Source organism: Lontra canadensis, unplaced genomic scaffold (assembly GCF_010015895.1).
Source record: "Lontra canadensis isolate GAN:19392208 unplaced genomic scaffold, GSC_riverotter_1.0 scaffold24, whole genome shotgun sequence".
NCBI lineage: Eukaryota > Metazoa > Chordata > Mammalia > Carnivora > Mustelidae > Lontra > Lontra canadensis.
Genome location: NW_022631018.1, coordinates 20758315 through 20902493, shown reverse-complemented (window position 1 = coordinate 20902493; position 144179 = coordinate 20758315). Strand labels below are relative to the sequence as shown.

The window sequence follows — 144179 nt, the reverse complement described above, 5'->3', positions numbered from 1 at the left end:
GCTGAGTAACATTTGTGACAAAACACCATTTTTCCCTAAGAGCATGGAGAGAGGTCAAAATATTAATGTCTAGACTTTCAAGACTGCTGTTATTATTCTGAAAAAAAAAGTGTCATTCTATTGAGTTATTAGATTTGTTCTGGGCTTATCATTGAACCCATCTCATTTTACTCTCTAATTTTAAATTTCTTCGTTTATTAATTTTCTCTCTCAGAGTTTGAAACATGAGTTTCAAAACAGGCTATTATTAACCTCAGAGAGTATTGGGTCCACTTATACATGATAAGGAATGTAGAATGTATAATAATACTACACATTTGTTTATAATCCATCTACTTTTCAAAGAAAGGATGTGAGGTGTGCTATTCAGAGTGAATGAAAGAGATTCAATCAGCCCTTCTGTCGGAAATTTGAGAATCTGAGTGTACCCAAAGAAGACCAAACATGGCAATTTTCTCCAGGACTGTCACATTGCCCTATTTCCAAAGGCTATGACACTCAAAGAGTTCACAGCTGTGCTGTCATCACAAATTTAAATTTGACACTGGTGATATCATAAGCACAGAAAATAATTTTTTAAAAATATCACAGCTGAGTTTTTAGGTCACATAAGTATCATTAGAAAGTGTGCTCTGTGTAGAGACTACTGACATTAAAGGATATACAATGAAGGGAATTTATTATTAATGAATCTGCTGTGTCAAATTCTGTGTTAACCCTTTCATATCCATGATCTCATTTACTTAGCCCCATAATAACTCCACTAACTAAGTACTTTATTATCCTTATTCTACACATGAGCAACTGGAGGTTTAAAGAGGTTAAATACTTTCCCCAAGATCACACAGCTGGTAAGTGACAGAATGAGGAAGCTTAGCCATGTCTACCTGATTCGGAAGCATGTGCTCTTCCCATTACAATTGGAATGTTTGGAATTCAGATTAAGTTCTTTATGGGTCTGAATTAAAGACCTGCTCTGTGGCATCTCTCAGGAATCAAATAAAATAGAAACTAATGAAAATAGCAGATTCACCTCCTAACAAAGCGTAACACACCACAGTAGCGAGGGACAGGGTCTCATCATTGAAATAAAATTATGGTGGGACTGAAAACTTTCTCAGCTATTCCTCTTATGGAGGCCATGACATCTAAAAGTCCACTGTGAGTGTTCCTTCCTTATGCCCTCTTTAAAAAACAGAAACTATTTTTCTGGAGAACAGGAAAGGCTTATACATGAAATAAATTCACACTCCTGGTGTCTGGTATGCTCTCACAGGTGTCAAGTATGCCTTTTATGAGAGGACAGGAAAAGATAGTCAATACATTTGTTGTGTAGAAGGCAAAGGGCAGAAAAGAAGAACGGAAATCTGTAAATGAGAGAACACCATTTTATCTCCTGCTTAGGTTCAATCTTAGAGTACTTGGGGAAAAAGAAGAAAATAAGATTCTGGTGTATTTTTCTTTGGGTGGTCTAAAAACATGCAATGGGTGTGAAATGCATAACCATGTCCTGAATTTGAAGGAAGACTGCCTGAAGATAATCATCATTTTTTTATTCCATTCTAGTATTCACTGATGGTTTGCATCATTTTAAAGATCAAGTACTGGCATCAATTTTTGTCTAAATTATGTACCTTTATGATTTTTATAATCCTGTACATGAACAGTACACTGTGAAAACTGAAGTGGTGATTTCTTCCCCTCAGCTTTGCGAATTTGACCTTTGAATTGTCATTAAGTTTGAAGCACAAATTATGGATTTGACTAGGACAGGTAGTACACAGCAAATTCTGTAAAACCACAGTGACTTATTTTGTCTCACTGACTTTCTTACTCAACTGAACCTTGTATATAATATAACTAAATATAGAATGTACCACAGGCTCTAAGGGTTAAAAGACAAGAGACAAATTCCAGGCACTGCCCATAGTTGGCAAAACACAAAGTTCCATTTTTAAACAACTTTTTTCAAGGCTTCTGAAAACTTACCCCGTTCTTCATGAAGCACGGCCAAGCCCTGTCACAGTGAGACCAGCCGATGGGGCCGGCAGCCATCTTGTGCAGTGAAACACAGAGTTTCTGGATCTGAGCCAAGGAAAGCCAAAGTGATCAATATTACATTCTGAAAGCTCCAATGGACCCTTTGTCCCAGGACTAACACTTCTGGGAGAGGTGCCAGAAGATTCACGTGTGCACATGTGTGCGCACACAGTAACATGATGATTCAGGAAATCCAGTCATATGGGAAGATCAAAAGCACAGCAGGATATTCCTGTGACTCTGGCATTGGTCAGCACTACTTCAATGTCCACATCCAAATATGAAGGCAGCGTAAAGAGTCTACAGATGGAAGATAAACAGAAACTTGAAAAAACGTACTAAGGCAGCTTATTTTTCTCCCGTTGTCCTTCCACCTACCATGAGCAGCCCTGGTGCATTGTCAATCACTCCCTCACATCACTTTGAAGTATGATTCTGTCCCTGAATCCTAGAGCATGGATGCCAGCCTGGCCTGATCTCACCTCTGTAAGCCTTCTGCCCTCCAGCATGCTCACAAGTGTTTGGAACATCTATTGGGAATGGAAGGGAATATGATCCCAGACCCAAGTCCAGACGGCTACTAGAACATGTCATGTGGCTGGCACTGAACAAGATCACATTGCCAATTTAAAACCAACTAAATGACCTCCGCTTTCTTGGGAAAGAAAAAAGACCATGTGGCTGATGGGAGAACAATGAAAAGGTTTAGGATACCTTTTCATTGTTCCCCCATTTATCTGATCCCAAAGATCATTCATCTGAAAAATCGAGGCCGTATCTGGGGGGTGAAAATACATATTTAATGGATAGCATTATCAGAAGAGCCTCATGAGATACTCTTGCTACTGTTGTCCTTACAAATAAATTTAAAGGACACATTGAACCTGGGAGGAAATGCATATTCAGTTAAGAACTTTTTCATACATTTAATATCTGTGTCACTCATCATGTTCACAATTTTTACAGTCTTTGTTATGAGTAGCTTCTCATCATGTTTCTATGAGAAAGATCATCATAATTACAACCTTATGTTATGGGAGAGCAGAAAGAGGTGACTTGGCAAAGGTCATGTGGCACTGTCATTGCTGTCTGGGAATGTCCTAGACAGGAAGGGAACCGATAGATCTGGAAACCATTGTGAATTGTACATTCCAGTGTGCCTGGCAGAAAGCAGTGCTCAGGTTGCCCCAGCCAAAGCACTGAGCTTACTCAGAAACATGAGTGCTAGATAGGGTTGTGATGTCACCAAGAAGAAGAAATCAGATTTTAGTAGTACTAACTTGAATAAAATCTTATTGGAAACAATTTCCAAAATTACTGTTACTATTGTGAGGCATTAGCAATCAGACAGGAGAAGGATGAACTGCCCTTCAACCCCGGGGCATTTGATCTGGCATTTATTTATTTATTTAAGATTTTATTTATTTATTTAACAGAGATCACAAGTAGGCAGAGAGGCAGGCAGAGAGAGAGAGAGGGAAGCAGGCTCCCTGCTGAGCAGAGAGCCCGATGGGGGGCTTGATCCTAGGACCCTGAGATCATGACCTGAGCCGAAGGCAGAGGCTTAACCCACTGAGCCACCCAGGCGCCCTAGGAGTTCTTAATATAGTCTTTGACAGTTATGTGCCTTGCAAATAACTTCCCTCAACTTTGCCTCTTTCTGTACATAATATTTACATATTGGCATGTCCCACCTCTAGCCTTTAAGACAGGCCAATGCACCAAAAAGAAATGTAGCAATTTCACTTTGATTTTCTGTCAACTCCATTCTTGTTCAATTCCCATTACAACTTGCTTTTGACTCTTGGCTCCAATTATGTTGTGTGGACCTAAATCTGACCTTTTGTTTGACATTTGAACTTTGATGTTTTGATATTCTGTGCCCCCTGAAAATGTTGTTACCTCAGTTCTTTTCCTCATAGAAATGAGGAAATCCTCTATAACTTGTGTACCGTGTCCTCATGAATGTGGTAAGCCAAATCCTTTGGTCTAGCATTGAACTTCTTAGCAAATGTTAAGTATTTATCAGCCTGATTTGTTTTCTTCAGAAATATGTCACTATCCTAAATCATCTCATTCATATATTCTTTTGCTTCTTTATTATGTTCCGTTGCTCTCTGTCCTTCTACCACCATATTTTATCAGACAAAAAAATCACATTTATTTCAGTAGTTCAAAGTGCAAATACAGCAAGTCAGTTCACGTTTCAAGATACAGTTTTAAGTATAATGAAAACTTGATATACAAAAATGAAAGGGTAAATAGCAGAAATAAAGCTCAATTTTTAAAAAATTTCAAGTAACCCGAAAACCTTAAGACTAAAATATTCCACTTACAATTCAGAAATGCCTTAATTTTTAGACACCAGTAGTACAGTGCAATCCCAAAGGACTTCTCAAAGAAAGAGAATCACCCCAAACCAGTCGGCTCAGGACAAGAGTGAAGTTCTCCGTGCTGGCTCTTCCTGCTTCGGCAGCCTCACTCACGCTGTCAATTGATAGGGTTCAACCCATGATACTTTGATGTTTAGGCAATTCCAAAAAATGTTTAAAGTTCAATATGAGGACAACACCCTACTAAGAGAGTTTCTGAAATGGCCACTATATATTTAGAAGATTTTAAAGACCAATTTCAACTTCAGGCCTATGATATTTCTAGGGAAAGACACAGATTAATACTTCTTCCATTACTTAAAACCTTTCTGTAAGGTTAGCAACATGGCCTTTACCACTTCCTCATGAAAAATCGTACTTAAATACATATTTATTTATTTCTACACATACAGAGCTTTTATGTAAAGTAGAAAAAGTTCCCACTAGGAAGATAATTAAAGGTTGTTAATGTTCTCTGTATCACTTAGCAGCCAAGACACATGTTTATTTCTGCTCTGCAGAAGCAATGTTAGCTACTTGCTTCAATTCAGGAAAAGTGTGTACCTTCAGGAAGGTATAGATGAGATACTTATTCAGACTTTTTCTCAATCTCCTTCATCTTTTCATTGTAAGCAACAAATTGAGAGTCTATTCCGAAAATTCTATCCCACCATGTAAACGTTGAAGTGTAGTTTCCGATGAAGTTCATATGGTGGAAATCATGATGCCGAAAACCAGCATAGAAAGGGATCAGATTTAAAGGGTTGAGAGGAATGTCATAACCACTATGGACGTCAATAGTTTCTATCAAATGAATAGTCACCCATGCCCAAAGGAGAATGACGTGATCACATAAAAGCATGATTCCAATGAAAAATCCAGTTCCAAGGATCAGAGTTTCCAAGGGATGTGCATATTCAGCTTCCATTCCAAATGGAGCCTGAAACTCATGATGAATTTTATGAATATATTTATATATTCTTTTGTGGTGTAAGAGCCTATGCAGGAAATAGTGCCAGGTATCCTCAATCACCGCACAGCCAAAGCATTTTGCCAAAAGCAGGTACCATCTTGGCATTCTTTCCCAATCATAAGGTATATTAAAATACTCTGTAAAATAATAAGTTCCACAGATCAAAGGAAGCTGGATAAAAAAGTGATTAAAGAGAAGTACTTTAAAACATTTCCACTGGTTTTCCCATGTTTCTGGTTTATCCTTTTGAATTTTGTACTTTTTCATGTAAGGTATAAATTGAAACAAAAATCCAGGTAAACAGAACAAGAAATAAAGGACCTCATGAACTATCAAGGATCCCCATGTTGCAATCTGGAACTTTGTATAATTATCCAACATATAGTTCCATGCATTTTTAAATGGTTCTTGTAGAGGGTTCTCAGGTAAAAGTGAATCTACATACTCCACAGCCAAGGATGCTGAACTAAAGATGCTGACACTTTCATTTGTTGCCATTTTTCAAATCTCTGCAGAAAGCCTTAGAATTCTGGACGACCGCATGGGAACTGCCGGACACCGCCACCCTGACTCCACCAGGTGCTGCAGCCTCGGAACCTGCCTCTCCCTGTTATCCAGTATTTTTGTTATTATAACTTGATATTCTTCAGTGAACTTGCATTGTCTGTAGAAAAGTAAAAACAAAAAAATAAGATTAAAAAAAACAAAAATAAAAACAAAACAACATAAAGCAACCCCTTTGGCAGGCATGCAAGACCTTTCTTATCTGACACTGCGCACTGGCCTAGCCGCATTTCCCATTCTTCTCCTCATTGTGAATTCTAGTACTACCAAGCCACTTTGCTGTCTCTATCCCTTAGTGCAATCTTTATAACGGCACACACTGTTGTCATCCCTTTGCAAACAAACTCCTCTTACCATTAAAGTCTCAGCTTTAATGCTTTGTCCCCTCAAGAACCTTGCTGGACGACTCTAGATAAAGTCAAGCGCTTCCCCAGAAACCACCACTTAACTTTGTGCATATGCCACTTACAGTTATTACCTTACTGTGTTATTAAACTTTAAGTAGCATTTGTCTATCTTCATTAAATTGTGTACTTCTTTCAGGCAGAAATAGTTCTTTTGATCTTTTTTCCTTTTCCCTGGTACCAGGGTCTGGGATTTAGTATATGTTCAATAATTATTTGTTGAACAAATAAATAAATTGCCAGGAATGACCTATAGTACTAACAGGGAATATTTCAAACAAAGGAAAAAACCTGCTGTTATTATTCATGACTCTCTGCTGGGACAACTCCAGTTCTGCACATTTAGTGAGGTAAGTAAGTATATATGTGCATCCTTTGAAGAATCCCATAGTTTGCGATGTGTTTTACCTCTGTGTATCCCTTCTCTAACACTCTTCCTTTATGTAGATCCAAGTTTCCGACCTACACCATTTTCCTGAAGAATTTATTTTAATACTTCTTGAAAGGCTCAGGTCTCCTGGCAACAAATTCTCTCAATTTTTGTTTATCTCAGAAATCCTTATTTCTCTTTCATTTTTGAAGGATAATTTCACTAGGTAAATAATTCTACATTCATAGATCTTTTCTTTCAACACATTAAATATCCACTTTCACTTCATTTCTTCTTGCTTGCATGATTTCTAAAAGGAAGTTTGATATAGTTCCTACCCATGTTCCTCTGTGAGGTGAGGTTTTTTTCCCTTTGTTTTCTTTCAAGATTTTCTCTTTGTCTTTGATTTTCTACAGTTTGCATTATGTGCCCTCATGTAAATTTTTGGTTTTTATCTTGCTTGGTGTTCTCTGAGCTTTCTGTAACTAAGTTTGATGTCTATCTTTAATTTTAGGAAGTTCTCAGTCATTATCACTTCAAATGTTTCTGTTCCTATCTGTCTTCATTTTCCTTCTGATATCCCCATTATCATATATTGTACCTTTTGCAGTTGCATCATGGTTCTGTTGTATTGTTCACTCTTCTTTCTCTTTGCATTTCCGTTTTAGAAGTTTCTGTTGACATTTCTTCAATCTTACTGACTCTTTCTTTGGTTGTGTCCAGTCTATGAAGAGCCCATCAAAGACATTCTTCATTCCTGGTACAGTGTTTTTGCCTTCTAGTATTTTCTTTCGATTCTTTCTAGAATCTCCATTTCCCTGCCTCTATCACCCACTTCTTCTTGCATGTTGTCAGCCTTTTCCATTAGAGCTCTTTACATAGTCATCGTAGTTGTTTTGAATTTTCAGTCTAATAACTCTGACATCCTTGCCATATCTGACTCTGTGATGCTTGCTCTGTCTCTTCAAACTGTGTTTTTTTGTCTTTCAGTATGCCTCAAATTTTTTTTATTGAAAGCTAGACACGATGTACTGGGTAAAATGAACTGGGTAAAATGAGGTAAATAGGACTTTTGTGTGAGGTTTTACACTTACCTTATTAGGAGTTAGGTTGTGTTTAGTGTTTGCTGTATCTGTAGTTGTCAGAAGCTAAAATTTCCTCTCATGTCCTCGTGTTTGTCTTCCCTGATGACTTTGGGTTTTCCTTAGAGATTTCTCCTTAAATAAGGTCTGAGGAATGCTTTCTTTCAGTTGTATTCTCTAGTTATTATACGTGAACCTACTGGTATGGTAGTAAGTTGTGGGGAGAGGAGAAGGGTCTTGTAGTCCTGCGATTAGCTGTCAGTCTTTTGGTGAGCCAGTGCCCTTGGGCTGTGACCTTCATACGTGTTTCTCAGTCAAACCCTCCTTCCACTTAGGCAAGTCAGGAAATAATGGTGGGCTGGGATTAGGTATTTCCCTTCTCCCAGATCATTTAGGCTCTGATAAAATCCCAGTCAGTTACGTTCTGTTAAAATTGTTTATTTTGAGGGCAAGCCTTGTTAAGGAGTACAGAATACTCCGAGTGAATTTCAGAATGGTCAATTTTCCTCTCCCCCTCCTGAAAACACAGGAGATTTTTACTGGATGTTCTCTGTGAGAACCTGGTGAGGCTCCCAGAGGTAAAACTCACAGAAGTATGGGGGATTCCCTAAAGTCAGGCTCCTTGGAGTTTTTAATCTCAAACTTGTCCTCAAACACTAAGTCTTCAGCAATATGTCAATTACAATTTAAATTTTCTTACTCTGCTACTTGTTCTCATAGAGGTTTTGTGCTCCTGGTCTTCTGCTCTGGGAGGCTGTGGTTCTCTGTATATACCTGTTTCTCTAATTTGATGGATAGTGGTTTGCCCTGTGATGTCAGTTTTCTGATGGAACTAAAAAGTTTTTACTTTTTGTTTGTTCAGCTTTCTTCTTGTTATGAGGATGGCAGTCATGATTTCAAAGTTTACATGTTGGACCAGAAACCAGAAGTATAATTTGTGATACATAAAATTATAAATACATGATTGTTTCAGTAGGTAATTCTTTGTCCCCTAAGATAAAAGTGAGTACTTATTTGTCCATCTGTGGCTAGATGACATTGTTTCCTAGAGGTGAATAATAAATAGCCCAATATTATCTGTAATTTCGTGCTTCATTTCAGTTCTACCATGTCAGAAGAGCATTGTCTTTTATTTTTTCAAGGATTTTATTTGTTTATTTGACAGAGAGAGAGAGAGAGAGCAGAGGGAGCAGGGGAAAGAGAAGCAGACTGTGCCACCCCAGTGCCCTAAGCATTTTCTGTTAACATCAGTGCTTATATTCACTGTGATGTCATAACAGAGATTATAAAGTCAGTATTTTCTTAATAAGCTAAAAATAGTTTCATTCTGGTGAGTCAAATGCCATGGGATGACTTTTTCTGGTAGATAATGAAGCAGCTAAGGAATGTGTAGCTTTTATGGAAAGAAGTATGGAAGAAGTGAGTGGTCCTTATAAGGCTGGCATTCTTAAAATGATTTTTTTTAATAGGCATAGGGTGACTACAAGGTAACTGCAGTGCAGACTGAGACATGCAGGTCTCTGGAAAGCAACTATAATTTCCAATTTACTTGTCTTTTTATTGGAAAACCTGATGCTTTGGTAGAATGGAAAGTATTCCATCAGTCCATCCTTTGCTGATGCTAGGACCAGCTAGTCAGTGATATACATATGCATGGATTCTGGAAAGCAGAATCCGAATGAAGCATGGGGGAATTTTGGAGACACCAGATTCTAAACTGAGGGGGCTTACTGTATGCTATTCTTAGAAGATGAAAATAACTATTGGTAGGTTTTAATTAGGTCAGATTTCATTGGTTCTTACCCCAGCAAAGACAATAAAGTTTGTTGGCTAACTCAGGATGTGGTCTCCTTGCATGATGTTAAATTTGGTATTATTGGTTGTCGCTCAGTGTGTATGACATTGTAACTAGATCGAAAAACCTGTGCCTTAAATGTATATGTGGAATAATATTTTGTGGTATTAACCAATTTTTTCCTCTTCTTTAAAATAAAAGGTACAGGGAGCCTGCTTCCCCCTCTCTCTCTGCCTGCCTCTCTGCCTACTTGTGATCTCTCTCTGTCAACTAAATAAATAAAATCTTAAAAAATAAAATAAAATAAAATAAAATAAAAGGTACAGGGACACCTGGGTGGCTCAGTCAATTAAATGCCTGCCTTCGGCTCAGGTCATGATCCTAGGGTCCTGGGACCAAGTCCCACATTAGGCTTCTTGCTCAGCAGGGAATCTTTTTCTTCCTCTGCCTGCTGCTCTCCCTGCTTGTGCTATCTCTCTCTGACAAATAAATAAATAAATATATGAATAAATAAAATCTTTAAAAAATAAAATAAAAGGTACACATCTAGCATGTAGCAAATGATTTCAGAAAATTGTTTCTCTAACTTTCTTTTAATAGTATTCACCATTTTCAGAAAAGCAGTAAATATGGAACACAGAAGCCTTCAGCCAAATAGACTTTATTGTTGCAAAATCCCCTTTGGATTTAACCCAACCTAAATGAACTCAGTATAAAACTATAGGAACTTGAAAAGAACAAGAGAACAAGACAAACAAATTAGAACAAATAAGGAACTCGGAAGGATAGAACATAGTAATACTGAACAACCGTATTATGCTATTATGAATAGCACCACAGCTTGGCCTTGTTTATGTCATTACTACTGTATTTCCTCCTCCTGTCCAGTGTCTCTCTCTGCCTCTTTGAGTGCCCTTGACCCTGACATTCCACCTGCTATGTGTATCACATAAAAAGCTGTTGTAATCTTTGACATTTCAGTTAGGAATTATTCCACATTATTGATCGTTCTGAATTCCTTGAAACCCCTCATGAATTGGTTATCTTAAATCTCAAATCTCCCCTTGCCTTTGCATCTTGGATTTCTCATCTGTTGGTAACCCAACCTCAAACCATCCTGACTATTACGGGTTGAATTGTATCTCTGTGTTGCCCCCTCCCAAAGATATGCTGGAGTTCTATTTCCCAGTATTTCAGACTGTGAACTTATTTGGAGAGAGATTCTTTAGAGAGGTAATCAAGTCAAAATAACTGGTGTTGAGTATGACTAGTTTCCCTATGAAAAGGGGAAATTGGGACATAGAGACAAAAGCCTACAGCAGGAAGCTCCTAAGAGACACAGGGAGAAGATGGCCAACTACAAGCCAAGGAAAAGCCTGGAACAGATCCCTCCTTCACAGACCTCAAAAGGAATCAATTCTGCTGACACCTTCATTTCAGACTTTAGCCTCCAGAACAGTGAGATGACAAATTTCTGTTGTTGAAGCTACACAGTTTGTAGCATTTTATTGTGGCAGCTCTAACAAACTAATACACTGGTCCTTATCGGACATCGCCTTAGGATGGTGCTTCTGACGACATTTTTCTTTTTCTTTTTCTTTTTCTTTTTTTCTTTCTTTCTTTCTTTCTTTTTCTTTCTTTCTTTCTTTCTTCTTCTTCTTTTTTTTTTTTTTTTTTGCCTCTAAGCATGGAAAACAAATACATGACGTCCTCCCACTTCATGAGATACAGCAGCAAAGCAGCATTCCTTACACTCCCACTTTTCAGGAGGGAAAACTGAATGGCCACACATTGGTCTTCTAAAGCATTTTGCTTTATGTCTACATACTAGTAATAGTCTCTTTCAAAACACATAATGCACTATTATATACATTAGCAACTGTTTGTTAAAGATATCATTCACCCACCAGCCATATTATCTACATGTAATCCCATGTGAGAAACATAGTGTTTCACAATTGGGCAGGCAGTATCTATAAAAATTAAAAATGTAATGAGTCTATAGGCAAGGAATTCCACATGACCCTTAAAGGAAATATAAGTCTGGAGCATTTGAAGATCAGGGAAAAAAGCCAGTCATAGTCTTTAGATGTGTTACAATGTGGATCTTTCTGAAACAGTCTGTTCTTCCCCTTTGTAAGTAATTTAGAGTAGAATGGAGTAGAGGGAAAATACCCTTAAACATCAAATATTTTTTCCTGTCTTGCTAATTTTGGCCATTCTAACTGGTGTAAGGTGGTATCTCAGTGTGGTTTTATTTTGAATCTCCCTGTTGGCTAGTGATGATGAACATTTTTTCATGTGTCTGATAGCCATTTGTATGTCTCCATTGAAGAAGTGTCTGTTCATGTCTTCTGCCCATTTTTTGACATGATTATCTGTTTTGTGTGTGTTGAGTTTGAGAAGTTCTTTATAGATCCTGGATATCAACCTTTTGTCTGTAGTGTCATTTGCAAATATCTTCTCCCATTCCGTGGGTTGCCTCTTTGTTCTGTTGACTGTTTCCTTTGCTGTTCAGAAGCTTTTGATCTTGATGAAGTCCCCAAAGTTCATTTTCACTTTTATTTCCTTTGCCTTTGGGGACATGTCTTGAAAGAGGTTGCTGTGGCTGATATTGAAGAGGTTACTGCCTATGTTCTCCTCTAGGATTCTGATGGATTCCTGTCTCACGTTGAGGTCTTTTATCCATTTTGAGTTTATCTTTGTGTACAGTGCAAGAGAATGGTCGAGTTTCATTCTTCTACATATAGCTGTCCAGTTTTCCCAGCACCATTTATTGAAGAGACTGTCTTTTTTCCACTATATATTTTTTCCTGCTTTATCGAAGGTTATTTGACCATAGAGTTGAGGGTCCATATCTGGGCTCTCTACTCTGTTCCACTGGCCTATGTGTCTGTTTTTATGCTAGTCCCATGCTGTCTTGGTGATCACAGCTTTGTAGTAAAGCTTGAAATCAGGTAACGTGATGCCCCTAGTTTTTTCTTTTTCAGCATTTCCTTAGCAATTCAGGTTCTCTTCTGATTCCATACACATTTTTGGATTATTTGCTCCAGCTCTTTGAAAAATACTGGTGGAATTTTGATCGGAATGGCATTAAAAGTATAGATTGCTCTAGGCAGTATAGACATTTTAACAATGTTTATTCTTCTGATCCAAGAGCATGGAATGGTCTTCCATCTTTTTGTGTCTTCTTCCATTTCTTTCATGAGTGTTCTATAGTTCCTCGAGTATAGATCCTTTACCTCTTTGGTTAGGTTTATTCCCAGGTATCTTATGGTTCTTGGTGCTATAGTAAATATAGAGGATATGGAGAAAGGGGAACCCTCTTACACTGTTGGTGGGAATGCAAGTTGGTGCAGCCACTTTGGAGAACAGTGTGGAGATTCCTTAAGAAATTAAAAATAGAGCTTCCCTATGACCCTGAAATTGCACTACTGGGTATTTACCCCAAAGATACAGATGTCGTGAAAAGAAGGGCCATCTATACCCCAATGTTTATAGCAGCAATGGCCACCATCACCAAACTGTGGAAAGAACCAAGATGCCCTTCAACGGACGAATGGATAAGGAAGATGTGGTCCATATACACTATGGAGTATTATGCCTCCATCAGAAAAGATGAATACCTAACTTTTGTATCAGTATGGATGGGACTGGAAGAGATTATGCTGAGTGAAATAAGGCAAGCAGAGAGAGTCAATTATCATATGATTTCACTTATTTGTGGAGCATAAGAAATAACACAGAGGACATGGGGAGATGGAGAGGAGAAGGGAGTTGAGGGAAATTGGAAGGGGAGATGAGCTGTGAGAGACTAGGGACTCTGAAAAACAATCTGAGGGTTTTGAAGGGGCGGGGGCTGGGAGGTTGGGGGAACCTGGTGGTGGGTATTACGGAGGGCACGTATTGCATGGAGCGTGTGGTGCATAAACAATGAATTCTGTTACACTGAAAAGAAATTTAAAAAAATCAAATATTTTCTGTTTGGCCCCTTTGGCTCCTTAGAATTTAGAACATTTAGGATGAAACTTTTATTTCAACATAGACCTCACCCACACCATGTAGCTGTGACCCTTCACTTTGTGGATCCTCAAATAGGAGAGGAAAGATGTTGCTGATAGGAATCAAATGTATAGGGCCCAGACACTGATCATATGTGTGTTTTAAAGTGATTTTATAGTGTAGCTAAGACAGCACTCAGCCCATACATGTGACAGTATGATAGGCTTCTTATGAATTATTAGTGTGAAAACTCAGAAGCCTTATTAAACACCCAGAAGAAACAAGTCGTGTGCACCTGCTTCTGTAATCCTTACGTAAGTGAAGGAAGAGTTGTGATTTAGACTGTTTTGTGGTTTCTTTGGCCTCTGTCTGCCCCAGAGAAAACAAACACACACACAGCTGTTATAGCACTTGCTTTCTGCTCCAGAAAAGGGCAAGTATGGAATAGAAATCTTGAGTGCCTGCAGACATTGCCTAATAACTAAAAAGTGACAAACACAGCAGGTCTCTCCTGCTTCCCAGTAAGGAGGCAGTAATTCATTATAAAAGCATCTCTACACCTGCAGTGATGGCTTTTTCATGTTCGTTTGTGCAGCAGAAGCTGTCTTTGCATAACTGAGTGAGTTTGAAGCTGAGGAAGTAACATCACTACTGTGGGCCTGGAAATAGAAAGCACAACAGTAACCACAAATCAAAAAACAGTAATAGATATGCACAAAATAAAGAGTAAGGAATCCAAGCATAGCACTAAAGAAAACCAGCAGACCATGAAAGAGAAAGAAATGAAAGGATCAGAGAAACACTGATTAAAACAAAAACAAAAACAAAAACACCCACACAAAGCAAGTAACAAAATGGCAATAATACATATCTATCAATAATTTTTTTAAATGTAAATGAATGAAATGCTCCAATCAGAATACATAGAGTGACAGTGGATTAAAAAACAAGACCCATCTATTTGATGCCTACAAGAGACTCCTACTAAAGACCTAAAGACACCTGCACGTTGAAAGTGAGGGGATGAGAAACATCTATCATGCAAATGGATGTCAAAAGAAAGCTGGAGTAGCAATACTTAACATTGAACAAAACAGACTTTGAAACAAAGGCCATAAAAAAAGACAAAGAATGACATTACATAATAATAAAGGGGACAATCCAACAAGAAGGTGAATAATTGTAAATATATATGCACCCAGCATTGGAGCACCCAAATACATAAAACAGTTACTAACAATATAAAGGAATTAATCAATAATAATACTACTAATAATACAATAATAGTAGAGGACATTAACACCCGACTTACATCAACACACAGATCATTCACACAGAAAATCAACAAGGAAACAGTGGCTTTGAATCATATGCTGGACTGTATGGATTTAACAGATATATTCAGAACATTCCATCCCAAAACAGTAGAATACACATTCTTTTCAGGTGTGCATGGAACATTCTCCAGAATAGATCACATAGTAGGACACAAAACAAGCCTTAACAAATTCAGAAAGATCAAAGTCATACCATGCAACCTTTCTGACCACAACACTATGAAATTAGAAGTCATCCACAAGAAAAAAATCTGGAAAGACCACAAACATATGGAGTTTAAATAACATGATACTAAACAATGAATGGATGAACCAGGAAATCAGAGAAGAAATAAAAAAGTACATGGGAACAAATGAAAATGAGAACACAATGGTTCAAAACCTTTGAGACACAGCAAAAGCGGTTCTAAGAGTTCTAAGAGGGAAGTTTATAGCAGTACAGGCTTAACTCAGAAAGCAAGAAAAATCTCAAATAACCTAACCTTACACATATGAAAGCTAGAAAAAGAACAACAAACAAAACCCCAAACCAGCAGAAGGAAGGAAATAATAAAGATTAGAGCAGAAATAAATGATATAGAGACTAAAAAAGCACAATACAACAGATTAGTGAAACCAGGAGATGGTTCTTGAGATCACAAAATTGGTAAAACTCTAGCCAGACTCATAAAAAGACACACAGAGAGAGAACTCAAATAGACAAAATCACCAATGAAAGAGGAGAAATAAGAACCAACACCAGAGAAATACAAAGTATTGTTAGATAATATTATGAAAAATTATATACCAACAATTGGACAACCTAGAAGAAATGGATATAAATTCCTAGGAACATATAATCTACCAAAACTGAAGCAGGGAGAAATGGAAAACTTGAACAGATCAGATACCAGCAATGAAATAGAATCAGTAATAAAAAAACCTCCCCAAAACCAAAAAAATCCAAGACCAGATGGTTTCACAGGTGAATTCTACCAAACACATAAAAAAGAGTTAATACCTATTCTACTCAAACTGTTCCAAAACTAGAAGAAGGAAAACTTCCACATTTATTTTATGAGTCAAGTATCACCCTGACACCAAAACCAGATAAAGACACCAGAGAGAGAGAACTACAGGTTAATATTGCTGATGAACATAGATGTGAAAATCCTCAATAAATACTAGCAAACAGAATCCTTTCCCAAGGTCAGAAATAAGACAAGGATGTCCACTTTTGTTAAACATAGTACTGGAAGTGCTACCACAGCAATCAGACAACAAAAAGAAATAAAAGGCTTCCAAATTGGTAAGGAAGAAGCAAAACTTTAACTATTTGCAGAAGACATGATATTATATACAGAAAACCCTAAGGATGCCACCAAAAAACTCTTAGAATTGATAAGTGAATTCAGTAAAGTCACAAGATACAAAATCAATATGCACAAATCTGTTGCATTTCTATACACTAATAATGAAGCTGCAGAAAGAAATTAAGAAAACAATCCCATTTGCAATTGCACCAAAATAATAAGATAGCTAGGAATAAACCTAGCCAAAGAAGTGAAAAACTCGTACTCTGATGAAGGAAACTAAGATGGCACAAAGAAATGGAAAGACATTCCATAATTCTGCATTAGAAGAGCAAATATTATTAAAATGTCTATAGTACCCAAAGCAATCTACACATTTAATGCAATCCTTATTGATATACTAAGAACATTTTTCACAGAACTAGAACAAAAAATCCTAAAATCTATATAGAACCACAAAAGACCTCAAGTAAGCAAAGCAATTTTGAAGAAGAAAAGTAAAGCTGGAGGTACAACAATTCCAGATTTCAAATTATATTACAAGGCTATAGTGATCAAAACAGTATGGCACTGGTACAGTAGACACATAGATCAATGGAAAAGAATAGAAAACCCAGAAAGAAATCCACAGTTTTATGGCCAGTTAATCTTCAAAAAAGAAGGAAAGAATATGCAATGGGAAAAAGACAGTCCTTCAACAAATGGTGTTGGGAAAACTGGACAGCTACATGCAAAAGAAAGATACTAGACTACTTTCTCAAAGAATACACAAAAATAAATTCAAAATGGATTAAAGTCCTAAATGTAAGACCTGAAACCATAAAAATCCTAGATGAGAACAGACAGTAATTTCTGACATTGGCCATAGCAACTTTTTCTAGAAAGATCTCCTGAGGCAAGAGAAATAAAAGCAAAAATAATCTATGGGGACTACATAAAAATAAAAATAAAAAGCTTCTTCACAGCAAAGGAAACAGTCAACAAAACTAAAAGGCAACCTACAGAATAAGAGAAGATATTTGCAAATGACATATCCAATAAAGGACTAGTATCCAAAATACATAAAGAACTTATTCAACTCAACACCCCCCAAATTTCTTTTTCTTTTTTTTTTTTTAAAGATTTTATTTATCTATTTGACAGACAGAGATCACAAGTAGGCAGAGAGGCAGGCAGAGAGAGAGGAAGGGAAGCAGGCTCCCTGCTGAGCAGAGAGCCCGATTCCGGACTTGATCCCAGGACGCTGGGATCATGACCTGAGCTGAAGGCAGTGGCTTAACCCACTGAGCCACCCAGGCGCCCCACCCCCCAAATTTCTAATTTAACAATGGGCAGAAGACATAAACATTTCTCCAAAGAAGTTACCCAAATGGCCAGGAAACACATGAAGATGCTCAGTATCATTCATCATCAAGAAAATGTAAATCAAGGGGCGCCTGGGTGGCTCAGTGGGGAAAAGCCTCTGCCTTCAACTTGGGTCATGAACCCGGGGTCCTGGGATCGAGCCCCACATCGGGCTCCCTGTTCAGTGGGGAGCCTGCTTCCTCCTCTCTCTCTCTGCCTGCCTCTCTGCCTACTTGTGAACTCTGTCAAATAAATAAATAAAAATCTTAAAAAAAAAAGAAAATGTAAATCAAAGCTACAATGAGATATCACCTCACACATGTCAGAATGGACTCAAGAAACAAATGTTGGCAAGCATATGAAGAAAAAGGAAACCACTTGCACTGTTGGTGGGAATGTGAAGTTGTGGAGCCACTATGGAAAACAATATGGATATTCTTCAAAAAGTTAAAAATAGATCTACTCTACAATCCAGTGATTGCACTACTGGGTCTTTACTCAAAAGGTTCAAAACCCTTAATTTGAAGGAAGACATGCATCCCTATGTTTATAGCAGCATTATTTACAATAGCCAAAGTATGAGAGCCATCCAAGTGTCCATTGATAGATAAATGGATAAAGAAGATGTGGGGGGGGGGGGTGTGCGTGTGTGTGTGCGTGTGTGTGTGTGTGTGTGTGTGTGTTTGCAAGGACATGGATGGAGCTAGAGTATTATGCTAAGATGCTAAGTGAAGTAAGTCAGTCAGAGCAAGACAAATACCATATGAATGCACTTATATGTGGAATTTAAGAAACAAAACAAATGGGCAAAGGGGAAAAAAAGATGAGCAGACCAAGAAACAGACTCTTAACTACAGAGAACAAACTGATGACTGCCACAGGGGAAGTGGGTGGGGGAATGAATAAAACAGGTGCTAGGGATCACACTGTGCACTTGTGATGAGCACAGAGTGATATATGGAATTATTGAATCACTATGTTGTACACCTGAAACTAATATTACACTGTATGTTAACTGTACTGGAATTAAAATTTTAAAATAACAACAAAAACTCCTACATTATGAACATCATCTCAAACCAGTATACACCAGTGACTTCACTATTTTGATAGCTGCATAGTAGTTAATTAAACTTATAATGTATTTAGTCATTATCTGATTACTTGGTTCTTTCCACATTTTTGCATTATAAAAAATGCTATTATGGATATTCTTGTGTATAGATTGTTGTGCTCCTGCTAATTATGTTTTCAGGATTTATTTCTAAAAGCTGAATTATTATGTCAAAGCATACAATTTTTAAAATACAATTTGCCAGAATACCCTTTAGAAAATTGGACTTTTCCTGTACCTCTGTTTTGGCTTAACTCTAAAGCAATTTTGGCAAATTGGGAGAAAAAAGTAATTTCTGTTGGGAGCAAATAAAATTTACTGATTGATTTAGGACTAATTGACATTTTTACCACACTGAGGTGGTTTAATCTGAGGATGTGTTATGGTTCTCTTCAAAGCAAGTCTCCTTTGATGTCCTTCAAAAGTATAGTTTACCTTTTGTAAGCCCTATACATTTCTTTTTCATTTTATCCTTAGATATTTGGCACTTTATTACCATTATGATTAGGGTGTTTTATTTAACATCATATATTATATCTGACTATATTTGTCTGTTTTAATATTCATTTATTTATTTTAGAAAGAGAGGGAGTGAAAGAGCATGAGCGGGGGTGGGGGCAGAGGGAGAGAAAAATCTCAAGCAGACTCCCTACTGAGTACGAATCCATACCCCGGGGTGGGCGGGCGTAGATCTCACCACCCTTAAGATCGTGACCTAAGCTGAAATCAAGAGTTGGATAGTTAATAGACTGCACCATTCAGGTGCGTCCCTGACTATATTTGGAATGTAGGAAAACTATGGAACTTTTATTTTATTTATTTTTTTTTTTTAAAGATTTTATTTATTTATTTATTTGACAGAGAGAGAGAGAGAGCACAAGTAGACAGAGAGGCAGGCAGAGAGAGGGGGAAGCAGGCTCACTGCCGAGCAGAGAACCCGATGCGGGGCTCGATCCCAGGACCCTGAGATCATGACCTGAGCCGAAGGCAGAGGCTTAACCCACTGAGCCACCCAGGTGCCCCTACTATGGAACTTTTAATATTTAATTTCTAACTGGCTACATTATTGAATTCATTGATTTCTAAGGGTTTTCTTTTCTGTTGATTTTCTCTGGTTATTGAAGTGGACAATCATATCATTTTATAACATTTGATAAATTTGCTTCCTTTTTCCAATATTGTTAAACCATTCCCTAGTTTTCTTATTTACTTGTGTTAGCTGGCATTTCCTGGACAATCTTACACAATCTTTGTGATCATAGGCTCTTCTCATCATTCCTAACTTTGATGGGAATTTCTGTAGAGTTACATCATGAGGCATGATATTGTTCAATTATTTTAAGCTACGCATCTTACCATGTTAAACAGTTACTCTCTAATCCTATTTTTAAAGTTTTATTGAGAATAGATACTGAACTGTATTAAATATCTCTTCAGTATCTCTTCTGATGATTTTCTTTTGAATTAGAACTGTAATACATATCCTAATATCAAACCACTCCATTCTTAGAACAAATCCTGCTTAGTCATTATAGCTTAGTCTTTTAAGAAATATTTTAGGTTGTTTAGTTAATATTTTATTTAGGAAATTGATGAGTCCTTTGGTTTTTGTGCTTTCTCGGTAAAATTTTGGTATCAGAGTTTTGTTAGCTCTCAATATAAAAAAGAAATTAGAAACATTCCCTCTTTCTCTATGTTCTAGAATAACTTAAATGACCCAGAATTATTTGTTCCCTGCATGTTTGGATGCATGCACCCATAAAATTACTTGACTCCAGTGTCTTTTGAAGGGACAATTACTTAGTAAATTTCCTTATTATTCCATGAATTTTGACCTAGTAAATATTTCTGCCTTTTCTAGGGTTGATATATTTTGTTTTTATTTTGTTAAAACATTGCTTATTTACTTTCTAGTTATTTACATAGAACTATAGGATAAATTCTCATTTTTTTTACATTCTTCTTATCAATTATTATAAGTTCCTTCTATTCTCTTTTTTCTTAAATAAATTATATTATGATAATACATACATCTTGCCCATATGATGTGTTTTTAATAATAATACACCTGTTGTTATTACTACTTTATTAATTAGTGTATTATTTTTACTTTTCCTTATTTTTTGGCAAAAAATACATGAAATTGAAGTTATCTGTTTCTTGTTCCATGATACTTTTTCTCCTTCTTTTCATAAAGGCAACCATTATCATGAACTTGATGTGACTCTGTCAACTCTACAATTTTAAATCTTACAAATCTACAAACTCGTGAACATTATACAGTATTATTTTATGTTTTTAAAGCACTTATGGAAATAGTTATGATACTACCATGCTGATGTATACTTCTGCATCTTCTATACTCAATTTTCAAAGGCTATGTTACTGGACCTGTAGATAGATTGACATATTTATACATCTTGATATGGAGAGATTAGTTGTTTATAGGTGCTGTTTGGTATTTTATCATGTGACTAAACCAGATTTTATTTAATCCCTTCCCTTATTAATATTTCCATACTCTTATTTTTTAGCCTTCAGTTATAATTTACTCTTTATTAAACTGAGATATAATTGACACAAAAATACTGTATTAGTTTTAGAAATACAACATAATGATTTGATATATTTTGTGAAATGATTAAACTAAGTTTCATTAGCATCTATCACCACACTTAGTTACAATTTTTTAAAAATTTACTCTTTCAGCAACTTTCAGATGTGAAATATAATATCGTTTTAACTATAGTCACCATGCTATATTACATCCTCAGGACTCATTTATCTTGTTGGTATAATTTGCTTTAAGTGTATCTCTTCTTGGTATATTCCTGGAATTTTCCTCTAAATATTGTCCGACCAATTCTGACATTTAATAATTAATTTAAATCTGTTTGTAGAATTTGAATACTATATACTTGATTTTGTGTTTTATATTTACTGTGCTTCTCTATATTTTCTCTCGGTTTTTTTTTTTTTTTTGCTTTTTATTGATTTTGTTGAATTTTCTTAATTCTTTTTTTTCCTTTTGTGGTTTTAGAATTATGCATCAATTTATATTCTTTTAATGGTTAACCTCAGATTTGTAACATATAAACTCAATTTACCTTAATTTAGCAGTTTAAAATTAATCATTATCAGTATCTTCCTACCAACAGTGCAAAAGCCTTAGAATGATTAACTCCACACTCTGATTTTCCAGATAATTTTTGTCTAGATTTTTGGCTTAGCTTGATTTTTAATTACAACAATTTAGTGATTATTTTTGTATTTACTCATAATAGCATCACAAATATTAAAAAATGAGCAAGCCAACTTTACAGAAGCCATTGGGTGAATAAATGGGAATTTTTTTAGAAGAGTCTATTTATTTATTTATTTGATAGAGATCAAAAATAGGCAGAAAGGCAGGCAGAGAGAAAGAGAAGGGGAAGCAGACTCCCTGCTGAGCAGAGAGCCTGATGTAGGGCTTAATCCCAGGACCCTAGGATCACAACTTGAGCTGAAGGCAGAGGCTTTAACCCACTCAGCTACCCAGGTGCCCCGAAATTTTTTTTTTTACCATAAAGAAAGATAGTAAAGCCATCTAAGGGAGATTAATAAATATGTTCAGAGTATTTAAAAAAATAAAAAAGGTGATAGCAATCATTAGGCAAGAACAGGAGACAATAAGAAAGAACTAGTTAACATAGGTAGTCATTGTAACAAAGTAACTCAGTAGATAGGTTGAACAACAGACTAGATCCTGCTGAAGAAAGAACTCATAAAGCAGAAAACAGATCTGAGGAAATCAAATCACTCAAAACACAATACAGAGAAATAGATACAATATAGGATAGAAAAGTTAGGAACATGAAGGATGTAATCACCAATTCCAATATATACTTGAAAAAAAATTCCAGGCAGAAGGCACATAGAAAATGGGAGAAAGATAATGGTAGAAATAATAACTAAATTTTTTTCCAAAACTGAAAAAACACATGAAAAGGAACATATCAAATCCTCAGTAGGTCATAAAAAAGCCCACATTTATTCAAACTAGTGAAATTAAGAAAATTTACAGCAAGGAGAAGATCAAGTCTCTAGAGGAAAACTTGGTGCAAATAATTTATTTTTTTATTTTTATTAACATATAATGTATTATTAGCCCCACAGGTGCATTGAACATTTTTCCATTTCTTTGTGTCTTCCTCAATTTCTTTCATGAGTACTTCGTAGTTTTCTGAGTACAGATTCTTTGCCTCTTTGGTTAGTTTTATTCCTAGGTATCTTAGGGTTTTGGGTGCAATTGTAGTTGGGATTGACTCCTTAATTTCTCTTTCTTCTGTCTTGTTGTTGGTGTATAGAAATGCAGCTGATTTCTGTGCACTGATTTTATATCCCGACACTTTACTGAATTCCTGTACAAGTTCTAGCAGATTTGGAGTGGAGTCTTTTGGGTTTTCCACATATAGTATCATATCATCTGCAAAGAGTGATAGTTTGACTTCTTCTTTGCTGGTTTGGATGCCTTTCATTTCTTTTTGTTATCTGATTGTTGAGGCTAGGACTTCTAGTACTATGCTGAATAGCAGGGGTGATGGTGGACATCCCTGCCATGTTCCTGACCTTAGTGGAAAAGCTCTCAGTTTTTCCCCATTGAGAATGATATTCACTGTAGGTCTTTTCATAGATGGCTTTGATGATATTGAGGTATGTACCCTCTATCCCTACACTTTGAATATTTTTGACCAAGAAAGGATGCTGTACTTTGTCAAATGCTTTTTCAGAATCTATTGAGAGTATCATATGGTTCTTGTTCTTTCTTTTATTAATGTATTGTATCTCATTGATTGATTTGCAGATGTTGAACCAACCTTGCAGACCTGGAGTAAATCCCACTTGGTCATGGTGAATAATCCTTTTAACGTACTGTTGGATCCTATTGGCTAGTATTTTGGTGAGAATTTTTGCATCTGTGTTCATCAAGGATATTGGTCTGTAATTCTCTTTTTTGATGGGATCTTTGTCTGGTTTGGGGATCAAGGTAATGCTGGCCTCATAAAATGATTTTGGAAGTTTTCCTTCCATTTCTATTTCTTGGAACAGTTTCAGGAGAATGGGAATTAATTCTTCTTTAAACGTTTGTTAAAATTCCCATGGGAAGCCATCTGGCCCTGGGCTCTTATTTCTTGGGAGATTTTTGATGACTACTTCAATCTCCTTACTGGTCATGGGTCTGTTCAGGTTTTCTATTTCTTCCTGGTTCAGTTTTGGTAGTTTATACATCTCTAGGAATGCATCCATTTCTTCCAGATTGTCAAATTTTCTGGAGTATAGTTGCTCATAATATGTTCTTATAATTGTTTGTACTTCTTTGGTGCTGGTTGGGATTTCACCTCTTTCATTCATGATTTTATTTATTTGGGTGAATTCTCTTTTCTTTTTGATACTTCTGGCCAGGGGTTTATCAATCTTATTAATTCTTTCCAAGAACTAGCTCCTAGCTTTGTTGATTTGTTCTACTGTTTTTTTTAGTTTCTACTTCATTGATTTCTGCTCTGATCTTTATTATTTCTCTTATCCTGCTGGGTTTAGGCTTTCTTTGCTGTTCTTTCTCCAGGTCCTTTAAGTGTAGGGTTAGGCTGTGCATTTGAGACCTTTCTTGTTTGTTGAGAAAGGCTTGTATCACTAGATATCTTCCTCTCAGGACTGCCTTTGCTGTGTCCCATAGATTTTGAACAGTTGTGTTTTCATTATCATTTGTTTCCATGAATTTTTTCAATTCTTCTTTAATTTCCTGGTTGACTCATTCATTCTTTAGTAGGATGCTCTTTAATCTCCATGTATTTGGGTTCTTTCCAACTTTTCTCTTGTAATTGAGTTCTAGCTTCAGAGCATTGTGGTCTGCTAATATGCAGGGAATGATCCCAATCTTTTGATACTGGTTGAGACCTGATTTGTGACCCAGGATGTGATCTATTCTGGAGAATGTTCCATGTGCACTAGAGAAGAATGTGTATTCTGTTGCTTTGGGATGAAATGTTCTGAATATATCTGTGATGTCCATCTGGTCCAGTGTGTCATTTAAGGCCTTTATTTCCTTGTTGATCTTTTGCTTGGATGATCTGTCCATTTCAGTGAGGGGGGTGTTAAAGTCCCCTACTATTATTGTATTATTGTCGATGTGTTTCTTTGATTTTGTTATTAATTGGCTTATATAGTTGGCTGCTCCCATGTTAGGGACATAGATATTTAAAATTGTTAGATCTTCTTGTTGGACACACCCTTTAGGTATGATATAGTGTCTTTCCTCGTCTCTTGTTATAATCTCTGGCTTAAAATCTAACTTGTCTGATATAAGGATTGCCACCCCAGCTTTCTTTTGATGTCCATTAGCATGGTAAATGGATTTCCACCCCCTCACTTTAAATCTGGAAGTGTCTTTGGGTCTATAATGAGTGTCTTGTAGACAGCATATTGATGGGTTTTGGTTTTTTATCCATTCTGATACCCTGTGTCTTTTGATTGGGGCATTTAGTCCACTTACATTCAGGGTAGCTATTGAAAGATAAGAATCTAGTGCCATTGTATTGCCTGTAAGGTGACTGTTACTGTATATTATCTCTGTTCCTTTTTGGTCTACTACTTTTAGCCTCTCTCTTTGCTTAGCGGACCCCTTTCAATATTTCCTGTAGGGCTGGTTTAGTGTTTACACATTCTTTTAGTTTTTGTTTGCCCTGGAAGCTTTTTATCTCTCCTTCTATTTTCAATGACAGCCTAGCTGGATATAGTATTCTTGGCTGCATGTTTTTCTCATTTAGTGCTCTGAATATATCATGCCCGTTCTTTCTGGCCTGCCAGGTCTCTGTGGATAAGTCTGCTGCCAATCTAATATTTTTACCATTGTATGTTACAGACTTCTTGTCCCGGGCTGCTTTCAGGATTTTCTCTTTGTCTGTGAGACTTGTAGTTTTACTATTAGATGAAGGGATGTGGACCTGTTCTTATTGATTTTGAGGGGGGTTCTATGCACCTCCTGTATTTTGATACTTGTTCCCTTTGCCATATTAGGGAAATTCTCTACAATAATTCGCTCCAATATACCTTCTGTTCCCCTCTCTCTTTCTTCTTCTTCTGGAATCCCAATTATTCTAATGTTGTTTTGTCTTATGGTATCACTTATCTCTCGAATTCTCCCCTCATGGTCCAGTAGTTGTTTTTCTCTCTTTTGCTCAGCTTCTTTATTCTCAGTCATTTTGTCTTCTATATCACTAATTCTCTCTTCTGCCTCATTTATCCTAGCAGTAAGAGCCTCCAACTTTGATTGTACCTCATTAATAGCTTTTTTTCATTTCATATTGGTTAGTTTTTAGTTCTTTTATTTCTCCAGAAAGAGCTTTTATTTCTCCAGATATGGTTTCTCTAATATCTTCCATGCCTTTTTTGAGCCCAGCTAGCACCTTGAGAATCGTCATTCTGAACTCTAGATCTGACATATTACCAATGTCCGTATTGATTAGGTCCCTAGCCTTCGGTACTGCCTCTTGCTTTTTTTTTTTTTTTTTAATTTATTTATTTGACAGACAGATCAGAGATAGAGGAGGAAGTAGGCTCCCTGCTGTGCAGAGATCCCTATGTGGGGCTGGATCCCAGGACCCTGGGAGGCTTTAACCCACTGAGCCACCCAGGCGCCCCTCATGTTCTTTTTTTTTTTTTTTTTTTTTTTTTTTTGTGGTGAGTTTTTCCATCTTGTCATTTTATCCAGATAAGAATATATGAATAAGAGAATATAATACTATAAGGGTGGAAAAGACTCCAGAAAAATGTACACTAACCAAATCAGAAGAGACCCCAAATTGGGGGGAGAAGAAAAGAAGAAAAGGAGGGGTAAAAAGAAGTTTAAAGAAAAAAAAAATTTAGTTTATATAAATATATATATATACATAAAAATAAAAAAAAACTTTTATATATATATATATATATATATATATATATATATATGGATAAACATGTTGAAGGGATGGAATATGAGTGTAAAGATGAAAAATTTTTTAAAAAATCTAAAAAAGGAATTGATAAGTTGGCTCAAAAAGAAAGAAAAAGAAAGTGGAGAGAATTTGGTCAGGCTTGGGACTTGAACAAAGCACTGTGCAACTTTTTTTTAAGAAAGGTATTGTTAAGATAAAGTAGTTAAAAAATGTTAAAAGAGGAAAGAGAAAAGTTAAAAATTAGAATAGGAAAAAATTAAAATTAAAATTAAAAAAATTAATTATCTTTGCAAGACCAAAGAATCATGGGGAGAAAGCCATGAATTCCATGCTTTGCTTTCTCCTCCTCTGGAATCCACTCTTCTGCTTAATCAGTGAGCTTGGTCTTAGCTGGATGTTCTTGCTGATCTTCTGCAGGGAGGGCCTGTTGCCCTGATTCTCAAATGTCTTTGCCGGAGGCAGAACCACAACACCCTTGCCAGGGGCCAGGCTAAGCAATCTGTTCGGGTTCGCTCTCTGGAACTTTTGTTCCCTGAGCACTTTCCGTAGAGCTCTGGAGGACGGGAATGAAGATGGCCGGTCTATGGCCGGAGGAGCTAAGAGCCTGGTGCCCCGCTCCTCAGTGCACCCTTGGAGAAAAGCCATCATTCCCTCACGTCCCCCTGGACTCCAGCTGCACTCAGGCTCACCCAGCCTGTGACCAAGCATTTCTATCTCTGGTGCACGGCCCCATTTGGAGTCTCCAAACCCAGCAGATTCCTACTGGTCTGCTCTTCCAGTGGATGAAGGTGGATCTCCCCAGATCTGCCATTTGTGGGGTCCCTGCTTAAAGAGCAGTGGCCTGATTGTACCGTGGGTCACAGTTTAAGGTAGCCCCAAGCTGATAGCTCATTCCTCGGCTCCATCTCTGCAGCCAGCCTCCCCGCTCTGATACCTGGCAGCTCTGGGACACTCAGACACCCCTGGTCCTTCTGTGACCCCGCAGGACCTAAGACCAGACTGTCCCCGTGAGGGCTCCACCCCCACTAGCCTCTGGAGCAACATCCCTCAGTGGAGCAGACTTCTAAAAGTTCAAATTTTGTGCTCCATTGCTCCACCGCTTGCCAGGAGTTTGCCCCTCCCACCACGGTCTATCTTCCCATCACTTCAGATTTATTTCTCCACACGTCCTACCTTTCAGAAAGCAGTCAATTTTCTGTTTCTAGAACTGTTGATATTCTCTTCAATCTCCTGTTGGGTTTGTAGGTGTTCCCAATGGTTTGATAACTATCTAACTTAACTCCTGCGACCTGATGTCATCTCAGTCTGCCAGTCTTCCACCATCTTGACTCCTCCTCCTCTGTGCGAATTATTTTTCATGGGATTTCTTCAGGACTTCCTTTCTGGCTCAGGCATTCCTTTTCCTTGGTTTGGGGTTTGCCTGCTCAGCCTGCCATGTTCATCTGAAGTCAATATGACTTTCCTTTGTAATTCTAGTTTTAATTATGCTTATTAAGTGGTCAGAATCAGTTTCTCAGGCCTTCTCCCATAGAGCACCTCCCCACCATATCCCCCAACCTCAAGAGCTTTTCCCTCTATTTCCTATTTAGAAATCCAGAAAGAGATAACCTCACAGAATTTTATTCTATATCAAGAAAAAACAAGGGCACCTGGGTGGCTCAGTTGTTTGGGTGTCTGACTCTTGATTTAGGTTCAGGTCATGATCTCAGGGTCGTGGGATCAAGCCCCATGATAGACTCCACACTCAGTGGGGAGTCTGCTTGAGATTCTCTCTCCCTCTCCCCCTCCCCCCTTTTTCTCTCTCTCTCAAATAAATAAATAAATAAATATTAACAAAAAAAAGATGGAAAGTCTTGATTTGCTTAGGAGGCCTGAGTTAGCCCTCTGAAGACTCCTTTAATGTATAGAAGAGATCCAGAAATTCACAAGCCCCATGGTGTGGGAGGTAGGAGGTAAAGAAAGTAATTGAGTTGAGCCATTGGACTTTTATGGTATGGCACAGGATGAGGAGACTTATGAAAAGGATCCTGGCACTGGGGAGCTGGACCCAGGGGGCTGAAATGGAGAGGGGTATACTGGATAGAGTCCAAGTGGGCCTTAGGGAACCAACGTGAATATTGATTTAACCACCTAAGAGAAAGAAAGTATATGTTCATTAATAATACCTGCAAAAGGGAGGCCAGAAATTGGTCCCATACAGAAGACCTAGTAATCAAAACAGGACTTATCTATGGATTGTGGATCCTATTTGTGGATCTTAGAATCTCTCTCCCCAGTATCTTTGAGGCTTGAAACCCCTCCCTGATGTGCTTAGATGCTCCTAGAGGAAAGCCAGGGGGATGGAAAGCAAGTGGAAAGAGGAGCACCAGAATCCCCAAAGAGACTGAATTATCTTGGAGAGACTATTTGGCTCTAGAACTCTGAGATACCATTAAATACTGAATTTGAGTTTTTCTTGGTCCTGCTGGATGAAGGGCTTGGGACTAGATCAATTTTAGAAATTAAAGAAATTACTTTTTTTATTTGAAAAATATAATGTTCAATCATTTACTCTGCCAAATCATTGTCTGAATTTCAGAGTGTTTATCTCCCCTCTTAGACAGTGAACATACCATGAGCAAACCTGTTTTTTTTTTGTTTGTTTGCTTGTTTTTTTTTGAAGATTTTATTTATTTGACAGAGAGAGAGATCACAAGTAGAGAGAGAGAGAGGAGGAAGCAGGCTCCCTGCCTAGCAGAGAGCCTGATGTGGGACTTGATCCGAGGACCCTGAGATCATGACCTGAGCTGAAGGCAGAGGCTTAACCCGCTGAGCCACCCAGGCAGCCCCACTTGATTGCTTGTTTTAATCCTTAGGGTCAGTAGGCAATCAACACATGTTGAGTTGAGTAAGTAAATGAATGACTATCCAATGCAGAAAGGTCTGAGAGATTTAAAAAGGGACATATCTTGCTGGTTAAGACTGAGACAGACAGGCGTGAAAAATAAAATGAAGACAGACATCTTGTTGAGAAGTGAAGTTTTGAGGTGAATAGTTAGAATCTGCAAATATAGAAAATCAAGTTTTTTAAGGTCACTGTGTTGAATTCTATTGAACCTTTAATCTCAAATATCATTAAAAGCAATGTGAGCAAAAAAGAATGCTGGAATCTTCACTTAATGTGTTGCCTGACTCACTATTTATACTTTTATTTGATCTTCAATAAAGCTCTCTTTGTTCTCATACATGAGTAATGGGTTCAAGGTTTTTATTAGTTGTCTTGCTACAGCAGGATCAGTAGCTGAAATTCTTCTTCAACCTGTGGAAGTATAGATTCATTTTTCAATGAGACTCTTATCTTCAGAAAGAGCACATTTCACCAACACAGTCCAAGGTCATGATAACAAGTCTTTCCTATGGTCTAAGAATAAGAGTCTGACTCCTAGCAACTGAGGAACATGCTTTTGATAATTACTTGATAAAAAAAAATATGGCAAAGGAATCTTTATTACAAAAAAAATTGGAACCTTTCAAACAAGAGCTGGGTAAGAAAAAGTAATCTAAGTACAAGTATACTTTGATTTATAGGATATTTAACCCTACGTTTTATAATTCTTTTCCATTTTTCCACCAAGAAAAATAGTAAGTCTGAATGCTACTGTACAACTTTTCTCTACTCCATTCCCAGGGGAAGAAAGCAAAGAGAGGCTCCAAAATACTCAATGGTAACCCAATTTGGGGATAGGGACCTTTTGGTGAGATAAACAAAGGGACTGATGTCCTCTTCTTCCTCCTGATATTTCTAGTTTTTTAATTGCTGCTATAGTATACTCAAGAGGGTCAAGTGAGAGTAAAGTAGGGGCCAAGGGAGGTAAGCAGGGAACTCCTGAGGCTGAGTTTGTATTAAAACTTACATTTAGGGCACCTGGGTGGCTCAGTGGGCTAAGCCTCTGCCTTTGGCTCAGGTAATGATGTCAGGGTCCTGGGATTGAGCCCCGCATCAGGCTCTCTGCTCGGAAGGGAGCCTGCTTCTCCCTCTCTCTCTGCCTGCCTCTCTGTCTACTTATGATCTCTCTCTGTCAAATTAAAAAAAAAAAATCTTAAAAAAAACCCCTTACATTTACAGGTTCAGATTATTGCATTGGCATTTCTGTAAATCACTGATACACACCAGCATGACACACCATCTGTGAGGGTCATTGGCAGCACACGCCTAATTGTGGTCAGAGAACCAGGTTCTAATCATGGCTGAGTGCCCTCTCCTACCCTGGGAAAATTACTTAACCTTGGTTTCCTTATTGGCAAAAGGGGATAGTAAAACCTACTTTCTGGGATTATTGTGAAGATTAAATGAAGTAATATGGAATATAAAATGGAACACAGTATTTGGCATATAGTAAATACTCATCAAATGATAGCAATTATTGCTATTACTGCAGTTCCAAAGTTAGGAGATTGAGGTTAATGTTAATGGCTGCATAGCTAGGAGGAAATTTCATGGCCTGTATATTTTAGACATCTGTTTTCAGTGCTATATACTTAGTGTATCACTTAATTGAACACACAAAAATATATTTAAGATCCTGCTACATACCAGAAGGCAATTTGTAAGGATATTTGATACTTGTTAAACCAACTAATATTCTGTTTTAAGGTTTTTTTTTTTTTCTTACATGCCTCTACTCATCCTTACAGAAATTCTCTGTGGAAGACAAACAGTAGATAAATGGCAAGAACTAGGTCTCCAATTTCTTGCTTGAATTATAGTTCCTGTAAAAAATATAATGTGGGATGTCTTCAGCTTGAGAAGTGGAATATGAAGAGAACTGGCTTTTTTTTAACGTAAGAGAAACAAACAAAATGTGTTCTTTATGTCTGACATTTTCCTATCAACACCATCTCTGTGAGCCTCGATCATATTATTTCACGTACCAACAGGTAATATTCAGTTATATCGACATCATGCTATATATTCATAATATTGAATATTTGGATTATTTGCAGTTTAAGTCTGTTACAAATAGTATTGTTTATTTGAAAGTCTATTGTTTAACTTGTGAACTTTCCAGTTTTGCTTCTGTTGTTGATTGCTAATTTCATCTTGTTGTGGTCGGGAAAATTTGGATGATACCTGTCATTTCGATCTGCTGAGACCTGATTTGTGGCTAACATGTGGTCTACCCTGGAAATTGCGCTGTGTGCACTGGAGAGGGGTGCGAGTGCTCCTGTCGTCAAGTAGAGTGCTCTGTGAGGCCTGTTCCATCTAATTGCTCTATGGTGTGATTCAACACCTCTGTTTCCTTATCTTCTATCTACTTCTGTCTGCTCTTGAGAGTCAAGCATTGACGTCTCCTGCGATTGTAAAGCTGTTTACTTCTCCCCATAATTCTGTCAGTTGTTGCTTCCTGTATTTTGCTGGTCTGTCATTAGGTATATAAATGCTTATAATTGTTATATATTCTTGCTGTGTTGAAACTTTTATTAATATACAGTGCTCTTATTCATCTCTTTTAACCTATGTTGATATAAAGCCTATTTTGTCTAATATCCCAAAGCCACTTTTGCTCTTTTTTGGTTACTATTTGATGAAATATCTTCTTCCATCCTTTCACTTTCAGTCTCTGATTTGGATTTAAAGTAAGTCTCTTGCAGACAGCATATGGTTCGATCACACATTATTTCCTTTCCACCAGTCTCTGTCTTTTGATTGGAGAGTTTAATCTGTTTACTGGTAAGGAGGGACTTACTTCTGTCATTTTGCTGTTTTTTTTCTATAGGCCCTACAGCTTTTTCGTCCCTCATTTCTCACATTACTATCTGCTTTTGTGTTTAAATTTTTTATAGTCAAACATTTAAATTTACTTCTCATTTCCTTTTGTATATATTCTGTAGCTATTTTCTTTGTGGTGACCATGGGGATCACATTTGACATCCTAAAGTTCAAACACTGTAATTTAAATTTATATCAGTTTAACTTCAGTGAAATACAAATTCTGCTCCTTTACAGCTCTGTCACTACCTCTCCTGGTGGTGGGTGTCACAAAATTACATCATTTACATTGTGTGCCCCAAAAGCTAAACTAATAATTCTTTTGAATGCATTAGTCTTATAAATCATATATAAAGCAGCATGTAGAGTTACAAGCCAAAGTTACAGTGACACTAGCTTTTAGATAATAACCTTAAAAAATACACTAGTCTTTTGGGGCGCCTGGGTGGCTCAGTGGGTTAAGCCACTGCCTTCGGCTCAGGTCATGATCTCGGAGTCCTGGGATCGAGCCCCGCATGGGGCTCTCTGCTCAGCAGGGAGCCTGCTTCCTCCTCTCTCTGCCTGCTTGTGATCTCTCTGTCAAATAAATAAATAAAATCTTTAAAAAAAAATACACTAGTCTTTTCTTTTAAGTAATGTGGAACAGGAAAAGTGAAATTACAAACCACCGTTAAAATAATACTAACTTTTATAACTGCCTTTGTATTTAACTTTATGAAGATACTTGTTTCTGCAAATGGCTTGAATTTACTGTCTAGTTTCCTTTCATTTCACCTGGAAGGATTCCTATGAGTATTTCTTATAAGGCAGTTCTAGTTGAAATGAACTCCATCAGATTTTACTTATTTGGAAATGTCTTAATTTCTCCCTCACTTTTGAAGGATAGTTTTGTTTGATACAGGATCCGTGGTTGATGATTTCTCCCCCATGTTGAGCACTTTGAATATATTGAACCATTGTCTTCTCACCTCCAAAATTTCTGACGAAAAAAATCTGCTCATACTTGTATTGTGGATCCCTTGTATGTGGTTAGCTGCTTCTCTTGTGCTGCTTCAAGATTATTGTTTTATCTTTGGCTTTTGAAAGTTTGATTATGATGTGTCCCAGTGTGAGTCTCTTTGAGTTCATCTTATCTGGAGAATGTTGAGCTTCTTAGATATTTATATTCATGTCTTTCCTCAAATTTGGGAAGTTTTCAACCATTGTTTCTTCAGATATTCTCTCTGTCCCTTTCTCTTTCTCTTCTCCTGGAACTCTTACAACGCGTAAATGACCTGCTTGATAGTGGCCCACAGGTCACTTAGGCTATGTTCACTTTTCTTCAATTTTTTTTTTCCTTCTGTTCTTCACATTTGATAATTTCCACCATTCTACCTTCAAGTTTGTGGATTTTCTCCTCCGCCTGCTCAAATATGCCTTTGAATTCTTCTAGTGAATTTATCATTTTAGTTACTGTACTTTTCAGCTCCAGAATTTCTTTTTGACTCCTTTTTATGTTTTCTTTTTCTTTGTTGATAATGTCATTCTGTTCACACCTCATTTTTTTTTTACTTTCTCTACATCTTCCTGTAGTTATTTGAACATATTTATGACAATGGTGGTTTTAATACCTTTTCTAGTAGGTCTTCTGTCAAATCTTTTCCAGGAATGCTTTTTGTTTATTTATTTATTTTTTTTACTTTTAATAAGCATTACTTTTCTGTTTCTTCGTATGCCTAGTGATTTTTTGTTGAAAGCCTAATGTTTGGAGTGCCTGGGTGGCTCAGTTGTTAAGCATCTGCCTTTGGCTCAGGTCGTGATTTCAGAGTACTGGGATCAAGCCCCACATCGGGCTCTCTGCTTGGCCAAAAGCCTGCTTCTCCATCTCCCACTCCCCCTGCTTCTGTTCCCTCCCTCAGGGTGTCTATCTCTGTCAAATAAATAAATAAAATCTTAAAAAAAAAAGAAAAGAAAGAAAGCGAAACATTTGAATCTAATAATGTGATAACCTGGAAATCAGATTTTTCTCCTTTCCCAAGGTTTCAATTATTGTTTTTGTTTATTGCTCTTTATTGTTGCAGACTGTCTTTGTTCCAAGGATCCGCCTTAGGGGCAAACTTAAGATCTTCTCAGGTCTTTCCCGAGCCTGCACCTTTTCTTGGGTGTGAACAGTCACTTTCTAATTTTCCCACATATACAGTTGCTTGTGAATGTCCTAATCTTTATTTATTTTACTGTTGTTGAGAGAGAGAGAGAGAGAGAGAGAGAGAGCAAGCGAGCACGAGCCGGGGGTGGGGGGAGGTAAGGAGGGAGGGCGAAGGGAGAGGGAGAGAGAAAATCTTAAGTAGGCTTCACACCCAGCATAGAGTTTGGTTTGTCTCAAAAAGCATTCTTCTCTGAACATAATCATTTAAGTCCCAGTTGCCTTACAAGCCCTCTGATATTTGGGGTGAGGAGGATCTAAATATTTCAGATTTTTGGGGCTGCTCTCAGTGGGAACATCGTTGGTCTGCTGCAAGCTACTGCATCATAGCCCAAAGTGGAAACTATCACTTTGTGAACTATCATTGAATATTCACTATTTGCCAGGCATTTTGATGGATCCTTACCTATGTTATCTTACATTTTTTCAGCAGTTCTTTGAAATGCTGAAGCTCAGAAGGACTAAGTAACTCACTTGAAATTTTTAAGACATAGAACCAAGGAATCTACCTCCCTGAGCCTCTAGCTCTACTCTTCTCTCATGCTAGGCTCAAAGTGGGACATAATAGCCTGTCTGGTAAGGTTAAAGATTAATGGTCATTTGGTCCAAAATAACATAAAACCGGATATTTGAGATCCTGTATAATAATTTTTAATGGGTAAACTGAGACACCTGATAAATTAGAGAGATCAATAAATCATACTCTTCAAATTTTGAAGGAAATAATTCAGACTTTGAGCTTAAAGGAGCAGCAGATACTCAAAGGAAAAATTCCAGAAAGCTGAAAGGATTAAAAGGCAAGTGGCAAAAGGAAGTTTAAAAAAGAAAAAAATCATAAAAAAAAATCACGTTGAGAAAGATGGTTCCAGTGTTTTAATTAGCAATAATCGCGCCTCAGATAAACCTCATTGGCTATGATACTGCCATTGCACGAAGCTGGTTCCGGTGTTTTAAATGTGAAGCTGGACACCAAGTTCATGAAAAGCAAGGGTGTGTATTGTATAAAAAGGTGAATGGTGACTTAAAGTGTTGAAGTTAATAGTTCATGAGCCGCAAAGTGTTGAAATAATACGTTATTTCAGGTTTTAAAAATTTTTTAAGTGTGTAAATCCCTTTCTATCAATTCTTCCCTCTTCTTCTGTAATGATAAGCAAGAAAAGAACTAGTCTTATTTGCAGTCATGCCTTTTATACTAAGTTCCTCATATACATGTTATCTCACAGCAACCTTTTGAGGTGAGCAAGAAAAATATGGCCCTGAAATTTCTTACTGCTGTTTGCCGTGGAGCAGAACTTAAGATGAGCCAAATCCAGGTGGGTTTAAGATGATAGAAAAATAGAAAACAAGGAGAATAATATATATGTATACCTAGCAAGTGTGACCGGCCCATAGGAGACGCAGCCAGGCTCTTTGTTCACCTGAAGCTGGTCTTAGAGGGAAAGGGCAGAACTGGGAGAAGAGAAGGGCGAGCCCCGTTTGGAAGGAGAGATTTGCACAAGGACTCTGGAGAAGAAAGCAGGTGGAGACTGGGCTGCACTTGGCTCCAGATTTATGAGAGCAGCAAGCCAAAGAAGGTGATCCGAAGTGGCACACCCACTGGGTAGGCTATAAATAAGCACTAAAGTCAGCTGAAGGACCTTATGGGTTTCAACTCAGCCAGACTTATCCAGGCACAAAGCATTTTGTAGCTCTCCTTTAAGAGCCCACCCACTTTTGCTTGGCTTAGAAATAGTGCTCCAGGGCCCCAAAGTCGGGGAGCCTGCAGAGGCAGAAAGCCAGCCTGGGACCTCAGCTCAGATGTCGTGTGAAGGGCCAAGAATCTAGTGAGCGGGCAGGTCTTCTAATTCTGAGTGTGATACGAGAAGCCACCAGGCTTTAGCTGTTCTGGGGCAGGAGGGAGGAGTCAGCAGTGGTTTCCTGGCAGCTCTGTGTGCTGCTGCTTGCCTGGAACCATTCCCAGTTTGAAGCATCTTCATCACATGCATTTGCCTACCCTTGAGGGACTTTTCTAAAATGGAAAGACAGCAAGAATTTAGCTTCCGGTTTCTTTGTGGTGCCCAGAGGGACCTAGCCTGGGCTATCTGATCCTGAGGGAAAGAGCAGAGGAAGAATATCAACATTTGTTGAGTAAGAACTATGGTAGGACATCTTTCTTTTGTCTTCTTAATCCTCCCAACAGCCATTTGCCCATTTGCGGTAGGTCTGAGTTTTCCTGGTTGAGAAAGCCTCGAGTTCCTCAGGAGAAAGAAGTTGTAGTACATGCACATTCATGTTTCCTCTGAGGGCATTTCGCAAGGCATCTTGACTACTTGTTGTGTTTTATATATTGGAACACACCATAATATCATAGCTGTGCACGTCGCCTGTTTGTTTGCTCTTGTCTTACTTAACCTTCAGGACCATCAACCATCACTTATAGACTATATAGTGACAGATTAGATGCCAGCTATGGAATGTAGGCAGACCTTAATGATAACCTGGATAAGCTGGAGTTGGGGTCAGAGAGGGAGGAATTTGGGGTAACTCCTAAGTTTCCTGCTGGGGAAAGAGGAGGGGCATGGAGAGATTAGGTGAGTTTGGTGTTAGACATGTTGAATTTAAGGTTCCTTGATGAATGAATGAATGTCAGCAAGAACAGAGCTATCTTTTTTTCTTTCTGGACTTACTGTATGCTAAGCCCTGTGTTAAAGGGCTTGCATACATTCTCATTTAATTCTCACAAATATATGTCTGGAGGGGCCATGATTAGCCCTATGGGAAAGAGGAGTAAACTGAGGCTTACAGAGGTAACTAAATTGCTCACTTTGCCCAACATGACAGTAAGTAACAAAGCTTAAACTTTGGATGCTAGACTCATTGACAAACAAGTGGTAGTTAACCCGTGAAAATCTATGAGATCTTATGGTAACAACCTGTTCAATGGAGAGGATGGGGAATATGAAAGGCAGAACCCTGGAGAGTAGCAACATGTAAGAAGTGAGCTGCAGAAAAGGAATATTCTCTGAAGACCAGGAGGTCTTCAGAGCAACAGAGGACACCGGGAGAAGAAATTTCAAAAAGAGAATGTTCAGTACTGTTGATAACAGCTGAGACATTTAGCAAAATAAGGTCTAAGAGTATTCATTGAATTTGGCATTTGCAGATTACAGATGTCTTTAGCTAAAGCTGGCTCAGTGGTGTGTGCAATGTTAGTGTCAGTGGTTTAAGGAGCAGATAGCCCCTGTGAAACTGCACTGAGTCCCAACTGAGTATGTTGGACTTCCGGCCTATAATAGGATGGGCACATTACCAGTGTACTACTTGGAAATGTGTTTTAGTCCTACTGTATTTCATTCTTGCAAAATTTCGATATCACTCAATAGGGCTACTGGATGGAGGTAGGAGTCAGCGGAGAGCACTCACCCATGCATGGCAGGAATGGTCCTACAATGCCACTTAGGATTACAAGAGCCAGAAGTGAAAGGGCAAAGGAGAGTTTCTTTCAAGGCTGGCGTAGAGTGTCCTTCTCAGAAACACTACAAGCCAGCGAGCCTGTGGAATTATCTTGCACTTCTCTCTTTTCCCTTGTTTCATCATTAATGAATATATATTGGATTGTGAACCATGAACAGGAATGCATTTCTACCCCCAAAGCACATTATTTGCATGAGGGTGGTATTGTCTTGCTTATGTGTCATGGAACCTGTGACCTGTCACATGTGATTATCATGTCAGCTTATTAACATGTCAGGGAGGGCAACTCCTGGTTTCCACCTCAGAGGGGAAGCTTCTTAGGGTGGGGGCACATTCTGCTAGCCAGATGAGGCACAGTTCTGCCAGCTTCCCATGCCAAGGAAACCCTGGACAGTAATCAATACCAAACCTAACTATGAATGGGACCACCCAAGGGCACATGGCTGTAAACCAAACCTCCTTCCTCCTTCCTACCTTGTTCTGATCTCTTGGCAATTTTCCTTGCTAGTCCCAGCTTTGCTCCCACTTACTTGTGGAAGAATCCAGAAACAGGAGTTATTTTTTAAAAGGGTGGGGCCGAAAGAAGGGTTGGAAAGGCACCCTCAGATGCTGGAAGGGTCATGAGGAAGAGGGTTCAGGTTACTGACATCACCCAGAGCTTCAGATTTTTAATAAATACTGATTGATGGATGGAAGTCAAAGTGAAAGCCAAGGAAAGATCTACACATGTTCAGAGATTTTGAGTTAGAAATGCTCTCCTCCCAACTCTTCCCAAAAGGAAATCACATGGGGAAAGCAAAGTAGTGATTAAGGAACTAAACAGGCCACAGTGTTCTCTGGGGCCTTCTAAGTTCCCAGGCCAGACCTGCTGCCTGCTTGCTGGGACGGGCATATGCTCCCAGCCACAGCTTCCCTTCTCCTGACATCTTTCTGCCAGATGGTAGTTCTTGAATTCTAGAGGTGCTTGGCCCTCCTGGTTCCTGCAACCTGAGCCGAAAGAACTTTGATCCACCAATTTCCCCCTCCCTCCACCCCTCTAGCTAGCAAGGCCTGGCGCCTGGACAGCAAGGAGAGGCCAGGCAGCCACCTTGGGCATTCTGAGAAGGCCTCTCCTGCCCACCTTTATGTGCCCAAAGTAGAGCACCGGCGCTGGTTCTGAGGGTCCCTGAGAGCCTTTTCCGCCTGGCCAGCTTGGCACAAACCCATGCTTTTCACCATTTATTGGGTGACCAGAGCTCTCCAGTCGGTCTTGAATCTCCCTCTAGGGTTATCCGCATAGCTTTCAATTACAATCCAGCAAATCCAGAATCTCAGCAAATTACAAACGTTGTGTAAACACAATCAGGGTGTGGATCCAACCCACTAGTAATTGTTAATAGAAAAAAAAAAAAGGAAAAGAAAAAAAAAAACCTAAAAAGGTCTAAAACAACACCAAACAAGCAATTCTGCCCGGCCTCTGCCTTGGGGATTTATTTGCTTTCCTGGGGACCCTCCCAGAGCTTTCCTCCAGCCCACCCTGCTGTCCGGACTCCCCCCAGTGATTTTGGCTGAGGCTGAGGGACTCTGGGACTTGGCCGCTGCAGCGGAGGCATATGGGGTGCCTGCCTTCTGCAGTGCTGAAGGGCCCCTGGAGCCTTCCGAGCCTTCCTTCCGCTCTCCCGCGCCTCCGCAGGGTTCCAGGAAAAAAACGCTCTGGTCAGTGAAAGGGGGTCCTGCCGCTTGCCTCCAGACCCTGTCCCAACCTGGCTTCTCCCTTTCCCTGGACACCTTGTTAGTCTGACCCTGAATTCGTTTTCGGGCTTGGAAGACGTTCTGCCCACCCATCCCTCCCCAAGGTCCGCAAAGGCCACCCCAATTGCTGGAGGAGGACCCCCAGGCTGGGCCTTGAGAGTCTTGGTGGGAGAGCTGAGGGGCCATGGCTGAGCTCGCCCCGCAGTCAGAGGTATTTGAATTCTCAGCCCCAGCAGCTGAGGGTTTTGGGGAAGTGTGCATAGAAAAATTTATATAACTTACACACAGATACATATTCGGTCGACAAATGTTAAGCAAATGTGTCTGATGTTTTTGTTGAAACAGCGTCGTAGTTAGTATTGGTAGGACTGGTTGACATTATTACACGAATGACAAGTGGATAATGTTAAGGGAGTGCCTGATCCCTCCCGAGAACACGGCGAGTGTGAGTGCAGACCTCCGACTGTGCTTCCGAGGAGGGCCCAGCTCCGACCTCTCCTCCCTGTCGCTGCCTCGCGGCCACTAACCAGACTGCCTGGCGGCCCCGCAGGGACCAGGCCGCTGTCTCCCAAAGGCGGGCTTCCCGGACTGACGGAGACCCTGGGTCTCCAGCGGAAGCGCGGCGCGTCCTGGCGGTGTCCGAAGCCCCTGGTCTCTTCCCCAGACCTTTGTCACAAAGGGCAGTTCGGGCAGCGTCGGGACAAAAAGAAACGTTAAATCCGACTGTCAGCGAGGGTAGAGGAGCAGGGAGAGGCTAGGGCCGGGTGCGGGTCTGAGCGGCGTCCGCGAGCGGGCAGGAGGCTGACCCGGCTGCGGAAACCCGCGGTGCCTCGCTCGGCCTGCAGGGAAGGGAGGGCCCCTCGGCCCTTTCAGCCCAGCCCGTCCGGCGGGACCCCTGGGGAAGACCTCTCCGTGCGATTAAGTCGCGTCCCTTCGAGCCAGCGGGTGGCCCTGCCACGTGTGCGGCTCAGCGGAGGCTCGCGGGCGCGGCGGTGCGGGAGATCCCCGCGGAAGGCGTCCGCCTCGGTGCGGGCCCACCCGGGCGCGCGCCCGCCGCCCAGCAGCATCCCGCTGGCCCTGCCGCTCGGCTCGCACCCGCCCAGACGCGGACAGATGTTTACTGCCTCGAGCCCCGACCGCTGGGGAGACGGAGCGGCGGGCGCGGCGCACCGCGCGGCGCTGGCGGGGCTTCGGGCTCCCGGTCGGGGGTGCGAGCGAGCGGGGGCGGGGGGGAGGGGAGGGCGAGGGGATGGAAATAGGAGGGGGGAGTGGGTGGACTAATGATGAAAAAGTCTCCTCCATCCCGGCTCCTTAATTAAATGCATGGAAAGAACCGAGGCGAGCACATCTGGTTTCAATCTGCGGCCCTTTGATGGCATCAAATGTTCTTTTCCCAGATCGGGGCTGGGAGTTCTGGGCTAACTATGGCCGTTTGGAGCCCAGAAACCATTTACACACACTCGGACCCTTCTTTCTCTCCAGTCGAGCCTCTCGGCTATAGGAGGGAAAAGAAGGGGGGAGAAAAAAAAGTCTAGTAATCAAGCCAGCGGGAAAGTATGTGTGTGTGTGTTTGAAGAACATAAAATGCCACAAATAAGCACTTAATATTTTACTTACTCGTCATATAGTAACTCATTTCTAATGAGACTATTAAAGCTGTTACCAAACTCCAACAGGTCATGAAAAAATCCCTCAGCACCTCTCTGTTCCTTGTCAAGTTAGGGCTCGGCAGACGGGCGGCGGGGCACTCTCCCTAGACTTGGGAGTTCCTCTCTCCCTCCCTGTCCTTCCTCCTACGGCCCCTCCCCCGCCCGCCCAGGAGCCCGGGTAGGACCCTGTGCTCAGGACCCTCGCCTGGCCACTCGCTCCAGGACTGCCCCTGCCTCCTGCGCATCTGGGCAACGCGACGCTCCCGGCTCAGCGTTGTCGCCTGGGGAAGCGACCTTGGCCGCACGGAAGAGGTTACGAAATTGGCCAGGGTAGGAGGAGGAGGGAGCAATTATGCTCCACTCCTAGAGTTCTTTCCTCCAGCTAAATAAATATGTAAATTTCCTACTGCCCTGGCCCCGGGATTCCGAGCGGCGCGAGAGACTCGAATCGATTCGGCACCTTCCAGATCTCCTCTAACCTGCCTTTGGTTCGCGGAAGAAGCGTGGGAGAGCCTCCCGTTATTATCGCTGCTGTTATTTTATTACCTTATTTAATAGGCTGTCTCCACGGAGCCAAACGGAGCCTTAATTTGCTTGCTCTCTCCTTCGTTCTCTCTCAGACACTCCCCCACCCCCCAAAACTGTTAGAACTACAGGAAACGCTAAAGAAAAAAAGGGCAGAGAGAGAAGAAAATTTGATTGAGATAGTTGTGGATTTTTTCCAACAAGTTTCCCCGCAGCTGTTATCAAAACATGCAAATGAGTTTTTCCAACAGGATCTTAAACAAATCTGGAGGAGTTAATGCCCAAGCAAAATAATCAGCCCGTTTGAAGTGACTGTGGGTTTCAGTTTGTCTTTTCTCCCCGTGATACTATTGCAGGGGAATGATAATTAGACCTTTACTTTAAAAATCCAAAGGGGCTCTCTCGCTTTCTCTTCCCTCCCTTTTCGCTCCCTCCTCCCTCTCTAGCTCCCTCCCTCTCTTTCTCTCTGGCTCAGATGTTGGCAAAGGGGGTTTTCTTAATCAGACTGTTTTTTGGTCCGAAGGAAAGGAGGAAGAAGGAGATTGTGATGGAGAAAGGGGGTCTGTAAAACGTCAGGCACCGCACAAAGGCTTTGCCACGTAATTACAGGCTCCTATTAAGTCGAGATCTGCCCTCCCAGGGGTCTCCAATTTTCTTGTATTCCCTACAAAGCCTCCTCTGCATGCCAGTTTGTGCCTTTTGAAGTGCCAGAGAGCTTCTTGATCCAACTGAGAAGGAAAAAGGAGCTCAGCGAGAAGAGGGGGAGAGCGAGTGAGAAGGGAAAGGGGGGAAACCCACCACCACCCTCCTTCGGACTCTTGAAGCCCTTTTTTTTTTTTTTCTTCTTACGAAAAGTAAAGTGAGAATCCTGCTCTCCAATACATCTGCAAGACATCACCCTCTCCTCCTGAAACTTTAGTCACTCCTGAGAATCCACAGGAGTGCAGAGAGGGGGAACACGTTTTCTTGAAGATGTTTTAAAGCTGGAACAAGCCTTCTTCTGTTGGTGCTTGAACTCTTGCCTGGGAATAACTTTTTTAACCTTGAAAAAAAAAAACCACTTTGATTCTTCTCTCCCACCCCTTCTTCTCTCTTCTTCTGTTTGCCTAACTCCCCCGCCCTGCTGGCCTCCCCTTTCCACTCTCCCCCTTATTATTATTTTTAGTGTGTGCGTGTGGACGCTTTTGGAGAGCTGGAAGGAATTTTTTTTTTCCTCCTGACTTGAACATAGGGTGACTTTTTAATTTTATTTTTTGGTGTGGATTATCTCCTTGGACCGGGCCGGACTTGGCCTCAGGAAAGCAACCGAGGCTGTCGAAGGCTGTTGGTGCAGAACGCTCGCTTGCAGAAGGGGGTCCCCCGCCCTCTTTCCTTTTTTTTTTTTTTTTTTGTCCTTAGCCTTCTTCTCTCTCTCTCTCTCTCTCTCCCGCTCTCGCTCTCGCTCTCTCTCCACTCCCCCCTCTCTCTTCCCCACTCGGCTCCTCTCCCCCCTCGCGCCCACAGCGTTTGGTGTTGATTCGAGCGGGAAGAGGGGGGTGGGTGGGATCGGAGGGGGAGACCATGACCTCCAGCTACGGGCACGTTCTGGAGCGGCAACCGGCGCTGGGCGGCCGCTTGGACAGCCCCGGCAACCTCGACACCCTGCAGGCGAAAAAGAACTTCTCCGTCAGTCACCTGCTAGACCTGGAGGAAGCCGGGGACATGGTGGCGGCGCAGGCGGACGAGAGCGTGGGCGAGGCCGGCCGAAGCCTACTGGAGTCGCCGGGACTCACCAGCGGCAGCGACACCCCACAGCAGGACAGTGAGTGAGGGACGCATGCCCGCGCGAGTGTGTGTCCGGGACCGGGGACCGGGTCCCGGCTGGGCGCCTGGAACCCTCCGGGACCAGGGAGAGAAAGTCGGGGGCGAGGAGAGGTGGTGTCAGTGGCCAGAGGAAGGGCCAGGCACAGCCCGGCAGGAAAGGATGGTGAAAGGGGGATCTGCCGAGGGTGCAGCCGGGGCGGGCGCTACAGGGAGGCCCCGAGGCCCTGAGGTCGGGCTTAGGGACTCTGTCCGCTGAGGACGCTCGCCGAAGCCGACTGGGCTGCCCCTCAGCCCCGGGCGAGCACCGCGGCCAGGTCGTCCTGCGTGCGGGGCAGCCGGACTGGCAGGAGAAGAGGGGTGGAAAGTCGGGGAGCCTGCCCTGGTTGTGAAGGCAGCGGATTAAAGATGCCGAGTTGGGTCGGGAGGGCTTCTCCCCGGTCGCGAGTGTGGGTTTGGGGGCAGGCAGGGCGGAGAGGCGGAGGGCACCGCGCACAGCGCCGAGACCCGCGCGGCTCCTGCGGCACAGCGCGCTCGGGGCCCCGATGGCCGGGGCGTGCGGGAGGGGCCGCGCGGGAGCGCCCAGCCCCAGCCCCGGATCCGCTCTCCGTCCTCTGCTGTCGCCGCGCTCCACCTGCCCATGGGTTTGAGAGCCCCGGCAGAATCAAAGGCCCGTGCCCCGGGAAAACTCGGGCAAAGCAAAGGGGGCGGCGTCCTTTGGGGTGAAACCCGGGCTCTTGCCCCGCTCCGTCCCGCACAGGAGAGATGCGCAGGGAAAGCGCGGGCTCCAGTGCCCAGCCTGGTGTCACATTCCACGAGCTCTCCCTATTGGCCCTAAGTCCTCCCAGAAAAGTCCACGCAGTCTCCCTTTCCCATCCTTCCGGACTGATACCGTGTCCCCGCGGAAATCTCGACCGGCGTTGTTAACCGTGCCTTAAAAGGTGGCGGCAAGTGTATCCGTACATTCTGGAGTCTGTAACAGACCTGTCACCTGAATCAGCCCAGGTGTCATGGGGCTTGATATTTCCTCCTCGAGATTGCAGGAGTCTGCACTTGGCTGGAAGTTTTTTAAGTGAGGCAAATTCTTTTCCATTTCATTATTTGTAGATTGTTATTTTGTCTTCAAATTTGGAACCTGTGAAAACAGGAGATCCCCTAGGCATGCCTTCATTCAAAAAAAAAATTTTTTTTTTTTTTTGCCAATATCAGACTCTCAGGAAATAGTAGGGGAAGGAAACAGGACCCAGAAACAGCTGGAAGCAAGGCCCTAGCAAAGCTGTGGGAGCCCAGCAGCAAGCCTCAATGAAATGAGAGGCAAGGAGATCCCCTCTCTCCCCAGGCCGCCTGCCCCTTGCCCACTTTCCCAGGTCCAGGCCTACAATCCCTTCAGGTTTTGTTTTGTTTCGTTTTGTTTTTAAAGCCAAAATCGAACTGTTGTCAGTCCCCTGTAGGTATTCCCAGAGGCAGAGGGCGATGGGGAATTTGGACAGGGTAATCTGGCCTGGCCTGGCCTGTCACTAGAGAAAGGCGGCTGCTCCGAGGAATGAAGACCTGGTGTTCCCAAGTCCCGCATAATGGCTGAGCACAGACGCAGAAGCTTCCCTGTTGGAGATTTTGGTGCAGAGAGGGGGTTGGGGAGAGGAGGGTGGTTCGTGCCGCACGCGCCGTCCACAGCAGGAGTTAATTGTTTGCCTAGACGCTTTGAACTCCGGGAAAATGCACCGCAAAATAATGTGATTGTTTTTAAACGCTTTTACTAGGGAAAATTTAAATGTGCAAAGCAGGGGGAGAATAGTGTTTCGAATCCCCAAGTGCCTATTGCCCAGCTTCACTGATTTCTGCCGGGTCTGGTTTCGCCATGGTTACTTATTAATCAGGACACTTAACACTGTTGGGAGAACTGGAGGCCGGACCTACAACAGAAAACAGGGTCATGAAGAAAGGACTGCGTAAAAGACCAGGGTGGGGCGGGAGGGACCAGCCATTGTTGCTTTACCCCTAAAACAAGCGGGGGGTGCGAAAAGCAGGCTCACGGGGGCCACAGCAAGCCCGGCGGCGGGCGCCGGCCCTGATGCTCGCGGGATGCCGACCGTTCCTGCCTTTGGCTCCGAGGAGATGCCACGGAGAAGGGAGCTCGGGTTCACGGTGGCCTTCTAGTGCGGACGGAAGGAGACTGGGCTTGGAGGCCGGCTGGGGGGCACCCTGGAAGCTGAGGCGGAGGTGGCAGGCGGTGGCGGGGAGGCAGCCTAGGGTTGACTCCGGTGAGACCCAGGCCTGGCGTGGCTAAGGTCGCGCCATGCACATGGCATCCGCCGGTATGCGCGAGGACACGAAAAGGGCAGCGGGCGAAGTTGGGGACCATGTGTTCCAAGGGAAGGGGATGAAACCTCCGGGTACCTGCCTGATGCAGTCTTAAGCCCTCGCATCTCCGAGTTTCAAGGAGTAAGGAGGCCTAGTGGGGAGTGGGCCGGCAAAGGAAATTAAGGTTAGGATACCAGCCAGGAACAGGATAGTTAAGGAAGGATGGTAGACAGACAGTTCAGAAGGAGGTAGCAGAAATGCAGACCCAGGTGGTGGGGACAAAGTGACTGACCGACACTTGGGAAACCCGATAGGCCTTGCTTTCTTGCGATGGCAGGGGGCCTCTTCTAACAAAGGGTTGTTGCTTTAAAGAAGCGATGTTTCCTCAACATCCTCACTCATCTCTGAGATGAGGATAGGAACGTCTGGTGAGTGGGGCACATGGTGTCCAGGAGGAGCCTTGTCCTTAGCCCTTGGGCCCCCCATCAGGTGTCGCCTAGGGGTCTGTTGTGAGCTACTTGAGTGAGGACGGGTGGGCCCTGTTAGGCTTCCAATCTGCAGTGGACAGTGAGGCTCAAACTGTGAGTCAGAGAGGAGAGGAGTTTTCAGTCTTCAGGACTAACGTGGGGCTCTGAACCGAAAGGGGACAGAGAGCCACACCGAGAGTCAGGTGCCCCTTGAGGCCTGCTGGAGTCTACCCCAGAGGGGGAAACCATAATCTCCTTTGGAAAACATGGGAAACACATAAAATACATGGTTTACTCTTCCAACTCTATGGAAACGTTCTTCTTAAATTTTCTTTTCAGCCGAAATTAATGAAACATATTCCATCTACACTCACGCTGCAAAGTTTCCAGTTACCACCTGGCATGATCTTAGCGTGATCCAGATGAGAGCTTCTGTCTGCTCTCCCTCACTGCTTACCACAATTCTCTTTCCCCCTGGGTTCATGCTCATTCCACTTTCCTCTCTGTAGAACGATCCCTTTTCCCTTTTACTGATTTTCCCAGCCCAGTAAATGTCTCAGACTTCTGGGTTCAGATGCCTTAAGTGTTTAAAAGAAATGGTTCTTTAACTGTTAGGAATCCTGTGGCTAATGGGGGAGTATGGGGTGTGAAGGGGGGTAGAACGGGAAGCCTGGGAGAGGAAAGAGGAAGAGGTCATAAAAATAGGCAGACCTACTCCTAAGAGGACGGTGCATCCGCTGTCATTTCTTAATCTGAACTTCTGCAAACTCTTTAAAAAAAAAAAAAAAAGCTCCTGCTTTCCACATTCCCAACCTCTAAATTAGTGAAACCAGATTGTCCTAATAAGACCTTTTGTTGGAAACACATGTAGTCATAAAAAGGTAGACGGAAAGTCAATTAGACACGCGTGCACACACGCACACACTCCCAAACCAGTGCTAAGTGTGCACCAGGGCTCAGCTGGGCCCCGGGCCTCTGGCGGGATGCGAATGCAGAACGGCGGCGCGGGAAATCGATTTGTCACAAAGGGAGAGGTGTAAACGCGGCGCGAAGGAATCCACGGCCCACAGTTCTCCCACCACACTCCAGGGGCCCAGCTCCACCAGCTCTCCCCCACCCCGCCCCCCAGAGGTAAACCCAGGGAGCGAGAACATCTCTAGGGGGCTCTCTAGTCGGAATACACAACAGATTATCAGTTTCCCTGGAGTTTCAGCATTTCTAACACCCAGGGCACCGGTAATTTCTGCGGCACCACCCGGGGCCTCGGAATCGGTGCTGGCACTCTGAATTTGGGCCTCAGTTATCTTGATTCAAAGGGGAGCCCACGAACTATATCATTTCAAGGGTAGCCTGGAAGTTTTTTCTCTTTACAGGAGGCAATGAAATCCAGGATGGAGGTAGGTCACTGAGTCCCCAAGGTCGCATATCAAGTTCAGAAAAGAAGAGGTAAATCTTGTTTATATCACAGGCAGGAGCAGGGCACTGGATGGCCTCCTCTTAATATTTTGGAAAAAATGGACCGTCTGGCGACTCCCACCCACATTGGGTAGAAGGGCTGCCTGGAGTGGGATCTGGGCCTGTATAGTCAGAGGCCCCAGGCAGCCAGTACTCTCTAGGGCTCCAGATCGCTCAACTCTAGAACAGTGAGCCCCTCCCTCCCCCGTTCATTTCTCCCATGGAGCCCTTCCCAAGACTCCGGAGCGCCTCTGCCGCTCCTCAGGTGTCACGCAGCCCTGCATTTTGGCAAAGCAGCTTTAATGGTCCCCCACATGCTTAGGTCTGAACATAGGGGCTTCAGGCGGGCAGGCGTGGATCACAGGGAGCCACGCAGAGCCTTCCTCCTCTCAGGGGCATCATTTTAGATTTTACCGCAGGAGTGAATAAATCATCTTCAACCCAACAAGATGTCATGCACACCCCTCCCCCGCGGAAAAAATCACAGCAACTTCAGAACCAAAGATACCTTCCTATCCGACTGGCTCCGATACCCCTGATCCGAGTTTTAAAGGCGCTCCCCCCACCAGAGATCCTTTCCCACTTTTAAACGGTATCTGTAGATTTTCAGCTAAAGGTCCATTTGATTTTTATTTTAAAAGATGTGTCTCTTTTACAATCCCGCTCCTGTAATACCCTACTTACCTGCTCCCTCCTTCAGCAGGGCCCACCGCCCCCAAAGCAGGCCACTAGCTCCAGGAGAACTCAGCTCCTTCACAGGAGGGGGGCCCAGGGGACTTGGGGACTGGGGTGTTGCAAATCTGTGTGTGCCCACATGTGCACGGCCATCCCTGTGTGTCTCCTGCTCCTGGTGGTGCCAGCTTTCAATGGTTCTGAGAAAATCTGTTTATTTTTTATTCTTTGAGAGATGGAGTTAGAAGAAACCATAGGAACTACTTTTTTTTTTTTTAAATCAGGGAGCATTCTTTATTGAGAAGGAGATGAGGCTTGCTTTTTGCTGCTGCTGCTTCTTCTTCTTCTTCTTCTTCTTCTTCTTCTTTTCCTCCTCCTCCTCCTTCTTCTTCTTTGCAGGGGGTGGAAGAGTTTCTTGGTGAAGAACTCTACCCCAAAGAAAGAGTAAAACTTGGGTGTTCAGCATCCTCTATTCAAACCAATTCGTAAGGTCATTCAAGAGGATTCTTGCAGTATTCCTCTGAGCAAGAGATTAGACATTTACAGGAAATACTCGGGTAAGGGGCTAACTTCCTGTGTCCACTGGGTGTGCAAACCTTTACAGGACTACCTGTGAGTCCACGCCATTGTAATCTGAATGGTCTCGGCTTCCAATTCTGTTTTAATTTGATGCAGGGCCCAGTACCACCAGCCCCAGGCTTGGTGTCCTTTAACTCCCTTTTCAAGGATACAAAGAGGATATCTATGTCAACAGCATTAATATTTATCCACAAGAATTTGGATTCTTGTACATTCAAATCGCTTGATGAGCAGACTAACACTACTCAATAAAAAATTAACTAAGATAGAAAAACAATTTCGACAAACTGCCACAATCTCCTTTTCTCTGAATGCCCTTTCTTATTAAATCAATAAATACGGAGATACATTGCCCAGACATCTGAGGAGAGACAGTCAGTGTTGTTTGGGGGTTAGCGGGTTTGTTTTCCACCTGTAGAAGTTTTGGAGTAATATGTCTCTACCGTGGTCCGAATATGAGAAGATTCTTGGCGTGGTCATTTGTCTAACTTAGTGAGGCAGACTTACAGAAGTAGTTGTACAGAAAACTGTGAACTATTGATTTAGGGTTTCCACTTAAAATCACTACATTGCACTTGTCCTGGAACCACTTTTCTTGAAAAAATATTGGGAAGCCGAGTATAGGGGTGATAGTCACTTCAGGGCAAGGTGGGGGAACAAAGGCACAAACAGTGGTTGGTGGAGGAAATTTTGTAAAAGAAAATAAAACTTGTCAGAACAAATCCATCGCACACAAGAGTGACTTCTCAGGAGAGTCCAAGGACAATCAGAATCTCACGGATTCTGCTGCTCCTGTAAAGCTCCGAGATACAGGAACGAAGTCCGGACCAGGATTCGTCCTCGCGTAAGGGATGGCCCAGCCCTTCCGCCGCGCGGCGGAACGAGAGCGCTCGAATCCCCGAGAACGGATTTTCCCGAGGCTGATTTTTGCCGCTGTCGCTTTCCCCAGACTCGGCTTCAAATGAGGAATGGATTTGAAAAATGCGTACTAATGTGGATCCCCAAGATTCGAGTTATTAGAAAGAACAAGGGCCGGCCCGCTGGTTCCTATCTTGTGCGCGTGGAGCTGTCTGCGCGCGGCTGGAAGTGGCCCTCGCGGGCGCGCGCGGAGCGACTGCGCCGAAGCGTCCGGGCCGGGCTGACCGCGCTCCGCCGACGGAAGGCTCTGGCGGATCCTCGCCGTTGCAGGGTGGCGGCGGGGGGAGGACGGAGAGTTAATGCCGAACCCCAGTGAGGAGTAGACGTTGGACTGGACGGCAGCGCAGACGCCGGTGCCCCGCATCCCGCATCCCGCATCCCGGCTGGGACACAGGTGCCGGCTCCCTCCCCGCTGCGGCCCGCGTCTCCCCGCGTCTTCCCGCGTCCGAGGAGCGCGTGGAGCGCAGCGCCCGCAGGGTGAGCGCGGCGAGCCGGGCCCCACGCGCCTCCGCTCTGCCTCCTCCTGCCGAGAGGGGGCGCCCCCTCCCCCGGGCCGGGGCAGCCCCGACCGAGCCCGCAGGGAGCCCGGGCCCGGCGCCCTGCAGGGCCCCTACGCGAGCAGCCAACCCCGGGCGCGCGGGAGCCGCGAGGGCCCTGCGGAGCCGCGTACGCGCATGCGCCGCGCGCGTCTCGGCAGGAGCCCGGCGACAGCTGGTCGGCCCCGGCCTGCGGTGCTCCGACTTCGGGTGAGCCCGACCACGAGGGGCGATGCCAGGGCTCCCCGGTGGGACTGGCGACGCCGGGTCCGCGAGTGCCAGCGACGGCGCCTGGGAAGGGGAGGGTCCGTCTCCGCGCAGGTGGGCGAGCCTCGTGTGCAGGGGACCCGGCGCTTGAAGAAGGGGGAGCGGACTGCAGAGCCGGCGCCGGCGTGTGAGGGGCCCTGCGGGGACACCGCCTCTTCCCGGGGTGGGGTGGGGGCGACACTGGCCGGCCCTGCGGTTGGAGGAGCCCTCTTTCCCTCAAAGGAAGGGCAGTACTTACCCCAGGCCTTGTGTGTGTGTCCCCAGATCGAACTCCTGGCTTCCACCCATCCTCCCTTTTGGGGCAAGAGTTTCAGGAGACTCACAGGACATAGGAGGAAAATTCTTAACCCCCTTCCGTAAATCTTGGGATTTTCTACCTCTCTCCCACCACTCCCTGGATCTGGAGGTCACCACGTCAAGGCAACCGTGGGAGCAACCAAGGGGCAGAAGGAACACTGTCTTCTTAGCAGAGATGGTGGGTCATGCGGACCTTCCCGATCATCTGAGCTGGGGTGTTCACGAGCAACAGAAGGGCCAGGCCAGGGCTGCAAGGGAAATTGCATTCCCACAGACGGTTCCTCTGAGAGGAGGAACATTCACCCCATTTACTTAATTTCTCATCATCAGTCGGGTCGTTATATTTTAGAGGACCTCACAGTGCTGGAAGGTGGTGTAGTTACAAATAAGCATAAAAACAGAGGGGCGCTCTCCCAGTACTCTAAATGTATATGCGGAGGCCAGAGCTTCTCAAAGAAGATTCAGATATACAACTTAAGGGCCAAGGAGCCCAACTCAATCAAAATTTGAGTCAGGATGTGCTAAGTTGAATCAGCTTGACTATGCGGCAATGTGAAAGTCCTAGCCAGCACTTCGGATGTATCTAGACAACCCTGTTTGCCCAAGTTCCCATTGTATTTATGCACACAGATTCATGCTAGTGTGCAACAGACTTGGAAGATATGGCCCAGGCCTGGTGGGTGGTGGGGGAATCGGGGTCCAGCTTCCTGCCTTTGTCAACCATCCTTGTCTTCTTTGCACTCCCTGTGGCCCAACTGGTTGTCCCAGAGGTGTGTGCTGCCATGAAAACTGGTGCCTAGAGACCATGGAAGCCTCCTAAATGGTGTTTTCTAAAATCCTCAGAAAAGGAGAGAGCTGTTGAGCTCAATGAAACCAAGTATTTTCCAGTATTTTTCCTCTCTGATAATTCATTTTATAATAGCCCACTTAGAGACTTCTTGGAAGCAGAGGTTTGGGGAGCTGGTTACTACTTCTTTTTAAGTTGAAAGGTTCTATGGAAATAGGTATTGAGTCTAACCCTTTACACCTGAGTACTGACATGTAGCCATTCATCCAGAGTGGGAGATGACACTCAGGGATTATGTACACTGTGGCTCTCTCTCTCCATTTTCCACCAGACCAACTTCCCTAAGTCCTGGTCTGGATCACAGCAGTCCTCTACCACTGGGATAGCTGCTAACTTGTTGCCTCGGCTCAGTGAATGCGTCAGTGGGAGAATCACCTCCCCGTGTCTAGGGTATCCCCTTTCGAATCCAGCCTAAGCACTGGGCCCCTCTGCTCCCCTTCTGACTTTATACCATTTGCCTAGGAGCTCTCCTGCAGGCTCACCTTTTCAACAATACTCACCTGCATACTGAAGACCCCCAGGTTACGGCCGCACACCCCCCTCCTTGGGACTGCGGGTCCATGTGCCGCCACCAATTCAATATTTCCATGTGAACTTGGCAGAAGTGCTTCAGACTCCAAAACAACAAAGCGTGGCACCAACGAGCTCCCTTTGCCCAATCGGATCCTCTTACAGCTTTTCCTGTTTTTCTCTACCACAACATGGGGATGCAAAACTCAGAAATTTCAGACTCATCCTGACTCCTTCCTTTCTGCCTCTGTCCAGTCCATGTCCAAATCTCAACAAGTTTACCTTCTAAAATCACCTGAATCCATCTCCTCTTAAAAATCTATGATATAAAAAAAAAAATCTATGCTATCTTCCTTGCATGACTCTAACAGCCTCCTAACTAACGGGGTCTCCCTGAGTCCTTGCTTGTCCTCCCATCTGTAGGTGGTGTACCGGGTGAATATAATAGATCCTCAAGGAAAATTTGCTGAAGGAAAAAAGGGCATGCGAGTACATTCTTTTACAAACACATTTTTAAAAAATCATGGCCCTCTCCTTTAGCACTCACAATTGCTTTTTATTTTTTAAAATTTTTAAATTTAAATTTAATTATCATATACTATATTATTAGTTTCAGAGGTGGAATTTAATGAATTATCAGTTGCATACAACACCCCAGTGCTCATTTCATCAAGTGCCCTCCTTAATGCCCTTCAGCCAGTTACCCCCTCCTCCCTACTCACCTTCTCTCGGGCAACCCTCAGTTGTTCCCTATAGTTAAAAGTCTCTCATGATTTACCTCCCTCTCTGTTTTCATTTTATTTTATTATACATCAGGACCAAATTTGTCCTGTTTGGTTTTTTTTTTTTCATTACCTTTCATAGTCTATATTTCCATTCATGTCCCAGCAACCTGCCCATTCACACAGAGACCAGAACTGTACCTTTAGTTTTCCCTAGTATGCAAGTTAGGCTAGAACATTTGCCCATGTCCTCTAGTCCCCTTTCTGCTGCTCTGACTTCTCCTAGGAGATGTCCTTGCTCTGTACCTCTTCTTTGCAAACCCACCCATGGCACCTTTCAAGGTTCTGCTCCTTGTGACACGTTTGTTGACTGCTTCATTTTAGACCAAGCAAACACCTTCCCTTAATGCTTTACTGTAGAAATAATCAGTGCTTTTTACAAGTATTGCTTAATTATTTTCTAAGTATGATATGGTTGTTAATATACCTTGAGGATTTTCTTAAGATGAGAGATTTTGAGGGGACAGGTAAGGGAGAGGCATAGTGCCACTATAGGAAAGCTGCAGTAAGCAAATTAAGTAGGTCTTCTTCTTCCTTTTTAAATAGTGTGGTTCTGCTGTTTTTGCAATTTCTAGCTGTGAGTAGTTTTTTTTTTAATATAAGCATAATGCAATACATGCTCATTTTAGAAAATGTATTATTTTACATTTAAAAAGTTTAAATTGGAAAGTAAAATCACCCATATTTCACCACCCCGAAATAGATGCAGTTTGTAGTTTGTAGTTTGGTGTTAAAATATTTCCTTTTTATTTTTTATACAGTTTTTATATTAACGTTCTCCATTACTGATTTTTCTTAAATTAACGAGGAATTTTCAAAGATTGAGTTTCACCACAAATTAAGAAAATACACAAACATGTAACCCACTTGCTCTCATCAGAAAATTACACACACACACACACACACACCAAACAACAGCTCCGCAAGGATTGTGGGAGCTGTGGCGTCACACCCATTTCCCAGAGTTCCGGCTTCCGGTGGGCCCGCTCCCAGCAGTAAAGACCTTCAGAGTAAACAGCTTCTTTTTCTTTTCTGCTTGTTCTAGCTGGGAACCTTCCCTAGACATGAGCACATGTCTCCTTTTGAAATTGGAAAAGCCTGCATAATACTTAAAGGACATTCCAGGACCACAGTTGGAGAGCTACTGCTCAAAAAATGAGTTTTTACATGGTTTAGTAAGGAACTGCTCCATAAAACCATTGAGGAGAAAGATGTCTTAAGGGAGTGTACATTTTCTGTTTTCGTAGATCTCTGGATCTTGACTTTTCATTTTATAAGTTTTTTTTCTTTTTTAATGTCATAAAACTTATACAATGCTTTTGTAAAAAAGGAGGAAAATGACATTTATTTATAACTTGTAGAATGATGATCAGGTAGACTAGTGACACTAAACAGTAGAGTATTTTGGTAGGAGAAGCACTTCTAAAAATAAAAAAATACAATGCATTTATTTGTATATGAAATTCTACATTGCCACAACCCTTATTTAAAGTGATAATTGCAGAGAAAATATAAATTGTTATTATGAAGTGTATTCAAAAATCATTGCCAGGCAAGTTGATGTTAAAATATTTGCCTGATGAATGCAAATATTTTCTTTAGGGAAAGTATTATTTAGTGATTCAAAATTGTGTAGAACAAAATCTTTAAATTATGAATTAGATATATCTTAGAAATTAATCTTTCTGTCATGGGGAAGGGTGAGCAGAGAGAGAATCATGATTTTCAAGGATTAAAAAACCACACTTGTCCAATAAAAGTTTCTGCAGTTCCCTGCACGGCCTATTTCTGAGGGAAGAAAGAACGTGAACCACCCAGAGAGCTCTTTGCCAGTAACCAGATGTGCTCTTCAGCAGCTCTGCTCAAGTTTGAGGAAAGACCACAGGATGAATCCTCAACACATTTAAGAAACAAAACATAATTTAGTTCATTAATCATGAAACTGAAATCTGCAGTTTTGCTACACATATTTCAAAGGCTGAATCCCTCCTGACAAGAGAAACGGAACGTAATATCACTGCACACTTGACTGTTAAGAGTCTGTTCTTAGTTTCCCTCAGGGAAGAAGAGATTTTTCTGGGTGTGATCATTTTTACTCAGAACATGTGGAGCACTATTTAAATTTATGCCTTTCTTATTCCCTTTCACCCCAACATTCTCCTTCCTCAGGGTGGTAAGAATATCTTTTTTCTGCTCTGTTTTGGGGTTTTGGGTTTGGAGAATCAGAGCTTCCTTGAATAGCCAGGAAATTCCAGCTGTATCTGGGTAGGCCTTAAAGTCAATCATTTTAACTGACTTACTATATGTACTCAGACTGCTGGAGGATTTAATTCTTTTCCCTGATTACTTATATAAATTAAGGCCCTAATTTGTCTTAAAGAATTAATAACATTAATAATATAAGTAATGAAGTGACATAAAATAAGAAACTGCTTCACAAACTCCAAGAACATTTACCAACATTATTGTGTTTTATAAAACCAGTTCGAAGAAACAGGTGGGGGGAGTGCAATTATTTTCATTTTACAGAGAAGAAAACTGGCTTGGAGAGATTTAGGGACCTACTGTTAAGTGACTCAAGTATTTCCTTCCTGATCCTGTTTTATTTTTTCGTTTTATCCCATCATCGTTGCTGTCAACCAAATTCTTGTGGATGCGTTATAGTCTAGTGAAGCAATGCTGAATTAGGAGTAGGGAGACCAGCACACCACTTCACAACATACTACCATGCTGCACAATCTCTTTTATTTCCTTTGGCTCCTAGTCTTTGTTATAAAGTAGGCAGGGAACTGCTAACCCTGTCTTCCTCGAGGGAACACAGCAGCCAAAAGGGTACTGCGTTTGCAAAAATACTTGAGGAATAAAGGGCCAATTTATGATTACACCATAGGAATCCAATGGAGATTTTTCTAAACTATGTTATCAAGCAAACATTGAAAGGTAAGAATGTGTTTCAATAAATATATCCCCAGCTGTCAAAAAGCAAGAATCTTTCATTTAGATTTAAGGCATCAGGGATTTTGAAGCATTTTACTTTGTATTTAAAGAATTCCGTGGTAACTTATGATTCTACAATTTACTTACTGGTTGACTTTAGATAACTGTCTGGGTCTTGATTTCCTTACCTAAAAACCTGGCACGTTAATAGCTATTACACGGGTTTGTTGCTTGGAATAATGAGGTAATGTGGACAAGGAGTGGAGCACCCTACTCTGTCCCACTGAAGGCATGCGAGGACATGTCTGCTCTTGTCCTGCTCCCACCTCCAGAGCATCTCTGACAAATGTCACTTACTCCAGGCTCGGATGTATATTCAGTATGATTTCCCAGTCAATGTTGGAGGCCATGTTAATGTCATTAAAACTAGGAATATTCCCATACTCCAAAAGCCATGCTTTTAAGCCTGTCACTTACCAAGTGACTAAGTAGACAGATGTTTTTGATCTACAGCCAGGAACTGATGCCTTATGATTTCTAGTGACGCTCATCTAAGTCACATCATGAGTGCCTGGCAGAGCTGGGAGTCTGGCTCAGAGGATCCCTCCCGTGGTCCCCTCCTTCAGGCCACCCTTCTCCTCGTTAGTGTGAACGGGTCATCTGAATCTTCTTGAACTCTGAGATGGCACCAGTCTTTCATGCTTCCACTGGCTTCATCCATCACTGCGGACTGTGCAGGACTGAAGAAGACAAATGCTTTCCTCCAAACTTGACCCTGAATTTAATGGAGAGTATAGGACACAGGCTTCAGACCTCGGGGGTCAAGACTTCTTACCCCAGCCCTCCCGCAGCCGCTGTGTCTCCCAGAGACCAGCCGTGCCAAGTTTTCTCTGTGGTGTCGTGTCTGACAGCACCGTTCACCGCTCCCCTCAGACTTCTGTTGGGTCTAGTTAATTTTTTAGACACGAATAATACTTGCCATGTTCACCGTGATTGTGCATACAGTTGCTATTCTTGTGCCAACCTGGCTTTCTTAACCAGCAGAGGAAGATAAACATTCTGTTCCCCAGTCGGATACGTGACCTGCTCTCCTGTGTGTTGCTTTGAAATCTCGTCAACCTAGAAGACATACAGACCGCATTTCTGTATCATAAAGCATCCGAGACTCTCTGTTTTGCTGCCAGGCAATTGACAATTGAATCTCCTTGGCGTCCTTTGGTAACAGGTGTGCATCAGCTGTGGTACCTGTGGAGAAAAAGGGTCACCGTGGGTGAGGCGACTGGATGAGCCCGTCACGTGGCTCTGCGTGGGGCTGGAGAGGCAGTTGCCGTGAGCTTTCTGCAAAGAGAGGCAGAGCTTTGAGCTCGCTCGGTGGTGAGCTGGAGACGAGGAACCGACCTGTCGCAGCACCAGTTCTGACACACGGAGGAGGACGCGTATGTTAGCTAAAACGCTGGCTCTGCTCTACGGGGTTACAGTCTCTGACTGGGGTGTGGGGAGCTGGATCGCCATTCTCCTTTAGAGAGCAGGCACCTGTCCCCGTGCAGGAAAACCTTCCTTTGATCCTTGTTGACTTCGTTTCCTCCTTCTCTGTGTCTCCTGTGCGGTTCATGTCAAACGATCTAGAGGCAACAGACAAAGAAAAGTAACAGGTCATGGGATTCTTTCTCTACCGAGCTTATGGTCGAATCCTGTAGATCTTCAAGTGTGATGCCTGGTTTGTCTTCATCAGAATGAACTGAAATGTCTTGAAATGCAGATTCTGGGACCCCATCCATACCCAGCAAATCAGAATCTCCCCAAAACGTGCATGTTTACCCCACATGATTTTCATATGCCGTCAAATCTGTAGATGTAGACATAGACCACATTCTTTCATAGCAATTGGCATAGAATGATGTATTTTTGCCTGCTGTCCACCGGCCTGTGTGGCCCGCTGTCATTCAACTCTCCCCTTACAAGCATTGGTTTTCTCTCTTCAGCAGGTGTATAAAGTTTTGAAGAGAAGGGCAGACGGAAGGCGGCTTTATACTTCAGAGCATGGTGGTGCTTTCCTATTGTAAATGACCTAATAAGCAGCTGCTGACTACGCAATGCATGGCGCGTTCACTCTCTGCCGGCACTGTTTTAAGTGCTTCACCTGAGGGAGGAAAAAAAGGAAAAGACATTTAAGGCGATTACTGAAAGTTGTAAAAATCCTAACTCTAATTTTAGGTGATTGTTATCTTAGCTCTGATTCTGGAAGAGAAAATGTGTACCAAAGAGAGGGCAGTCTATCACACAGATACTATTGTTTGCAATTTAACTTCAGTTTTAAGTATGTTTTCAGATGAAAAGTATGCCACGTTTAGAATACGGTTCAGTATTTTGTGTATCTCTCTCTCTCTCTCTCTCTCTGTTTTTTAACAAAGTCTTTCCTTCCTGTCTGATGGTTGATAAAGCACAGTTTTTCTATTTGTGCAATTTTGCTTACCTTTTTTTTAAAAAATATTTTATTTATTTGACAGAGAGAGACACAGCGAGAGAGGGAACACAAGCAGGGGGAGTGGGAGAGGGAGAACAGGCTTCCTGCCCCAAGCAATAAGCCTGATGCGGGGCTCCATCCCAGGACCCTGGGATCATGGCCTGAGCCAAAGGCAGACGCTTAACGACTGAGCCACCCAGGGGCCCCTGCTTACTTATTTTATACACAGTTGGAAAAGCCCAGTTGTTTGTTTTTTGTTGGTTTTTTTTTTTTTTTTTTTTTTTTGCCAGCACATGGAATTTTATCAAAAACCATTCAATGAGTAGGATGGATCTCGGCATTTTCTAAACAAAACTCTGAAGCATGAGTTTATAAGTTCCGCATAATTTCATCAACTCATACCACAGAGGGGAAAGGTGGCTAGATGTCATGTGGTGACTGAAGGACTGAACGGACTATTCATCGTCATGTGGGGACACCCCCAAGGACTTGCAGAAACTCTTGGGTGGATAAGGTCCTGAATTACCAAGTAGAAGCCAAGTCCAGACTCCACCTTGGGTCCCATATAGACCAGTGGCTCCCAAACATTAGCACACATCAGAATCATCTGGGGGGGGGGCTGTAAAAACACAGATTCCTGGACTCCACTCCAAGAATTTTGATTCAGTAGCTTTTGGGTGGGGCCACTAAGTTTTCATTTACTATCCTTTTCAGATACTGGCTATGAGGTTTTATTTGAAATTTCAGCATAACTTTTCCACCTTTGCCATGTTTAAAGACAAATTTATCCCATTAGTGGGGTACTAGGTTGGCATATACTCAAGTTACATCTGAAATATCTTCTTTTAAGGTATGCTCCAAGGTTTTTGTTCTAAATCGATTTTCTATTAAATATTAAGCTTTTTTTCCTAATGAAGTACATGCAATTCATAGATTGTTGTCCAAAGGGTGTGTGCAGGGGGAGGGGGAAGAATAGAAATAGCCTCTTAAATGACAGACCATTTAACTCATTAAACATAAAAGCAGGATCAGCAGACTTTAGGAAGCTCAGAGGAAGAGAACAAGAATGGAGGACCCTGGCAGAGATGAGAAGGGCCAAAAAGCAAGGGGAAGGTCTTCTCGGGAGCTGTGTCTGTAGCAGAGACCACTGCTGAGTAACAGGTTCGGAGCCCATCTGGGATCCTTTGGTGACATGAACTTCGCTCTCGTGGTTTATGACATCACTGGAACCCCCTTGGTGGAATTACAACCTCATAATTCACAGTTAGCTGTTGTTTATTTTATATTTAATCATTTGTGGAGCGCACTGGCAGCATACCCAGGGGAACTGTATGGTTATGCTCCTGCAAATCTTGTTGTTGCATAATTAAGTACGTCAGAAGTAATTCACCAAGTGTCATAACATCCCATATTTCAGACTCGCAGATGCTGGCCTTGCTCGTGATTGTCCTGAAAGTTATCCCATCTGATTCACCTTCTTGATGAGTTTTCCTTTTGGAGGAATAGTTACCAAAGACAGCTGGGCTTCTGGGCTTAAATGCAGTTTTCTGAGTAGTAAGCACAATGCTTCCATAGAAACACAAACCCAAATGTGATATTGACTTTGATAATGTAACTGTAAAATGCGGTTTTATTTCTATTATCCCATAAGGATATAAGATGAATCAATCAAATAACAAAGACAGTTTCCGGGTTAGCCTAGGGAATAGAGATTAGTCCCAGTATTTCTTTGTGTTTGGCCCTTGGCTGCTCAGAAATGACCCCACTTATCTAGTGCCTTTGGGACTTTCAGAGGGAGAAGGGAGAAAGGGAAGGAAATTAAAATTTCCTCCATCTTTCCTAAAGGAGAGAAATGAAGATTTATTGACACCCAACATGACCAGGTCATGTGTTGGGTGATTTATAGTACTTAAGTTAAATTCTCACAGTAATGTTGAGTGGTAGATATTGTCACCCTCGAATTCACAGATAGGGCTTTGAGACTCCGAGGAGCTTAACAACTTGCCTGAAGCCTCAAAGTCGGTCTTGTTGAAACCAGCACTTGTCTCAATGTCTCTGGAACTCCGTATTCCATAATTCTTTCATTTACCTTCCAGTGGATAGAAGGCTGGAAGGAGAGGTTGAGCTGAATGGCTTTTCTGCAGCATTTATTCAGTGAGACACAGAACTCCAGGAAATGTAGTCCTGGACTGTGTATTGGGATTGCAAATGAAAAAATGCAAATACCCCGTCCAGAAATGATACCTTTGCAAAGAAAATGCCTCAATGGCACTGGATAGTTCAGTGAGCAGCAAAATGGAGGGTAATTACAGGGCTCAGTGAACTCGAATGAAAAAGTGAGTTGGAAGATAATGTTAGAGAAGAAGCTAGGTGAGCCAGAGAGCTTTTCTGAAGGTGAAGAATTGATTTTGATCATGGTTCTGACCTTGAACATGCCACAAGGCCCTCTAAGCTATAGTCTTATGAGACAGGAAGAACAGCAATGTATTTTTGACGAGTCTGTTGAAGATTAAATCAGGTATATGTGGACCTTCCTTACTTTATTTACCTCAAAGTACAAAGCTTCTCAATTGCATCAGTTCTAATACCGATGAGAATATTGGGGGATAAAAAGACCCAAAATTTCTGCTTAAATTCCCTCCCTCTATGGGAGTGAGTTGTGTTTGTTTGTTTTTTAAGTTAAGAATAGGATTTTATTCGCAAGATTTGGATAGTTTGATTTGGTTGTTTGGCGCTAGAAATTCATTTTCCAGATGCAATGTTACAAGGGGTAATTAGGTTCCCTGGAAGCCTCCGAAAGGCTGGTAGATGTATGAGACAGACGGCTATAGTGACCATGGAGGCAGCCAGAGTGTTGCTTCTGGAAGGAATTGGCTTAGTGGCTCAACAGTAAGGAGGAAGAGGGTGTCTGGGCCTCTTTTTGGTGTAGGACCAGTGCTGGGCAAAATTGAGAACAAGATGAATTTAGTCTCTGCGTGGTCTTCTGCAACACCCACCCCTGGCCACTGCAGTCCAGGTGCCTGTCATCCTACTCATCCCTCTTCTCTAGAGTTCCCAGGGAGGAGGACAAACACAGAGAGCGATAGCTGAGTAGGAAATAAGGCACTGAGTTGTCATCATGTGGGCAAACAGGCAATGAGCCCTCGGCCCTCCAAGGCCCCATCTTCTGGGATTTGCTGATGAAACAAAGTTGGAGGCCTAGGTTTAAGTCTGTAATGATTGCAGAACAAACTCCCACTCTACTCTTTCTTTCTCTCGCTCACTTTCTCGTACTCTCAGCAAATTTATGTTGAGTACTTGCTGTGCACCCATCACTGTTCTAGGTGCTGGAGATTTGGCAGTGAAGAGAACGACTTGCTCTATCGAGAATGTTCGCAGATTGGAAGAGAAATGAGATGTAGTTTGGAGGTTCTTGCAATGGGCCAGTGAGGGATTATGGTGATTCAAAAACACCACTTGCTTCTGCTCACAACCTTATTTTCTCTTGAGAAAGAAAGGCAATAACAAGTAAACAAACAACTAGGTAAATAATGCAATTATAAATAATGATAAGTCCTATAAAGGAAATGAACCAGGCTTATTTGAGCAGGGATAGGGAGGAAAGGAAGGTGCTAAGTATGTGGAGATCAGAGTAGAGACCACCAGAGCATTTTACCTCCCAGGTAAAATCAGGCAGGGAAGTGAACACGTATGGAGGCCAGTAGGCATGAACAAACGTGGGAAGTCTGAGGAACCAATGAAGGACAGTGTGGCTGGAGGACAGCAAGTGATGGGAGCTGGCAGGTGACGTCAGAGAGCCACGCAGGGGTCAGGGGATCACAGAGGGAGAGCTGGGCTTACAGCCCAAGAATGATGGCAGTGGGCAGCCGTGGGAGTGACTGAAAGTGGGGGTTCTTGTGATCTGACTTACACAGTGAAGAGAACGACCTGTCCTATCGAGAGTGTTCGCAGATTGGAAGGGCCAGTGAGGGATTATGGTGATTCGAAGGCCGAGGGGCGGTGGTGGGCACCATCTGGGCTACTAGAGGGCCCAGGAGGCCAGTGAGTCACCTCGCTTTGTCCATGCAACAGGCCTTGCCCAGGGGACTCACCCAGGGCACTCACTCTTCTTAGTCTCTTCCTTTCTGCATTTCTGTACCCAGGTTTTCTCTCGGACTCACCGGCCTTCCCCTGGTGGGCTCCCTGGAAGCAGCCGACAGAGGAGAGGGAGTGGCTGGGTGCAGCGGGGTGTGAAATGGGAGCGATTTTTTCCGGAGTTTGTTATTTGAAAAGTTAGAGCCTGTAATTCAGGTACGGCCTGTAATTTTCCCCGATAGGAAGGGTTCTGTTCAAGTTCTGCAGAAGCGGCCTCTTTGTAATTTAGCAAAACGTCGGAAGGCAGCGCCGCTAACAGCTACAATCCAGGGACGTGGAGGCTCGTGCAGCCGAAATGCCTCCAGAAGGGGTTCGAGTTCCCTGGGTCGGAGCTGCTCCCCTTCAGCACGTCCGCGTCTACGCCGCCGCCAGTCAGAGATGCCTCCCGTGTCTTTTCCCCGCGGCTGCCAGGCGACCCCTCCTCCAGGCTGCGGTCGGAGCGCGCTGCCCCCCGCCCGCCACTGCGCTGACATAAGGTCCCTGTGTCCCCTGTGCCGCGCTCCGGAGGACGCTGGGGGAGCCTCGGGCCTGGGCTCTTGCCGGAAGGGCCCGTCGTCCGGTTGGTGAGGGGAGTCCCGCGCTCGCTCACACACGGCTCACCTCACGTCGTTTTAACTCGCCCCATGCGGGGGTCCCCAAGCCCGAGCGCTCCTCCTCTTTTCCCTCTGACCCGACCGTGCCTCAGGCCCTGGGGCAGGACCGGCAGAACCGGCTTCCGGCCTCGACCGCAGCGCCGCCCCTTCCGGCCTCTCGCGGGCGGACATCCTGCGTCACGAGGGTCGGTGCCGTCTCTCTCCTCGCGCCTTCCGCGGGGAGCGTGGAGCTCGGCGGGGAGCGCTCTGACTCGGAGGAGGAGCTGCACCTGCAAGAACCCGCCCGTCGGAAAACCGTCGGGAGGAAGGTTGAGCAGATCCGTCGGGCTGTTCAAAGGGGACTTCGAACCCCAGAGAGTCGGAGCGTTTTCCAGCTCGTCGCACCCCGGGAGCTGAGCCGTGCCTCTGGCTCACCTTCTGGAGCGCTCTGTGGGCGGCGCTTCTCGTGCGATGTCCCGTCGTTTCGGCGGATGACAAGTTACAGTCGGCGGAGAAGCGTAATTGTGCAGTCGGTGATGCCGACCGCGAAGCGACGCTCCGTCTGTGAACGGAGAAACTGGTCTGCACCGACAGCCAACCTCGGACAGGACGACAGGCGCCGACTCCACCCCGGAGCGCCGAGGCAGTCGGTTTCTTAACTTCTTCACACAAGGGAGCCGAATCCGTGTTTTCCCGAGGCTGAAATGCTGGCTTTACCGCAGGGTTTATTGGGGGTTTTATTAGGCTTATCTCTTCCGGCTTCCACTGATGTCTTCATAATGTGCCAAAAAAGAAGAAAAAAAAGGCACAGGAAACGGACTCACGCAGTCCAGCGTCCGCCGGCTGCGGCTGAAAGCACCGGCCTTTGCACCCCCTGAGACCGGGAGACGCGCAGGGCAGTCGAGGCGGGGAAGGCCTGCGCCTGGGAAGGCCGGTCCGAGTCGCTGCGGCGCGCGACGTGTCCAAGGGCGACTCGGGTCTGGACGAGCGGCCGAGCGGGGAACAGCTCGGCAGCCCTCCAAAGCCCGCCTCCCCGCCAGCGGCTTCCCGCGGCGACCTGCAGGACACGTTTGGAGGGAATCGGATTGGGGGATTATAGTACTTTCAGTCAGACTCGGAAGCTTAAAAGATATTTGTTTCGGAAGATGAAGAATAAAGAATTTGGAACCGGAAAAATCTAGATTTCGGGTCTGCCTTCATTTCCGCCTATGTGCAGTGGCCTCCGGGGCGTGCTGATACGACGGAGAATAATGTCTGCTTGTTTGTGGTTGTTGTGGGGGAGAAGGGATGCGTGGTCCAGGCCTGACCAGTACCGCTGTGGAGCCACAGTGAGGGATGCGTTGCCAGGGGTTCGGAGGCGGGAGTTTTCACACCTGGCGGAGCACCTGGGGAGACGTTCCACGGGAGAGGAGCCACTCGAACAGGACTTCAGTGTCCTGGAATTGCTGATACGGGGCAGAGCACTGCGAGTTAGCTACAGTGTGAGCACGAGGCACGCACACCGGGAACGCATGCGGGCCTGCTCCGTCCCGCAAGATCCGCTCCAGGCAGCAGGGCGAGGCCTCTGCGTTTCCTTGCCAGTAGCTGACATTGCTTCACTCCGTCATCCTTAAAAATACCGACTCTCCGCCCCCAGACTGTCAATCTGTACCCTTTCACCAGCATTAAACACATTTAAAAATGATTTGAAACAACATTACATTAAAAAAAAAAAAGTGGTAGATTTTTAGTCAAGGGTACAAAAAACAAGTTGCTGTTTGTGTCCCAGAGATTTTTTTTAAACACATCGTCTGCCCAGTGGAGGAGATTGGCAGCTTGGAAAACAGGCTGGCTTGGGGGACCAGATGCCTAAGAGGGGGGAGGTGGGCAGCTCAGCATTGGACATCCGAGCTTTTCTTCAAAAGGACTGATGGTGGCCTTGGAGAGGAGGGAAGCAGAAGGGGAAGGAAGAGAAGTGGAGAAAAGAGTTTCTCATTCACATAATCCCATGGTTTTCTGCAAGGTCAAAAGTCTGAGAGTTCTGTGGTGCGGTGGGGAGCGGGACTGAGGAAAATGTGATTTGCCAAGGTCAGCAGTTTCTGACACATTCAAATTCTGGCCTTAGGGAGTAGGTGTTTGATGATAGCAGGAGGAAGAGGTGGCATGAATAGATGGCATCTGGCATTGGTGGGGGACAGGCGGCAGCTGCAGCTTGCTCACTCAGTTCCATGGGAGGCATTTCCAGAACAAACAGAGTCACCTCTTAATTGCCTGCATATGGATCTACCACTTGGTGGATTCTTTTCAAAATCTGCCGTTGGTGTTTCTGAGGCACACACTCTAGACGTCCTTCATTCTCAGAGAGACTACACTCTGAGACTCCAAGGTCATCTGCAAACTCAACCTAGGTGAGACTTGTTGGAAGTGTATACCTCCTAGGTACATGAGAGCAAGGAGACCACGTAATTTTCCAAGCATAAGTAAGGGCTATTACACCACCTTCTGTTTTGGGGAATGGAACGAGCGCTCATCACGTGCCTTGTAAATGGTTATGCCTTGCTTCTTTCCATTAGTTAGAATAATCAAGAAATTGGTTGGCCACTTCCCCATCTCCACCCCAAACCCAACTCATTTAAGTTCTCCTGCTAACAGCAGCCTGTTTTAAGTAGCACAAAATAAAACAGAACACATGATTTCTATGATATTAAGGGCTTTGTAAAAAAAAAGGTCACCTTGACCATTTGGGGATTGTGTTTCTGTTTTTGTTTTTACTCGGAATATCGAGTGGAGAACAGTATCAGCACTAAACAGGCAGCTTTCAAAGCCTCAGTGCAGAAGCTGGTCCTTAAATAATGAGAAACTTCTGGCATCGAGCATTTCCAGTCCAGTGAGGTCATAGTTGGTGAAAACCCCACTGGACACAGGGACTCTGGGTCTACACACTTCCCTCTGCAGAGTCTTACAGGAAATTTCTTAGGATGCTCAGCAGTACCCCATGACTTTGGTGAATTCTTTCTGGCCTTTCTGGTCTGAGTTTTGCTCTGAGGGAGCGGTGGGACCCCCTGGAGCCAAGAACATGGGTTCTGTGGAGCCCCTCATTTCCCTCACCTGCCTGTTCTGTGCTGTTTCTCTGGAGCCTCAGCTTTCTTTTCTCTGAAACAAGCATCCACTCTGGGATTATGAGCATAATGTGTTGACTGTGGCTAGTCCTGTGCCTGGCATGTGGCAAATTCCAAATGGAAGTTGTTTTAGAGTAAGTGTTGCGTTCTTACTTTACAAGAGCAGACACTGTGGAGTCCTTTATCACTCAGCCATAAAACCATGTGCATATTTCCTTGAAATATTCGTAAACATCTGGAAACAATTTAGTCTGAGGACACTTTAGGTAACTAAAGGAACTCATTCTTAAAATGAATATATAGTCTCTGGAGACTCTGGGGTCAAAGAGCAAGTGACCAAATACGTTGACTCGACCCAGAAAGTTTCATGGTGAGAGAAAGGGGGAAAGAGAAGAGGTCAGAGAGAAATAGATTTTGCTTAAAGCTAAGCATCAAGAACATTTTGGTTGAGAAGCAACTTGGTGTTTACTGTATCATCTCGAAGTCAAAGCACCTGGGCTGTACCTCTGTGCATTTGCTGAGTGACTTCGAAGTCAGTGGTCGTGCCTCTCTACACCTTTGTCCTGTTAGGATTACTTTACCTATGGAAAAGAGATCTTAGAAGGTAAAACCTAGAGCCCCCTACTAACTTTGAACCCGGAAAGCAGTATCAAATAACGTGAGAAAGGACTAACACTCAAGGTACAATATGGGTCAGGAGTATGTAATGTTACATAGCATTAAAAGATATCTCTGGAAATGGCCTATACTTGTGGCAAAATTAAGGTGTCTGGTTTGTTTTCTGTTTTTCTTAAAAATTGCTTTTATTTAACCAATTTGTTTGAAAAAGCAATTCGATTTTTAAATTTGGTCTTAACAAGAACACAAAGTCAGGAATGTTACAAGGGTTCCAACTTTTAGCCCAGATTTATGCTCAGGGTTATCTTGTCTTTAAAAATATATTTACCCAGTTAAGTTTTCTTTTAAAAAACCTGGGTACCCTTACTTATTTAGCCAAGTAAGGATATTAAATAAACGTCCTACTATTTTCTGTGTATATTCTTTTAGGAAAGAAGGGGCCTTATAGCACCAACATAACAAAATGATTATAATCTCAAAATAAAACAAATGGGTGCATTTAACTTAAGAAGAAACTCACTATGGCGTTCTTACTACCCCCCCCCCATTTTATTCTGGGGTCTTGAAAACTTTGTTCTTTCTTCTAAGAACTGTGGACGGGGATCTCTGCTTTCTGCCTCCTATACTTCACTATGTAATTGCCGATTTCACTAATGAAACTCACCTGATGATTTTGTGGTGACCCAATTTCAAGTAAAATTTATATTATTCCCCAGCTATACATCTTTTGGTTCCCAGTTCCATGACAACCAAATTATCATCAATGTACATTAACAACTAACTGCCGAGTTAAAACCAGATAAAAGACAATCCGAGCTAAAAGTAGACATTTGAGACATGAATTATTGATTTGCAGTTGTACTGAAGTTGTACTGCAAATATTGAATCTGTCAGGGTATGTTGTTTGCTAATCCACTGATACCCAGTCTCATAGTCTGCAATTTCTTAGGGGGCAGTAAAGGAAACCTTTACCAATTTTCAGTGTTTCAAGGCACCTAATACCAAAATATGTTTGTACTCTCTACAAACAACAACAACAAAACTTTAAGATTTTTCGATTGCATCAATTTGAGTTTAGAATGGCTCTGTGGATCCCCGTAGTCCTTAGAACATAGTAGGGACTCCTCAAAGAGCTAGAGGAATGCAGGACTGAATGATGATATGCTCCGCCATCACGGGCTAAAGTGTACCTTGGACAGACAATTTTAAATTTACTTGATGCAAATGACAAAATATGGTTTACTTGGTAGAAAAAGTTGTAAAACATGGAATCTATGGGAAGAAGGCGGTCCATGATGCTGAAAAGATTGAGAGCATTTATATTTTTTGGTGAAGATATGAGTGGAAATAAAACTGTACTTTGAGGGAGGTTTTTGCACTTAATCTTTACGTTTATGACCAGAAGTCTATGCCGAGAGGGACGTGGGGGTTTCTGTTGTCATTGCTGTTTTGTTTTGTTTTGTTTAACTTTCAGTATTTAGTTCCAGGAGCAGATAATACTAATACTAATACTAATACTAATACTCAGCAGCTTAAAAAAAATTTTTCATTTCTTAAGTATTTATCTTGCTTGCTTTAGGACACCAGGTGGCAATATGGGGTGAAGTGTGGGGAGCGTGGGGCACCGAGATTGGATCTTGTCCTATGAAACGGGAAGCAAGCGTGTGGTTGGAGATCTGGACAGCAGATTGATCAGCAAGTGTTTGAGAGACAGACAGATAAATAGATCAAAAAAGGGAGAACTTTTTAAAGATTTGGTTAATCTTTTAATTTTTTTTAACCTTTTGGCTGAAAAAGACAAGGTTGACATTCATCATCTGTAGGAAATGCTTGTGTCATGAGGTTCTAGAAAATATTCTGCTTTGAAAATTCAGGAGCTACCAGAAAGTCTCTAGCTCCTGCTAGCCTTATTTTTTTTTAAGTGTTTTATGATATATAAGATGCTCCCTCCTCTCTACCCTTCCATTCAATTGCAGAGCATCTACAATGTTCCATGCACAGCACTAGAAGTATTGGAAATATAAGGTCTGGTCCCTGACCCCTATGAGCTCATAGTTTACAAGAAGCAGATGTGTGAATCCTAAATCATCAGTATGTTTTGGGTTCTAAAGTGGAGTCAGGATTGGGGCAGGATAAAGAAGGGTTGCAAAGAATGGAGTTGTCATCCAGTGGCCAAGGAAGAACTTCATGGAAGATAGGAACTTTGAGCTGGATGGTGAAAGATGAACACTTGTCCATCGTTTAGAATAGATCAGGGGAGGGAGATTATTATAATGTCCATTAGGCCACCATGAACAGTTCAAGTGTCTGTGGTGTGTATGAGAAAAGTTGGTTGGGTCTTAGCATTTATTCATAATCATACTCAAGGGGCGCCTGAGTGGCTCAGTTGGTTAAGTGTTTGCCTTTAGCTCAGGTCATGATCCCAGGACCCTGGAATCGAGACCCACCTCTGGCTCCCTGCTTAGCCAGAGCCTGCTTCTCCATCTCCCTTGGCCCCTCCCCTTGCTCATGCTCTCTCTCTCTCTAGCATGCTATCTATCCTTCTCTCTCTCTCAAATAAATAAAATCTTTTAAAAAATAATCATACTCAAAAGCACAAACAGTAGTTACTATCAGGAGACTAATTTTTGAATTTGAAAATGGGAGAAAACACATGTTTGGCAAAACTTGACTTCCCCACAACCCCTCATATATGAGAATTTGTGTGATGAGCGCAATTATAATATAGACTGAGCTCTAGATATGCAGATGTTTTTTGGGTCAGGATGGATATACATGTGCTACCTAGATTAGGTGCCAGAGAGTTCTTAGAAGTATGATTCCAGGAAGAATACAGATAAAATAAAACTTAGAAAACAGATGGAAATTTCAAAAAATCTCAGACCCTAGAGAGAGAATAGGAAGTTGACTTGACGCGGGTAGTGCTGTCGGCATCAGAACAAAGGAATGCACGACCTGGTCAGAGGCAGCCGCTGGAAAAGCCATGACTGCAGAGAGCTTTTTCCAGGCAGACAAAATGAGGCTAGTGAAGATAATGTGATAAAAAGATGTTTGCTTGACAACATTTGGGGGTGGGTAATAGCACAAGTCTGGGTTGTGGATGTCTGTGGAGAAGGTAGGGTGAGCTTTCAGGTGAGAGATGAGTTTTAGTCAGCACCCTTTCTTCAGAGCCGATCCCCACCTGGAAAGTTGTGTTCGAAGTGTTTTTTGAATGAATAGTGAAATAAAGCAGGTGCGTTGGGTGCCAGCCAGCAAGCAAAGATGGGGTCAAAATGTTTATCAGCCAAACTTGGAGTGAAATAAAAAGCGTCTTTTGGTGACTGCAGACGGGTTTGATCAGGTTGGACACACAGATAGTGGGAAACCGCTTGTTTTTATTGAGCGGGTCCCTCGGATGGATTCTGACTTCACCGAGAAGAAATTCCCTCCCTCCCTCCCTCCCTCCCTTCCTTCCTTCCTTCTTTCCTTCCTTCCTTCCTCTCATCTTGCCTCTCTCCTTTTTTTCCCTTTTTCATGTTTTTGTCTTTATTTCAGGTACACTGCATTCTATTTTCCTTAGCCTCCTTCCTTCCTCCTCTCACCCTTTCTTTTTCCCTCTCCTTTCTTCGAGTCCTCCCTCGCTCCTCCTTTTCTTCTTTCCCCTTCCTCCTTCTCCCTCCCCCTTCCGTCTCCCTCTTGTCCCTCCCTGTTCTTGTGTGAATGACAAGTATAGTATTGAAAATAAACAAAGTAAAGGAGCATAGTCTCAAGGGTTTAATGTAAAGTGGGAAAACCTTAACCCTTGTGCCCTGGGTGGTTCACAGAGTTCCAGCAACAGGTTTCAAGGGCCTGTGGGACATTCTGTTGAGGGGAGAGGCACAGTGCCTTATTATAACACTCCAACCTGCCTTATTGCAACATTTCTTCAAGAAATATCTAATGTGTATGTGGTACTATGTTAAGCACTCTGAGGGGTATTAAGTTCTTTGTTCTTCAGGTAACTTAAGACATGGTTTATAGGTCTAGAATCTGGACTCTAGATTAGATATATAAACAAATATATACAAAATCAAGTGGAAAGGAACACTATGAGAGGAACAGATTATAGGAAACGGTAGTTATTTTTATCTTGGCAATTCAGAATTGGAGTGGGATCTATTCAGGAAACACGTCTCCAGGAAATACAGTTCTATGCATTTCCAGGAAGGAATATGAGTTTATATTAACAATTGTCCATGGTCAGGAAGTCCTTCCAATGACTGACACTAATCCTATGGGTTAAGAACTAACTTCTTATTTTCCCATAGTTTTAACACTTTAGATTAAATTATTATTTTGAAGGGTTTAACTCAAGAGAAGAGTCTTAACATTTCAATAAGTGAAGGTTAATAAATGCATTGGAACATCCTTCCTTGGTTCACTGCTGAACTGTATAGTAGAATGTGGCTAACTCTTTCGAATGAAATTAAAGGATAACCTTGCATGATTGTGGATTATAACCTTGTATTATAATAAGCATTATAACCTTACATTGTTATTAAGCTGTCGTACTATATGTATTTGATGAAAAACTCTTATTATTTAATAGCCAGATTTGTCCTAGTTGAAGAATCATTTTTTCAAGATAAGAAATGATAGGCCATAACAAGTAGTGAAGATGGAAATGGATCCAACAGAGAATCTTTGGAAATAAGTGAAAGAAACCCCTAATTCCCACTCCCTCCCTTCTTCTCTCTCTTTCTTTCTCTCTCTCTCTCTCTCTCTCTCTCTCACACACACACACACACACCCCCTACTTTCTTACGTTTTTCTGCATCTGGGGCTTTTGAAATTTTTATGTCATCAAGAAGGCTTACCTTCTGCAGAAAGCCCTTGACCCTGAGGTACTTGGGAAATTTTAGGAGGTGGCCTAATCCTCTATATATTCCAGGCAAATTTTGACAGCCATATTGCTTTTCATCATTAAGTGATCCTGGAACTTTTCCTAAATAGTCAGGCACATTAACACCGGCATCTTGATTGGGTTCCAACCCAGCCTTCAGTTTATTCCACTCTGGCTAGTCACAGCGTTCTTCCCTGTTCCTCCTGTGACCTGAGCCATTCCAGGAGACCGATGTGTGTGTGGTTAATACATGGAGAGTTCTCAGGAGACAGAAGCTACAGAAAAGCCAAATACCGTGGTTTCATTATTATTACTAATCACAGGGCCCTGCCTCAGAGGAATGAAGGTGAGAAGAGATGAATTAACATTGATAAATGACTTGCAAAATAGAATATGCTGTAGAAAGGCTCTAAATATTACTTTAAAGAGTGGAGACAGCATGCAAATGTGATTAAGGAGGTGGGGTCAGAGGGCAAGCACTGGAATAGGGGTGCACTTAGGGTCAGTGTGACCGAATTCTGGAATGATGTAATTTCCTGCACATACCAGTCTCAGAGGCAGGCTTTCAGGAAACAGGATATTTGATATGGCAGTTCTGCCTTACTTCGGAAGGGCCCAGGGAAGAATAACAGTTGACTTTCTTGCTGGGCTACAATCCCCTATGCCCCCATCCCCCACACCCACTAAACTCAACAATTAACATCGTAAATAATTTGAAAATTTGTATTGCTGGGTAAAACGGGCTCAGCCAGACTCTTAAAGGGAAAACGTTTAGGAATAAGAAGTTCGATAAGATGGAGAGTATGGTGGAGAATGGCTAATAGGGTTGACAGGTCCATTTGTTACTTGTAATTTCTTGGAAACTGAATTAAAAAGTTGAGAAACTCAGATCTTGAATTGGACTAAATTTCAAGATTAGACAGTGGATCAAGGAAAATATATTTTCCTAGAAATCTGATCTTACTGAAGGTGAGATACAATGGCCAAGCAACGCTTCTACATCGTATGAAACTCAGGGGGCACTTTTGCTTGCAAAGTCAAATGGCTGGGAGCAATAATTCCATCTTATTTACAAATATGTGATTCCTAGTTTTCATGTTTCCTGCTTGCGAGACGTGGGAATAGTATCATTTACCACACGGAGATTCCATGAGGCAAATACAGTTTGTTTGTTTGTTTGTTTGTTTTAAGAATTTATTGATTTATTTGTCAGAGAGAGAGAGTGAGCAAGAGAGAGAGCACAAGCAGGGGTGGGGCAGGCAGAGGGAGAAGCAGACTCGCTTAACTGACTGAGCCACCCAGGCGCCCCCCAAATGCAGTGTTAGTTTTCTAAAGCACTCTGTGGTTTTCTGGGAGGAAGGGCACTACCACAAAGGAGTTTATTCCATTAATGGGAATTTATGGGTCCAACATCCAAATTTCAGTACCACGAAGTTTCCATTTCTTGCTTGGGTTTCTTATACTTCAGGTCCGTGCATGACATGCAGGAGAAAGGCTGGATCCGTTTTTATAAAATGAATTTAGGGAAATACAGTGACTTAAGAGAATCTTTGAATTCAAAACTGAAAGCTAGTTTATAAGTTGTTGAATCAAATCTACTCTGGGATCCAGAGTTCCTTCTCTGGTATTCTGGGCGGACAGAATCCAGGCTGCTCGAAGATTTCACAGAGAGAGAACCGCATCTCAGGAACAGCTGTTTGCTTCGCAGGGTGCAAACTAGTTTCATCAAGTTTATATGAAAATCTTGTGTGTGTATATGCTTGTGCGTGCATATAACACATATGTCCTGTAAGAGGCATATTTTTTATGTAACTGCATTTTCTCTCTCAAGAGCTGGTCACGTGGGCTAAGAAGTGTGAGCGCACTGATGGGGAAAATAAGGGAATTGGAACCGCACTTAAAATCTGGGAAACGTGCCCAAAGTGTTTACCAGTGTTTTAAGAAAGCATATTTATACTTCTAGAAACAAGCACATCTTTTTATTGATTCAGGATCTTCTACTATTTCACAATGAAAGCAGATTATACATAAAACTCAGCTGATTTCCTTTATTCCTTTATTCCTTCTCCTGTAGTAACCAAAGGCCCCGGCTGGGGCTCTAATGAACAGCGGCTGTGCTCTGAGGGTTTCTATAGATAAACATTAAAGGAGGGCAACATCCGAGGGTTTCGTCGCTGTTGGAGTAACAACGGGTGTGGGAGTTCGAAGGTAGCTAAAGGCATCAGCTCCTCTAATTTGTCCTTTGGGCTCTTCATGCAATCGACTAGGAAACTAGCAGAGCCTGAGAGTCCGCTGAGCTGAGGGGAGGCTGAGCCCTGTGCGGCTGCGGCCGGGGCTGGCCCCGTGGGGCCCTGCAGGGAAGGGTCTCCCTCACCCCCACGGATGTCTCTGGAGACCTGGATCTTACAAGACGGCTGCCAGGGGAATGGCTACGCTCATTAACTGTGCCTGATGGATTGGCAGAGCTGAGAAGGGGCCCGAGAGGGTTTCCTTCCAAACCTTGTCTTTGCAGACCGAGGAAACCGGGGCGATCCGCATGGGATCAGCTCGCTCGTTGCAGAACTGGGGCCAGGAGGCGAGCTTTGCTCCTGCTCAGCGCCCGCTGCCTTCCACGGTGGCTTCCCAAGGCTGCATCATGGTTGTCAGCCCTCGGGGTGACATGCTGGGTCAGTGTCACACACCTGTGCATCCAGTCACTTGGCCCCGTCCTCTCCCCCTTCTTTCAGCAACACTTTTCTGGAATGTATTTGATGCTAGTGTCGTCTGTCTGTCCAGACACGGTTGGGGGGTGGAATGAGTGTCTGTGGCTGGAAAGGTCACTCTTTCCTGCTGGGAATGTGGACACGCGTGAGAGTCTCAGCCCCAGCTGGGTAGAGGAGAGCGTTTTCTTCTTCTGGGTCAGGACCAGAAGCTGCCAGTTGTGCCTGAGCTCTTTTCACTTGGACGTTTCAGCTCGCAACCAGTGATAGCTTCTGTTAGTGCACATCACCTCAAACTCATTTCTCCGGTCAACCAGAAATCCATAAAACAAACAAACAGAACTAGAAACCCATCGGAGGTGTGAACCTGCATCTTCCCATCCCCCCGACTATCCTGACCCCATCTTCTCTTTTCACTCCGTTTTCTGGATACACCCTTTTCCGCTCTGTCCTCTGGGACCGTCGCTGAAACCTCAGTTGAACCCAGCACAGGCTTAGACCGACAGGATGATTTTTCTGGGGCCTTCTAGATGTGCAGTGTGGGGGAAATAAAACCTAAACATGCTGTCCTCTAGACTTCGGCCTGAAAGGTTTGGCCCTCAGTGTGCCCCATCGGCAGAGGTGCGCATGTCCAAAACCCGGTGTGAAAAACAGACAGCAACACCTCACATCTGGACCAGTCACTCGTTCATGCTACAAGGTAGGCAGGAGCAGAGGAGAGAGTGACACATGAGAAGTCCCAGGGCCATACGGCAGTCAGACAAGCCTGGTTTGCTGCTCTGTGGCTTTTTGGGAGCTCAGTGGGCGTTAGTCCCACAGTGCAGGCGCCGTGGTAAAGGCACCATCATGACCAGCAGTGACACATCCGTACGAGAGAAAAAGAGGCGACCTTGAATCTCAATATCATATTTTAAGCTTTTGGTTGCCTGTCCCCAGTGTGCTGTTCTCAGAGAGTAGTGAAACGCGGTATTCCTCATGAAGAGATAACACGAGCGGCAGCTGGCAATCCAGGAGGGATGTGGTTAAGGTTTGTCGAGCCATTTGAAATTCTTTGTAAGTAGAAATACGTCCCCCAATGACTCTTAGGAATCCAATTTTCCAGTTTAAAAAGGGCAAAGAACCATTTTGCCATTTTTGCTAGAGATTACTATCTTTATTTACATGCAAATTACTTTAAAAGCTAGGAAAACCTGTAAAAATTTAAATGTCCCACACCTGGGGGCTTAAACTGAGTCTTTGTCAAATAAAATGAATTCTCCAAGATCTGCTTTGAGCTACTTTCTTTGCATCGAAGCACAGCCTCTCCCAGAGGAAGGAAACAGTAAAGTTCTCACAGAGAGAAAAGGTTTACCACTCAGTAAAAATGCCTGCACCTCCCCCTTATGAAAGCTTTAATTTAGCTCAGCCCAGTCCTCCATGAGTTAACTTAGAGCACCAATAAAAGGAGATTATTTTTGGACTGAGAATCTGCCTGGCACATTCTTTGAACCTAGTAGAGCTAAATAAATCCATCCAACCCCCCGTGATTTTTAAAGGGGGTCGCCCACCAGTGATAGGCCTGTGATCGGTTTTGTGCACGCAGCAGACCACATGTGGGAGAATATGGTCTAATCTGGACACATCAGGAGCTTCATATATGAATATAGCCACTTCTTACACACACATTAACTGGAAAAGATACGGAACGTGAACATGCTGGTGTGCGTGAGTGTGAGTGCTCACGTGCGCATACACACACACACACACACACACACACACACAGGGGCAAACCACTGAATCTCTTAGACCCTCAGTTACTTTATTGTAAAATGGGAACAGTTGTCTCCCATGAAGGGTTATCATATTGGGTATAAACAAGTTTATACAATTATATGTATAATATTTAGTTTTGAAGTATAATATTTAATTTTGATTTTTCCCTTGCCTGTAACTTTTCTATTTTTGTATTTTTTTTTCCTTTTTGTCTCTCATAGTAAATGTAAGGCAAGCTCATCACAGATAATGAGAGTAGGCTATAGAAAAGACAATAAGGGGAAAATATCCATTATTGCATCACTCGGAGGTGAACACTCTTAACATTTTGATTTATTTCCTTCCGGCTTTTGGGTTTTTTTTCCTGAATATTATTTTATATAGTTAAGAATATAACATATGTGTAACTTATATTCATGTATATGGACACATGTATACATACATGCATATCACAGGTGTTCTTTCATATCATTAAAAGTCTTTATAAACAAACTTTTATCTCTAGATAAATCTCTAGAACATGGCTGACATCATTTATTGGACACTCTGTACCAAACTATATAAGTAGTTTACATATGTTATGTTATTTCATTCTCATGAAATACTGAGGTTTGCTTATGGAGACGTGTGTAGCCCATGAGACAAGAGAATAAGTAAGCCTCTGCTAGAGACCCCGGACCATCTAAACTCATTTAAGTGGCAGCAAGGTAACTCGTGACACTGTGGCAGTGACTTGGTAAAGCCCTCGTACTTTGGGAAGTTAAAGCCAAAGGAGGACGTTTACAAGTGTTTTTAAGAAAGATCTCTTGCCACTTAGGGGCTCCTGGGCGGCTCAGTCGGTTAAGCAGCTGACTCTTGATTTCGGCTCAAGACTTGATCTCGGGGCGCTGGGACTGCATCCCCGTCGGGCTCCACGCTCGGCACAGAGTCTGAGAGTCTCTCTCTCCTTCTCCCTCTGCCCCTTACCCCACTCCCACTCTCTCTCTCTCTCTGTAAACAAATAAAATCCCAAAAAGGGAGAGAGAGAAAGATCTCTTGCTACTTATATAAGCACTTGAGAATTTTTTTTTTTTTTTAATTTTAAAGCCTGGAGAACAAAGCATCTTTTTGTTTTTCTGTTCCTAGGGGGTGCAGTCCTTTAAAGATGGGCCGCCGCCTCGGGGGAACGCGGGAAGCCTTCCTGCCAGACTACATAGGCCCCATTCAGTGTTCGGGAGCGTGTCTCAGCGCCACAGTGGAGGCCTTTGCTTATCAAAATCCACTATTTTTCTGACCATTGAGCCTCTAAGTGAAGCAGCTGAGAGGAGTAACACCATAGTATTGCTTGAGCTTTCAAAACTCAATCTCGGAATTTCCATGTTCATCAACAGCGCGCATTCAGGGCAGAACTGGAGCCAAGTCACTGCTGACTTGCCTCGGCCAAGGCTCCTTCAGCGCTGACACCGCAGCTACCACAGCTTTCTGGGGAGCTTGCGGGGCCGCCCGCCTCCTGCTGGCCCAGGCGCAGGAGAGAAGGTGCTAGAAGGGCGAGAGTTAGCCTGCACAGGGGACAAGATGGGTGAGGGACGGTGGGGGCGAGGGTCCCTGGAGAAGGGGCTGCTCCTGGCCCTTAACTTTCTAATCCTCCCTCCGAGAGGCCCGCGGGCCCCCAAGGCTGCTGCTCCCCTGTGCGCGGGGCGGACGGTCTGGAATCTTCTGTCAGAGTCATTGACGGCGAAGTCTGCACTTTTGCAGCTCATGATAAATAGGGCTTTTAAAGTTGTAATTTCTTGTTTCACCAACGCCAGTTGCAAATACTTTGTGCCGAGGACTGATTCCTCTCTGCCAAGCAAAACACAGTGGGAGTCTGTGGCGCGTTTTGCCGCGCTTCGTTAGCCACTGGCTGCCCGACAGAGCGCGGTCTGTGCGGGGCCGACGCTCAGGCGACCGGCGGCCAATTTCTGCACAGAAAGGACTTTTCTTGTGGAAAAAGCTTTTCAGTTTCCCCGGCAAACATTAATAAGGTTTTGTATATTTTTTTCACTTTTAATTCTTATTCTTGCACAAAACTCTTTCAGAGGGGTGCATGTGTGGTTCCTTGACATGAGAAGGATTCTTTGAGTTTCCCCGCGTGGCCCCTTCTCCCTCTGCCCCACTCTGGAGCTCTGCCCCGCGCACATCTCCGCGGTGGTTCGCGGAGACTCGTCCTGGGAGCGGTGGTTCCGGGAGGAGGAGATCGGGGAGTCTGTCCACGGCAAGACCGAGTGAAACCTATATACGAAGGGGTTGGAGAGTGGCAAAGAGGGAAATAAGGGTTCCTGTGGGCTCAAAAGGACGCAGCCTTGCTTAGACTCGCATCGGGATTATCTGCCTTTAAAAATGAAGCAAAGTGACCCAAAAACACAATGAGCAATACCGGTTTGCCTCCAGGTACCAGTAGATGCATATGTGATTACATTTTAAATGTACCAGCGGAGTTAGCAATTTTAAAATATCCTAAGGCCAATTTTTGTCCTATCTGATACTGTGTTTTTGGAAATATTCCTTTTTTATGAATCAGGTGGCTTCAAGGGAGGCTTCTAGGACCCCGGGATGTGCAGCAGGTCTCAGGTGGAAGGTCGGAGGAGCTTCCGGCCAGGACAGAGCCTTTGGGGGGTTGTGTCCGCAAGTTTCTAACCTGGGGGTGCATGGACTCTCGGCTGGATATTTGGACGACTTGGAAAGCCCTTCAGAGCGCTCCCAGGCACTAAAAAGTTATCCTTCGTCATGTCTTGAATTTGTACTTTGCATCGTTAGTAATTAGATATGTAGATGCTCCGTAGAAGTGAAAGGAAGATGAGCAGGAGAGTTGAAAAGAGCCCCAGGCCGGAGAGAGTGGGAGGTGACGACGCGCTGGCAGCCTGAGAATCACATGTTTTGTGCTGACCTTCCGAATCTGTGAGGCACGGACTTCGTCTCGTGCCCAGCCAAAACCAAGCTCCACACGGTTCCCAGGATGCTGCCTGAAAAGCAAAAAGATTCTCGTCACCCACTCCCTGCTGAAAAATCCGTCACGGCTTCCCTCGCACCAAGAAATGAAGCCCAGAGGTCCACGGTGAGAGGCCCGCCGGCACGTGGCTCCGCTTTCCCCACAGCTTCGTCTTTCTTGCCTCCTCAGAGGCCCCACATGCTCAGCTGTGGCGACCCAGGAGGGCCGAGATCGGATCACTTACCAGCCCTGCATTCTCGGGGCGTCTGCTTCTGCGAACCTCTAAAATTACGACAATGACATGCTCCCACACGGCGCTGCGGTGAGGAATGAATGAGGTGAAAATCCACTCTTACGGATGAGTCCTACTGCTCATGTCGCTCTGCCCCGTCCGTTCCAGACTCTTCCCACCACTCCCGCCCCGCCCCGCAGCCCCTGATCAAAATGCGTATTTTTCCTTCAAAACTCCGTGCAATTGCTTCCTCTCTTTCTGTGACTCTTTTCTCATGTAGGAAGATACAGTGGGTTCCCTCCTTTGAGCCACAACTTGACAGTCTGTGCTGCCATTATTTCACTTAGTTCGTTAAAAAAAACCTACTTGTCGATATATCTGTTTTTCTTATTAACCTGTGAGGTCCTTGGTGGGTGGAGGCCACTGACCTCTCGTCCCCACCAGCCAGCAGGCAGGCAGTAAAGATGTGCTACCTTGAACAGAAAGCAAACAACAGTAGGAAGTCGAAATCGATTCATCATTGCAACTTCACTTCAGTTCCAGGGTTTAAAAGCTCAAATAAGCCTTGGGCATGGACTCATTTTAATTTGTGGCCATCTGATCGTTCCATCTCTACTCAGACCAAATGCTCTGCTTGCTTCACTCAAGAATTACACATTTGTCAGACCCCCCCCCCATGGAGTTGGCATGCGTGTGAGGTGTGTGTGAGGGAAAAGCAGACCCACATTTCTGCTAACCAATGTAATGCTCATCACAAACAGACTAAAGAGAGCATTACCCAACTTAATTCCCTAATTTCTTAACCATGTCCTTAGATTGAGGGGCTTGCCCAGGTTTATATCAGAAGATTCCAAATTCTGAATTGTTTTCTCGTGTTTCCAGCGTTCTATCACAGGAACACCCTCGGAAGGGTAAACACTCCAATTTTAAATTTTATTTTGATAGCACTTAAAGCAAAGACAGTATAATATGGTTCTTCCATAAATGGCAAACGTAGAATGTTTCAGACAACTCGGGGATTCCAGAAGGCTGAGGTTGTGGCAGCTCGGTGATGTATGACGCCGCGCGTAACGGATGGGCACTAGAGCTCTGCAGTCCTCTTGTTCCCACTGGCCTTGTGCATAATCGGATTTGTGCTCCCAGGATTCGGGGAGGGTCCGTAACTAGAGGATGGTGGAAGAGTAGAGACAGCTTGCAGGCTGTAACTGCAATTCTCAATTTGTTGCCAAATCAAATGCTTAGAAGTCTTTCTCTGAACGAAACGCCTCTTATAAAAGCCATGTGATTGCAACCCAACCATAGCGAGAAGTTGGTGTCTTTACCCATTTTAATTTCCGGGTTAAAACTGTACCCAACACATTCTCTTAAATTCCTACCCACTTCTTAGAAGTTCTTCCACTTTTTAATAGTTTAGGAAGCAGATTTCTTAACCTCTGCATTCTTTCAGGACCTCTGTTTGTATGAGAGGCAAGCGGAGCCAAGCGTTTCCGAGTTGGGCTCTGTGGCCGGACTGGCAGGAGTCAGGGAGCCCAGCTCTGTGCCGTTGGTCAGGCTGCCCAGCGTCTCTCTGCCTCAGCCTCTTCATCTGCAGCATGGGGCTAATAATTACATGACCTCCCTGGGATGCAATATGGAATATTCCACAAAATGCACTTAACCTGGCAAACAGCAATACTCTGTGATTGTTAATCAAGGAATGTTTATTAAGCACCTACTTGGGAAGCCATATTTATCCAACATTAGATCCTAGAACGTATGTAAAGGGTTACAAAATGTTGTCGCTGCCTTCAAAGTTTACAATGATATGCCTTACTTATATGCCTAGTATTTTTAGAAAAGTCATCTTATTTGAACCTCACTTACAATCCTTTCTGACATTTTGGACTTTGATTTTCACGGTTAAGTAAAACAAAACAAAACAAAACAAAACAAAAAACCCTGGAGCTTAGGAAGGATGAGGGAGTTTGCTGAGAGATGATGTGTGACAGAGACAGGACTGGCTCTTGGAGCTCTGCCTTCTTACTGCCATTTCCAGTACACACCAGGGTCTCCGTTTAGTAGCTCCTGAGACAAACACGTAGAAAACAAAGACAAGAAGACAGTGCATAACAATGTGCTAATTGTATAAATCAAGCACTTTGTGCAATTAGGGTTAAGAAAAGAGACTAATTTGGTCTGGAGAAGCTGAGAAAAGTAAGATAAAATTTTAAAAAAATTTTAAAGATTTAATTATTTATTTGAAAGAGAGAGGGTGAGAGAGAGAGAGAGAGAGTGTGTGAGGGACAGAGGGAGAGAGAGCCTCAAGCAGATGCCATGCTGAATGTGGAGCCCAACATGGGGCTCATTCCCACAACCCTGAGATCACGACCTGAGCCAAAACCAAGAGTCAGACACCCAAGTGCCTGTGCCACCGAGGCACCCAAAATTAAAATTTTAATTAAAGTTTAAAGATAATGTACACACCTACTGATCATTCTTTATTCTGAATGTTACTAGAAGTTGGTTTCCCCTATATACGAAATTAAAGGTTACTTTGCTTAGTTTTGCTAGCCACTATTAAATTATTAATGTTTTTTGTTACAACTATATTGTGCTCTTTTCTTATACCAAAAAGAGATTTGAAATATAGGTGACATAGCGTCTGTGAGGTGTTTTATGATCTTTGGAAGAAGGGCTCCGTAGGAATGCAAACTTTCAGCTCGAAAGTTATAAACACAATTACATTGTCTTTCTCTAATGGAATTCTATTCTCCAGCGACACTGAAAATAGAGTGGGGAGCATAGATTTCCAGTTATTTTCCTGAGGCTCAGCAATCTCTAGGCCGTGGTTAACTTTTGGCTTGAGGCCACGGGAACACACTCCAAATATCCATCGTCTCCAAAGGTCATGTAGGGCACACGAGATGTAATTGGTTCATTGGTCATCCGTCACGGTGGTCATTGCACAGCACCATACGTATGCAAACATGCCTTCTTGGCCGTACTGTGTTCTTCAAGGAACCCTGAGAGGCAGGATAGACTTCAGAAAGCCAGTGACATACACCTTCCTGTCTTTTGTTTTAAGCTCCCACAAGGGATGATCTTGGCAAAACTCACCTTTGTGACGGCCTTTGTTGAAACAAATAAAATTAAACAGATTTGCATCAACAGATCTTCATCCTGTGTCCAGTAGACTATATACCAAACTTTTCTTAACCCTAAATGTTGGACTTTCTCACTTGGTCTGGATAATATATTGTTTTTCTGGATGTTCTGCTCTTGGAAGAGGTATCGACTTGGATCTAACAAACAGGCCTAGATTCTGTTGTTCCTGGATCCTTTGTAACATTATTTTCCAGCCCTGTCATGAAACTGCTTTCTAGAGGGACCAATAAAACTTACCTAGTAGCTTGGTCTGGACTTTGAAACAGATACTGCAAATGGTTCTAAAGGCTCACAGGTTACTTGGGTCCAAGTGAGCTGCTGTCTCTTTGTAAGCTCTCAGAGTTTAATAGAAGAGTATCCTTAGGAATTTACCTTTAATGCCCTCTCACTCTTTTTTTTTGGGGGGGGGACCCACATTTCCTCCTCCTTGTCTGCATTTGCAGCAATGTGTGACTCCTTTGATAAGTACTTATACTGGCACACCGTGGCAGTGGACTTCACTTGAGCAGTACACACTCTGCCTTGTTTTATTTAAAAAAAATTTTTTTTAGTGTATTTCATGGCTTTTTAAAAAAACTTTTATTTTATTTGTGTGTGTGTGTGTGGTTCCAAAATTCATTGTTTATGCACCACACCCAGTGCTCCATGCAATCCGTGCCCTCCTTGATACCCAACGCCAAGCTCATCCTTCCCCTCCCCGCCTCCCCTCCAAAACCCTCAGGTTCCTCAGAGTCCACAGTCTCTCATGGTTCATCTCCCCCTTTGATTTCCCCCAACTCACTTCTCTTCCCCATCTCCCAATGTCCTCCATGTTACTCCTTATGCTCCACAAATAAGTGAAACCATATGATGATTGACTCTCTCTGCTTGACTTATTTCACTCAGCATAATCTCTTCCAGTCCCGTCCATGTTGCTACAAAAGTTGGGTTTTCATCCTTTCTGATGGAGGCATAATACTCCATAGTGTATATGGACCACATCTTCCTTATCCCATTCGTCCGTTGAAGGGCATCTTGGCTCTTTCCACAGTTTGGCGACTGTGGCCATTGCTGCTATGAACATTGGGGTACAGGTGGCCCTTCTGTTCACGACATCTGTATTTTTGGGGTAAATACTCAGTAGTGCAATTTCAGGGTCATAGGGTAGCTCTATTTTCAACTTTCTGAGGAATCTCCGCACTGTTTTCCAAAGTGGCTGCACCAACTTGCATTTATTTAAATCTTAAACATCTGAAATATCTATTTAAGATACTGTGGAGTTTGGGGTTTTTTTTTTTTTTGCTTGCAGCTGACTCCAGCTGGCACTGACCTCCCATGAGCCATTGTCTGGGAGCTTCTAACCTAGAAACTGATATGTCAGAGTGAATTACCAGACATCGCTGGCATGAGACTAGGCAATGACGATAGATCTCGGCAGTTTCAGTGGGCTCTCCGGAAAGCCCAAACCGGTCAGACCTTTCACAATGCCACAGGTTTGTCCTTTTCCCTGTGGGCCATTGGATCTGCTTCTCGTTCTCATGTTCATAGCACTGTTATAGTTCAACCCAGGATTTTCTGAGCTGAGTCACACGTCCACGATACGGACACCCACATATACCACGTACACACACACATGCACACTGACATTTTATGAGAAATATGTCCTCCATCTTTCAGTGTAAAATTATTTTAAAATTCCAGAACTTTGCAAAAGTGTTTTTCATCTTTGCTGCCTTCTCGATTGCTTGCATAACTGTCAAATCTGATCATTTTCTTTAAAAACTACTTAAAAGAAAATAAGCATCCATACAGTGTTGAAATGACTCTGATATCCACAAAAATCCCCAGTAATGTTATTTAAAACATCAAGAACATTACACATTTGACTATAGAAGTCTGTAGCCATGGAATTATATAAACTGTAGTTAATCTGTGTTAAACTAATAGATTATAAAAATGGAGATAAGTAATGTATAAGTATATTGTTATTTACTCTGCAAGTGTACAGATATATCCATTGGTCAAGTATTTGAGGAAGAATTTGTAAATTAAAATCCAGAAGAGATATTTGAAACAGTCTAATTCAGTGCCCCATTTGACAGCAATAGAAATGGAAACGCATTTGGCAAAGTTATTTTTTTTAAAGATTTATTTATTTATTTGAGAGAGAGAGCGAGCGAGCATGAGTAGGAGGGGCAGAGGGAGATGGGGGAGAATCTCAAGCAGACTCGGTGCTGAGCGCAGAGCCTGCCTCACGGCTTGATCTCAAGATCCTGAGATCGTGACCTGAGCTGAGACCAAGAGTCACCTCCTTCACCAAATGCGCCACCCAGGCGCCCCCCGCAAAGCTACCTTCTTGAGATGGCAGGACTTGGGGGGGAATCATGTGACTTTTTAGGGACAGACAGGATGAAACCCACATTGTTTGACTTCTGATCCACTGGAGTGCCTCCCCCACTCCCGTTATATAAAGTTGTCTTAATGATAAAATTCATGAAAAAAATTTTAAGACTATTGAATTGTAGAAAATGTGAGAAAGGGTATAAAATCACTATTATACAAATCTGCTGTGGGGCTCTGACAAATTAAAGAAAGTCTTTGATATTAGAAGAATGGGCTCCCTCCAGTCAGGTTAACATGTAGTGTTACCTGATCCCCACGCACCCACGGTGGCCAGCAAAGCCAGAGCCCGTTGGTCTTGAGAAGAGCTGGGACCGGTCCTAAAACTAAAATGTCAAGGAAGGAAAATCAGAATCATAATAAATCAGCCCCAGACTGACAGATCTGTAATAAAGGAAGATGTTTCCCGCTGCTGTCAAAGGAGGTATGATCACTGTCCCTAGAAAACCTTAGTATAGGAGTAACCAAATGAACAAATTGAAGGAGCCCCAGCAAGGGTCTGCAGACGTGTCTGGAGAGCAAAAAAGAAGCAGATTTCCTCGTAAGTAACTCCCGCTTGGGCTAGATAAAAAATCGTAAATACGTAGTTTAGGATGTCCCCACTTTTGCCTAAATCCACTATCATATATATATACTTTCCTTTAACCAATTTATGGCAAACATTTTGTTTGTAAAATCTGATTTTCCAAAATCTCTTCCCCCATCAGCCCTCCTAATTAGGGTATGTCTTCTAGGGTCCCCTGAATTCATAGAATCTTCCACTTTATCCCTAAGATACTTTATTTTAAAGGTATTTAAAATAAATACCTTTATTTATTTAAGAGTAAGGTCATCAGGTCATTGAACTCTGTGCTATTTGAATTGTAGACACAGAGGAGTAGAGAAGAGGATGAAAGCTGCCAACGAAAGTTCCATCAGTGGTTGGGAAATGGCTCTGCCATGGAATGACAGAACAGGCTGCCCCCTTCTGTCCTTCCTCTTGCTTCAACATACTGCTCTCCAAGTCCTTTAATGAAAGTAATTTACAAATTTGAAAAAAATCTAAAACTAGGAGAAATCTGAAATCAATCAATCAATCAATCACTCAAGGAGGTGGAGGGCAGGACGCCTGCATTGACCCAGAAGGCACATTGGGAACAGATGCCATGGAAGAGAATAATTTAGGTCCATTGTTCTTACCCTTGGTTATCCTGCTTTTCTGGGCATCTCTTCCTTCCTTCCTTCTTCCTTCCTCACTCCCTCCCTTCTTTTTCTTCCTTTCTTTCTTCCTTCCTCCCTTCCTCCTTCCTTCCTTCCTTCCTTCCTTCCTTCCTTCCTTCCTTCCTTTCTCTCTTTCTTTTAGTAGACTCCAAACCTAGTGTGGAGCCCAGTGTGGGGCTTGAACTCACAACCCTGAGATCAGACCTGAGCTGAGATCAAGAGTCAGAGGCTCAACCGACTGAACCACCCAGGCGCCTCTGGTTATCTTTTCTTTTAATCAATAAGATTTGTTATTAGGTCTTTCCTCTATCCTGACTTCTGCCTGTTATGAGTTGAGGTATGACTTCTTCTTGCCAACACTCAGATGATGGGGAGCTGGAAATGGTGGCCATGACATGAGTCACAGTGACACACAGATTACTCATAGGTTTCCACTCCAGGTGGACAGAATCACCTAATGACAAGGAGTTCTTTAGGGCTGTTCAACAACAGGGACATGATTCAGTAGAATAAGATTATTCCACATGGATTTTTGAGTGTTTTGCCTGAAACCTCTTTTTTCCCCTCATGTGACCTTAGTGCATCAGTTTCCTTCTGAGTTAAAAGAGTCACACATCCTTGGAGGGGAAATCACTATATAATTAAGGTTTAGGTGTGCTTGGCAGGCAGTCATGTCGCTGTAGGCTGGAGAATGAAGTCGCCGGCTTTTGCCCAAGCTACTTTGTCAGTGAAAGGGAACAGAAAACACAGTGACTAGAAAGGGCTAATTACAAGAAAATACAACCTGAAGCTAAACATAATTTTTGGCACATAGAAATGAGTGCGCCAGGACATGTCTAAAATGGTCAGGAGTTCCATATGTGTCATCATTATCAAAGCCAAACATTTGTTGGGTGCTGCTACGAAGTACGGGGCACCATTCTCTAGGCCATTCTCGCCTGCCTTCGAGGCTCGCCTTCTAATTTGGGGAGATAATTACTGATGCAAAGTCTTGCACAGAGAAAGTACATGAAAAGCCTGGGTAACACATGCTCCTGGAATTTACGCATCTTATAAACAATGCAGTAAAACTTAATTTCAGGAAAATTTGTGTGCCAAGGCTTTCCAGAAACTCACCCCAGAAGGGGCTATCAGATTTGGTGGCTGCGTGTGAGTTGATCAGGGTGTGTCAAATAGGCATTTTCTTTGTTCTTTTTTAGATTTTATTTATTTATTTGAGAGAGAGAGAGAGCATGAGCAGGGGAGGGGCGAGGGAGAGGGAGAAGCCAACTCCCAACAAGCAGGGAGCCCAAGATCATGATTGGAGCTGAAGGCAGATGCTTAACCGACTGAGCCCCCGACATGTCCCCCGGATAGGCATCTCACCCGGCGCCACTGACCTATCCATTCTGTCATTCCAAAGAAGGGCCTCGGTGTGCCAGGATGCTGGGATATACAGTTAATAAGTCAGAGAAGCTTCATCACGGAGCTCGTATTCTAGTGTGGCGGTCAGCAGCCGTAATCGCATTTGGTCAGAAGTGTTGTTAGAAGGCAGGTGGTTCAGATGCTGGACGGAGGGCCATGAGGGGAGGCTGCTTCTGGCTGGTGATCAGAGAAGGTCCCTGGGATTGCTGACAGGTGACTGAGGCTTGGAGGAGGACAAGGAACCATCAAGACAAAGACTCAATGGCTACAGGTAAGGCCTAGGATGTGTAGTCAGGTGGAATCAAGGCCAAAGAAGAACAGAAAGGAAAGACCAAGAGAAGGTCACCACGGTCCGCAGCACAACTAGAGTGGGGTGAGTGGGAGGACAGGTCACAGCATGGCTGAGAGGGGGACGCTGGACTTCAGCGAGACAGAGGAAGCCCCGGCAGACCGTCTCCTGACCTACCTCCCATGCCGCCGTCTCTGCCCTCCTCCTTGGCCCATTACTGGCTCTGACGGCCACCACCACTACTGGGGTATCCTTTTGTTACTGCCACTTCACTTCCCCAGTACTTGTGACTTCTTTCCCCACACCGGTTATAAAGTTCTTGACGGCGGACTACACGTACGATCATTTCTCTGCATCTTGTCGAGTGCCTCTGCCCAGCATGCTTCATGCTCTCAATAAATATGTGTTCAAATGCATGAGCCAGGTGTGAAAGTTCAGGATTGATGTGACCATCATTAGTGACCTCACTTTGGGGATTAGCCTAAGCTGGTTGATACAGACACTGTCAGCTCAGCCATGGTCAGGGGGTCAAGGCTGGTAGGAGCAAGAAGAGAAATGGTCGTTCTCATTTCTGTCTGCTCATTTCAAGTCTCCTAGAAACCTTCCGGTTTCCTCTTTCTCTCTACTGTGCTTATAGGTGAACTTAGTTCTTTTAAAATAGAGTCATGCTGCTTCCAGCTTGGAGACTGATCTCTGTAGGGGGCTCTCGGTGTGGAGGAACAGGCCAGTCACCTGGGCTTTTCCCAGGCATGGGTAACAATAACCCTCATCCACTCTGTCACCTAGCCAAAGGTGTTCTCAAACAAAGACAAAACGAAACAAAGCAAAACCAAAAACACAACAATAACCACAAAAGGACAAGATTCAGCCACTGCCTTAAATAAGCTATGATTGAAAGTTTTCTGTTGGACTAGTTACGGAAAATACAAAACAATCCTACAAACCCACAGTGCTGGATCTGGAGGAGATCTTAGTCAACGGGTCCAAACTTGTGATTTTGCCATAAGGATGCTGAGGCCCAATGTCACAGATTTGACCAGTAATCCTGCTGGATTAGAATCTGAGCCTCCTGATTGCCCCCGCAAAGCCGTTTGTACAATTGTTCCACATGAGAATTTAAAACAAAATAGAAGAAGTGTGTATGCCTGATTGTGACAATTTTAAAAACATGTGTTGTTTCTATCTTGTATTTTACAACCCGTTTTACAGACAAGATTGAAATGCAGAAATGTTACGGCATGGCCTCTTCCTCCACAAAATACTGAGCTTAAATCGCTGTTTACATTTGCCTCTTTTTACTCCTAAAAGAGAATTTTAGAGGTTTCTGGGTGGCCCAGTTGGTTAAGCGTCCGACTCTCAGCTTTGGCTCAGGCCTTGATCTCCGGGTCCCGGAACAGAGCACAGCGTCAGGCTTCACGCTCAGCGGGGAGTCTGCCGGAGATATTCTCTCTTCCTCTCCCTCGGCCCCCACTCGGGGACACGCTGTCTCTCACTGAAATAAATACATGAACCGGAAAGAAGAGAGAGACAGAATTTAACTTCCTTCCACTTAAACATCATTGGAAAACAGCAAGCCTCTTCTGTTGACCGCACTAGCATAGTCCAGGCTCCACAGCGGTCCGACGTCGAAGACTGGAAAAACTGCTGTGAGGGGCTGCAGTTCTCTATGGGACCCTCTTTGACTCTGTCTGGTGTCAGCACAAAGTCACCCTGGTTCCTTCTCTTGTTGCAGTGAGAAGTGAATTCCCTGTTCCCTGTGGCTTTCTGTGCTGTAGGCTGCTTGTCCTACAGTTAAAACTTGAGATGAAAGAAAAAGGAAAGAAAGAAGAGAAAAACAACTTGAGATGAAAAAGTTAAGGAAGTGAAGTCATGTCTCTCTTCTCGGGTTTTTAAATGCCCCACGATAGCCTCTCAATTGTCTTTTCTCCAGTGAAGAGTCTTGTTCCATCACCGCGGTTCTTCTAGGGCCCGAGCTCTGTCATTAACTACGCGTGTCTCCTCTGCTCTCTGCTTTCAACTGTGCTTTTTTTAAGCCTGTTTTTTCCCCAGATTTTTCTTTAGAACATTAAAATTTACTACCCCTCTCCCCCCAAAAAATGAATCATTAAAAAATACGACTCAGAGTGGTTACCTCCCATGAAGACACCAATTTCTGCGGCTAATGTCAAGATTGATGTTGTGTCTCTTTCAAAGTGACAACATTCTTATTACAAAGGAGAATGGCCATCAGCAGAAGACGGGGCCTTATGGTTCATCTAGAGCTTGGTAATCCTGCTTGAATACCAGGGCTTTCGTGGGGACCACACACCTGGAATATGGCAAGTTTAGAAAGCTCTTAAAATCTCAGTCAGAACTCACTCTTTCCCCAGAACTTTGCTTTTCTTGGTTTTCTTCTTATCCCATTGGCATTTACCAAAGGGCTCAGATATTTAGGGGGAAAAAAAATCACTGAATAAATATTGAGTAAAATGACCCAAGATTTGTGTTTTTAGACATGTGGCAACCCAATTAGTCGACCCAAGGCACACAGGCTGGGAAATCACTGAATTTTCATACCCTGGCTTTAGCCCTTGGCCGCCTTCCTGTTTCCTGTCTTTTTTTTTTTTTCCCTTTCTAATTCATTTCTAATGAGATTACTTGTTAAAAGTGCCCGTGGCTTACCTGTCTTTGAGTGTAGAATCTGCCTGCTTTCTGAACGTTTCCCCAAAATCTGAATTGAGAAAGGAAAATTGTCTTGTTAGAAAGCCAGGAGTTGACTAGCAGAAAGAATGTCCCAGATGGGGCTTTTCAGACAAACGTCTGTGCATGACTTCTGTGGTGCAATTTTGGATCAACCACCACATCTCAGATCTTGACTCTTAAAGCTTTTGTTCGTTTGTCAAGCTCCGTAGATCTCACTCCATGGTCCAGTAGCCAAAATCAAACCAACGAAGCCGCGTCACATATGTGGGTGGTTTTCTCACTTTCTCTGCAGTTTTGCTGTGATAGAAATCTTCCCAATTAAATACCAACAAACAGTGAACAGAAGGAAAAAAGAAACAACAGCAGTGGCTTTGAGCAGTCAGTCTGTCTCTGAGGAGAAACCGTGACAGCGGCAGTCGCCGTGAAGCCTACCCTTGCCCTGTGCCTCCCGTGTGCCAGACCGCGTGCCCGCCACGTGCGCATTGCGCTGTCCGATGACCCGAGAAAGCAGGTCGTCTTACCTCCGTTTTACTGTTTTGTAAACTGAGGCTCAGAGAAGGAAGGTGGCTTATCTAAGGCCACGCAGTCAGTAAATAGCTGGGCCTGTGGGAGAGCACAGGTCATCTCGGTTCCCAAGCCGGTTCACCTTCCATTCTCCACCCCCCCGCCGTGCCCCCTTCCCAATGGCTGTTCAGTTGGCGCTGATGGAAAGACTCTCATTTTCCGTTTTTTTTGTTTGTTTTGTTTTGTTTTGTTTTTTGACATCTAGAAAGGACTTGAAAGTAGGTAAATAACTAATTCATCCGTAAAGAAATTGGGAGTAGGTTACATATCTGAAGCCAGGATTTTATTTTATTTTTCATACAAGAGAACGTATTTGTTGGGTAATTGAAGTCCTGTAATAATTCCGGTACATGAGTATTTTACATTTGATCCTCCATCCCTGTTTACTGAGCACTGGATGCACACATACATGTCGTACTCCGAGGTTACAGTCAAGCAGACTCAGAGTCACATGGCAGGTCCCAGCATGGGGGAAATGATGCATCGAGTCCCAGGAGAGAGCCAGGGTTCCGCACGGGGCTGCTTGGGGAGGCTTTACGTCGGCTCTCCTCGGGGTCCCGGTCAGGAATCCTTTCAGAAAAACATCCTAAGAGAGTTAAAGTAGATGAGGTGATCTGGAGTCGAGGCTCTCTGGGAAAGGCTCTGGCCTGGAGAGGTGCGAGCGAACCCGTGAGACAGAGTCAAAAGCAGCACAGGTCGCGCGAGGACACCTCGGGCCCTGCAGGCTTCTGTCTTCCGAAGGAGCGTCCGCCGTGCTGAGCGCTGAACTCTGAGCTGTCTCCACGTGAAACCACGGTAACTTTACGCAGAGCGACTGGCTCAGCTTTGGGGGCAAAACTGTTACAAGTAATATTGTACACTTTTAAGAGCATTTTATTCTCCAAAGGATGTATGTCCCCAAAATTACATCTGAGGTGTTTTCATGCTATCTTCTAAGGCTTAGGACTGACACTTGACTAAAAATAAATAGCGTTATTTGCCACGTTGACCGTAAAGAAAGAAATCTGCACATCAAGGACCATGACGCGAAGTTCAAGGTCCGGCAGCTGCAATGTGACCAGCGCCGCCCCACAGCCGGCCTCCGCGTCGGCAGAGACCCGGTCAGTCTTGAGAGCTGCCGGGACTCCGTGGTGGAGGAGCTCAGCTGTGCTGTTGACAAGGCCTGGGTGCACCGTTAAACTTGGCTTTGGCCTTCGTGATGTGCTAGGCTTGCTCTCCACTGCAACAGTCATCCCAGTGAAATGACCCCGGTGCCATTTATCGGGCACATATTAAAAGGACACAGTCCTAATTGCAATTGGAGCTTAGTGTAACCAAAGAAACTCAAGTGAACGCCACTGCTTTTCATAGGCCTTGCAAGAAAAGCTAAGCAGTTTTTAGTGGCTTTTGCAATTACACTTCCCTTCAATTTTCCAAAGGTTGCCGGGCCCGAACCATACAAATCCCATTAAAGTAAGTAGTTGTTGTGCAATATAAGTTCCTTTGAAAACATTCTTCAATGCCCATAAAATGATCAGCGGGCTGCTCTGTAGATCCGCTCGCCTGCCATGTTTTCGACCAAAAGGAAGAAGGCAGGCTTTGATGTGGTGGTTGGTCTCTGCTACTGAAGCTGGCGTTTTATCTTCTTGCATCAGATTTCTTTCCAAATTGATGTGACTCAGGCATACGAAACACATTTTTCTTCAGATTTTATTCCTAAAATATGTTTTTGCTGTACCTTTAAATTACATTTGGCTGACCTATTTGGAATTTCCAAGGCTTCTCCCACCAGATGCAGAGCAGAAGAGGGTCAGGGTCTTTGGGAGTTAAGGGAAGCTGCCTGGCGAGTGCGAGGCCTTCGGGAGCTGGGGTTGCCCGTGCCACCCAGTGGGTGCCCTGTCAGAGGACCGCCCTCCTCATGTCAGCTTCCCCACCCAGCCTTCAGGGCAGCTTTGGCAGCCAGATGTGGGGTCCCCTGTGATTCCAGCCCTGGGGACGCAGAGAGCTGTTGCTCCCTTTAACTTGTACTTGAACGCACGGGGCCTCCCACTGAGGACTCGGGAGCGATGGTCCCATGTGTTCTCATCCGCATCCATCACAAGGGTCGTTCCCTTTAACATCTCATTCTCACCAGTGTTTCTCCTTGTTTGAACCCTTCCTTTGTCCTGGAGCCTCTTTTCTACTATGGAATAACAATGAAGGACTAATTTCTTCATTTACAAAGGAATCAGAGCCACACAGTTCCTCCCATCTCTACTAACCTGTCTGAAGAAGAGATGGTGAAGGTTCTGTCCTCCCCGGGTAAAGTTATCCAGAAACACAAGATACTGTTAACCTAGTTATTTGCTAGGGACTGTTAAAAAGAATAATTGGGAATTCAGAAATTATTCAGCCTTCAAAACTTCAGGTGAATCACCAGAGTTCTAAGTCTCTGGGACTGCATTTATGCCACAACACTACCATGACTGTTTCAAGATTTTATTGTCTCATCATTTATCAAGAGACCCTCAGTCATTTCCACAGGAATATAGGAGGGCACAGAGGTGACATAACATTGACTCTGATAGAACTGAACCATCATTTTTTAAGTATTTGATTACACACTAAAATATATGTAGGGATTAAGAGAATGGAGAGATCGGTATGGATGGAAATTATTGCAGAGTCTTAGAGGAGGTCACATTGGGATGCATCATACAAAACAGAGGTTTTGAACTGTGTCCTGAAATGAACGAGTGAAGGGCTAATAAGGATGCAGAGAGAAGATGGAAAATGGGGTTTGCTACTTCGTAAAAACTCGCTCATGTTTAATTGATGAAGCGGAGAGGAGTGGAGGCCACGGGAAAAGAAACTTTGAGAACATCTGGATCAAAGTCGCTCTTCCAGATGAGAGAGTTGACAGTTCTGTGACTCGTCTGGTAGGAATGACGACGTGTGATACACAGGGACCCTCTATCTCAGACCCTCTTTGTAGAATTCATGTGGAAAAGCCTGCATTTCCTATAACATTTTCCCAGGGTCATGGTTTCCTCTGTGCCTCTGACGCTTCACTCGCGTGACCGCGGTCACCTGCCCTTGAGGCCGCAGCGGCCTTAGCAGGGCAGGCTTCCAGCTCCGGCTCAGGCACACCGGTGTCGTGATTTGCGGGAATTCTCACTTCCTTCTTCGAGCCTTCATTTCCCTCCTCTATAAAATAAGAGGGTGGAGGCAGACAACTTCTTTGGCTTCCTGTGGTGCCAGTGTTCTATGACTCATGATTCCACGTGAAAGTACACCTGCTCACAGGGCCATTTTGCTTTTTTTTTTTTTTATTAGAAATCGTGGCCGTAACTGTATACTGGCAATTTACTCAATCATCCACAACACGCGTAAAAATAATCGTTCATAAAAACCACAAACACCTCGCATCAGAAATGCTACGACTGATAAAGTCGCACCCGTGCCCTCTGTGGTTATCCTGCAGCTCGCTGCGTCCCGCCCACTCCAGAACCCCAAAGCCTGAGACGCCCCCGACGTCCAGTTCGACACCGGTGTCCTTGGGCAGCGTGTGTTAAAATGGACCTGCACCGTGACTGGTTTTACAGGAAAGACGACCCCCTCCAACAACACGCACACGACCTTCTCCCCCTCCCTCAGCCGGCGTCCAGAATCTGCGGAAAAGGGCTTCTCACAGGCGCTGCGAATGAGGCCTTTGTAAAGCTCTGCGACATGCACCTCTCTTCTCCGGCCGCCCAGGGGACTGGGTTGGGTCCCGTCTTCTGTGTTCTTGGAGGAAAACAGCTTGTGGCTGGTGAGCAAAGACAGCCGAGCCCATGGGCTGCCGCTCGAGCTGCCCCTGTTGCCGACTCATCGTCTCATTCCGTTACGCCGGCGCTAGGGAGGACGTTTGCCAGATCCAGGCTCCTCGGACCCGTTATTTGTGTCTTTTCTCACCTTCAGCATGATCCGGACTGGTGTTTTCATTTGTTAAAAACAACAAGAACATTCACTGGGAAACTTTTGCTGGCCTCGTTTCAGGTCATCATAGCTATTTATTCTGTGTCATAAACTATAATTCTCCATTTCCCTTCCTCCCCCGTCAGGGGAGCTGGTGGCTTCTGGTGGACAGTCGGTGGAATCTGAGCGAACGGTGGAAGGTTTCAAAGAACTACCAAGAGATTATGTAGCAGGTTGTAGGGCTAAGAACAAAACATAAAATATTCTTGTTCTTGATCACGGTTTGGCAGCACAAAAAGAAAAGGCTCATAAAACAGCATAAAGAATGTAGAATTTGTGGCTCTATCGGAGAAAGAGTTCTCTTTGAGGGAAACAAACAAATCGTGGGATTGGCTTAGTAAGGGGTTTCCTTCACGTGAATAAGCGTAATCGTCCGGGGTCTGTCTGATCGGTCTCAGTCCGGGGCAGGACGGAATCTGCACGTTTTTCCCGAGCCCTGTTTGAGAGGAGCACGAAAGGCACGTTGTGCTGCCGTCAAAAAGGCCCGGATGACCTAGAGAGACTGAAGTACAGGACAGATAAAGCCGTAGACAGAAAGATTGGGGAAAGAGAATGGAAACCACAGGAAAGCCTCCAAATATTTAAATACGAAGGAGAACACAGAGGTAAGGCCCCTGCTGAGCGCTGTCTGACCCAGGCTTTGGTTCTAGTGTGGCTGTGACTGTGGCTGGTTCTGCTGCTAGGTGAACAGTGGTACAATCAGGCTGTGGGCTGGAACGTTCCAGGCCTCGATCGGTCCCCGAAATCGCGCTAGTTCAACTGGCTCCCGTGTCAGGATGCTGCGGAAATGACCTTCTTACCAAAAGTGTCACAGCAGCTTCTTTGATGCAAGGCTCCTGGTGGAGATACCACAAAGGGAACAAAGCCAGGGAGGTGGTCGACTGTGAACACGACCCTAAAACAGAAGGACTAAGTGTCAGTCCTTCTTAGCCGGGGGAATGGAATTGGGATTATACGGGTTTTTCAGCAGAAACCCAAAAAGACAAGGACATTTCATGTTCAACAAGCACCTGCTCTCTCCGGGTGCTTGAAACATCCCAAGGAAACATGCAGTCTCCGCTCAGCCCTCGGGGAGAAGGGGTCTCTGAGCAAAACCACTTGGAGGCCTCAGTTGTCAGGCACTGAGGGATCTGGGCTGGGGGCTCCTGGATATAAGCTACACTTCGAATCCACACCCAAATGTAGATCGTGACCTCAGTTTGTGACAAGAATAATATTACAGCTCAGGCAGGTATCACTTCTCTTGAGGATCCGGATTCATGCTAGTTGCTTTTACTTATTTATTTTGTAAGTAGGCTCTGGCCCGGCCGGCAGCCCAGTGCAGGGCTTGAACTCATGATCCTGAGATCAAGACCGGAGCTGAGATCAGGAGTTGAGGCTTCCAGCGACTGAGCCCGCGCTTTCTTGAGTGCGTTGTGTGTCTCTGGCCAGAGATCAGGAGATGTCAAATGGTGGGAAAAGGCCCAGGAGCTCCTCTCTGAAGCGTGCGGAGCCGGGGCCAAGCTCTTCTCTCCGTCTGTCCCCGGCCAGGCTGAGAGTCCGCGGGGAGGGCCGCGGGAGTGTAAGTCCAGCTCCTCCAGTGGAGCACGTGTCTCGTGGCCCCGCACCCCTGCGCTGGACATCTCTGGGCGTGGCGTGGCCTCGGCAGGTGGCCCGGCCTCCCGGGCGGCTCACTGGTGTTGGCTCAGCTTCCTGCATCCGTCGTTCCTGTCTGTGCCGGCTTGGGCTCAGGGGGCCCAGCCCGCCACCCTCTCATCCCGTGCGCAGGCTGGGTGAGCCGCTTGCCAAGGTGTGTTTGGGGGAACCGACAGGAAAACAGGTGAAGACTTGGGGTCACGATTCCCCAAAGGTCCTGGGTGAGGCTGTTTCAGAGATCTTGCGGTCTGGTCCCCCTGTGGGGTTCTCATCCAGCGAGCCCCGGGCCCGAGCTGGCTTGGGGGCCGGTGTGGGGGCGCCTCCCTGATCTGGGCGGAGGCTTTGGCGCTGCCCTTAGAAGAGCATGGAGCCTCCAGCACATGAGTTAGGAATGACTCGGTGTCCCCTGGAGAATGTGTGGGGAAACGGGAATCCTGCTCACCAGTTTGACTCACTCTGCATTTGTGGTTTTTTGTTTGTTTGTTTTTTTAAAGATTTTATTTATTTATTTGACAGAGAGAGGCAGAGATCACAAGTAGGCAGAGAGGCAGGCGTGGGGGGGAGGGGGAAACGGGCTCCCCGCTGAGCAGAGCCCCATGCGGGACTCGATCCCAGGACCCTGAGATCATGACCCGAGCCGAAGGCAGAGGCTTAACCCACTGAGCCACCCGGGCGCCCCTCTGCGCTCGTGTCTCTGTGGGTACGTTGACGAGCAGGAACCAGAGAGTTGCTGATTTCCTTGGTGGGAAACTGTACTGCAGATCGTAAGACAGCTAAGGCCCCCGGCAAGGCGCTCCCCTCCGGCATCTCCGCAGAAGCCCGGACAACGGGGCAGCAGGGAGGCGTCCCCGGCCGTCGCGGGCAGAGCCGGCGTCCAGGAGCGCGCGGTCTCCCTGTCGGTTGGGGCTGGTCCCGGGTTTGCCCGCGGCCCAGACGTCAGGACCGCGGCTCGTGGGCGCCTGAACGCAAGGGCCCCGGTGCCCGCCGCGTCCGCTCGGTGGGAGGGACGCGGGGCCCTCCGCGCAGGAAGGAAGGGCGCGCGGGACACGGTGTCTCCCTGTGGGCACTCCGGAGGGGGTGACCGGGGACCCCGCCGTGGCCTTAGCTGCTCAGCCTCGGTTTCTCCCGCCGCAGATGACCAGCTGAACTCCGAGGAGAAGAAGAAGAGGAAGCAGCGGAGGAACCGGACGACGTTCAACAGCAGCCAGCTGCAGGCGCTGGAGCGCGTGTTCGAGCGCACGCACTACCCCGACGCCTTCGTGCGGGAGGACCTGGCGCGCCGCGTGAACCTCACCGAGGCCCGAGTGCAGGTACCGCGCTGCGGGGCGGCGCTTCCACACGGGCTGCGGCGGCCGTTCCGAAGGGCCCCGGGGGCACGATCAGACCCTGTTTCTGGGGGCAGCGTAGCATTTTTATTTACTTTTAAGGTTTTATTCATTGACTTGTGAGAGGGCGGGCCCCAGCGGGGCGCGGCGGGCGGGGGGAGGCGGAGGCGGAGGCGGGAGCGGGGCCCCGCCCCACGTGGGACTCGACCCAGGGCCGCGGGGTCGTGGCCCGAGCGGAAGGCAGACGCTTTGCCGACGGAGCCGCCGGGCACCCCGCGCGGGACTTTTACAAATCGGCTGCAAGCCCTTAGGTGGGCGCACCATGCCCCGCTTCGGGGCTCGCCCCGCGGCTGCCGGCCCTCGGATCCGGTGACCCGCGCGGCTTTCCGAGCGTTGGACCCCCGCCCCCCAGCTTCCGGTGGGAGCGGGAGGCGCCGCAGAGATGGTGGGGTCTCTGCTCCCCGCGCTCACCTCCTGGGGCTGCTTTCCGGAGTGTCCAGGCCGGCCGGACACTTGGCTGCAGACCCGGGCGGGGGTGCGCCCTGCTGGGAGCCGACACGAGCGCATCAGGAGCTGCCCCGGGAGCCTGTTTAGGGGTGACTCCGTGTCTCTGTGAAGGGGAAGGCAGGGCGCGCGGGACAGCGCAGGGAGCAGCACGTCCTACGAGGTTCACGCGGTGACAGCTCGGCGGCACTGAGATAGCGCGGCCGGATTAGTGACGACGACAATCGCCTTGTCACCAGCACTTCTGGAACCCTCTGTGCCAAGTGCGGTTCTAAGGCCTTTACTGGTCTGCTTACTCGTCAGGCCGGTTCAGGGACGTGGCGGGCGCCCCTCACCTTGCAGATGTGGAAACTGAGGCACAGAGGGTTTCCAGCGTCCCCCCCAGTGTCGCACAGCCGGAGCGGCTCGGCTGGGACCTGAAAGCAGACAGACACACTTCAGGCTTTCACGGCCCAGAGGAGATGCGGAGTGAGGCGCATGTCCCGGCCGAGCGCTCCTTCTCCGGCTGCGTCGCTGTCGCGGCCGCAGGTGGCGACCTCGGTGTCCTCCGGAGCTGGCCGGCTGACAAGGGCAGGCGCGGATCCGGCCCATCTGCCCTGTCCGCTCAAGGAAATGGTCATTGGCGTTTGTGCTCATCTGGGCTTGAGGGATTTCTTCCTGCGTGTGACGGACCTCTCGACCGACAGGACTGGGGCGGGACGGAGCAGCATCCCTTGAAGGGTGCTTGAGTCGATGCAGAGGGCCCTGGAGGGCCCTTCAGCCGGAGGAGAACGTTGGCCAGAGCCACGCCGTAGGGAAGCGGTGGCCTCACCTTGAAGGGCCTCCCTGGGGGGAGACAGGAGGTCAGCAACAGGAAGATTGTCTAGACCCCTGCCCGCGTGGGGGAGAGGCCCTCAGCACTGCCTGGCGGGCCCTCCCTGCTGCGGTGAGAGGGACCCACGGGATCTGCAGGGACGAGACTCAGTTGGGTCGTCTCCGTCCCGCCATCGCAAGCACAGCCCGGGGTTTGCCTTCCCACACCCTTCCCACGTCCTCTTCCCCACGCTGCCAACCGCGGCGCTCCCAACGCGCTCTGCGTTTCCACCGTCAATCCCTTCCTCTCCCTTCACACCCCCATCTTCTGTGCCCGGGCCGTGGCCTGCCGCAGTGTAGTGAGTCATTTTAGACCCGCAGTCTTTGAAGCGCCACTTTGGCACAGAAGGGCACCCGGACGGGCCGTGCTAAGAGTCTTCCTTTCTTCAATGTGGAAGAGCGTCGTGAGCCGGTCTTGCCCCCCTTACAGCGACAAACAAATGCTTTCTTAGACGCTGTAACTATTTTCTCTTCCTCCGTTCTCACCCCACTCTGTTCTGGTCCCTCTGGGGGCTGTGGACGTTTCGGATGTGAGCGGACAGAACTCTTCCTCCACCACGTTATTCCTCCTCCGGGAAGTCCCCTTTCCCCAGTCCGCACCAGTCGCTCGGCCTTCTTTATGGCATTCGTCGCAACATGACGCTGTTACGTTGAGTCCTTTGTGGGCCAACTTCCCCACGAGTCTGTGAATCCTCTTGGATGGAAGCCGTATCGTACCACTTTTGCAAAAATTCATTTTTTTCCCTCTTTCTTTTTCCTCTTCTTTTTCTCCCCCTCGAACATCTGTCAAGCACCTATTATACTCTTGGAAATATTTCACTTTGTTGGGGAGGAGTAAGACACCGGCCCTCTCCCCCAGGGTGTTGTCGGTGGGGGACAGAGAAGGTAGATGGGCACGCCACCCTGTTCTGACGCACGAGATGATTCCTGCGCTCAAGGAGTACACGAGAATTCGTGATAGACCAGAGGAAGGGACGATCAAATCTGCCCCAGGAAAAGGGGTAAAAATACACTTAAATGAAGCACCCATTCTGTGCAACTCTCAGGACAGCCCCGTGAGTATTCGTGTCTCTGTGCGGAGCGGAGGCCCAGGATCAGAGGTGCTGATGACGGCATTTTAAAGCAGCGGGGCCGGTGTTTTGATCCAACTCCATGAGACTTTAAAGTTCTTTCCACTAACTCCACTAACTTAAAGTCTAACTCCATTAGACTTTAAATGTTCTTTCCACTACAATTCTTCACAAGAAGGTGATATTAAAGTCAAATCTTGAAAAGCAAGTCGTTGGATGCCTGGACGGAGAGGGGGACTGTCACAGGCAGAGGGAGCCTTTGGTTGAGTATACAGAGGAGGGAACAACTGAGCACATCCGGTAGTCCTGAGCCCAGGGCGGGAGCTGGAATGACGGAGGGTCCATGCGTGAGGCCCGTGTGAGGCAGGATGTGGCTGGGTTGGTGGACCAAGAGCTCATTCCTGAGCAGACTCTGTTCTGTGGTAAGAAGTTTCGGTTCTATTCGGTGAGCAACGGAGAGCCGTGGATGATAGAAAGCAGATTCCATCTACATTTAAAACAATCAAGGTAATAGTAGTGCCAAGGACACATGAGCAGCAAAAGAGCTGGGCGCGTGCGGAGCCAGAATGCGAGCGCCAGAGTCACCTTCTCTGACTTCTGCCTGGCCCTTCCACCCGCACGACCCACGGGGCACTAGCCATGTGGTGTTTTACACCAACAGTGCTCCCAGGAGCCATGCGGCTGTCCCACTCCACACCACGGGATGGCTTTTTCCCAGGCCTCGTCCTGCATTTCCCGTTAATTGTACCTAAAAGATTTGTTTAGCAGTTTGTCAAATGTACGTACCGGTCTTCTTTTACTTGACTGGGAGCTGCTTATGAGCAGAAAATAAGCCTCATCTCCCTACTCCTGGCAATTAGCACAGACTCTGGAACATGGCAGGGACCCCAAAAGCTTTCTCGAATGAGTGAACGACTGCATACGATTCCGTGGCTCTCTGGACGACGGGAGTGGTCATGAGCCAGATGTCCTCGAGTCCAGGAACACAGCTGCTTCCAATCCCAGTGAACACCAACACATTACTTACTCTCGTCGAACCTGTTTCCTCGACTCTGAAATAGAAAAAATAAAACCCAGTATATGGAATGAGCATGACCAGTGGAAGCAATGAATTTAGTGTGCTTCTGGAAGTTTCTAGCCCTGGCCGCTCTTGATAAATGAGAGGTGTGCCGTGAGCGGGGCGGGTCCTCTCGCTGTAACTTCCTGCCCCTGCCCTGGTGCTCTTCGCAGGGCCCCAGTAAACCACTTGCTTCATAGATTCTTGCCGCAGGCACCAGCGGATCTGGACACGGAGAACTTTCTTTAAATGTCCAATAACCATTTCAAAAACAGATGATATTTTCACATTTTGGAGAATTTTGAAAAAGACTTCTAAAAAAGCCAGTCTCCGTGGTCTAATGAGGTTTTTCTCTTTTCCTTGATTACAAAGCAACAAGGATTATAGACCACATTTTGCTGCCTTGTGGGTTGGTCTTGGATCTCCTCTTCGGGGGGGTGGGTGGTGATGGAGGCCCCGCAGGGGCCTGTCGTGATCGTCTCTGATACTAGGGCGGTGAGCTCACGCGGCCCACCAGGGCAGGACTGTGGCATCTTTGTATCGCTCTGGGAAGAAGGCTGTACCTGACCCGTCTCTTCCCTGGGCAGGTGTTATAGGGTAACCTTGGCCAGGATGTTGGCGTGATTCGTGTAACCTCTTCTTCTTTGTTTCCCTCTCCCCCCTGTGCCCTGCTCTCCTCCCGACACTCTTCCAGGTGTGGTTTCAGAACCGAAGAGCCAAATTCCGCAGGAATGAGAGAGCCATGCTGGCCAACAAAAACGCTTCCCTCCTCAAATCCTACTCAGGGGACGTGACTGCTGTGGAGCAGCCCATCGTACCTCGTCCTGCTCCACGACCCACCGATTATCTCTCCTGGGGGACGGCCTCTCCGTACAGGTGAATGGCGTGCCCGCCCTCCCTTGCTCCACTTCCACACGTTTCTCAGCCGCCGGTCACGCTCAGAGCTGCTGGTGCGGCCGGCTGACATTTCTTACTGGGTTAACCTCTTCAGAGACATTCAACTTGCTGACACCCCCAGAGTTTCACGGGAGATTACTAGTTGCCCCAGGAGCAGGGTTTGGGGCAGAAGAGAGAGGGACGGGCCATCAGCAATCTCCTCTTGGACTCAGGAACTCTTGCAAAGGTTTCAAAGATGGGGAAGAATCTAAAAGAAAAGATCATTAAGCTTTGCCCAGAGTCCCTCGTGTGACCATTCAGGAACAAAACTTGACTCCACTTCCAAATTTAAGATAGATGTGTTTCATTACGCTGAAGGAGAAATTTAACTCGTAAGGCTCCAAGTGTAGGCTCAAAGGTGAACGTTATGGTAAAACTGATTTTGAATTAAAAGACAAGAAGGAAGGAAATGAAAAGGAAGGGAGGAGGGAACGAGAGAGAGGGAAGGAAGGGACATCCACAACCATTCTGACCACGCTCATGGCCACAGTCCCTTGTTAGCAGGTGGGAATGGCTAATGATCCAAAATACCTTCCTGTTCTATTGCAAATTCTCACTTCTCTGGAGTGCCTTGGGGGCCAGTTTGTCCGTGTGGGGTTTTTAAAAGATAAAAACAATGTGTGATTCATACTAAACTTTTATATTAAAAAGGTGAAAATTTTTCAAGAAGCAAGTAACAGGGTACTATTTCAATTTCTTGGAAAGACTTTTATCCTCCATTTATTATGCTGTTCACATAACACAGATTAATTTAGCCCAAGGGAAGTTGAACCTAAGCATCATTACTGTTCTTAAGTGCCTTTCTTTGAACCTAACCCTGAGTTCTCTTAGACACAGGGTCAAGGCTGCGTGTTCTCTCTGGCCAGCTGCAGTGGAGAAGTATTCACAAATTCATTTATTATGTTTTTATTTGCCTTTTTATTGTGAAGGTTAATCAACGCTTTAAAGAGAGGTCTTAAACTAATTATAGGAGATTATCCCCCAGCTAAAGTTCAGCTCCTAACGTGAAAAGCCACATTCGTGAAATGTAAATACTTTTCAAAAGTGATGGTTTTAATCAAAGCGTAAGGCCTCACCTCAATGTTCTTTCTGTTCCAAATCAATTCCTTGAAAGAAATGCCACAATTGTATTCGGATTTTTTTTTTTTAAATCCCCCATTGTGCAATTAGCCTGAATTATGTTGGTTTTAGCACTTAGAGACCCCATACTTGGGAAACTGGAAATTTCTCCAGCTCTCAGATATAGTAAGCCTTGCTGATTTCAAAAGATTAGTCCTATCTCTATGTCCGATTTAAAATTTAGACTCTTTTCCCATTGGAAAACTTACTAAAAACACATTGTGAAATCACATATCTTTTAATATTTTAAATAAGTAGAAGACTGCTTTGTTTCTCTGATAAATATTGTTAGCTCACAGACTCATTCAATGGCTTGGGGAATGGATGTGGTTCAACACTTAATGTTTCAAGGTCTCTGGTTTGAATTTGGTCCTGACCAGGAAGTATTGCTCCTTTTCCTACCTGGGTCCCAGGTAGGAGGGTTTCACACCAGCTCTAAGCCATCCAGATGGCTTCGTGTAGTCCTTGGTAGCCTGAGAGCGAGCCTGAGGGCACGACACTGCGTGGGTGAGGCTGAGATCCTCCCTGAATTAGTACTGGACCAGACTGCCTGCCCCTTAGTGGAGGGTCAAGCCCCAGTGCCTGCATCATACACGTTTGGTATATGGGCATCATGCTGAAATTATTAACATGCAATTTGTGTGTGCCTTTTTTGGAAATGTTCTATTTTATTTTAAAAGATTTATGTAGAAATACTAGATACATTTTTTAAGAAACATTCATAATGCCACCATCTTGATATAACTAGTTTATTTTTGCAATTAGAGTTCAGTATTTTATATAGTGTAGCCTTAGTGTACATATCTTGTATTCTGCTGTTTTCATTTAAAAATCATATAAGCTAGTGCTTTTGACTCATTTCATGGTATACTTTTATATAGTTTTTTCTTTTAGGTACAGAGTTTGTAAAAAAAAATAATTAAAAATCGCATAGAATCTGATTGTTCATATTCTGTATGAAGAATAAATTAATATCCAGATAGAAGTAGAAGAATGATGGTTTAAAACACTAATTTAATCAATATCAATGTTTTTGACCCAATGTTGACTGAAGTGTTTATATTTTGCTTAATTTCTAAAAGTGGCAAGGCTATTCTGTTACTCGGAGATTTTTCTGCTCTGTTTAGGACCAAAATACATTATGGTTCACAATTTGAAGCTTGGTAGGAAATGTGTCTTGTTTAGGAAACATAAAAGAGAAACAAGTGTTGAAAAGCAAAGGAAATGAGAGACCTTTTGTGTTATAAAAAAATTAACTGGCTATTTCTGTTGGTACATTTATGTCAAGTTAGTTATCTCACATGTGACATTCATTAAAAGGCATTTCTTTTGGTTAATCCTTGGAACGCTCCTGTGTGCTAGCTCCGTCCTTGCTCTGGTTCCAAAGAAGAAACTGAACACTTGCCCAAGTGTACGCCTTCAGCCAGCAGAGTCAGACCAGTGCTCGTGGTGCCTGTGTGTGTCCAGCATACTAGGCCACATCAGCACGTTCTCATTCAGATTCAGGCTTCCATTACACTGAGTGTCGTAAAAAGAGTAAGACCGGGAAACTGTCAACATGCTCTCTGATTCGGAGTCTCTCTCAGATCAGGGTTGCATGCGTGCAACTGAGAGCCGCCTTCTGGGGTGTGTGAGCAACCCCTTGGAAGGACTGATGTGGCTTGGTCATGTGACCAGGCAGAGTGAGCAGTTTTCCAGAAAGGATGGCTTGCTGGCTTCCACTGCTCTCCCCTGAAAGAGGAGGGGAGGGAACCAAGACTCAAAGTAATCGTTTGCATGTGGTCAGAATCATGGGATGGGAGAGAGCCAACACATTTTTTTCTGGGTGTCCTTTATATCCAGCATGGTGGCTGTATAATTTATCATCCAAGCTGGGACACTTCGGAAAGTGAAAGGGGAGTGCTATTAATAATGACACCAGAACAACAGGCGTCACAGGGGACATATGGTTCCCCCTATTTATAGCACGACATGGCCCCGTCCGTTCCCTTGAGCCCGTTACGGGTGATGACGTCAGGCAGGCAACTGAACCACCAGGAGGAGCAAAGCGTTCTCCGACACAGACGCTGCTGTCCCGGCAGGTGTCTGCTTCATCTACCCATCGCCCGTGGGGGGAAGCTGGTTTTTGGCACATGCGCCCACTGCTTAGATCAGAACTGTTTTCCGTGGGCAAAGGAGGGCGCACACGGCACCGGAGGTATTAAGTCCAACAAATCTCGTGGTGACTTCACCTCCTGGGGAGCAGCGACCAACCAAATCCTAGACTTTGACCTGTTATTCTAGATGAGGTAGTCGAGAAGCTTCTCCCCAGAGACATCCTTTCCTATGGGAGCTGGAAAATGGCCTGGGTCATCAGTGCCAGTTCCAGAGGGAGGACTGGGCTTCCAAGAAAACTAGTGACAGGCGAGAGAGCGGCCAGCTGTCCCTGTCCACGGCTCCCCTCCCTGTCCTTCTCCTCCTCCCCCATTTGATCGTGGTCACGGTGCTGCCTGACATCCACTGAACGCATTTGGCTCATTTCTCCCTTTCACGCTTTCAAAAATAGATCCTCGTCCCTCCCAAGATGTTGTTTACACGAGGGGCTTCATAACGGATTCTAACGGAAGACACTGAAAAGGTAACTTGTCAGAGGGGGACGAGGGTGGCTGCTGGGGGTAGGGTTTAAGTGGGAACGAAGTGTGTTTGAGAAAGCGGGTCTTGGCAATTTTTAGCAACGCCACCAGGGAAGTCCTCAAGTGGGGATACGATGGGGAAGCAGAGGCGCAGGCGTATGTGTCCTTGAAGTTAAGGGGAGTCGCACAGATGAGAGCAGGGCTCCTCCGAGATTACTGAGCACGTGAGTCGCCTGGGATTGGGTTGCAGTGCAGCTGCGTTCTGTAGGTCTGGCTCAGGACTCTGCGTCTCTAACCTGCTTCCCCGTGGTGCTGAGGCTACGACCCTAGGAGTAGGGGACTATAGGATATGGGGCAGGGGTCGGAAGAACTGTGTTCTTGTCCTGGCTCCAGCTGCTCCCCAGGCTGTCGAGTCGTCAGGCTCTCATGCAGCCTTGCATCTAAGGCCGAGTGAGCGGCGTTTCCCTTCTCCACACCTCCCAGGGCGTCCGAGTCCCGGTAGCGGACGTGCATGTGAAAGAAGAGACACAAAAGTCCTCGAGATGAGAGAGAGATGCAGGCCCTGTGTGTAAAACGTCCCTAGGAGGGGAAGTTAGATGCGGCAGGAGGATCGTGAGCAAACAGCGCAAGCCGAAGGCTAACGCAGAAAATCAGCTTCTGAATTTCAGAAATGCTTATTTAAATCACAAAGGATCACCTCCAGAAGGATTTATGGGGTCTCTCTTTAAAAGTAAACACCCACAGGAGAGCGGGTATGGCATTGGCTTAGGTAGAGCGGGTACACCTGGTTCTCGCACTGCAAAAGCCACAGCCAGAACCTCGCCTCCGACCACCAGCATCACAGCACCGCAGCGGCCTCACGCTCCACCGCCTTTGGAAAAACCCCAAGCTGGTGAAACCTCAGGGTCTCAGGATGACACCCAGACTTCTCGGGCTGACAGAGTTGTCTTTGGGGGGAAATTTTCAACAGCTTGTCACCATCTGTCCGAGAGGGCCAAAGAGAAAACGAAGTTGCGTTGAAAACGGAGGCAGGCGCTATTTCCCCCAAGCACTCCTGGAGTGTTTGGTGATTTGTGGGGTTTCGAAAAGCAGAGAGGCAGGTGCCCGTAAGTCTCCTGGTTTAGAATCATACTGTATGGAGAATTTTCCACGCTTCCTTGGTGTTTGGAGCGATCTGAACACGCTCCTTCTCCCGACAACCTTTCGGGGTAGGTTAAAATGATCCAAAATGACTTGTCCCCAGTGCACATGGAACCGAACCCCGGCGTGGTTAGCCTTCTGCCGTCGGCGGCTGATCTCCATCTGTTAAGAATCTCCAAACAAGGAGATGGAAAGATTTCAAGCTTGCTTAAATGTCAGCTCCGTACACGTCCCGGCGCAGAGCTGCTGAATCAACAGATGGGCCCCAAGCATTTCTGTTTCGCCTCCGCTTCCGCAGCGCACTTCACTTGGCAAAGCAGTTTCTTGGTCACAGACACAAAGAACCGACATTCTTCAGAACTCGAGAGAAAAGATGCTTTCACCAAGTCCTATAAACCCAGTCCCTGTGCTCAGCTCATGTCCATGTCCTGTTAGAGGGGCAGGTGGCTCTTAGAAGGCAGGACCAGCGGGCCGGATCTGTCGGTGCTGCTAAGCTCCTGACGTTATCACGTGCGTCATCGATACGGATCACTTAGTCTCCGTCTCACTTTCTGATCCCGGCAAGTGTCCTCTTGTGTAGGAATGAGTGCTCGTTTCACATTTTGAACGGTCCTATAAAATTGGTCGAAAATAGCTAATTAACCCTCTTTGCTTTTGTCTTGGGAGAAAACGTTTCAAGATCCTCTCTCTCTGCCTAACATAGACCTTTATAAGTTTTGGTGGCGTGAGAAACAGGTGGTCACAACAGTCTTTCGCGCTGGCAGCCAGCCTTTGGGAAGTGGGTCCTCTCCAACTTACTTTTCATGCTTTCTTTAAAGCATGACTAAGCGGCTCTAGAGTACCCACTCATTAATTCTTGTCTTCTCTGACTTGTCACACATCTTGCTTGTCACTGGTGTGTCAACGGACTGCCCGCTCCATGCCTCCATGGCTCTTTCAGTGCAAGTTGAGGAACTAGAACCATGTCGAACGACCAGATGGAGCACAGACTTGTAATTCTTTAGTGCGGGCGCTATTCCAAACCCGGTTAATCGTCTATGAAGTAAGACGGGCTCTGTTCTTGTGTCCTACTTCTTAGAGCTGTGCAATGTGCTAGACTAAGTTGGATCCATTTTTGAAAATTTATAACTTTCCTGAACATTTATCAAGGGCAAATATTATCATTTGTTATGCTCCTAGGAAACTGCAAAACTCATTCATTGAGAGCAGCTGCTGTTTTAATCTTCATGCCCCACTAACGTGAGGGCTACCTACAAAGTATTGCACGGTGTCATGAATGCAGTGATACCCTTACAACAGCACCACAGTACAATCGGACAAGGGTACTTTCTCGACTCTAGAAACTCAGGCTTCCATTTAGTGGAAAGTGTCCCAGTGTCCCATTTCCTATGCAATATGTAACTAATTTGCATTGATTTCGTTTTGAGATGGAAAATGGATTATTTTATGGACAAATTAGAGAGGGAATCTCAGTATTTCCAAGAGATGTGTTACCATATGAAGTCTTCAGACTAGTATATCAGATGAAATTAGTCAACTACAAAGCAGCTCTATAAAAATTGTCTGTAAAATAGATAATATTGAAGTCACAGCTACAGTAGACATTTCTAGAAAACAGCGATGATGTCTTCAGTAAACAAAAACAATCCCCAAAGGTTCCAGTCCCCTTTGTCTACTATGGAAAACGGACTAGATCTTTGACCATCAAAAAAGGAGAAAATTGGGGCACCTGGGTGGCTCAGTGGGTTAAACCTCTGCCTTCGGCTCAGGTCATGGTCTCAGGGTCCTGGGATCGAGCCCCGCATCGGGCTCTCTGCTCAGCGGGGAGCCTGCTTCCCCCTCTTTCTCTGCCTGCCTCTCTGCCTACTTGTGATCTCTCTCTGTCAAATAAATAAATAAAAATCTTAAAAAAAAAAAAAGGAGAAAATCTCTATTAAATAGGACTTTGCTTGCCTAGAGCCTCAAAGGAAAATAGAACCCCAAGAGAATTAGGTCAAGTACTTGAAAGAGTGATACTCCATGACCATCCACAATTTACCGAATTTTTTCTTTATGCTCTCTCATGAAATTTTAGCCTTCTGTTTCCAGGAGGCATTCAATTTTATTCTGTTTAACCAATAACATAGATAACGTACCATTTCAGCTCCTCTCTTATGCATTTTAAATGGTACTATGGACCATCTTCAGGATTTAATTCTCTCGCAAGAACCTGGTTAAGAAAGGCAGACTGGGTTCATTTCATGATCTGTAACTTAGGAGCATTTCCCAAACCCAGTGGTCTCTTTTCCTAACAACTGACATCTTTGATTTCCTTGAAACCTTGGGTTTCAGTATATACTAGCAATTTTTTGAATGTAGGATTTACGGGTTTGCATACATTTCTGGTAGTGCCTTGAAAGGAAGCAAGTAATTCATATAGAAATTAAATGAGAGTACTATACGGGTTTCAAAAATAAATGAAAATTTTTGGTGTATTACTAAAAAAAATAAAAAACAAAGGAACAAAAAAACTTGTCCTATTTTAACAGGATTTCTGATCATTTACCTCACTCCTAATTGAAACCTATCTTAACTGGGGACTCTTTTTCTGCTCTGTTGGTAGACAGTGGGAAAGCGGTAGTCTGTTGTTAGATCTGTACTAATCTATACTAATATTTGTTCATTTTTAAAAGATATTTTTGATGGATCAAGAGTATGTAGTCATTGGCCCTGGCTTTTGTCCCATCCCTTTGATTTTGCTCAGTCTATCAAGAGAGCAAATGTAATAGGAAGGACTACTTCCTAATGATAAAAGAATATTGGTAAATTTTCTTAAAAGATTTTATTTTTTTGAGAGAAAGTGTGAGTGAGAGAGAGTGAGAGCTCAAGTGGGGGGAGGGGCAGAGGGAGAGGAAAAAGCAGACCCCATGCTGAGCAGGGAACCTGACATGGGGCTCCATCTGAGGACCCCGGGATCATGACCTGAGCCAGGACTCTGAAATCATGACCTAAGTCGAAGGCAAAGGCTTTAACCCACTGAGCCCCGCAGGTACCCCTGGTAAAACATTTTTGAAAAATCATTACTCACAGCAGGAGACCGACCGAGATCATTGACATTGAGCAAGAATTCATTTAATCATAGTAGATATCTCTCAGTTATCTCTTCATTAAATACTTTCTTGAGTGTCGATATGTGCCAGATACGATGTTAGCTCTACCTGAGGATATAGTGGTGAACGAGGTCAGATGTGATGTCTGATCTATGAGCTTACAGGTGAGGCACTGAAGTAACTGCTGAAAGCGAAATTACAAGATGCTCCAGGAGAACCTAACTTTGCATAGACGGTTGAGAGCTTCTTCCTGGATATGGGTAAGAGTGAAGCAGGTAAAAATGAAGTGGAAGAACGTAGGATTCTTTTGGAACACTACGGAGTCTTCCTTTTTCTGCCTTAAGACACACACACACACACACACACACACACACCAGTGCTATAAGAATTTTAAATTAAGGATGTGTGTTTCTGGAGAGACCCAGTGATCTGGGACTAATTATACTTCATTAACTGAATGTTCCTGGGTTAATTGCTAGTAAGTGAGCTGAAACAGGCTATTGTGAGTCTTGACCGTAAGTCTCAACTGTATGGTCTCCCAAACAGGGACAATGACACAGGCTGTCTATTTGGAGAGCAGCTTTACTTTTCTCTCTTTCTGGTCTGTCACTTGATCCCCAGAACCACAAACTCCCGTGTGGCTGGTCGATCGCCCCGGAGGGCAGTCAGCAGTGGAGCTCTCAGTGTCCCATTTATAGTCTATCTCATTCCAGGCCTCCATCGAAAGGGATTTTGCTAATCTTAGAAACAACCAGAAACATTTTCATTTAACTAGAATGAGTTCCCTTTTAACTGTTTAGTAGACAGTAAAGAATAATTTGCTTCCAAGTCTGAGAGACCCTTACTTTTTCCTTTAAAAGAAATTCATGGATTCTATTCACGGAAAACCAGCAAGTGCCCATTTCTGTCCAGCTGCTTTTCTAGGTCTTAATTACCATCTCTGACAATGAAAAACAACTTCAGGTTTTTCTCAGGAATAAGGACAAAGAGAAACAGTTATCTCAGAGGCCAGGAATCCTGAACCTGGACAGAGCCTTTGCTCGTTCATGTAGGGGATTTAAACAGTTCCCAAATAACTAACCTAAAAGGCATCCTGAGCTACTCGAGCCCTCTTGAGAAGAAGCTACAAAGTCAAGGCCGGTCGGACAGGAAGCTGCGGCAGCACTCGGTGCTCCGGGCCGCGGTGTCAGGGACGGGGGCTCTGCTGCTTCTCAAGCAGCGCCCGGCGCGGTCCCCGCCGACGGCCCGCAGTGTGGCGGGCGCGGAGTCGGCTACTTAGAGTGACAAGGGCACGGTGCCCCCCTTCCAGACGCCGCGTGTCTCGCTCCCAGCTCCGCGGGCTGTGACGGACGCAGAGAGGCCACCGGCCGGGGAAACGTCCCGCTTTTCCACAGAAGCAGCTTTCTCCTCTCGGCCCAGAAGTCAGTTATGCCTCACTGTGTCCCACGCAGCAGGTCCCCCTCCCCGCCCTGTCCCGCTCTCCCCTGCGCTTCCCCTGCCCTTCCGGACGCTGCCAGCCTTTCCCGAGTGCCCTAGACCCATGCAGATCCGGGGCTGAAAGGGACCTCAGAGGTCACCCGTGCAGCCCGCCTGGCCCCGCCTGGCCCGTGCTGAGACTCGCGTCCTCCCGGGGCACCGACCTGCGGCTTCGTGAAACTAATGCCTGTTATTCTCCCTGCTCTCTCCTTTGTCCCCACAGCGCCATGGCTACTTATTCTGCCACATGTGCCAACACTAGCCCTGCACAGGGCATCCACATGGCCAACAGCATTGCCAACCTGAGACTGAAGGCCAAGGAATATAGTTTACAGAGGAACCAGGTGCCAACAGTCAACTGAGGAGAAAAAAGCCATTAAACAGGCCTACGAAGAAATCAAACACCATAAGACACCTTTCCTGCTCTGTCATTTCTTCATCTGTTGGGGAAAAAATAAATAAATAAATAAAACAAACAAACAAACAAAAAAACCTGAACTCAAACATTGGGACCATGGCAGAGAAAAGCCGGAGAGGAGCAAAATGAAAATTAGTTCACCAATGTTTCTCCTCCCTCCGGGGTACCACCACCACCACGTGCTTCTGCGTGTGTTGATTTTGTTTTTCCTTCTCCTCGTGTGCTTTGCTTTAATATACTCCAAGCTTCTTCAGTTAGGTTCAGCCCACCCACCCCCATGGCCGTATGGGTTTCAAAACAAAACAAAAAAACTACAGCAGCCAAAGAAACCACATATACATTCAGAGACATTGTCTAGCATCTCCTCGGTGACCTGTTTGAACCTCAGTGCCTTGCCTCTATCCTTCTTCCCAGTTCTCTGTATAAAAGCTCTAGGAGCTTCTGAGAAGCCAAAGTCTCTCTGAAAAATCTGTGCCAGACACAATTTCCTGTCTTGTGGTCTCCATGTCTGTCGGTGGTAAGGTCTTTCCATCAGCTACTGTTCAGAAAGCAATTATGTACAACATCTGGTCACTGGCTTGTGTCTGGCTAATTCTGAGCTCTAAGCTGTAGATCGAAGCTCTCCTTATCAGCTAGAGGTTTAAGCTCTAAGCTGTAGATGACGATATCGCCATCACCACCACCCCTCACACCCCATCCAGGCAATCAGCCATCATAAGTCAAAGGTATTTGTTGTTTTTGAATGATTTGTTGTCATGGGCTTGACATTCGAGAGGGAGAGAGATTTCTTTAGGAAAACAAAGACTGAGTTGTGAAAGGCATGGCCTACATCTCTTTAGTGCCTTAAGGATAGTCAGATGCACACTTATATATATACTGTATATATTTATATATTTTATGTATATATATCTAAAATATTCTTGCAAGCTTGAGTTTGCAGTTTCTCGAACACTACCAAAAGCAAATCTCACATCATCACCACTGTCCTTAATCTCTACAGTAATGAGATGTTTTGGGGGATCTCGTTTCCTTTCTTTCTTGACACAAAATTCTCATCAAGGCCACAGAGCACTTCACAGGGCATCTGTTTCAGAACAGGTCTCATTTTCACATTTGAGCTTTGAATAAATTAGAGCCTATTCGAGGCTATAAAAATGTTCTTGAGTTTGGAGACAGCTCTGGTGGAACAGGAGTATATCCTGATATGTCACGGGGATTACATTTAGAGGAGGGAAAGCCATGTTGCCATCTGCCCCTTCTCCACTCAACAGGAATCTGAAAGACACATGTTTGAATGGAATCCTTAATGTCTTGTCTAAATTCCAAAAATTCAAAAGGCGACTGTGGGCTATTCTTTTACTAATATTTTGAAATAAAGTTTAGTGCCTAGGGCTGCGAGCCAGGACTGACCTGTCTTTGTTTCTTTCTTTTTGTCTCCAGCTGTGCTTTTGTAACTTGTCGGGTGGACAAGACCAAACCACACCACCATGCTGTGCCTCAGTTTACCTTTTTGTAAAATGGGTTTAACAATACTTACCTACCTCACAGGGGTGTTGTGAGGCTCTATTCATTTGCTCCTTCATTCTTTGCTGTGTTCTCTGCTTGTGCAGCACTTGGTAGCCATGGGAGGAAAGGGACTACAAAAGTATACAATGTTAATGGAAGGATAAGGTACCTGGAAGCCTTGTTTTCTAGCAAGGAAATGCTACCTTGCTGTAAATATAGCCTTCCTATAGCATTGTATTTGGAAATGAGAAATAGGTTTATATTTACAGACCTCTCAAAAATCATATCACTTGACCAAAGAATAATTTAAGATACACAGAACAGACATATTTTTGACATATTTTTATCCTGACCAGGTTGGTTCTAATACCTTTAGTTATCAGTAATTAAAAAGCTCTAGATTGGTTTTGGCCAAATATGCCAACTCTGAGTGACAGGCATGGACTGCTGAGTTTAAGATGCACTTTCAGCACACACTTGTTCCCCCCTCGGCCTAGCAAGTTGAACCAATGGTGGAACTTTTTCAGCCAAACAGCCACCAATAGGAAAACGTATTTTAAATGTTAAATCTATACTTCTTTTAGTAACAAGAAGAAAGCCCATCTTGTGCATTTTGCTTCCATCCACTGATTCCCTCTTCTTTTAGCGTATTATTAAAATATTTCTTACTGATGTTTCACGTGGGCTGGCTGAACACCACATATTACTTGCTTCCTAAGGATTCCCTATACTAATTCTTTGGTCCCACTAGCTGCTGCAGATTATCAAGATTCAAAGGAACAGTGTAGACTAACAGACGAAAACATTCTTTGTGAAATGAGTGCAATCCAAGAAATTAGTGAACATTTGGAGGTTGGACTTTGGGCTACAGTGCAGGGAACAACTCATACAAGACAAGGTGTTGCTAGGAAAGGGGAATTTTTGAAGAGGGAGGAAAGGAATAGAAGGTCATGTGAAACAAAGTCATTTGAAGCTTTCGTCCTGACATCCGTTTTCAGTAGTGAACAGAAAAGCCTGAACCCAAAACCCAAACGCTATGTGAAACTGGGCAGTTTTGCCACCAGTGCCTGGGAAGCAATGACTGGGAAATCAGAGAGTAGCCAGTGCTGGTCAGCCATAGGAATCTTCATTGCTAGTGACTCAACACCACAAACATTTATTATCTAAGCACCTGATCAAGAAGTATACACATGAGACAAGCACTCAGTATTGTTCATTTATTATTGATTTTTTTTTTTTTAAGTAGAAGTTTGATATATGATTTAGAGGAGTAGCCTTTTGGCTTCCAAGCCAGGTCTCAACAGAGGGCCTCAGGCCAACAAAGTTCCAAGGCGTCCTCCCTGCTCCTCACCATCATTATACCCAGATGCAGATGAAAACATGCCAACTGTCTGTGTCCCCAGTCCCTTCCCAAACAAGATGCTGATCTGTAGGACACTTGGCAGGTTAAGTCAAACCAGAAGAGGTGATTGAATAAAAAAGGGAATGACACTTAGGGTATAAAGATCTCATAATAAATGTAATATGTAAATTATATCTTGCTTTATGATGTAAAATATACATTGTTTGCGCTAGAATAGAAATGATTCCTTTTCAATAAAAAGAAGAAGGATACTACTATGCGGTCTTTTGTTATATACATTTGAGTCTGCTGATTCTTTTCTCTTTGGACTTCAAAAATAAGTCTGCTAGGACCTAAGGGTACTTGCCGGGAAGAGCGAAGGTAAGAGGGATTTGTGAACAGAACTTTCATTGGAGTGTGGTAGCACTTCTTAAAAATGCAAATAGTCTATTCCTCAAAAGCAAAGACAATGGTGGGAGGGAGAGGGGATATTTATTGGCATAATGCGTAAAGGGACACTTTTATGAGAATTTAGTTAATTTTCACCCATTTCTTTAGAATCCATAATACCAGCTCTATATGACAAAACAGACAAAATAGCACACACATTTATTTTAGAATAAAGAAGTAAAAGAGTAAAATTTAAGCACCTACTGTGTTTAGCACTGGGTGTGTGGTATGGGGGTGGGGATAGAAAACCAGACTGGGAGGCATATATTCTGTTTTCATATAGATTAAGATCCGATTTAAAAGGGAAGTCCGTGATGAACCAACGTATGCAACAGTCAAGACAACAAGTGAAGGTGTCAAACGAATAGAGTAGACGAGAGTCCAGAAGGAAGAAAGAAACACTGAGCTGAAGTGAGAGAGGGTTTCACGGAAGAACTGGGGCTCGTTTAATCATCTAGGACTAGGAGGACAGGAGGTGTTGCCTTCAAGTCAGAGAACAGAAAACGGATGAATGTGGGGACACAGGAAGGAGGAATTTGTGTTCGGGGACCATGACAATATGGGCCCAGATGGAATGGAGGGCTTGTTTTGAGTCCCCGTGGAGGAAAACACTGCAGATTGAAACTGAGCCTTCATCTTGCAGAGTATGGTGTGTCGGGACAGAGGAGTTTGGAATTTTGCTCAGGCCATAGAAATCCACTAAAAGTTATTAAGTAGGAGAAAAGTCATGCAAAAAATACTACGACGGCGGGATTGCTGTGGTAAAAGAATGAAGAGAAGCAACTAGAAGCAGAACAGGTAGAAGGGGGACAAAAGGCAAAGGTTGAAGAGGGAACATCCTGCAACGAAAGAATCAACAAGACTTTATGGCAGGAAAAAGAGAATAGAGTCTAAGGTAATAATAAATTAAAAAGTGGGAACTAGGAGAAGGGATCACAGACAAAAACTGACAAAAACCAACAGAAACGGGAGACCCTGTGAAAGAAGGCAGTAATTGGAGTTTTAAGTACATTAACTGAATTTGAAAACAACAAAATTTAAGTTAAGATATGAAAGCTTGGCTTGAAACCAAGGTCAAGGATGGAGATAGAACTTTGGGATTCATCATTAAGGAGGTGATACCTTGAGGTACGAGAATGAATGAGTTTTTCGAGAGGAGAGAGCGTCCTTGTGCTTCCTCTGGAAACGCAGTGGACCCTTGAACAACACACTTTTGAACTGCCCAGGTTCACACCAATGTGGATTTTTTACAGCACAGTACTGTAGGTATATTTTCTCTTCCTTATGATTTTCTTTCTTTAAAAGACTTCATTTATTTGAGAAAGAGACAGAGAGCACAAGGAGGGGGGATAAGGGATAGAGGGAGAAGGAGACAGACTCCCCACTAGCAGGGAGCCCAATGCAGGGTTCAGTCCCAGGACCCTGAGATCGTGACCTGAGCCAAAGCCGACCCTTAACCAACCGAGCCACCCAGGTGGCCCTTTATGATTTTCGTAATAACATTTTCTTCTGTCTAGCTTACTGTATTATAAAGATACGGCATCTAATACATGTACAAAATTTGTGTGGGAAGACTTTTTGTGCCCTTGGTAAGGCTTCTGGTCAAGAGCAGGTGTTAGTAGCTAAGTTTTAGGGGAGTGGAAAGTTTCACATGGATTTTTGACTGCACCAGGGATGGCACCCTGACCCCATGTGGTTCAGAGGGTCATCTGTAGTTTCAGCCCAGGGAGGAAGGTCCTACTCTGCAGAACACGTAGCGAGGAGACAGCTGCTGAAAGCCGTTGGAAGGAGCTGTTTGAGAAGCAGGAGGAAGACCAGCTTGTTGGCTTCCCCAGAGCTAAGGAAAGAGGAGTCTCTGAAGAGAAGACTGTTGAGTATGGTCAGATGCTGGGGAGCAGACCAGCTTCACTGGGGGTGGAGGAAAGGCCACTGGATGCGTGACTTTCTTGAGTATGTTTACTGCGGTGCTGAGGGAAGAAGACACATTTTGACCAGTCATGGTAAGAATGAGTTCCTTAAAAAATGAAAGTGGAAGCCGTGGCTCATAGACTACTTGCTCGAGACCCTTTGGCATCGAAAGTCTATGAATAAGGATTCTTTGAGCTGCAGGTGGCAACTGGTTCAAATCACAAGGGCTGTATTTAAAACCCACGGGGGTGCCCACTGGACCCAAAGTACGACTGCTGGAGCCGAGCCGCTCCTGGGGTCCCAGAGGCTGGAATGAGGCCGCACCCCTAGACAAGCCAAGGTCTGTATGCCCTGCCCCGGAGCCCTCTGGTGCTCTTCCGATGGTGTCTGGCCTCTGGGCAACGAGTCTGCAGCGCCAGCCGGATGTGTGGACCTGGAACCTACCGTCCTCACTGTAGACCACGCTTTAGGCACTTCTGACTGAGGCTCCTTGTCCCGGTAATCTGGAGCCCACTTTCAGGGCCCCATGGGCCTCTCTTACTGCGACTGCTGTTTGCGGGGGGTCAGGGTGTGTAGCCGGAGCTCGGTGAACACAATGCCGTTGCCACCCTTGTAGGTGGAGGTCTACTTTGGGTGCAGGATGGGCTGACGTGGAAAGGGAAGTGAGCGGGACACAGGGATCTGACCATCCCTGCAGTGCCATATTCTGGGAAGGAATTCCAAATAGTTCGAGAATTCTACATGTCAGCCTGAGTTTCCAGGTCAATATGGAAGTATGTTCATTAAGAGAAGAGTTTCACGTGGAGATTCACAGACCTGTACCCCTGGGGGGGAAAAAAAAATATATATATATATATATATATATATATATATATTTATAAAAAATAAAATTATAAAAAAAAAGAAGAGTTTCAGACATAATTTGTTGAATAGTTTGCTAGCTTAATTGATAACAGAAATGTCTGGATATAAACGTGGATTTTCATTTGTACTCTTGCCCAGACGGCACCCGGTGGAGGAGCACCACACACCTCTTTTAAGATCTGGCCTGGTTAGCTTTTGGTTCACTTTCTGGATATCCCATTAAACAGAAACCAATACCAGAATTCATGTTGAGATGTAATTCTTGAATGTAGATCCATCTCAGCCTCACTATTTTTTTTTTTTTTTCCTCTCTGAACAGGACTCAGAGCTCTGCTTATTCCTAAGGCCTCAGTTTACTTCTCCCATGGGACAGGCTGAGAAGAGTTTTGAAAAAAGTTAATTTGCCTCCTCTACTCAGCATCATCTCGGTATAAAGGGCTTTACAGTTGACGGGGTCCTGACACTTTGCATCGGGCTTGTGGGGGGATGGGACAGCAGGGAGGTTTGGGAAGGGGCCGAGAATGAAGACTTCCAGTCATTTCTCTAGCTCCTTTTAAGCCCCTGTAATTCCCACTGTGTCTCAAACCTTCTGACTCTGCTAGAAATGAGGGAAGTCTTACATTTTGCAGAGTTTGCTATTGTCTGACCCTTGGAAGGCTTGGAGGCCTGGCACTGGGTAAAGATCCTCCCTGGTCTACCGAGTACCTCAGGTCTCCCGGTTCTCGATTTCAGGGCCTGTAACAAACAATGCTCCGCTTTTACCCAGCAGTTTCTATGTGGTCGGGTACATTTCAGTTGCAAGTGGCAGAAACCCAGCTCAAATTAGGCGGTGATGGTTTAATCAGGGGATTTGTTACGTGGATGGGGGGTAAGTCAAAGAATGAAAGGAAGAGCTCTAGGAACTAGGGTAGCTCTGAAAACCCCAGGCAACAGAACTGAGAACTGACATCCGCAGAACTCTGTCTGCCTCTCACCTATGCGTGCGAGTTTTCTCCACATAGCAGGGAAAGCAGCTACCGCCAGATGCAGCCCTCCATCCATTTCACTTGGGAAGAAAGATCAGAGAAACAAGCTCCTGCTACGAAAATCCTGGGGGAGGACTCTACGGTCCTGATTTGTTTCGTGGACACCCATGACCCAGACATCATGTCCTGTGGGTCGAGAGGTACTGAGCACCCAGAGCAGGGCGCCTGCTGGTTTCAGGCGCTGCTTGGGTACCAACACGATTGCTCTTGTCCGCATCTCTAGCTCCGGGCACTGCTGCAGCGCTCAGTCGCCAGGCCATTTCAACTTTGGAGGCTGTATTTTAAAAATGGTAAAGCAGCAGTCAGCCTTGGACCCTGAAAAGTGACTGCAGGAAGCAAAGGTACAAACCTTGCTGGCCAGGAAGCATCTTGGAGTGTTAGATGACAGAGCAATGAAGTTCTGCTGCGTTGAACCGTTACACAACAGGGCCTATTTCTAACTGCAACCTAGCCCCGCCTAACTGGTTCACCTCCTTCCTCTTTCTCCTCTCTTTCCCTAGTTGTTCCCTCCCTCCTCCCTCCCTACCCTCTTTCCTTCCTTCCCTCCCTTCCTTTCCTTCCTTTTTTCTATACTACCTGCATTCCAAGATGTTTCTTGTATCTCATAGCCTTGTAGCTCTCCCTGACCACATATTCTAATTCTCCCACACTGGACGTTATATGGTTATCCATATAATGGATCTTGTGCCTTTTGGATTACTCCTAATAAAGTGATTAAATGTAATAGTAAATTAATACACTAAAAACATTTTCAGTAAATTAATGCCTAACACTGTGGGCTTCCTGGAAAATAACTTCCCCAAAATGTTATTCTAGTTATAAAACAGCAGCATTCCTGAAAGGAAGATAGCCAGGTCTTCTACAAATTGAAGGCATCTGAAAACTATTTCTTAGAGTCATATATTTATTTGCTTAGTGTCACTCAGTTAAGAGTAGATAAATTAAGGCCAGCAAAACTGGACAGCTAGAGAAACTCACACATGAACATGGGAAGACAGGAACAAAAATGTTCATTGCAGAATGGTTTGTAAAAACAAAATTTTAGAAATAAACGAAATGTCCATCAATGGGAGAATAAATAAGCTGTGATATATTCATATAATGGAAAACTATTCAGAAATAAAAAATGAATGAGTGAACCATGGCTACACATGTCCACCTGCATAGCTCTCAGAAACATAGCTTTGAGGGGAAAAAGTAAGTTACAGAAGACTGTGTGACACTATTTTATGAAGTTTAAAAATGCACTCTAAAATACATATTGTTTGTGAACATGAATGTATGTGGTAAAAATATAAAAAGATGCATAGGAATGAAAAGCAATTTCAGAATAATAATTTCAGAAAAAGCAACTTCTGAGTAAGGAGACAAGGGACTGAATTGGAAAGGGCCCCCTGGGTGCTCCGAACATAACTGAAATATCTTATTTCTTTAAAAAAATATGAGAAACAAAGAGGACAAGTATTAAAGTTTGATGAAAGCTGTGTGGTAAGTACAGCATGTTCATGATATTGATCTCTCTACTTTTCTGTGAATATTATATTTCAAAACGTGTTAAATGTGGAAAGAAAAGAACGTGTATGTATATCTTACCGCCTCCGCAGGCGGAGATGGGAGATTGAGGTGGGTGTGTTTGTATAATCCCAGATTTTGTTGTAGCCAAGTAGAGAGGAAAGTGGTCATAGTACATTTTCTTAGAGGACTAAAAAAAAAAAAAAAATCCCACATATAACTTAACTCACCTAATCGAGCTTCGAGGTATAGAAGTGTTGATGTCTCTGAAAGATTTCTACCAAAAATATCTCCCTCGGTTTACTACTAGACCTAAATTTGTACCTTCAGAGAATGGGTTTCCAGGAGTCTCCCATGATCTGGGCTGTATGAGGTGACCCATGCCCTGAAGTTATCATTAGCCATTTTTTATCATTCCTGCATGATCTTGAAAGACTAGGACATAGTTTTTGTTTGTTTGTTTGTTTGTTTTGGGTTTTTTTTTTTAAAGATTTTATTTATTTATTTGACAGACAGAGATCACAAGTAGGCAGAGAGGCAGGCAGAGAGAGGAGGAAGCAGGCTCACCGCAGAGCAGAGAGCCCGATGTGGGGCTCAATCCCAGGACCCTGAGATCATGACCTGAGCTGAAGGCAGAGGCTTAACCCACTGAGCCACCCAGGCGCCCCTAGGACATAGTTTTAAGACACGGAATGGGGAAAAAGAGGGAAGAGGGGTGTGTGTGTGTGTGTGTGTGTGTGTGTGTGTGTGTGTGTGGTCTGAGAGTCCCACTGCAGAACAGCACACAGACAAGATCTCTCAGAGGAGAACTGAAGGGGGTACCATGATGTAGTGACACAAGCACGGGCCTTGTTTCCGGTTCCTGCTTAGTTACTAATCTGCCATGAAATCTCGGGAAGTTGCTCCTGTCCTATGTGTATTTTTCTTCTTTGTAAAGTGATGACCTGCCTCACAGATTGGGGGAAGGATTAAAGAAAACACATACACAAAGCACTGATAGCCTACTTGAATCATGTTGTGGATTTCCTTGTCTTTCTGTACAATCAAGGGACTACTCAGGTCCAGGGAAGAGAGCCCTGGGATGTCATCAGGTGGCCCAGGCTCTCTGTGTGGCACCAAAGCAGAAGAAATTCAAGGATGAGGAAAGTGTGGCAGCGAGAAACGGAGGAGGGAAAATGCAGAAAGGAAAAGAAGGAACACGTAGTTTAGAATGTGTGTGACTGCCCTGCCCTTCCCAAAAGTATACACAAGATGGTTTTCCCTTTGCCTAGATACTCTTACAGTTGAGGTATCTTGGGGCGCCTGGGTGGCTCAGTCGGTTAAGCGGTTGCTTGGACTCAGGTAGTGATCTCAGGGTCCTGGGATTGAGCCCTGCATTGGGCTCTCTAATCAGCGGGGAGCCTGCTATTCCCCCTCCTTCTGCCTGCCACTCCCCCTGCTTGTGTAGGAGCTCGCTCTCTCTGTCAAATAAATAAAGAAAGAAAATCCTTTAAAAAAAATTGAGGGGTCTTTACAGGCAATAATGTAGCAACTTCTTTCTAGATATGTCTCCTGAGGCAAGAGAAACAAAAGCAAAAATAAACTATTGGGACTTCATCAAAATAAAAACTTCTACACAACAAAGGGAACAATCAATAAAGCTGAAAGACAACCTACAGAATGGGAGAAAATGTTTGCAAATGATGTGTCTGATAAAGGGCTAATATCCAAAATATTTTTTAAAAAGTACACAACTCAACACCCAAGAAATAATAATCCAATTAAAAAATGGGCAGAAGACATGAATAGATATTTCTCCAAAGACATACAGATGACCAAAAGACACATGAAAAGATGCTCAACATCACTGATCAGCCCACACCTGTCGGAATGGCTAAAATCAACAACACAAGAAAACAGATTTTGGCAGGGATGTGGAGAAGGGGAAACCCTCTCACGCTGTTGACGGGAATGCAAACTAGTGCAGCCACTGGGAAAAAAAGTGTGGAGGTTCCACGGAAAGTTAAAAATAGAGCTACCCTACGACCCAGCATTTGTACTGCTGGGTATTTAGTCAAATACAAAAGTACTAATTCAAAGGGATACATGTAGCCTGATGGTTATAGCAACATTATCTGCAAGAGCCAAGTTATGGAAACAGCCCAAGTGTCCATCAATTGATGAATGGATGAAGAAGATGTGGTATTTATATATATATGTACACACACACGCATATATATGTATACATATGTAATTTAATATTCCGTTGTGTGTGTGTGTGTGTGTGTATATATATATATATAATGGAATGTTACCCAGCCATAAAAAAGAATGAAATCTTGACATTTGCAATGACATGAAGAGAGCTAGAGAGTATCATGTTAAGCAAAATAAATTAATCAGAGAAAGACAAATACTATATGATTTCACTAATATTGGAATTTAAGAAACGAAGCAAATGCACAAAGGACAAAAAAAAGGAGAGAGAGAGGCAAACCAAGAGACAGACTCTTAATCATAAAGGACGAACCGAGGGTCAGCAGAAGGAAGGTGAGTGGGGGTTGTGTTGGGTGGTTGGCAGGGACTGAGCGCGCACTTACTGTCATGAGCACAGGGCGACACACGGAAGTGGTGAGTCACTATGTACACCTGAAATGAATATTGCATTGTGTGTTTGTTAACTGAAATTTATTTTTTTTTAAAGATTTTATTTATTTATTTGACAGAGATATCACAAGCAGGCAGAGAGGCAGGCAGAAAGAGAGGAGGAAGCAGGCTCCCTGCTGAGCAGAGAGCCTGACGTGGGGCTCGATCCCAGGACTCCGAGATCATGACCTGAGCTGAAGGCAGCGGCCCAACCCACTGAGCCACCCAGGCGCCCCTGTTAACTGAAATTTAAATAAAAACTTTTTAAAAATTGACTTTTTTTTTGGTGTGTGGTTTTTTGTTTTTGTTCTTTGGAGTTTTTTGTGTGTTTGTTTTTGTGTTTGCCTTGAATACAAAAATGGCACTCAAAAGTTTAGAAGCCCTTTCTCCCACCCCAGTGGAAATCCTACAGATCAATGACTGAGGAGTTCCCATGAATTCCTCATTCCTCTTGGTTACACAAAGAGCTCAGACACAAAGCAGCAGGGCACAGAGCTCGTTTTTGAGGGAAGACTGTGTTTTACTTCAGTTCCTTCTCCTTACTGTCTCCTGACTGTGTGATGCTCCTTCTTCTCAGGGAGGAGGTGTTTGATGACAGTCTGCTAGAGACTTCCCTCAGCCTGGATGGCACTCCCTCTTTCTCCTGATTCCCAACCTCTCCCTTCGTGACTCCAAGCGAGTTTCAGAGTCTGTTTAGAATTTACTGTTTTTGAGTCAGCAAGGGAAAAGGCAGTCACCACGGAGGCCTAGAAATGATCGTGGAACGTCCCTCTCCCTCTCCAAGGCTCAAAAAACTGAAGTCTGGGCTGTTTCCCATACGACCTGCTGTCTCTGTCACTGGGAACCTACCTCAGGCCCTGCCCTCTCAGGAGACAATGTGCCTCTTTCCCATCTCACCCCAACATCAAATAAATGGCTAGTGGTCAGATGGGATTGCATTTGGTACAACTATACACTGTTGACAGGAGATGCATAAAACACAAGGATAATTTGAAGAGAATATAAATCAGATGAGTATTAGACCAAAGAAACTTGGCTTTTCCATATTAATAAGAGATAACATAGATGTTAAGGCAAAGAGCACCATTAGGGATAAGAAGGGCTATCACAGAATGATGAAAAGAACAATTCAACATGAAGCCGTCACAATTTTAGATAACACTTAGCAACATGTAATGATGTAGCCTTAAAATTTATAGTATATAAAATGACAGAACTCTAAAAAGAAAGGTAAAAATCTGCAATCACAATTGGAAATTTTAACATACTTCTCTCGGTAAATGATAAAGAAGATTAAAAACTAGAAAGCTTATAGAAGAGTTGAACAAGACTGCTACCAGTCTTGATCTTTATGAATATTGATAATGTAATTTTTAAATAACACAGAACTCATCATTAGACTACCTTTTTATCAGAAATTGATTACATTGATTAAATAATATCATTAACCAAAGAAATATGATGGGGAAATATCATGGACCATGTATGAAAGTCATAGACATCAGAGGTATTCCAGAAGTATAGATCCAAAAAAGCCAGGAGACACTTTAGGTAAAACCACCGACCGATTCTTACTGATTCTGCTGAAATTTTCTCTGCTAAGAGACAGTTGGTTCTAGGAGCCCAAAACAGGAAATGTTTTCTTATCCTGTCTCCAGATGCAGCCTCACCAATCTGAGTGATGTTTACTGTTGTTAAGTGATTTCTACATTTCGTTCTAAGTTTGAGTCAGATAGCTACATGAGGATAATTTTTAAATGTCGTTTTTACATGACTCTGATGTATTTTCACTGCCTGAATGGCACGGCCCCAAAATAAGCAAGGTGCCAGCTTCTGGTAGCTAGCTGGGTACACCAGGGGGACATGCCAGCTCTCAAGTTTCTTTGAGTTTCCAAGCCTTTTATGGCAAAATGCAACTCAGAAAAGAAAAAGAAACCAACATATTTTGCTGACTGGGTAGTTCTATCACATGGATTTCAGGACAAAGCCATCAGTGTTGATGAATTTCCCTAATTATGCTTTAGACCCTGACACACCATTTTGAGAGTGGCCCCACATCGTGCTGGCCAGTTTGAACTCTAAAAATTGTCCAATTGCTAAAGCAAACATGCTCAGGTTTTCCAAGGAAAATAATCTATTTTCCGATTTCCTGTGCTCCATCAGGGTGCAAAACATAAAATAAGCCAAAATTCCTCCACAGTGGGCTTGCAGTCTTAAGAAGACCATTATTTTCTACACAGAAAGTCAAATATTTTTTCCAGAACCAATTTTCTTGCTGACCACATTGAGTATTGAGAAATCAGGGAGAGCCTTCTTGGGAAAGACTGAACCAAAGGAGGAATTTGGCTTTAGAAAACAGGAAGTGGGTTTCTATTGCTGTGCGTGGCTAAGAGAGAATATGACTTCTAGACCGCATTGTCAAAGGTGTGTGAATTGTCTCTAAAGACAGTACTCCTGAGTCTGACCTAAACCAAGGCAAGTCTTACCCATCACTCCTCCTTTAAGGACAAAGCTCTAGGATAATCCTGACGGACTTTACTGCATCTTCTCTCTTTTCAAGGAAAAGGAGATCAAGTTGGGAAAGATCAGCTCAACACTTCTAAGAAGTCTTTAGTACAAACATATTTCATCCATTAGGGTAATGTTTTCCTCAGGCTTGTCCAGGAATAAATCCCAACCTTCTCCCCTTCAGATCCCAAAGACACAGCTGATTTGTTTTCAGTTGGGGCAATGAAATGTTGAAATGGGAAACACATGTCCATTTGGTCTGGAGAGGACAGGCTAGGAAGCGTCTTGTTTATGAGGCCCCCACTCAGCAATAATCTGACGGCCCCAAAAAGACCGAACAAGCAACCAGCAATTAACTCCTAAATAATAGCTCTTCCTGGGAAGACAGTGGATTTTAAGTCCGTGTAGAACCCTCATTACTAATATGAGGCTTAACGGGTTCCTTATTTAAAAACAGGAAGTGCTTTTAGAAACCTTGCTTAATTGTTGCCCTTCTCTTTCTTGGAACACAAATAACTGGACTAAGAGCTCCACCCGGATGCCTGTGACCTCGGATCCCTGCCCGTCCCAGGTAGTGCGCCACTAAAATTTCTACCGAAAGTTCTCCCAGTGTGTCGTTTACCTTTACAGTCTTTTCCAAATGCATCCCAAAGAAAATCGGCTGAGAAGTCGGGAAAATGGAAAGAAAAGTATTATCTCCTGAAGAGAATTAGACTTAGTAAGCCACGCAGAGAAGTTGCTGAGTCAAAGAAATCTCAGGAAATGGGGACCTGTCGGGGGAGGCAGTGTAAGGGCAGCATCCTCTGTACCAGGATGAGAGCGCACAGGAGGGATCACCGTCTGATCAGCCTTGTTTGTGTCCCCTGCAAGGGACAAGTGTGTTTGTGGCCCCGTGCGCTGCTGACAGAGACTCACTCCTGGAAACAGTGCAAATACAGAAAGTTTAATCATATGGAATATTTTATGCAAATTTTACAAATAGTGTTTCCAGAAACAACAAGCTGGGAGGGGAAATAGGTCCTTCCGTTGATAATTCTGACATATGATTCTGTGTACTGCTGCTGTCCTTGTTAGAAGACCTAAATGTCACATTACTTAAGTAATTCCCAATAGTGTTTTCTGGTGGTTCCTACTGTTTGACTATTTGCTATAGACTATGGTTCTTTCTGGTACCACCAAACTTAATATCTCTTATTTATTAACAATAAATATTGGTAAATTAATAATCAATAATGAATACATTTATTAAACGAACACTTTTTAGAGATCCACGATGAGTAAAGAGTGTAAAGAATGTTGGATTTTAAGAATAACTTACGACTATCAGAATTCCCAGGAATTCCGATTTCTTATTCCCAAATCCCTAAGATTAACATCTGTTGGGAAGGTAGGCCACTGGCCATGGATAAATTTAGGAAGAAATCACATCTAGAATGGAATCCTGGGGTTCTGGTGTTCAACGCTCTAGCAAAGAATGGTGAAAATGTTATGAATTTGGGAACTGGAAAAGTTGGATGTAAACCTTCCTGCAGAAACTTGCCCTGCCGGCAGTCCCAGGGTAGGCCACTTGGCAATAGAGATAAACTAATACTTTACTGGAATGTCGATAAGATCATATAAAATTAGGAATTCCACTTTGCGCTTTTAAAAGAACTATAGATAAATAAAGGCTGTAAATTTGGGCAATTGTCCCTAGTGATCTTTGCTAAAATTTTGCATGCACATGCATAAAGCTGGGAAGGGCAAAAATGGGTGGAAAGCTGACTGGAAATTGGTAGAAGCAGCTTTGTGTCTAGCTCCAAGTTCTCTGGCCCTCGTAAGGCGTCTTCTCCCTCTGCAAAATAGGGTCAGGAAAGGCTGTGGTAAGCGGCTGCTGACGGACTATGAGATCCTGGTGATTCCTGGAGACGGCCTCCAGCCAGGCTCCAGGTTCAGCAGACTTTCCTTCTCACTACTGGAAAATCTTGTACCAGATGAGCAGGAAAGCACAAAAAAGGGATCAGCCAAAACAGAAAATCAAAGGTCAGATGTGACCCAAGGATGCTACCCAAATAGTGGGGCCTTAGGACGACGTAACCATCCAGCATTTCCACTGCTTCCAAACTTCTGTCACGTGAACACCATTTTATGCTTTCTACAACATCTGCATACCATCCCTACTCTTATTTACTTAATATTTTTCTTTAATTCGATCCATTTTTTAACTGAGCCTTGTCCCAAACAATAATAAACATGAAGTTATTGATTGATGTGCAAATTGTATTTCCCTAAAGCATACTTGCATAACTACTACATGCATCATAACACGTGGGTACATAACCACCACACTACACAAGTGTCCATCCACACACCGTCTAAAATCAGCTTGTCTGGGGCGCCTGGGTGGCTCAGTGGTTAAGCCTCTGCCTTCGGCTCAGGTCATGATCTCAGGGTCCTGGGATCGAGCCCCACATCGGGCTCTCTGCTTCACGGGGAGCCTGCTTCCTCCTCTCCCTCTGCCTGCCTCTCTGCCTATTTGTGATCTCTGTCAAATAAATAAATAAAATCTTTAAAGATAAAATAAAATAAAATCAGCTTGTCTACCACTGAGCCATACTTTGGGAAAGAGTCATAAAGACTACTTCGCCCAGTTTACGAACGAAACCTGGAGGAAAGCACCTATCTTCAGCGAGTGAAGGGAACCCCTCTGGGCAGACACACAGGCCATGCTCAGAAGGGCCCATGCTTGGCTTAATGCTCTGCTCTCACCTTCTTGGAATTCTTAATTTTTAAACAAGAAGCCTCACATTTTTGTTTTGCACCAGGTACTGCAAATCATAGAGCCGGCTCCAAAGGGACAGAGGAATATGAAAGGGTTGGCGTCAGAGCATGGCTCAGTTGTGACCCTGAAATTCACTTTTCATCAACAATTTTTTGCAATGAATCACTAAGTAGTTACTAGAAAAACCACCACCCTTAAACTATGCAAGACATCCATGGATGACAAAAATCGAAATGCTACAAATGGGGGTTTTTCGAAGGGAGGGGTGGGGGGATGGGTGAGGTTGGTAGTGGGGACTAAGGAGGGCACATATTGCGTGGAGCATGGGTGTTATGCCTAAAAAACGAATCATGGAACACTACATCTGAAATGAATGATGTACTGCATGGTGGCTAACATAATAAAAAAAAGAAAAAAAATTTTTTAAAGATGCTAGATATTTATTATCTTGCATTAGAGCTTATAGTCAGGTAGGGGGGATCAAGATGAAATTCAGTAAAAATTTGATAATCTATGATTAAGAGCTAAACTCTATGTTGTGGATAATTACAATGGTACTTTGGAAAAGAAAGACATCTCTGAGGAGGTCATCACGGAGAAGATGTGAAAGGGAAAGGTCTGAGCCATTTGACATCACACAGATCTGTTTTTAGAAATGTCTGTGTCAGGGCACCTGGGTGGCTCAGTGGGTTAAGCCTCTGCCTTCGGCTCAGGTCACGATCCCAGAGTCCTGGGATCAAGCCCTGCATCCGGCTCTCTGCTCAGCCGGGAGCGTGCTTCCCCCTCTCTCTCTCTGCCTGCCTCTCTGCCTACTTGTAATCTCTGTCTGTCAAATAAATAAATAAATAAAATCTTTAAAGAAAAAGAAAAAGAAATGTCTGTGTCGGCCCTCTCATATAAAACCCTTCACAGTCTAGACTCAGCCTTTCTTCCCGGTTTCTTCTCTGACCAGTTTCCCCAAATACAGACTTGTCTCTAAAATTTATAAAGCCCAGGTCAAGGGCATCCGTGGAGGCTCACATCGCGTGCAATTAGGTGTTCCAAGTTATCAGGCAAGGTAACGGTCTGTGAAATAATGCACGACACTGGTATCCGACCTTCATGGCAATCTGCCGGCTGGCTTCCAAATTACATTTCCTGGACCCTTGGGAGTCCCACTCTGAAGTGGGGTGGGGAGGGGAGAGCTGGCCCCCAGCCCCTGCGGCAGCCCGCGCCCCTTCTCTTACTGCATCCCGCCCCGCCGCAGTGCGAGTGACCGCACCGTGCGGCGCCGACTCAGTGCGCATCCCGCTTGTCCACGCGCTCCCCGGTAGCTGCCCTCCGGCCTCATCTCCGCGATGGCATGCTTTGCCTTTGGAAGGGTAGATTTGGGGGAGAGGACCTTGCAAGCTCTCCACTAGGCTGGGGGGCCGTTTGGACAGGGGATTTTGGATCCTAAGAAAGCAGACTGTGGTCTGCGAAAGACAAAGGTAGGGTGGCGGGGAGGGGGTGAGCGTGGGCTCCGGGTGAGCGTGTCCTCTCGCTCACGCGCTCCTTGGTTCATGGAAGGTGGACAGCTGGAGGCGGACCGCAGCCTGGTCCTCGGATGCACAGGACCTCGAGAAGGTACAGCCAATGTACCTCATGTTCTACGCCCCCTCCTGAGGGGTCATTTGCCCTGAAAAGCATTTTTTTAAGTATCTCTTTTGTCTTTAGGTACATCACTCTGCCTTTCTTTTTCAGCTGGAGCACCTATGTCTGCTCTGCTGAGGTAGGATAAGACCTTGTTCAAAGGTCTCATCTTTGAAGCGTTGCAAACTTTCAGGCAGAGGTAGTCCATTTCCGCTTTGCTTCCCCTTGGCATTTTGTTTATGTCTCTGGGACAGATTTTATTACCTCGCATTATAATTACTGTCTTCCTCTGTTGGACTGGAAGTGCTTTGTATATGTTTGGTCCCTTGTACAAAAACAGTGACAGGTGACACATAGTTTTCCCTCTAAGAAAGGTATTTACTGAGGGAATGAATGAATGAGACGCTCCTGTGGGCCCAAGTGTGCCATGTTACCCAAGAGTTTATTTATCTTGGGGCATCACCAGTCTCTACGAGTCTGTGTGAGTCTACGCACCAGCCTGCTGAGAACTGGAAACGCTCAGTCATCCAATGTTCGGTGCCACGTGGATGAGTCCTCAGATGATTGACTGAATTTTTCAGTTTTCATCAGAATGATTGGCATGGGGTGTGCACGGCCTTGTGTTACCCGTCCTTGTACCCCCACCACACTGTGTTCTCCAAGTTACTCTTGCAGACTCGAGGGCTCAGCCGGCTGGTAATGGGATGCAGCCTTCCTCATCACACGCTGCCCTTGCGAAAGCTGACAAGTTCAGTGCCAAAGGTGATTCCAGTCCATCAGTCCTCATTGTCATTAGCAAGTAGCATTTATTAGGCACCCACATGTGCAAAACATATTTTCAAATGAAAGACATCATGACAAACATTAGCTGATGAGATTTTTTTTTTTTTTTTAAGCCGTGGAATCAACTTTCCTGCCGCCTACCAAGCTGTTTTATGAGAATTCTGCCAAAAGGGAGTTGAAAGCATATACTACATTTTGGTTATTGAGGTTTCCCGCACTTCATGGAAGTCCTCTGTTTCCCCAATTGCCTGCCTCTTGTTATGCCTTTTCCTTGCCTTTTATCCCAAACTCCGGTCACTGAGCGTGCTTGTTTGTTAGTGTCTGCTGCCCGGCAGGGCTCGCTGGGATCGAGTGGAAACAAGGCACGTGGGGAACCAGCAGCCCCAGCTCCCGCTTGCCTGTGTCACTGGTGATTGGAAGAAAATCACTGACCTTCAATGCCTGTTGCAGAGCTGCTGGGAGAATGAATGAGTCATGCCTGAGGAAAAACACTTTGAAAACTCTTCAGGAATACAAAAGCAGTAGGGCTGTGTTGTTATCTGCCTTAGGTACACCTTTCCATGTGACTTGGGGTGCTGGTTCTCTTCTGAAACCATCGGCCATGGTGTCTGAGCCACTGTGCTCTAGGGTGTCCAAACGCAACAACAGAATAATGTAGTCAGTAAGAGCTGAATGGTGATTGTGAGGGTAGAAAACAGGATACCCTTAATCTCTGGACACAGACTGAGGGCTGCTGGGGCTTGGGGGGAGGGACGGGGTGTCTGGGTGATGGACTGGGAGGGTCTGTGCTATGGTGCGTGCTGTGAACTGTGTGAGCCTGACGATTCACAGACCCGCACCCCGAAACCAGTAATACTTTGTATGTTGATAAAAACAAAATCAATAGTATATTAAAAAAAGAAGAAGAAGAAAACAGGATCATCTTTTAAGCACAGATGGGAAGTTAGAGACTCAACCTTTTCCATAGGTTTCTGAGGAGATTCCAGGACTTCTGATGCAGATTCCAAAGCTCCGTGCCACGTGCTCCTTCCAGATTCCAGCCGTTTGCTCTGTCCTCCCCCAGCCATAGCTTTCCCTTAGGGGTTTTTCAAACATGAGACCTAATTTTTCATGTGCTTTTATGTGGCTCTCATGATGGAAAAGCTGCAGAGCATCAAAGAATCAGCTTAAGCCGGTGCATCCGAGTGGGTCTATCCCACGCGCTGGCCGTGGGGTCGCTCCGATGGAGCGGGCCAAGCGCCGCTCTCCCGTGTGGTGCTGCGATGAAAGGGGCCGGCCAGCAAACACAGGATGGCTCTTCTTTGAAGCAGTGGCAAGGGTACATGTGCCCTACGGATTTTTTCTGAACCCACATATTTGGCCAGCTGGTTTCCTCGCCTTCCGGAGAAATCTGACAACACAGACTTTTTTTTTTAAAAGATTGTATTTATTTATTTGACACAGAGAGAGATCACAAGTAGGCAGAGAGACAGGCAGAGAGAGAGGAGGAAGCAGGCTCCCCGCTGAGCAGAGAGCCCGATGTGGGGCTCGATCCCAGGACCCTGAGATCATGACCTGAGCCACAGGCAGAGGCTCAACCCACTGAGCCACCCAGGCACCCCCCCCACCATTTTTTTTTTTTTTTTTAAAACAGACTTTATAAAGCCCTACATCAGGGGAAAGATATAAGCATTTAGAAGAGAACGGACAGGTAAGATGCAGAAAAGATACTTCTTAGTTGAGAACTGGTCAGAGGAAGGCCGAGGTGCTGAAGGACGCAGCTATTTTAATTGCACAACAATACCACACGGTGGCTCCAGAAAGAACTGCACAAGAGGGCAGAGTGTCTAAAACCAGTTTCCATCCCACAGTACCTTTCTCTGAGGCATTGGGAGAATTTCACAAAAACAAGTGCCGTTCAAAATAGAAACTGTGCTGAAGATTTGAAACAGCTTCTTAAATATTGCAAAGAAATATTTTAAACTGTTATATTTTATCGGACCTTCTCCGATGGTCCCCAGGTGGATGGGGCCCTCGCAGCCCCCAGTGTGTCTGGTAATTGCCCACTTTACCTGTCTTGCTGGCCCAGTGGGTGGTATATCCTCTGAAGGACAGGCTAATGTGCTGGAAAGATCTGTGAGCCAGCTGCCTTTGCCCGGGTTTAGCGGGAAATCATGTACATATTAGACTCAGTTTCCCAACCAGAAAAGTGGGGATCAAAATAAGTACTTCAGAGCACCACTACCAGGAAGTTAAGGTCAAGGGCAAACAGTGCCTACTGTAAGCAGGTACTTAATCCACAGTTGTTGAATGAAGAGAAGATACGTCTGCAGAACACCTGCATGCACTTTTCAGTTTGAAATCTGTGACTTCAGGGTGTTTTCAAAAATGCAATTTAAAGAGAGCTAGTAAGATAAAATTCCTTCTTTTTATACCCTTTTTGTCCTGTCTTTTGCTCTTCTCTCTCAACACTTTTTTTTTAAAAGATTATTTATTTATTTATTTATTTGACAGACAGAGATCACAAGTAGGCAGAGAGGCAGGCAGAGAGAGAGGAGGAAGCAGGCTCCCCGCTGAGCAGAGAGCCCGATGTGGGGCTCAATCCCAGGACACTGGGATCATGACCCCAGCCAAAGGCAGAGACTTAACCCACTGAGCCACCCAGGCGCCCCACTCTCAACACCTCTTCAGGAAGAATCTCCTTATACTGGGCCTACATAACTCTTCTAACCTGTGTTTTTGCTCTTTCATCTTCCTACACAGGCAAATATGCTCATTGATTCATGACTTTAAAAACGTTCTCTTGACCTGCAACTCCACCAAACCGATCTTTCACCTTTCTCCATTTTACTATCAAAATTCTCAAATTAACTTTCTTCTTCCATCTCTTTACTGTGAAGACATACTACAAACTTCAAAACTACTTTATTACTCACTATACCACAGAAACTATACTCCTGAATATCTCCAATGACTCTGTAATCACTAGCTTTCATGGACTTTCAAAATCTTATTATTATATTATTTTTTAACCTTGGTAGGAATAAAGATTTTATGTTCTAGATCCAGAGTCACAGCTTATTTGTTTTAAGATATCAAATGAATCCACTAAGATATTAAATTTGGGTCTTTAGACCCAAATTTCTAATACATATATACTTTTCCAACTTGTGAAAATACAGTGAAATAGGGGTATATGAACATTCTTTGAAAATGGTAAAGTATTGTACTCATATTAAGAATTATTCATGAGAAAATTATTCACAATAATTAGTAATCATTCACAAGAAAAAGATCTGGAAAAAACAAAAATACATGGAGGTTAAATAATATGGTACAAGACAATTAATGAATCAACCAAGAAATCAAAGATGAAATCAAAGCATACATGAAGACAAATGAAAATGAAGACACAATGGTCCAAAATCTTTGGGATGAAGCAAAATCTGATCTAGGAGGGGAGTTTAGAGCAATAAATGCCTACCTCAGGAAACAAGAAAAATCTCAAACAAAAACAAAAACAAAAACAAAAACAACCTCCCCCCAAAAAACAAACCTTATAACTAAAAGAGCCAGACACACAGAGTGTACTCAAATGAACAAAATCATAAATGAAAGAGAATAACTCACACTACAGAAATATAAAGGATTATAAGAGAATATTATGAAAAAGTATATGTCAACAAATTAGACAACCTACAAGAAATGGATAAATTCCTAGAAATATATAAACTTCAAAACTGAGTCAGGAAGAAATAGAAAATTTGAACACACCAATTACCAGCAATGAAAATGAATAAAAAAATAAAAAAAGTCCCAACAAACAAAAGTCCAGGACCAGACAGCTTCACAGGTGAATTCTATCAAACATTTAAAGAAGTTAATACCTTTTCTACTCAAACTATTTCAAAAAAATAGAAGAGGAGGGAAAGCTTCCAAACCCATTCTGTGAAGCCAGCATTGCCCTGAACAATACTGGATAAAGTTTACTGATAATGTTCAATAAAAAGAGAACTATAGGCCAATATCTCTGATGAACAGAGATGCAAAAATCCTCAACAAAATATTAGCAAACCAAATCTATCAATACATTAAAAAATCATTCACTATGATCAAGTGGGATTCATTTCAGTGGATACAGGGTGATTAAATATTTGCAAATCAATCAGCATGATACACGACATCAGTAAGAAAAACAATAGGAACCATATGATCATCTCAGTAGATGCAGAAAAAGTATTTAGCAAAGTGCAACATCCATTCATGATAAAAGCCCTCGACAAAGTAGGTTTAAAGGGAACATACTTCAACATAATAAAGGTCATTTATGAAAAACCCGCAGCGAACATCATACCCCACAGGGAAAAACTGAGAGCTTTTCCCCTAAGGCCAAGAACAAGACCAAGATGTACATTCTGAACACTTTTATTCATCCCAGTTCTGAAAATCCTAGCCATGGCTATCAGACAACAAAAAGTAATAAAATGCATCCAGATTGGTCAGGAAAAAGTAAAACTTTCACTATTTGCAAATGATATGATATATAGAAAACTCTCAAGACTCCGCCAAAAGACTACTAGGACTGATAAATTATTCATTAAAGTTGAAGGATACAAAATCAAAACACAAAAATCCATTGCATTTCTATACAACGATAATGAAGCAGCAGAAAGACAAATGAAGAAAACAATCCCACTTCCAATTCCACCCAAAATAATAAAATACCTAAGAGTAAACTTAACCAAGGAAATGAAAGACCTGTACTCTGAAAAATACAAAACACTAATGAAAGAAACTGAAGGTAACACAGATAAATGGAAAGATATACCATGCTCATGGATTGGAAGAATCAATATTGTTAAAATGTTCATACTACCCAAAGAATTTACAGATTTAATGCAATCCCTATCAAATCACCAACAACTTTCTCCACAGAACTAGAACAAAAATGTTAACATGTGACAGAACCACAAAAGACCCTCAGAAGCCAAAGCTATCTTGAAAGAAGAACAAAGCCGGAGGGGCACCTGTATTGTTCAGTCAGTTGAACATCTGACTCTTGATTTTTGGCCCACCTCAGACTTCATGCTTCTCTCTATCTGTCTCCCTCTCCCTGTACCCCTTCCCTTGGTTCATGCATGCTTTCTCTCTAAAATAAATAAATGTGGGGCGCCTGAGTGGCTCAGTGGGTTAAGGCCTCTGCCTTCTGCTCGGGTCATGATCCCAGGGTCCTGGGATCGAGCCCCACATCGGGCTCTCTGCTCAGCGTGGAGCCTGCTTCCTCCTCTCTCTCTCTCTGCCTGCCTCTCCACCTACTTGAGATCTGTCAAATAAATAAATAAAAATCTTAAAAAAAATAAATAAATGCATCTTAAAAAAAGAAAGAAAGAAAAGAACAAAGCTGGAGGAATCACACTCCTAGATATCACGATATACTTCAAAGCTATAATAATCAAAACAGTATGGCACTGGCACTAGATAGATGTATAGATCAATAGACCAGAATAGAGAGCCCAGAAATAAACTTATAATTACACGGTCAATTAATCTTTAGCAAAGGGGGCAAGAATATGCAATGAGAGAAAGACAGCCTCTTTAACAAACGGTGTTGTGAAAACTGGACAGCTACATACAAAAGAATGAAACTGGAATATTTTCTTACACTATACACTAAAGTAAACTCAAAATGGATTAAAGGTCTAAATGTGAGACCTGAAACCATAAAAACCTAGAATAAAGCACAGGCAGCAATTTCTCTGACATCAGCCATAGCAACATTTTTCTAGATATGTCTCCTGAGGCAAGGGAAATAAAAGGAAAAATAAACTTTTAGGACTACATCAAAATAAAAAATAAGGAAACAATCAACAAAACCAAAGGCAACATACTGAATGGAAGTGTCCATCAATAGATGAATGGATAAAGATATGATGTATGTACACACACACAAACACAGGAATATTATTCATAAAAAAGAATAAAATCTTACCATTGCAACAACATGGATAGATGGGGGATGTTATAATGGGAAGTGAAATAAGTCCATCAGTGAACACAAATATTGTACAATATCACTCAAAGGTGGAATTTAAGAAGCAAAACCAATGAACAGAGAAAAAAAGAGTCAAACCAAAAAACAGACTCTTAACTACAGAGAACAAACTGATGGTTACCAGAGGGGAAGTGGGTGGGGGATGGGTGAAATAGGTGAAGGGGATTAAGCTCCCTTATCATGATGAGCCCTGGGTGCTGAATGGAAGTGTTGAATCATTATATTGTATACCTGAAACTAATGTAACACTGTTAACTATACTGGAATTAAAATAAAAGTTTAAAAAAGAATTATTGTTCCTATTACTATTATCAGGAACACAAGATTAATTAGAAAGAGATCCTGCTCTAGGATACACTATCATCTACTGGTGAAGAAAGATCTTGTGAGATGGTTTAGAAGCAGGCAAGTGGGTGCCCAAAGAGCCAGTCTAAAAGTGTTTTGGAAACCTAGGATGTAGCATAAGTGTGACTTTTTATGGGACATTGGCGTGTTTAAGAAAAAGAAAGCATTTTCTGATTTACTAAATAGAAAATTAATTGAAGAGAAACTTTCGTAGCTTATTATAATTTAACCCAAGAGACTTGACCCCAAGGTAAGGCCCTCTGAAAGAGAGTTTTTACCCTCTGTCTACTTTTATTTTGCAGCTGTCACGGCTGTTTGTCACCCAGCTAGAATGGAATCCCTAAGGTTAGAGATTAGCTGGCCACTGAGAAGAGAGGAGTATCTTGCAGTCTGGAAAGCTGCTTAATGCTGAGGCTTGGGTGACCCACCCGTCCTCCACACAGCTCTGATGGCTATGAGTACGCATGCGCGGGGCTGGATCGCAGCCTGGGAAATGAGTACCCACGCGGGGCGCGCTCGGAGAAAGGGATACTGGTACTTCTTCATACCTAGCACGGGTACACAGAAATCAATGCCTGTCTGCGAGATTGGGAAGGTGGGTTGTAGCTTGTGGAAATATTTTGGAATTTAAGAGAGAAAACAGTATTTGGTTACAATAAAAAACATAGGTTACATATTAAAAATATGTCATTTTTGTATTTATAGACTGTGTTTATATATTAGCAATACACATTAGCAACGCGTGCTAATTAAAGTGGGCCGCTGAAGCGTCGATACTTAACCACTTCTAATCTTAGTTTTTGTTATCATCGGATTTTGAAAATAATCTGTTAAAAATAGTTTATTATTCTCAGTAGTCATCTCCTTTGCCCTTGAGTCAAATTATTCAGATTTTTATTGTGTCTTCTCACAGTGGCCAATTTTATTTGGAGGAGCAGCTCTACTTTCTACAGAAAGATGAAGGAGATATGATCAAAAGGGCACTGGATAGAGCAGGATGTCCAAGTTTCCATCCTGATGCTTGCCATGTCAGGGCTATTTTTGAACTGGATTAAATTGTCCTGCCCCCTGGACTTTAGCATTCTCATTATGGAAAGAGAACTGCTCAACCTCTAGGTTCCTGCCAGCTCTGTGATGCTCTGAGAAGAGTTTACTTTCCCTCTCACTCTTGTTCTTCTATTCCCATTGCTTTGATTCTTTCAGATAAGAATTTCGCCAGTCTTATTCATTAACTTGTTCTTTTCTTCTGTACATTTACAAAGCTCAGCTTTTTGAGGAGTAAAATTCATACAGGATGTCCCCCTCTGCCCATGTTACTGAAGTGAGTAGTCATACAAACCTGCAGTCTGGGGCAGAATTCTGGGCTGAAGATATAAATATGGGAGTCATTGGCCTACAGATTATATTTGAAGTCATGCGGCTGGGTGAGATCACCAAAAAAATCACCAAAAAATAAATGAGCATAGTTAAAGAAAAAGAGACAAAGGACTGAACCCTGGAGCTCTGCAACACTGAGTAAGGGAGACCAGGAGTAACCAACAAAAAGAAGTTGAAAGGAGCAATACAGGAAAAAATACAGGAAAGTTAATGTTTTGAAAGATGGATAAAGAAAATATATCAAGGAGAAGTGATCAACAGTGTAGAATATTGTTGATGGTGTAAGGAAGATGAAGCCTGAGAATTGACTACTGAACTTAGCCATGGGGAAGCCATTAGTAACCTTGTTTTTAATAGGGAGGAGATAATTAAAATGAGTTTCAGGCTGAAGAGAAATTGGAAGCACCAAGTATAGACAAAACTGTGCTGCAGAGGGAAGCAAAGGAATGGTGCCAGTGTTGAAAGATGTAGCAGTATCTTTCTTTTTGGTCTTCAGATGGAAGAAACAATGAGGTATTTGTATGCTGATTGGAATTGTCCTGTACAGAGGGAGAAATTGATGTTGTGGGAGAGGGGAGAACTTCTTAATGTCCTTAGGCAGGTGAGAGGGGATGGAATCTTTTCTGTGCATGTAGATAGCTTGGCTTATGTGGGAGCAAGGAGAGAGTTTATGTTTAGTAACAGGAGGAAGGAAGAGTATGTGCCTGCATATGCTGATAGGTAATCTGATGGGATGATGGGAGTCTAAAACTTCTATTTGTTTCAGTTTTCTCAGTAAAGCAGGACACAAGGTCATCAGCTGTGAATGGGTATTAGGGAGAGGGTGTTGGACATCTGAGGAGAGAAGAGAAGGTGTGTTAGATAGTCATCTACAATAGTAATGCAGTAAATGGACTAGCCCATAATTTAGCTTATGGGCTGTGGCTTTGACACAATGAGAAGGCAAGGTTATTAAGAATGTGTATAATGGGGAGATTCTAATGATTAGCTATAAATTTATGCTATGTAAGGGAAGGGTTATTCATTGTAGCAAGGTTGAAAGATGACTGAGGCTGGACTGACAATGAGAGTGAGTGGAAAAATAGGATAAGAATGAAAAAAATATGGAGATGTTGCACTTATTTGTAGTGACTTGCACTTATTTGTAGTGACAAAGTCAGAGAATGACCATGGGAGGATGTGGCTGAGGTCAGGGAGGACAATGTCATTGGAGAAGAGAAGTCAAGGACGTGGGAGGTCACTTCCATTTACCAGATGTGTGAACTTAGAGAAGGGGAGGATTGGAATAACATGCATAATAGGCCCTCAATAAGTTGACCTTGGTCTTTCTGAGCCTTTATTTTATCATCTATAAAACGAAGATATTAACCTCTTCCTGTCTCAATTTTGAAGATCGAATGGAACAATGTATTAGAAAGCATCTTGTAAATAATGCACGAGTGCACAAACATAAAGATTTTATTGCATTTGTTTTTGTTCATGGTGTGGGATAGGAATCTGGTAAAGAGCTGAAGATTTTAGATTTTAAAGGTTTAACAATATAGGATCCTAAACGACAAAGTGGCATAATCAAACACCATCAGAGAGATTACCTAATTTACACTGATGGAGATAAATTTGTAATTATTTAATAATTATCTCTCTCCTCTTGGTTTTCCAGTACAACATATACACTGTCCCCAAACATACAGATTGGATCATCTTAGTTCCCTCATGCTAGTATTCCCATTGTTCATGTGATAACATCTACATTCCTGGGTCTGTTATCCAGGAACCACCAAGAGCTGATGTCATTTTGCCTTTCTACCTCCCTATCTATCCCCTTCTGTGATTTCAGAATATCACATGTCCTTCCACTCGTCTGTGCCTTTGTCCATGCTCTTTTCTCTATAACCTATAGTGTTATTCCTCACATTGGATTCTATTGATAACATTATTTGATTCCATATGCTACCTACTCAGTAAGGCTTTTTGTAAATTTCATCTTTCTGTAGTGCTTTTATTATGCCTTTGTCCTTGAATATATTTTTGCTTGTAATTATTAATTAAACAATTAATAATTATTTATATATAAATATATACAATTATAATTTCATTTATTATCATTAATCATAATATATAATCACTGCTATATATAAATAATATATAATTAATTATAAATATATAAACACTTAATAACTGTTTAATTATATACATGATTAACATACATACATGTGTGTTCCATTGGACTGTAAGCTCCTTTAGGGCAGGAATCAGCTCTTACTTATCTTAGTAGAAATGAACAATGGATTCCATCTTCATATGCATCCATTATTTGTGCTCCATATAGATCTGTTGACTGAATAAATGGATAGAAGAATGATTGAAAGCTATTTATGTACAAAGCACCATGCTGAATGCTGTGTTAAGTATTTTTTTAAACCCAGTAAGTATATGCTCAATAAAACTTGATTTGTGTCCATGTCCCTACTTCAAAGTGCTTCCCTCCTGAATTGGAAACTGCTGGCAGAGTGAGAGCAAATGAAGTCTGACATGTCAACTAAGTAAAAGAAGGCAGCCGTAGAGTAATGGAAAGAGAACTAAACTGGGATCAGAAGCTCTGATTTCCAGGACTAGCTCATATGCTAGCTTTATGACTCTTGCCACCTTGAAACATCTCTGAACATCAATGTCCTCCTCTGTAAAATGAGGTATTTGGATTATGTGATCTCCAAAGTCCTTTCCAATGTTAACACTTCATGATTCTAAAATGTTATGAAATCATCAGCATTGCTGTCAAACCCAAAATCAGATTTTGCCAAGGAGAACCACTTGTAAATTTCTGGGTGGCTAATAACCTCGACTGGACAAAGTAACTGTTCACAAGAGAGAAAAACAAATTATAATCCTTTTTTCCATTGTCTCAGGCAAGATGATTGGTTCTGCAAATTATGCACTGTTGTGAGCTCAAAGTCCCAAAAAGCATTATGCCTCAGCTCTGGCTTAGGGGGCGTAAATAAGAGTGTATCTTCGATCTCGATGGAAACTGTGTGTCCCAGCTCTGCTTCAGAAGGCATGAATAAAGGCATATCTTCTTCAATCTAGATGGAAAATATGACATGCTTCAGGTTAGCCTCCAACCAATGTGCAGAGACTCACTTCTGGAACTATGAAAACTGGAAAGAAAAAAAAAAAAACAACCCTGCACAACTTCAACCAAATTGGAATTGATATTTGTTGCAGAGCCTGGAGAGTTGCCTCTTGGCAGAAGGAGATTTTTCCCAGTTGGTTTCAAAAGTCTGATGATCTAAAACAACAGCTGGACTTGTAACTCTTAAGAGGCCGCATCTGCCCCTGACATTTGAGAGTGACCGTGACAGCGCTGCCAGTAGGGACCTCACCACATCTCAGAAGATAGCCTTGTTCTTTTTAAAGATCATATATTGTCTTGTTTGCACATGCCTGCGATTGGAGGATCCGGGATAAACAGGGGAAACATACAGAGAAAACAAGAGTAAGGTTTTATTTGCTTAGGGCAAAAACTAAACATCTTCTAATCCAGCTCTTTAGTCCAATGACTTTGTGTTTTTTTCCGTTGCCACAAAAAAGGCAGCATGGTATAATGGAAAAACTGCAGGCTTTGGAGGCAGGTGGCCCTGGGCTTAACTAGTAGCTCCTAAAATTTATTCATAAGTGATCTTACAGAAATTGCTTAATCTCTCTCCATCTCTCTATTCATCAGCAAAACAGGAGCACTTATTTCTATCACACAGAGTTGTGAAGGTGTTTTGTGGGTAAGATGCAGTAATACTTTATATGTACCAGATTCCCAATTTGATTATAAAAGTTCTGCGATGTGGAAATGGTAGTGAGGATTACTATTTTAAAGTTTATTTAATTTTTTAGTAATCTCTGCACCCAACAAGGGCTGGACTCCGAGATCGAGTCACGTGCTCTACCAACTGAGCCAGCCAGGCGCCCTCGATATTTTAAACAACTTACAGGTGTTGTTTTAAAGTGGAGGATAGAATTTTTAATCTTTTTTTTTTAAGATTTTATTTATTTACTTGACAGACAGAGATCACAAGTAGGCCTAGAGAGAGGAGAGGAAGCAGGCTCCCTGCTGAGCAGAGAGCCGGATGGATGCGGAGGTTGATCCCAGAACTCTGAGATTATGACCTGAGCCAAAGGCAGAGGCATTAACCCACTGAGCCACCCAGGTGCCCCGAATTTTTAGTCTTATATACAGAAAAGCTAAGCAGTAATGTTGCCTACTGACTGTCAAGTGTAGGTAAGAGATTAGTTTCCATTGCCTCTTAGAAAAGCGAGTGAGCAGGGCTGGCTGCCTGGGTGTTTCCCGCGCAGTTGCAAAGGCCCTTGTACTTAGAAAAGCCCCGTGCTTGGTTTAATGCTCTGCTGTTGACACCTTGAAGTTCTTAGTAATTTTTAGACAAAGAGGCCTGCGTTTTCATTTTGCACTGGTTCCTGCAAATGACATGGTCAGTCCTGAGATTTAGAAAGGAAATTCAGTGCTGTATACATGCGTGCTCAAATTTATGGAAAAGAGTGTGCACATGTGGAGGCATTACTTTATCTTATAATAGTAACAAGTATTAGCACTTGTGCTTTGGTTTCAAAGGATGAAATTAATTCTGAGTTGGTTGTGAAGATTCTAGAGGGAATAGATCCACATTTGCATACATTATCATAGCCATGACTGGAAAGTGAATCAAAGGGTCACAAGAGAATTCAGATACAAATCCCAGTTCTGCTTGTTAACTGCGTAACTTAGGGGAAGTTATTAAATCTAACTATGCCTCAAATTATCATCTATAAAATGGGATAGTAGCAATTTTATTGGGTTGTTGTGAGGATTCAATAATTTATCACATGTAAATTAGTAAGAACACTGACACAGGGTGAGTGTTCAGTAAGTATGACCTATTATTATCATCTACAAAGTAGAACTTAACAAAGTTCCACTTTTGT

The 144179-nt window shown here is 43.9% G+C and overlaps 2 protein-coding genes and 1 pseudogene across 3 annotated transcripts; 1 reads left to right on the top strand and 2 right to left on the bottom strand.

The window, feature by feature from the left end:
• Window positions 1-4883: 4883 nt before the first annotated feature.
• Window positions 4884-5979, bottom strand: LOC116870837 (methylsterol monooxygenase 1-like). Its single transcript, XM_032863010.1, has one exon. It carries the CDS (start codon window positions 5881-5883, stop codon window positions 5002-5004), a length of 882 nt encoding a protein of 293 aa, XP_032718901.1. The 5' UTR covers window positions 5884-5979; the 3' UTR covers window positions 4884-5001.
• Window positions 5980-35404: 29425 nt separating this feature from the next.
• LOC116870897 lies at window positions 35405-35528 on the bottom strand (annotated as a pseudogene).
• Window positions 35529-42396: 6868 nt separating this feature from the next.
• On the top strand, window positions 42397-115689 carry PRRX1 (paired related homeobox 1). 2 transcript variants are annotated; one of them, XM_032863009.1, is made up of 5 exons: window positions 42397-43749; window positions 98100-98275; window positions 102468-102649; window positions 106374-106445; window positions 112369-112480. In XM_032863009.1, exons 1-4 carry the CDS (start codon window positions 43509-43511, stop codon window positions 106426-106428), a joined length of 654 nt encoding a protein of 217 aa, XP_032718900.1. In that variant the 5' UTR covers window positions 42397-43508; the 3' UTR covers window positions 106429-106445; window positions 112369-112480. The 2 variants fall into 2 exon arrangements, with proteins under 2 accessions (XP_032718900.1, XP_032718898.1); XM_032863007.1 differs by lacking the exon at window positions 106374-106445 and having other exon boundaries at window positions 42415-43749; window positions 112369-115689.
• The last annotated feature ends 28490 nt before the right edge of the window (window positions 115690-144179 follow it).

Excerpts from the sequence above, each read along its gene's own strand:
- PRRX1 (XM_032863007.1), top strand. The coding sequence starts at position 43,509 with ATGACCTCCAGCTACGGGCACGTTCTGGAGCGGCAACCGGCGCTGGGC. Across the intron at positions 43,750-98,099 it reads CGACACCCCACAGCAGGACA|ATGACCAGCTGAACTCCGAG; the intron begins GTGAGTGAGGGA and ends CTCCCGCCGCAG. Across the intron at positions 98,276-102,467 it reads TCACCGAGGCCCGAGTGCAG|GTGTGGTTTCAGAACCGAAG; the intron begins GTACCGCGCTGC and ends ACACTCTTCCAG.
- LOC116870837 (XM_032863010.1), bottom strand. The coding sequence starts at position 5,883 with ATGGCAACAAATGAAAGTGTCAGCATCTTTAGTTCAGCATCCTTGGCT.